The 107,127-nt window shown below is 42.3% G+C and overlaps 2 protein-coding genes across 3 annotated transcripts; both read right to left on the bottom strand.

Moving 5' to 3' along the window:
• Positions 1-1,120: 1,120 nt before the first annotated feature.
• Positions 1,121-25,938, bottom strand: zgc:113425 (uncharacterized protein LOC541425 homolog). Its single transcript, XM_067972312.1, has 7 exons — positions 25,621-25,938; positions 18,853-19,115; positions 18,703-18,762; positions 16,837-16,974; positions 9,655-9,801; positions 7,742-7,802; positions 1,121-2,773 (listed from the first exon to the last, which is right to left on the bottom strand). The coding sequence occupies exons 2-7, from the start codon at positions 19,015-19,017 to the stop codon at positions 2,661-2,663; spliced, it is 684 nt and encodes a 227-aa protein (XP_067828413.1). The 5' UTR covers positions 19,018-19,115; positions 25,621-25,938; the 3' UTR covers positions 1,121-2,660.
• An 11,955-nt stretch (positions 25,939-37,893) lies between these two features.
• On the bottom strand, positions 37,894-76,611 carry setd7 (SET domain containing 7, histone lysine methyltransferase). Of its 2 annotated transcripts, XM_067994029.1 has the most exons (8): positions 76,436-76,611; positions 75,100-75,229; positions 60,727-60,928; positions 59,800-59,989; positions 51,055-51,136; positions 45,194-45,311; positions 44,916-45,073; positions 37,894-40,021 (listed from the first exon to the last, which is right to left on the bottom strand). In XM_067994029.1, the coding sequence occupies exons 1-8, from the start codon at positions 76,473-76,475 to the stop codon at positions 39,841-39,843; spliced, it is 1,101 nt and encodes a 366-aa protein (XP_067850130.1). In that variant the 5' UTR covers positions 76,476-76,611; the 3' UTR covers positions 37,894-39,840. The 2 variants fall into 2 exon arrangements, 1 of the variants encoding a protein (XP_067850130.1); XR_010964587.1 differs by lacking the exons at positions 37,894-40,021; positions 51,055-51,136 and having other exon boundaries at positions 44,987-45,073.
• Positions 76,612-107,127: the final 30,516 nt, after the last annotated feature.

The raw sequence follows: 107,127 nt of genomic DNA, 5'->3' as shown, positions 1-107,127 counted from the left end.
ACATGCAATTTCTTTTTTTTTCCATTGCTAGAGATAAGAAAAACAAAAGAATTCTGTGGATTCAGGGCTATCTCATCAGCTGCAGTGATTTACTAGCTCTACAATTAGAAGACTTGCAAGAGCGACTCGGTGATAAAAAAAAAGTTCTCTATCTTGCCTCCTACTCAATCTGGCATCTATTCTCAGCAGCATAAATTAAATCTGCATTCCCAAATGGTCTTTGAAAGTCTGAGTCCTCTAATATAGTCCACATTATGTTCAGTGTGTAACACTAACATTTCTCTGCTCATTTTTAAAAAAAATATACAGTTTAACACATGAATGATTGTTAGATTTTAGAGTTCCTAGTTTCCCAAGTTAAATACAAATCTTTCCCTGCACCCTAAGATTTGCACCTAGCAAGCCTCTGTCCTGAGAGGATGCTTTACTGCTACTAAAGTTTAGGAAGGTAATGTAGTTCTTTGTAAAGTGACAAAGACATATTCATAACAGCTTGTTCCAGACACAAATGCTGATGGGAGTAGAGTGTAGGACAGCTCTTAAGTATAGCTGAAGATGTTAATGAGATTTTTCTCTAAAATAAAGTTCTGATGGAGAACCAAATTTTAATGTAGTCTACTCCTCTTGGATAATTCAAATTTTTCCCCACTTTTTAAAAAAACTTCTATTTTGTTTATGTGGGTTAATTCAAATTACTGGACAACCTGATTTTTTTGGGTACAAAAACAATGTTGAATTATCCATAGACTGTCAATTTTAAGCAACAGTTGCATCACCATTCTATTGGATATTACAATGTAGAAGGAAAGACATGTTTATACTTCTGTGAATGAACCAGGTATTGTGCTACATGGTACTGTGATGATCAAAGAGATGCATTATAACCTGAGTTAGGCATGTAACTTCGGTGAATGCTACATTTTATTCTAACCCCTGTGTATGGGTTTTAAAAAAGTGACAATTAAGCAACTGCCCTAAGTAAAGGGGGATGGGGGTGGAGGAAAGAACACTTCAAAAGAAACACTGTCCCAGGTAGTTTTCACATTGGAAGCAGGACATATTAATTTCTATGTGACAGCTGAACTATATTAAATAATGAAGATAACATATATAGGCAATGTGATATTTTACTCCATATCCTGGAATAATGGTCTTGCATATTTTATTTTTAAAATAAATTTCCAAGATAAACAATGAATATAAACATTTGTGCCCTTAAAAAAGATACATCACAACAGTTCACAAATATGGTAAACTTTCACACATCATTCAATTTAAAAATTAGTTCTAAAAGCCAGCCTGAACACATATGGATTATTTCAGGACAGGTCACTTATTTGATTTCTCTTCTTTTTCCTACATGGTTAACTAACCCACAGCAAGTATCTTTCTCCAAGGATACAAATGCTGCATAATGCCAGTGTAGTGCAATGCTGCAAAGAGGTCAGCACATGGGTTTATTACTTGTAATTTCTCCCATATAGCAGAGGGAACACTGGTTCCAATTTCAACCAAGGCATCAAGAGACCAATCAGATTGCTGGAGGGAAGGGAGGAGTTACCTCAGGCCACTATTACTTTTTGGAATAGCTTTGGCAGAGAAGTCGAAGCAGATCTTGGGCTGGTTCACAGCACTGGAAGATTGAAGAAACAAAAAGATAGAAACACAACATAGGAAATAAAAAGTCATTAAAAAGCTGCACAACAACTCTTTAGATTGAGGTCAATTGTCAAAAGAAATGGCATTCCTGCCAAAAGTCTGTCAAAAAAGTCCATCCCTCCAATTCTATGTCAAAAGGTCAATATCTTAGCTCCCCGATGACCAGGTAGCATAGCTGTATCAACCAGTATGACCCCAGGTGCAATTCGCGCCTGGGCTAGCTGGAGCAGTGGCAGAGTCACTACAATTGGCCTTGGTGCCCTTAGTTTAGAGAAATGGCAAGTTTCCACACCTGATTGCTAGCCAGTGACCCCTGCTGGAAGTGTGCATGCACTGTCATCAAGAGAGAACAGCTGCGATGCCAATGGCTGTTGAACAGTTCTAACGACACTCGCTGTCTACGCTCATACAAAGAATGACCATTTAGGACAGATACTGGAGGGCAACATCCACTTCTGAAACTGTACTCTAGCATATACAGTCATGCCTGTAACTTAAATTATAAAAAAGTGAAATTAAAAATGTTGACAGTACTACAGCTTTAAACAGCAAATTCACTGCACAGTTCTGCAGACGTCAACATTCGAGTTGCTCATTCTCACTGTACAGATTGCTCATTCTCAGATTCATTTACTCACACACTACTCCAGTTACATATTACAAACCATACTATTTTTCACAGCAACCATTTGTTTACAAAGAATCGAAAATGGTATAAAATGTTATTCAATGGAATATTCTCTCCACTTTCTTGTGAAATATACCCAGTATTGACACATGAAGTCACGATTATGATTGATAGGGCATCACAACTGAAATGAGTGAAAACCATTGCAATGTTTCCAATCTTTATAGCTGAGGAGGACATAGAAACTGTCACCAGTTTAAGACACTCTCCTCAAAAGACATAAAATGCATGTCAACACAGTCTAATAAAAAGTAATATTTTCTTCGTCTCCTGGTAAATATAGCAACCAAATTTGTCTGCAATTAAGTCAATTTTAAGTAAGTCGAATATAAGGTGGTGGCTTTGATGCAAGCTCTGCTTCCTCTGTGTCTATTTCCCAGTCATTGTAGCGCACTGGATCATTTAGAATTTGCTGATCACGACCACCTTGTTTAAAAAGAAATTCATATTAATTTGTTTAAACAAATGCATATAATTTCAACCATTTAGTTTAGTACAATGGATGGAAGCATATAATGTAACTAGAAGTTATGTAAAGGATATATCGCAATGAATTGGATCAATGCATTGCACAGTATGACATCGAATTGTGCAGCTCAAGGAGGACCCATGTTCAACCACTGATCTGTGGTGACTTGCCCAGTCAAGATCACAACACAAGTGAGGGCACACAACTGGCTGGACAAACTAAGTGAGTGGGTAAAACTATGGCAGATAGAGTTCAATGTGGGGAAGTGGGAGGTCATCCACTTTGGATCCAAGATAAATACAAACATTTTCTTAATGCAGATAGACTAGGAACTGTGGAGGAGCAAAGGGATTTGGGTGTCCATGTACACAAATTACTTTTTGAACCTGTGCACTAATTTTTAGTAATCAAAAAGTCTAATGGAATGATTGGCCTTTATCTCAAGAAGGTTGGAATTTAAAAAAAAGTGAGGAAGTAATGCTTCAGTTGTACAGCGCCTTGGTCGGACCCCACCTGGAGTACTGAGTTCAGTTTTGGCCACCAAACTTCAAGAAAAATATATCGGCCTTGGAGGGAATACTGCACAGGTTCACTAGAATGATACCAGGGCTTAAAGGGTTAGATTACGAGGACAGGTTGCATAAACTTGGTTTGTATTCCCTTTATGCAACCTGTCCTCGTAATCTAACCCTTTAAGCCCTGGTATCATTCTAGTGAATCTGCGCAGTATTCCCTCCAAGGCCGATATATTTTTCTTGAAGTTTGGTGGCCAAAACTGAACGCAGTACTCCAGGTGGGGTCCGACCAAGGCGCTGTACAACTGAAGCATTACTTCCTCACTTTTTTTTAAAATTCCAACTTCTTGAGATAAAGGCCAATCATTCCATTAGAAGGTTGAGGGGTAATCCAATCGAGGTCTTCAAAATGATGAAAGGATTCGAATGGGTAGATACAGAGAAACTATTTCCTCTGGTGGAGGAATATAGAACAAGGGGCATAATCTTAAAATTAGAGCTAGGCCATTTAGGAGTGAAATCAGGAAGCACACAAATGGTAGTGGAAATCTCAAGACACTCTACCCCAAAAAAAGGTAGTGGATGCTGGGTCATTTCAAGTTTTCAAGACCGAGATCAATTAAATTTTGTTAGGTATGGGTATCAAAGGATATGGAGCAAAGGCGAATAAACGGAGTTGAGGTACAGGTTAGCCATGATTTAACTGAATGGCGGAACAGACTTGAAGGGCTGCATGGCCTTCATCTGTTCCTATGTTTCAACTCCTGTTGTTAGAAGGGTGAGCAGGTGAATCAGCTGCACTGTGATGGCCCATATTTTTGAATAGCCTGCTGGCTCTCACTGTCAATCTCATAGATGAAGAATAGGCATGTGGGTGTGATACAAGGCAGCTGCCAGCATCCTTGGAAAAGTACCCCAGCAAAAACCATTGTGTTGCAAGGAAAGAAATAACAGAAAGAAGAATTGAAGGGAAATCAGAAACAGTTATTTGAACCAACCCTGGCAGTTGCTTGGAGAAAATCATACTGGGGTACCATCACAGATTTCCTATTGCTTCATGCACCCACCAATAACCCTGGTGATACTCTCTAATGACTTAATGAGTAAAGTCATGATGTGGAGATGCCGGTGATGGACTGGGGTTGACAATTGTAAACAATTTTACAACACCAAGTTATAGTCCAGCAATTTTATTTTAAATTCACAAGCTTTCGGAGGCTTCCTCCTTCGTCAGGTAAATAAGGAAGGGCAGGTGACAGAAGTGTTAGTGAGGGATCACTTTGGGACCAGTGATCATAATTCCATTAGTTTTAAGATAGCTATGGAGAAGGATAGGTCTGGCCCAAAAGTTAAAATTCTAAATTGGGGAAAGGCCAATTTTGATGGTATTAGACAGGAACTTTCAGAAGTTGATTGGGAGAGTCTGTTGGCAGGCAAAGGGACGTCTGGTAAGTGGGAGGCTTTCAAAAGTGTGTTAACCAGGGTTCAGGGTAAGCACATTCCTTATAAAGTGAAGGGCAAGGCTGGTAGAAGTAGGGAACCTTGGATGACTCGGGAGATTGAGGCACTAGTCAAAAATAAGAAGGAGGCATATGACATGCATAGGCAGCTGGGATCAAGTGGATCCCTTGAAGAGTATAGAGATTGCCGGAGTAGAGTTAAGAGAGAAATCAGGAGGGCAAAAAGGGGATATGAGATTGCTTTGGCAGATCAGGCAAAGGTGAATCCAAAGAGCTTCTACAAATACATAAAGGGCAAAAGGGTAACTAGGGAGAGAGTAGGGCCTCTTAAGGATCAACAAGGTCATCTATGTGCGGAACCACAAGAGATGGGTGAGATCCTGAATGAATATTTCACATCGGTATTTACGGTTGAGAAAGGCATGGATGTTAGGGAACTTGGGGAAATAAATAGTGATGTCTTGAGGAGTGTACATATTACAGAGAGGGAGGTGCTGGAAGTCTTAACGCGCATCAAGGTAGATAAATCTCCGGGACCTGATGAAATGTATCCCAGGACGTTATGGGAGGTTAGGGAGGAAATTGCGGGTCCCCTAGCAGAGATATTTGAATCATCCACCGCTACAGGTGAGGTGCCTGAAGATTGGAGGGTAGCAAATGTTGTGCCTTTGTTTAAGAAGGGCGGCAGGGAAAAGCCTGGGAACTACAGACCAGTGAGCCTGACATCTGTAGTGGGTAAGTTGTTAGAGGGTATTCTGAGGGACAGAATCTACAGGCATTTGGAGAGGCAGGGACTAATTAGGAACAGTCAGCATGGTTTTGTGAGAGGAAAATCATGTCTCACGAATTTGATTGAGTTTTTTGAAGGGGTAACCAAGAAGATAGATGAGGGCTGTGCAGTAGACGTGGTCTACATGGACTTCAGCAAAGCATTTGACAAGGTACCGCATGGTAGGTTGTTACATAAGGTTAAATCTCATGGGATCCAAGGTGAGGTAGCCAATTGGATACAAAATTGGCTTGACGACAGAAGACAGAGGGTGGTTGTCGAGGGTTGTTTTTCAAACTGGATGCCTGTGTCCAGCGGTGTGCCTCAGGGATCGGTGCTGGGTCCGCTGTTATTTGTTATTTATATTAATGATTTGGATGAGAATTTAGGAGGCATGGTTAGTAAGTTTGCAGATGACACCAAGATTGGTGGCATTGTGGACAGTGAAGAAGGTTATCTAGGATTGCAACGGGATCTTGATAAATTGGGCCAGTGGGCCGATGAATGGCAGATGGAGTTTAATTTAGATAAATGTGAGGTGATGCATTTTGGTAGATCGAATCGGGCCAGGACCTACTCCGTTAATGGTAGGGCGTTGGGGAGAGTTATAGAACAAAGAGATCTAGGAGTACAGATTCATAGCTCCTTGAAAGTGGAGTCGCAGGTGGATAGGGTGGTGAAGAAGGCATTCAGCATGCTTGGTTTCATTGGTCAGAACATTGAATGCAGGAGTTGGGATGTCTTGTTGAAGTTGTACAGGGCATTGGTGAGGCCACACTTGGAGTACTGTGTACAGTTCTGGTCACCCTATTATAGAAAGGATATTATTAAACTAGAAAGAGTGCAGAAAAGATTTACTAGGATGCTACCGGGACTTGATGGTTTGACTTACAGGGAGAGGTTAGACAGACTGGGACTTTATTCCCTGGAGAGTAGGAGGTTAAGGGGTGATCTTATAGAAGTCTATAAAATAATGAGGGGCATAGATAAGGTCGATAGTCAAAATCTTTTCCCAAAGGTAGGGGAGTCTATAACGAGGGGGCACAGATTTAAGGTGAGAGGGGAGAGATACAAAAGGATCCAGAGGGGCAATTTTTTCACTCAAAGGGTGGTGAGTGTCTGGAACGAGCTGCCAGAGGCAGTAGTAGAGGCGGGTACAATTTTGTCTTTTAAAAAGCATTTGGACAGTTACATGGGGAAGATGGGTATCGAGGGATATGGGCCAAGTGCAGGCAATTGGGACTAGCTTAGTGGTATAAACTGGGCGACATGGACATGTTGGGCCGAAGGGCCTGTTTCCATGTTGTAACTTCTATGATTCTATGATTCTATGATTCTAGTGCAAGTGTGTGGACAGGATCAGGCCCCCACATATCAAATAGCCTGCTGGCACAATATGAGATCACACATGAAAAATGGCTACTTTGGTGGGGTATTAGCACCCATGGAACTGTGATCCAGTAAGAATCATCAGAAGGAGGAGAAAAGAAGAAAATAAAACTAGGGAGAAAGCAGCTCATTACTGGCCAGGCTTTGAATGCTGACCAATTGTCAAAAAATTCTATTTTCCACATGGTAACAGTTATGGTTAAAGAAGATCATTGGAAGACCCTGGTGGCAGAGTGGATTTAGTGCACTTACATCCAAGGTACAGGCAGGTGACTCTAGGATATTTCACATGGAACTTATGATCACAACAAGCTCAGGACATTTATGGGGAAGGAAGTAGAAAAATAAAAGTTTGGCCAAAATCACTATCAGGGCAACTAAAATACACCACAAAATCCAACATGTTTTTGTGCTGAAAGGTAGAAGCAAATGAATCAGAGCACAGCCGTGTATTTCAGTATACCTTCAGACTGATCTTGGCTCCAATGGTGCATTGACCCACACAACAATTTAACTATTACAGTCAGTCCAGTTGACTCTGCTGGTGATAGGGTGGGGGGGGGGGTAGTAAGTTACTGGTCACGTAAGTGAAAAGATTCCACAGATAGACAGCAGATTACCTAAAATTAGCAAACTCCGGCTAGACTAACCGAATTTATGAATCCAGGTCAGAAATGGGAGCAGGAGCTTTATTTCCATATGTGCTTATTTCAGGTGACTGAATGAGCCCATGTTAAAATTTAAATTAAAAAATGCGCACAGCTTCTTTATAAAATGCATATGAAAACTCACCTTGCCAGGTACAGACCAACTCAATTGTCTGAGGCTGCTGGTCCTCAGTCATCAATGACTGCTGCAAAGGGAAATGAGATTATTCAGCTCCATCTCTACCACTGCACTTAAAGAAGAAAAATTGCAGCACCTCAGGACATCCCATAGCACTACATTTGAAGTGCAGTCACTGCTGATAAATGCAGCATCTGAATGTGTGCACAAGGTCCGACAAACAGCAAGATGAACGAATGACCAGTTAACTGGTTTTTGGTAGTATTAGTTGAGAAAGGACTATTAACCAGGACATCAGTAGAACTCCCTCCTCTCCTCTTCAAATTGTCCTCAGGTACTGTCCCCCTCTATTTAAGATCTGCTATCATAACCCCCTTCCTCAAAAAACCCACCCTTGACCACTGTCCTTGCACACTGCCACCCCATCTCCAACTTCCTTTTCCTCTCTATCACCCTCAAAAAGGTCATAAATCTGAAACGTTAACTCTGTTTCTGTCTGGAGATGCTGCCTGAACTGATGAGTGCAGCATTTTCTGTTTTATTTCTTAAGAGCAGCAGTCTGACTGAGCTTTTAATACACAGACTAGGATAAATTGAAGAGAATAAAAAAGTGTGGGAAGAGGGACAGTGAGCGTCATTTTTTTTTGGAGCATGGAATTCAGATCCTTCAATTTTCAGTTCTGAAGAAAGGTGTAGACCCAAAACATTAACCTGACTGCTCTTTTTAATATTCTCTCTCTCTCTCTCTGCCATTTTGGGTTTCTTTCTGCCTGCCTGTGTAATTGACACAATGTATATCCAGTGTACTGGGACGTGCTGTTCTCCGTGACTGGCCTGTTTGAATAACAACGACACCTTTTGATTGGTGTGATGCTGTCCCAGCATAGTATAAGATATGCGATTTGAGAACCTTTTCACTCATTCATCTGACGAAGGGGATAATCTCCGAAAGCTTGTGATTTTAAAATAAATTTGTTGGACTATAACCGGGTGTTGTAAGATTCCTTACATTTGCTCTTTATAGATGCAGACCCACCTATGTTTTACCAGCTATTTGTTTTTATTACCCTTGTTTTACTGTTGCACTAATTGAAAGATCAATATAATTGTTAGTAGGCACATGGTGATGACCTCCACCCATTCCCAAAGACCTAACTTTAAGTAAAAGAGATTTAAAAAAAATATAGCAAAGCGATTACATTTGTTTACGTTTAGAGCTGGCAGAGGGTACATTTTGGAGTTAGACTGCAGATGCTGTGAAAACACCACTTTCCCTCCAGAAAATTTAAGCTTGAACCAAAAGACTGAGGAGTGAAAAATAGGTATCAAGTCGAAAGGAAAAAAATGACTGAGAAGTACTTAGAAATTACATAAAATTGTTGGGTTACACCCCTCCCAGGGGTTCAACTGGATAAGGCAGTACACAGCTGAGCTATGATTGACTTCAGTGGACTAGGTTTATGAAAATCAGTCAGAGTTGCCTCTCCCAACCATTGCTGGAAATGTGCATGCATGGACATTGGGCAAAGGCAGAATAAGGCCCAATTTTGATGTCCCCTGTTGTTGAATATCCAAGGAGCACTTGCTGACCAGACTTCAGCAAGATACTGGAGGTCAACTGGTTCCACAGAACCATATCCCAACATCTTGGGGAGGAAAGAGGAGGAGGAAGAAGAAAACTGGTGGGGAAATTATTTTTTTAAAATTCTGCATTCATGCAGTGAGTTTTACTAATACAAGGCAATTTACCAAATACCCCTGTAAAACGCTCAATGTGTAAGTTTTGAAATCAGGACATGGATCAGATGAAGAAAGTCCACAAAATAAGCATCCCACACATTTATCACTCTATACAGCATGAGGAATTTTAAACCGGAAGTGTTTAATTAAGAACTATGATTTTCAGTCACTGAACTTACCATTCCAGTGGTACTGTCGTAGCAGCCACAAACGGGAAGGCTTCGACAACCAAGATATGCTATAATGGTTGCAATTATCATACCAATCACAGAAGCAATTAATATGGCCATATTTGCCCCTTGGACAAATTTGGTGAGTATATACTCCTGCAAGAAAAGAAGTAGGCATTTTATTCCCAATTTTTGTAAAAGAATAAGGCGTTCCCTGATGGCTAGTAAGTAAATACACTTCAAGATGCAGTGCTGAACGACGCAGAGGAAAATTCCAGGTGCAAGCCCTGTTCTGTGCTCAGTCAGCGAGGACAGTAAGTGGGGACCTCCATGTCCACAGGCTGAATAAACCAACCACAGTCCCACTCATTATTCAGTGACCCTTTTTTGAAATATTCTTGTGTGGCTATCAGATGAGAACAGTATCAGGCTCAACTACTGTGACCATCACTGAACAATCTGCCCACTTTGAAAGATCAATGATGGGCAGAAATTAGTAATGATTAACTGTAATCAATAGTTCCCTCACTGGAGATAATAGAGGTTCTGCTAGTTAGTGATGTCTACCTATAACATAGGGGTAACTCTTGGGTACAAAGTACAACCTCCTCTCTATTAATGGTATCTACTTTTAACTGAGGTACGGCAAGGGCAGGATTTCATAAAACACTTAACTCTTGTTCACTATACCTCTTCTATTTCACTTGGATGAAGCATCAAAAGACTGCCAGGGACTATGGAACTGAACACTAGCAGGAATTAGCACCGTTAAGAAAAAGTAAAAGAAAGAGTGAGGCAGGGAAAAAAAAAAGGGCAGTCCAACCACAGCACCCTCTTCTAAACCCCTTTGTAAATCATACTGGCTACTGCAAATATGGTTATCAGTCTTTTATTAAAAAATATAAATCCTGAAGTACTAGATCCAACATAATTACATCCATATGCCACAGTTTGTGCTCACTAGCTTTTCTACAGACACAAGTCATCAATAAGCAGAACTGAACAACTTTGTTCACACTGGTCCAAGTTACTTAAAAAAAAATCTAAAGTTTCATCCATAACTTCAACAATCATTTCAGCAAACAGTGAAAGCTGGTAATTCAGGAAAATAAATCTTAGAAATCCTTCAAATGCAGGTAAGGAAGATCCAAATGTATATAGTTCTTTCGTAAATATTCAGATTTCAAAACATATATTTATATATACACATGTATATGCATTATACACAAACCCTCACAGGTCATTCACTCCATCTACTATTGATGGAGCAGATAAAGAGAAGTAAATATGGATCTCAGTATAATAGCAGGCAAGCTCTATATGCATATATACATGATTATTTGTGCACATATATGTGATAATATGAAAACATATACATGTTTTGAGAATGGGAATTTCTGCATTTATTGTACTGAAGTCAAAGCTTGAAAAATGTGTAATTTTAACACAGTCAGTCTCAGGTATCGGAGAAAAAACTCAAATCCCCAAAAAGTAGCAGAAAACCTAGATAAATTATGGTTTAAAATGAATCTAGATCAATTAAATAAAACTATTTTTCTGGGAAATTAATAGAAGCCCTGCATTAATTTTGGGAAGAATTATAAAGAACACAACATGGCAACAAAACGAAGAACCCTAAAAAATAAAAAGTTAACTGAAGATGATCGCAAGATAATTATGGATGAGAAAGGCCATTCAGCCCATCTTAAATCTTTTATCCATAAAGACCTTATAGTCCTCCCATTTCAGCAACTAATTGTTTCTTAAACAATTCCAGAGTTTTTGCTTCCATTATTCTATCCAGGAAGCCTTTCTAAGTGTTGATCATAGTCCATGTGTGCAGAAGACTTTCCTGATCTCAGCCTTAAATTTATCTTTTACTAGTTTGAACCTTTGTCCCACTCTTGAAATTTAGTTTCCAGATTTACCTTTTCCATACCATTTACTATCTTATATACCTCTATAAGATCACCTCAGATATTCCAGGGCTCTCAAGCCTTTCCTCATAACTCAGTCCGTGATACTGGGGATCAGCCTCTTGGGTCTTCATTACATTGCCTCCAGCACCTAAATGTTTCCTTTGTTTCTTGGCAATGTGAACTTGACACAGTACTCATGATGTGGTCTGACAGAGCACTGTAAAGATTAATCATGATTTTCTCTAACTTATATTCTACTGTTTAGCTATGTAGTTCAACATTCTTTTGGCTTGCTGCTCTGCAATGATTGAACATGTTGGGCATGTCTACTCAAGACTGTTGGGCTTGTCTCTCAACTTCCGTAGCTATTTCAAAACCATTCATGGGGGTGTGCACATTACACATTTTTCCTTCTCATGTGCAATACTTTACACTGGTCTTCATTAAACGTCATCTGCCATTGTTCTGGCAACTTACATATCTTATCCAACTCATTCTGTAATCTGAGCTGTTCCCTTCGATTCCACTGCCCTTTTAATTTGGTACCATCTACAAATTTGACTGACTTGCATTGAATTTCTGAATCAAAGTCATTGATGTAAAATAGAAACTGCAGTGGTCCAACACAAAGCCCTGAGGCACTCCACTCAGAACCCTTTTCTCTCACACACACCCACCACCTCTAACAAGATCCCATTGTTTTCTACTCTTCAGCCAATTTCTAATTCATTCTCTTGATTTACCCCAAACCTCCACAAATTTGAGCTTGACCGATAGCCTTTAATGTGGAACTTTGTTAAGTGCCTTTTGAAAGACTAGGCACACCATGTTGTGGGGTTTCTTGAGATATCACTGCCCCAAAAAAGTCTAGGTGGTTTGTCAGACAGGATCTGACCCATCCAAATTCATATTGACTGCTGTTTACTACGTTATTGTTGTACGTATAATCCCCAACAATTGATTCCATTATTTTACACAGAGTTGGAGTAAGACTAATACGTTGTAGTTGCCAGTGTTTGTTTTGTCATCTGTTGACCGTTTCCAATCTAGTGGTACCTCTCCAGTGCCCACTGACTCCCTCTTAAGGATCATCAGTGCCTCACAAATCTCTTCCCTAGCATCTCAGCACTCTGGAATAAATACCATCTATCTATGGGGATTTATTGGTTTTAAGCCCTTTAAGCCTCAAGACTTCCATCTCATTTATATCAAAGTCATTAATTTTACCTTGGTTAACTGTTTGGGGAGCACATGTTGCTTATTTCTCCCCTAATGAACACCTGGTTTTGTGGGGGGGGGGGGGGGAATGTAATCATTTCAGAATATTTACTAATTTAAATCAATGAACTAAATACATAAATTTGCATTTCCTTTCTTTTTTTGCCTTACAATCCCCAGATGGCTCAGTGCAAAAGCACGCAGGTTGGTGTGAATTGCTCAAGATCATCAATGATTTAATATCTAGAGGATTTGTTTTTTCCTCCCCAGCAAAGCAAAATTTATGTATCTAGACCATTAATGCACTGATGTTTTATTTTTAAATCAGTACTTCTTAAACAAATAAGGGGGGGGTGGAGGGTTCAGTTAAGGGTAAATTTATAAGTCTAAAGAGAAAAGTCAAGGCTGTAGAGCAGATTTGGGTAAAAACAAGCAGAGTATGTCAGGAAGGGACAGAGTGTTTAACAAAGGTAATAGGGCATTAGTGACTAAGGTCACATCAGGGGAAAAAAAGTAAAAAGTTAAAATTAAAGGCACTATATCTGAATGCATGTTACAGATGCTTCAAGAATTAATGGCACAGAGATAAATGGGTTTGATCTAGTAGCCATGCCTGAGAGGTGGTTGCAGGGTGACCAAGGTTGGAACAAAATATTCCAGGATAGTTGACTTTTAGAAAAGACAGGCAAAATGGAAAAGGAGGTGGGGGGGTGGGGGTGGGTAGCCTTGATAATAAATGATGAGATAAAGGCAGCAGTGAGAATCTTAGCTCACTTAGCTCAGAAAATCAGGTTGTAGAGTCAGTATGGGTGTAGCCAAGAAATAAAAAGGGGCAGAAAACACTGGTGGGGATAGTTTATAGGCCCCCTAGCAGTAGTTTCAGTCTTGGACAGGGTATAAATCAGGAAATTAGAGAAGCATGCAACAAAGGTAATGCAATAATCATGGCGGACTTTTAATCTTCACATAGACTGGGCAAACCAAATTGGCAAAAGTAGTTTGGAGGACGAGTTCGTGGAATGCATAAGACATAGTTTTCTAGAACGATGTCAGGAACAGTCTATTTTAGATCTAGAATTTTGTAATGAGACAGAGTTAATTAGTAATCTTATAGTTAAGGATCCTCTGGGGCAGAATGATCATAACATGATGAATTTCATATCGAGTTTGAGAGTGATGTAGTTAAGTCCGCAACTAGGGTCTTAAATTTAAACAAAGCCAATTATATAGGTAAGAGGAGCAAGTTGGCTAAGGTAGATTGGGAAATTAGATTAAAAGATATGACTGTAAATAAGCAATGATGAACATTTAAAGAAATACTTCATAATTCTCAATGAATATACATTCCCTTGAGGAATTAAAAACTCCATGAGAAAAATGTCTAACTAGAGAAGTTAAGGGTAGTATTAGATTAAAAGAGGCTTATAATTTTGCCAAAAAGAGTAGTAAGCCTGAGGATTGGGAAGGTATTAGAAATCAGCAAAGGATGACCAAGAAATTGATAAAGAGGGAGAAAATTGAAAATGAGAGTAAACTCGCAAGAAATATAAAAACAGATTGTAAGAGCTTCTACAAGTATGTAAAAAGAGATTAGAGAAAGTAAACGTGGGTCCCTTAGAGGCAGAGACAGGAAAAATTATAATGGGGAATAAGGAAATGGCAGAGACATTAAACAAATATTTAGTATCTGTCTTCACAGCAGAAGACACAAAAAACACACTGAAAATAGTGGGGAATCAAGGGTCTATTGAGAGTGAGGAACTTAAAGTAATTAAGATTAGTAAGGAAGTAGTACTGGAGAAATTAATTGGACTAAAAGCCAACAAATCCCCTGGACTTGATGGCCCAAATCCTAGGGTTTTTAAAAAGAGGTGGCTGCAGATAGAGTGGATTCATTGGTTATGATCTACCAGAATTCCCTAGATTCTAGAATGGTCCCCGTAGATTGGAAGGTAACAAATGTAACTATGCTCTTCAAGAAAGGAGGGAGAGTGAAAACAGGGAACTATAGGCCAGTTAGCCTGACATCAATAGTAGGGAAAATGCCAGAATCTATTATTAGGGGCCTGGCAACAGGACACTTAGAAAATCATAATAGTCAACAATAGGCAGAGTCAACGTGGTTTTAAGAAGGGAAAATCATGTTTGACACATCTATAAAAGTTTTTTTGAGGGGGTAACTAGCAGAGTAGATAAGGGGAAACCAGTTTTGTATATTTGGATTTTCAAAAGGCATTCGATAAGGTGCTACACAAAAGGTTGTTACATAAGATTAGGGCTCATGGGATTGGAGGTAATAGAATAGCATGGATTGAGAATTGGTTGAGGGACAGAAAACAGAGTAGGAATAAATGGTTGTTTTCGGGTTGGCAGGTTGTAACTAGTGGGGTGCCACAAGGATTAGTGCTTGGGCCTCAGCTATTTACAATCTATATCAATGACTTAGATGAGGGGACAGAGTGTAATGTATCCAAGTTTGCTGATGATACAAAGCTAGGTGGGAAAGTAAGCTGTGAGGAGGACGCAAAGAGATATAGATGGGTTAAGTGAATGGGCAAGAAGGTGGCAGATGAAGTACAATGCGGCGAAATGTGAAATTATCCACTTTGGTAGGAAGAATAGAAAAGCAGAATATTTTTTAAAATGATGAGAGACTAGTAAATGTTGGTATTCAGAGGAATTTGGGTGTCCTTGTACATGAATCACAGAAAGTTAACATGCAGGTACAGCAAACAATTAGGAAAGCAAATGGTATGTTGGTCTTTATTACAAGGGGGTTGGAATATAAGAGTAAGGAAGTCTTGCTGCAATTACATAGGGCTTTGGTGAGACCACACCTAGAGTACTGTGTAGAGTTTTGGTCTCCTTACCCGAGGAAGGATATACTTGCCAGAGAGGGGGTGCAATGAAGGTTTGTTAGATTGATTCTTGGGATAAGAGGGTTGTCCTGTGAGGAGAGATTGAGTAGGATGGGCCCACATTCTCTGGAGTTTAGAAGAATGAGAGGTAATCTCATTGAAGCATGTAAAATTCTTAGAGGACTTGACAGGGTAGATGCTGTTTCCTCTGGCTGGTGAGTCTAGAACTAGGGGTCATAGTCTCAGGATAAGGGGTCGGCCATTTTGGACCGAGATGAGGAAAAATTTCTTCACTCAGAGGGTTGTGAATCTTTGGAATTCTCTACCCCAGAGGGCAATGGACACTCAGTTGTTGAGTATATTCAAAGCTAAGATCGATAGATTGGACGCTAGGGGAATCAAGGGATGTGGTGGGAAAGTGGGGTTGAGGTGGAAGATCAACCATGATCTTATTGAATGGCGAAGCAGGCTCGAGGAGCTGTATGGCCTACTCCTATTTCTTATATTCTTACTTGCCAAATCTTACAGTATATAATTACTTCCAGGATTGATTTTTAATTTTAAAAAAAAAATTGATTAGGATTGACCCACTTTTCAATGAAATATCTATCTTTTGATTTTCTACAACTTATCATTTTCCCAGTTTTTTTTCCCCCCAGTTGACAACTGAGCAGGTGGATTGATTAAAATCAAGAAAGTCACCAGCTTGATCTGCAGTGAGTTTTCTTTTTCCAAAGAAAGAAAAGTCGAATTATATATTTGGTCAACCAGTTCTCTTCAACCTCCCCCAGAAAAATCTAGGAACGAAACTGAGCTAATCCTACAGACAGAAATTGGGCAACTTTTCTTTGTGATTAAAAAGTCAAGATGATCACAAATATATTAAAATTTCTCCTATAGGTCTTTATAATTTTAAAATAAAAGTATTCAAGAGGTTTTGTTCCTCCCCTCTACTTTTTGCATGTCACCATTTTGTATTGCTCAAGGGCCACTGACAGCTTATATTACAGTGCTAAATTTATAACGTCCCACAGTGTAGTGTAGGAACTGCCTGCATAATATTTGGTGAAGGAAACAAACCAAAAGGCACATAGCCATATTACTCATCAGAATTCATATAAAATACTGAAGCTTGTCACCTACAGGAAGAACAGTAAGTAAGCCAAAAAAGTTCCATTTAATTTCAAAAAGCTTACCATGTGAATGACATGGCTAGGTTTATATCGGAACACTTCATCATCATCCTCACCATAGTTCAATGTCAAAGCTGCATATATTATCAGAATAGTTGTAGCAATCCAGGAAAATACAGCTGACGCAATCATAATGTTCACCTAGAAGTAGAATGCAAGGAATTCTGTATAAACAGCACAGTAAGTCTAAATATTGCTATTAAATATTACAGAAAGTGATAGAATATACACAACATACTTTGTAGCCTTAATACATGGTTGGTATTTTAGAAATGTAAAAATTAATCCTTCTGAAACCTATTAACTTAACCCTTTTCTGTTAGTTTAATTTTGATCATAAGTTACGCTACAGTATCGTGGGGCAGGGATTGATTCACAGCACAACAAAAGGGTCATTTTAAAACAACTGATTCAGAATTTACCATATTAATTTATTAAAAAATACTGTTTGTAAAGAGATTAGTTTCTAAATATTGACTCCAACACCGTCTGGTGCGTGCAATTTACAAATGAATTGCATATCAATTTTTAAGAAAAATTAGAACAGAAGAATTAATTCAGGCTCTTGTCAAATGTGGTAGTGTGTAGACGATTTTAAAAAGTTCATGCATTACAAGCCTGGAAAGTGCATGGGGTAGGGGTTAGAAGCTGTTCTCTATATTCTTCAACTTTGAGTGTTACACATTCCTTCAAACTCTCGGAGGATGTAGGCAACTTTACTAGTGCACATATAAATTCTTTGTAAAATGCTGGAAAAGAGGAGATAGGCTCTTCTAGGTAATGCACATGCATAATTAGTCTTAATGCTGTAAACATGGATTTCTACATAAAGTAACTTTGGAACCCAGTGAACTATGCTACAGCGCATTATATATTCAAGACTAATCATAGCTGCTTCAGTAAATATACACCTCGTTTTTTGCAATGCAAAGGATATACCCATGAAGACAGCCAGAATATTAACCATTGATCATTCTAAAGCATGATAATGGGCTGATCCAACTGATTGATGCAGAGGGCCTCAAATTTAATTGAATGGGTAGGGCACGGTGGAAATCTTGTCTTGCAATTTTGTTAGATGGGGCGGGGGAGAAAATCAGCACCCCCCCCCCCCCCCCGCCTCCTCCACAGTCACCAGTTTTCTCATCCTGCCCCTTTTCTCCCTCCCTCTCATCCAAAGGCAGACTCCTTGCTGGGGTACAATTCCACAGGTGCAGGTTGTTCTCCAGCACCTCATCTATATGACTTTTCATGAGAGAGCAGACTGTGGGAGTCTTCATAATGTAATTCAGCCATACTGTCATATGGATGGGAAATCACTTTGAACCCAGAGATTCATCCCCCCTTTCCCCAAAAATGAAGACTGAATGAATCCCTGTTTCCACAAAAGCGCTCAGGAATTGAACAAAAAATAAAGCCTTAGTATGTCCAAAGCAATCCTTTCAGATTCTGCGAAGGTGAATTTCAGAGGCAGCATTATAGTCTAATTAAAAAGGACAAAGAAAAATCAGCTACTAGAGGAACAGATTATCATTTTTGAAAAATATCCACTGAATCAACACATCCGCTAAACCCAATCTAAATACACAGTTCTTTATGGGGTTGGGGGTGGGGGTTGGTGATAAAAGTGACTCTTGAAAATCTTACCTCTCCAGTGTTCAAGCACATTAGCAAAGGTTAAATGAACAGATCATCCATTCATCCTCTCAGCCAACCTATGCTAAGTGGTACTTAAAAGGGCAGATAAATAAGTGAACTTTAAAAACAAAACTAGTCATGATATTCTTTATGCTGTTTCAGTTAATAAATCACCTAGTTTTTCACATGAAGGTGGCATTAGTGAATTTTCTTCAACTGCAAGAGACTTACAAGAATTGGATTCTTTTTCTGTGAAGAAAATAATGCCAGAATTCCTGGAAAGGCCATTGCCTGAAAAGGAAACAAATGTTTCATCATTGGTTCATGGATTTAAAAAAACTAAAATCATTTATATTTAAAATTAGATTCTCTTGGATTTACCGTGCCAGCCCAGACAGGTATTCTAGTACTACTGAGCACTGAATCTTTCCTAAAAATTGTATCCAAAAAGCCAGACACTACACAGACTGTAGCACAAGCTATCTGCAGAATTCCCAGGATAATCATACCACGCTGATTAAATATGAAGTATCTGTAACGCGCCATAGCCTGAAGACATGAAGGTGGGGAAAAATACCCACAGTCCCACTGAGTCAATAATCTTAATATCTGTAGGTTCAAAACAAAGTGGTCTTCAATTCAGCCTAGGGGGAGGAAAAAAAAGAGGGGTTATACACCATGCTTATCTATTTCCATTCTAAAGTCCTCTGTCTTCAATTAGAATCACCAGGACGATAGCTACAATCTACAACAACTTGCACTTACATAGCATCTTTAAAGTAGAAAAACGCCTAAAACTACTTCAGAGGCACAATCAAAAAAAAATGGACACCAAGCTAAAGATGGAAATATTAGGAGAGGTGATCAAAAGTTTAGTTAACAAGGTGGACTTTTAAGGAGGGTTTTAAAAGGGGGGGGGGGGAAGGGAAGACAGGGGTGGAGAGGAGACAGTCTAGGCAGCTGAAGGCATGGCCACCAATGGTGGAAATGCACACGAGGCCAGAGTCAGAGGAATGGAGAATCCGGTGGGGGAGATTGTAAAGCTGGATGAGGATACAGACAGGGGAGGAATGAGGCCATGAAGGGATTTAAGCGTGAGGATGAGAATATAAAATTTCAAGCAGAGTGAGACCCGGAGCCCATGTACATCAGTGAGGACTGAAGTGATGGGTGAGCAGGACTTGGTGTGGAATAGGATATGGACAGCAGAGATTTGGATGATCTAAAATTAACAGAGGGTGGAGGATAGGAGCCGGCATTGGAATAATTGAGTCTGGAGGCGACAAAGGCACGGATGCTGGTTTCACAAATGGGTGAGGTAGGTGATGTTAGAGGTGGAAGTAGGCGGCCTTTGTGATGGAGAGGATATATAGTCAGAAGCTCAGCTTCAGGTCAAATAGGTCACCAAGGTTGCCAACAGTCAGGTTGTCAACCTGAGACTGTGGCCAGGGAGGGGATTGGAATCGGTGGCGAGGGAACGGAGTTTGTGGTGGGGACCAAATATGATGCCTTCTCAATGTATAATGCGAGGAAATTACAGCTCATCAGACAAGCAATCTGACAGCAGAGTGGTCTAAAGAGGTGGTGGAGAGTTAGAGCTGGGTGTCATCAACATACTTGTGGAAACTGACCCCATGTCTAAGGATCACATCACCACTGAGCAGCACGTAGATAAGAAAGCAGAGGGGGCCGACGATAGATCCTTTGGTGACTCCGGATGCAAGAGTGCGGGGACAGGAAGAAATGTTGTTGCTGGAGATGCTCTGGCTATGGTCAGATAGGCAAGAGTGGAACCGAACAAGGGCAATCTCACAGACATGGACAATGGAGGAGGAAGAGGTGGTCGACCATGTCAAAGGCTGCAGAGAGGTCAAGGATGACAAAGTAGAATAATGAGTCACAGAAGATGTTATTTGTGACTTTGGTTAGGGCCGTTTCGGTGCTGTGGCAGTTGCAGAAACATGCGCATGAATTTAAGAGGCAATAACACGTTCAAGGACTTGAGAGGAAAGGGAGGTTGGAGAGAGGGTAGTAGTTTGCAAGGACAGAGCAATCAAGTGTTGGTTTTGAGAGGAGGAGGTGATAATGGAAGTTTTGAAAAGGTAGGGGGAACAGTGCTGGAGGAAAGGAAAACATTTACAATGTCAGCTAGCTTGGAGCTAGGAAGGGACATTGGTTGGTCAGTAGTTTAGTGGGAATGGGTCAAGGAAGCAGTCAGTGGGTCTCATGGACAAGATGAGCTTATAGATGGTATGAGGGGAGCTTGGAAAGAAACTAGAGAGAAAGGTTCAAGGCTAAGCTGGGAGAGCAAGGGGAAGGAGGCAGCAGCAGAGGGATAGTTTCAATCTTAGTGACAAAGAAGTCAATGACATCCTTGTACTAGTTGTTGCAGGTGTGGGTTGGATGGGACAGGGGTTTAAGGAGCCAGTCAATAGAGAAGAGAAGCCAAAGTTTACCTTTGCTCTCCAAGATGATCCTGGAGTACATGGTGGTTTTGGAAGAGGATTGAAAGGCCTGTTAGCGCTTGATGTGATGATTGATCGCCAAACCAGGTCTGTGCTAGATACTCTCACTTTCGTGCCCCTCGGATTTGGGGTAACGAACATACCGGCCATACTAGGGGGAATGACTGGGATGGGAGAGAGTAAAGGTTTTGCTGGGGACAAGGGCATCAAAAGTGGAGGTAATAGAACAATTAAGCAAATCAATGGCTGCAGAATATTGTAGCATATGCAGGGGTAAAGGCTAGGCAGTTGGGAGTTTGAAAGTACAGTTGTAGTTAATTCTCCCGCCGCCCCTAAGTTAAAGAGCTTTTTCCCCCCAGGGGTGGACACAGAAGGAAGTGGGGTTGAAGGGGGATGGAGGATATAGGCAGCGAGGGATACAAGGAAGTGGTCAGCAATAACCTTGTCAGTGATAGAGAACATGGCAGTAGAGGGGTCATGCGAGATAGCAAGGTCAAGGGGTGGCTGTTAATATTGACAGTTTATTTAGAGGAGAGGCTTAGAGAGGCCAGTGAATTCGGGGGAGGGGGGGGGGCAAGGGGAGTTTAGATGGAGATTAAAATCACAGAGCATGAGCAGTCACTCAGTGCAGATGCCAAAGGAGGGAGATAGTTTGAAAAGGCAGGAGCTTTGCACACGTGCAGATGTAGTGAGTGCACATGCACCAAAGACAGGTAATTTCCTCAGCAGCATTTCTACAATTTTTAGCGACCTGAAGCAGTTTTGAAAGTTCTTTAAAAGTGAAATGCCGACTGTCAGAGCATGAAACCAAGATACGATATCTGAAGCAGATGGTAGAAACAGTGCATGCGTAGGGTAATATAACTTCTGAAATCAGCACGTTAAAATGTCATGGGGCTGCAAACTAGAGTTACTAGAAAGCTTGAATTACAGCTCAACATCCACTATTCAAAATTATTAGGAGAGTGCCCAAGATTGTATCACGGCAATTAAGGCAATGTTAATTTAATTGAAGAATGCTATAATTTAGTGATGCTTTTAAATAAATCTGTATTGGTTTTGTTGAATGATGGATGAGAGGGAGAAATCTTGGGTAGTCATACAAGGATTTACTCCAGGCTGTAGAACACCTTGCTCAGAATTCACCCACTCAGTGGAACATTTGAAATAGAGCAAAACTTCTAACAGATATTTTCTCTATTTAACCTACGTGTGTGAAGCTCAACATCCTTGGTCAAAAGTTTAGGCAGGTCATCTGCTCGCAGCCCTCCTTTGTTGCTGTTCTGAAACCCCCCCAGTGATTCTCCCTCCCTATTGTGAAGCTAACTTTTCAGAGATAAACAACTCAGTATGACATTAGGGTTGGAATCATGATTTAAAATCTGATGCACACTGAGTGAATAATCACTGAAAATCTTAACACAACTATCAGGGACTTACCCTTTCTCATTTTATCATGCACTAAACTACCAACTTTTGTTTCAGTTCTTTACAAACAAAGCAATGATGTAAACTACAAAATACATCCTTGCATCACATGCACAGGATATTATAAAGAAATTGATGTATGCCTTTTCTGAAACCTCCCTTTCCAAGGAGAGTTTAAATTGGATAAAAAACATGAACTGTTCCATAGAGGCAATGCCCTTTGCATATAATACTTGTAGAGTAAGAGTAACTTTATTTATGCATAGGTTGTTAAAGGCATATTTCTTTGGATGAGAACTTGAAGTCTTCTGCTTTCACTTTTCACTACCCCCACCCGTTCTTGACAGGCACAGCACCATAAGTAACCTCAAGTAGCCATGGTTAGTTGAGAGCTTAAATAATGAGCTTTGGCAGGTTATTAAACTGTGCAAATCTACCTCCACCCAACATCCCCAGACATGCACATTTTCCAGCAGGAGTCAATGGCTAGTAATCAGGAGTGAGAACCTTGGCTGAGTCCCCACCCCACAGCTCAGGATGCAGAGGCCAAATTTAGTCTTCAAAACAAATATCATACAAGTTGATAAATAACTGTGTAATCTTAATTTTCACTAAACATTTTTAACAAAAATGTCACAGCTGCAGCACATGTGCACTGATATTCCCAAAGAATGGTGGGACATGATTTGGCATGGTTGACTTCAGGAACTCACTATATGGGGAAATTACAGCACAAATCAGCTCACACCATTCTGTAGGAATACCAGTACACACATGCTGCAGCTGTGACATTTTTGTTAAAAATGTATAGAGAAATGCAAGATTACACACATTGTTATTGATCACTTTATATGATATTTGATTTAAATACATCAACCCCTGCAAAATAGGGATTTTTTTTGTCTGCTGTGTTTGGTTACATAAGTCAATACACTCAGTGTTTAATTTTGTGAAGTGCTTTGAGATGTTTCAATGTGACAAAGTGATATATATAGTGCAAACAGTGTTATTTATCCTTCCCAATAACATTGTTTAAAGTCTGTGATTAGGGTAGCACTAGAAAAGGTAATTGGTGCGCCGTCCTAGCTTGCTTTCAAAAGCCTTCCAAGTTGTGTTCTCAAGCCTCACTTTAGATTTGAGCACATAATTTAGGCTGGCATTTCATTGCAGCATTGTCAGAAGTCAGATGAGACATTAAGCCATTGCCTTTACGGGCTGGCTGCATGCATAAACCATTTGTGTAAGAAGCAGAGGATAGTATAGCCCTTTGCTACACATTACCATTTCCAAACTAATGCACGATACAGGGCCAGAGTTAGGCTCCCAATAATATTTCATGTAGAACCTACCTTTCTAGTGATATCAATACTTAACATACACTACCCTAATTACTTAACATACACTACCCTAATCACAGACTTTAATTAATGTTAGTGGGAAGGATAAATAACACTATTTGCAATATAGATCAGTCACATTGAAACATCTCAGCACTTCACAAAATAATATACTTTGAGTGTATTGACTTATGTAACCAAACACAGAAGACATTTTTCAATAATATCCCACAAGCCAACCTTTTTTTTGTTAAGGTTAAGGGAGGAATGTTGGCCAAGACATCTTAGTTCCATGAGGTGAAAAATATAATTGACATACTAACTCTTAATTTTTAGATACATTAAAAGTCCAATCAGTACTATTTCCTAAGATCATACAATATATAGTAAAAATATCATCTCAGCCCCAGGACATTGCTGCAGGAGTTCCTCAGGGCAGTGTCCTAGGCCCAACTATCTTCAGCTGCTTCATCAATGACCTTCCCTCCATCATAACATCAAAATGGGGATATTCGCTGATGATTGCACAGCGTTCAGTTCCATTCGCAACCCCTCAAATAATGAAGCTGTCCGTGCCCACATGCAGCAAGATCTGAACAAACATCCAGCCTTCGGCTGATAAGTGGCAAGTAACATTCACGTCAGACAAGTGCCAGGCAATGACCATCTTCAACGAGAGTGTAACCACCTCCCCTTGACATTCAACGGCATTACCATTGCCGAATCCCCCACCATCAACATCCTGGAGGTCACCATTAACCAGAAACTTAACTGGACCAGCCACATAAATACTGTGGCTAAAATAGGTCAGAGGCTGGGTATTCTGTGGTGAATAACTCACCTCCTGACTCCCCAAAGCCTTTCCATCATCTACAAAGGCACAAGACAGGAGTGTGATGGAATACTCTCCACTTGCCTGGATGAGTGCAGCTCCAACAATACTCAAGAAGCTTGACACCATCCAGGACCAAGCAGTCCACTTGATTGGCACCCCAAACATTCACTCCCTTCACTACCGGCGCACCATCCACAGGACGCACTGCAGCAACTCACCAAGGTTTCTTCAACAGCACCTCCCAAACCCACGACCTCTACCACCTAGAAGGACAAGGGCAGCAGGCGCATGGGAACAACACCACCTGCACGTTCCCCTCTAAGTCGCACACCATCCCGACTTGGAAATATCGCCGTTCCTTCATCGACGCTAGGTCAAAATCCTGGGACTCCCTACCTAACAGCTCTGTGGGAGAACCTTCACCACACAGACTGCGGCGATTCAAGGCAGCGGCTCACTACCATCTTCTCAAGGGCAATAAATGCTGCCCACATCCCATGAACGAATAAAAAAAGGTGGAGAGATAATTTTTTTGTTTTATAAATACACATTTAGACTGTGAATTGCTCAGCTATGGTAATGTTACATTTAGACTGCTCTATGCATTTGGCAAGTATTTAAAAATTCAGTGATTTCTGAACTATACAGCTGATAAAACATTTATAAATGCAAACCTTTGAACAGTTACTGCAGCATATCCTGAAAAAGTTATTTAATTACATTCAGTTTTATTAGATCCACCCTGCTCCCACTAGATTCTTAAATGCAAATGAAGGGTGGGGGAAAATTGAAACTTTAAATAACTACAAGCTCGTGATTGTTGTTTGCCCTCCTCCAGCGCCTATTTTGCATTAAAGCAGCCTTGGGGTGGTGCACCACGTCAAACGTCTCAGTTTTCAACAACACAAGCATTATAAAACAATCAAAAATTATCTCAAATCTTTTTCTTCTCCCAAAGCCTAGCCCGGCCTCACCCACCTTCTCTTTCCTCTCGCCAATCCCTGTGAGAAGCGAATTCTGGACTATCACCCCGGGAGCGCGCGCCACCTCGCGCGAATTCCCTCCCCACCCCCAAAATACACACCTGGAACAAAGAAAATTTACTTCAAAACATCAAGACACGACTCGTAACCCACTGCCGGGGCGCAACAGTTAGAGGAAAGCCGCTACCGATGTTTCAAAAAAGCAAGTACCATCCACGAGCGGCTAATTTACCAGATTTTTAAAACTTATTTATTTCCTTCTAAATTTCTTCAAATTATAGATTTTTTTTTAAAAAATGCCTGTTCCTCTTGGAGAACTTTCCTCCCCCCTTTTATGATTACATCAAATGTCTCTCTCGCTGCACTCGGCAAGTGGGCTCTCTGTGTTCCATTAATAAGGCTCTTCCTCTGTTCACAGGTGCAACCAGCTCAGCAGGAACACCTTATTAACCCCGTCCAACCCAGTCACAAGCAGGAACCTGACCTTTCTGTTGCTTTAACTTTTTATTCTCTGATTTCTACTTGTGGGTGGGTTAGAAGACGAAGCGTTTATTGCAATCTGTTGCCAATAAATTGACTTGAAAGGTGGAAGAAGTATGTTGTCCCAATGATCTTTCACTCCTGTTAGTACCACTGTTTTGCATTGAACTGATATGCCTAGATTTTTTTCAGATTATCTAAGGTTCATTCCTCCAAATTAAAGCTCACCGAAGTCATTATAACATTCTTGCTAAAGGTTTTTTTTAAAAAAACGAGGTCAAAGAGTTATTTAAAATTTTGGGAGGAGGGAGAGGTTTCCAATGTTTTATTACCTCCAAATCTAGAATCAAAGGCTACAACTTTGCAAGTCTTTATTCAGTTCAGCTTTTCAAGTTCTTTGAACTCTTTTTTTTAAAGCAGTTTTCAATCATTTTCTCCAGGATTATTCATTTTAATCTACCACGGGAGTGTTTCTAATAAAATTAATTAACCAAGACTAGAGTGTAAAAGGATTCCACCCCCACCCCCCGAAGTAGCAGATATGAAAAAATAGACACACATCAAAAACAGTTTCCGCCACTTTGATTAATTCTATTGAAAGTGAGATGAATAAATAACTGGTTATTAATTACATTGAAGGTGAAAAGCATGCAGACATTAGAATGTCTTGGAAACTTCAGCCGTGGTTATTCATTCCTTTCAGAGATTAGGCAAGAATCCATTTCCGTGTGAGTCATACAGTCTATTGGAAGAAACCAGCTTGCAGGGGGATAAGTAGCCTTTTCTTGTTCAGTAGTTTGTTATAGCCATTTACTGAGTTTTAAACTCATACATATTTATCAGCTACTTCAACTGTGATCTTAAACTGGGTTTAGCCTATGGTTCCAGTTTACCTTGTCTTTTGAGGTAGATAGTTCAATCTATAACTTGGAAAGAGTAAAATTTAGTCCCATGTACAATTAAGTTAGTTTCATTTTTGGCTGAGTAGTCACCATCCCCCTAACACATTACTGCACTTTGATTGTTTAACTCCTAATATTGAGGAAATCTAAATATTTTAATTTCAAATAATATAGAAAGCTTGAAAATTGTTCATGATGATACAGGATTCACCACTATGCAGGGGACAAGGGAGGGCAGAGAAGTTGAACACTGTCTTTTTCACCTCTAGGAGCTACATTTAAAACTGTCCCCAATTGACGAGATGAAACTTAATTCACTGTTCAAACTAATTTTATTTAGAACCTTCTCAACCTTGTTCACAGTGGGCACAAGTCAATGTTATAAACTTTCCATAATCCAGAATTTCACCACCAATTGTCAGTTTCATGTAGAGGGGTCACAGGAATGGCTTGTTACTGGTGTCTTCTGTAAATTTATTCCAAGGTATTCAGCATGTTAAAACAATAGGAACTGTTTCTTGTTCTTGAGACATCAGCACATAATCTAGGATATCACTTCTGTGCAGTTATGAGGGAGTGCTACACTGTCGGAGGTGTCTTCTTACAGCTGTGACATTAAATCAAGGCTCCATCTGCACTCTTAGGTGAACATAAAAGATCCCACAGTACTATTCAAAGAAGAGCAGGGGAGTTCTCCCAGTGTCCTGGCCAACATTTATCCCTCAACCAACACCTAAAACAAATGAGCTAGTAATTTATTTATTTCATTGCTGGTTGTGGGAGCTTGCTGTGCACAAAATTGGCTGCTCAGGTCTGTGACAGCCTTTCTGGAGAAACGCAGCCTCCTCATGCATTGCTTCTCAGACAATTCTAGGAACATGACTCTAAGGGCTGGATAGTGCCTTCTTCTAGCAACCCCCTTACCTTAGGTCACCCGAGACAGCCAACAGCTGTTCCTTATAGTAGGCCAGCTTGCTACTGCTCCTGTTGCTTCTCTTTATGCAACCGAACACAATGCCAAGAATGACACCCATCATAAGCACTATGCTTAAGGCTGTAGAAGCAGAATAAATGTAGAAAAAGCAATCTCCAGGGTTGTTATATACACAGCTTACCACTTTTATTTTTAAAAAGCAGAGTAAATTTCCATAGCATTGCCATTCAAGAATATTTTTTTTTACACACATACAAGATGGCAACAAAGTTGGGAGAGACATCAGAAGCTCACTCTACAAAGCCACCCAGCAGCCAGAGGCAACAACTATATTTTGACGGTTGGTATTGCAAAAGTGAATGGGAAATGTTGGCAGACAAGCATGACCAAATATCATGTCCACAAACATTATTTCCTGTTGACAGGCAGTGCATGCCCTACACAGATTTTAATAGTCAATCTCCCATGGTGTTACACATAGAGAGTCAGGATCAAGTGTAATTTCCAGATGAAGCAGGGCTAGAGAGATGGGAATAATGGGAGTAGCGCGGGTTGATTTAATTCAGTTCCTATTTTAAAGTGATGCATACTGTTTATTTTTATATACTTTGATTTGATATTATTTATAGTTAAATATCAGAGAAATAGAGTTGGTTCGAACACAAGAGTTTCTCCACAGCAGAGGCTGAGGAGCTGGGAGTTGCAAAAGCAAGGTGCAATTGCACCACCACTGGCAGGAAGGTGTTTTTTATTATTCGTTCATGGGTTGTGGGCATTGCTGAAAGGCCAGCATTTATTGCCCATCCCTAATTGCCCTTGAGAAGACGGTGATGAGCCGCCTTCTTGAACCGCTGCAGTCCGTGTGGTGAAGGTTCTCCCACAGTGCTGTTAAGTAGGGAGTTCCAGGATTTTGACCCAGCGACAATGAAGGAACGGCGATATATTTCCAAGTCGGCTTGGTGAGTCACTTGGAGGGGAACGTGCAGGTGGTGCTGTTCCCATGTGCCTGCTGTCCTTGTTCTTTTAGGTGGTAGTGGTCGCCGGTTTGGGAGGTGCTGTTGAAGAAGCCTTGGCGAGTTGCTGCAGTGCATCCAGAAATGGGGATGTTCGCTGATGATTGCACAGTGGTGAAGGGAGTGAGTGTTCAGGGTGGTGGATGGGGTGCCAATCAATCGGGCTGCTTTGTACTGGATGGTTTTGAGCTGCTTGAGTGTTGTTGGAGTTGCACTCATCCAGGCAAGTGGCGAGTATTCCATCACACTCCTGACTTGAGCATTGCAGATGGTGGAAAGGCTTTGGGGAGTCAGGAGGTGACTCACTTGCCCCGAATACCCAGCCTCTGTCCTGCTCTTGTAGCTACAGTATTTATGTGGCTGGTCCAGTTAAGTTTCTGGTCAAAAGTGACCCCTAGATTGTTGATGGTGGGGGATTCGGCGATGGTAATGCCGTTGAATGTCAAGGGGAGGTGGTTACACTCTCTCGTTGGAGATGGTCATTGCCAGGCACTTGTCTGGCACGAATGCTACTTGCCACTAATCAGCCCAAACCTGGATGTTGTCCAGGTCTTGCTGCATGCAGGTACGGACTGCTTCACCATCTGAGGGTTTGCGAATGGAACAGAACACTGTGTGCAATCATCAGTGAACATCCCCATTTCTGACCTTATGATGGAGGGAAGGTTATTGATGAAGCAGCTGAAGATGGTTGGGCCTAGGACACCACCTAAGGACCTCCTGCAGCAATGTCCTGGGGCTGAGATGATTGGCCTCCAACAACCACTACCATCTTCTTTTGTGCTAGGTATGACTCCAGCCACTGGAGAGTTTTCCCCCTGATTCCCATTGACTTTAATTTTTCCTAGTGCTCCTTGGTGCCACACTCTGACAAATGGTGCCTTGATGTCAAGGGCAGTCACTCTCACCTCACCTCTGGAATTCAGCTCTTTTGTCCATGTTTGGACCAAGGCTGTAATGAGGTCTGGAACCAAGTAGTCCTGGCGGAACCCAAACTGAGCATCGATAAGCGGGTTATTGGTGAGTGCTGCTTGATAGCACTGTCGACAACATCTTCCATCACTTTGCTGATGATTGAGAGTAGACTTTTGGGGCGGTAATTAGCTGGATTGGATTTGTCCTGCTTTTTGTGGACAGGACATACCTAGGCAATTTTCCACATTGTCTGGTAGATGCCAGTGTTGTAGCTGTACTGGAACAGCTTGGCTAGAGGTGCGGCTAGTTCTGGAGCACAAGTCTTCAGCACTATAGCTGGGATGTTGTCTTTCATGTATCCAATGCAATTAGCTGTTTCTTGATATCATATGGAGTGAATCGAATTGGCTGAAGACTGGCTTCTGTGATGGTGAGGATATCAGGAGGAGGCCGAGATGGATCATCCACTCAGCACTTCTGGCTGAAGATGGTTGCAAACGCTTCAGCCTTGGCTTTTGCACTCATGTGCTGGACTCTGCCATCATTGAGGATGGGGATGTTCACGGAGCCTTCTGCTCCTGTTAGTTGTTTAATTGTCCATCACCATTCACGACTGGATGTGGCAGGACTGCAGAGCTTTGATCTGATCCGTTGGTTGTGGAATTGCTTAGTTCCGTCTGTAGCATGTTGCTGCTGCTGTTTAGCATGCATGTAGTCCTGTGTTGTAGCTTCACTAGGTTGGTACCTCATTTTTAGGTACGCCTGGTGCTGCTCCTGGCATGCTCTTCTACACGCCTCACTGAACCAGGGTTGATCCCCTGGCTTGTTGGTAATGGTAGAGTGAGGAATATGCCAGGCCATGAGATTACAGATTGTGGTGGAATACAATTCTGCTGTTGCTGATGGCCCACAGCGCCTCATGGATGCCCAGTTTTGAGCTGCGAGATCTGTTCTAAATCTATCCCATTTAGCAGTGGTAATGCCACACAAGATGTTGGATGGTGTCCTCTGTGTGAAGACGGGACTTCGTCTCCAGAAGGACTGTGTGGTGGTCACTCCTACCAATACTGTCTATGGGCAGATGCATCTGCGACAGGTAGATTGTGAGGACGAGGTCAAGTAGGTTTTTCCCTTATGTTGGTTCACTCACCACCTGCTGCAGGGCCTAATCTTGCAGCCATGCCTGTTGGTCAGTAGTGGTGCTACCAAGCCACTCTTGGTGATGGACATTGAAGTCCCCCACCCAGAGTACATTTAGTGCCCTTGATACCCTCAATGCTTCCTCCAAGTGGTGTTCAACATGGAGGAGGACTGATTCATCAGCTGAGGGAGGGCGGTAGGTGATAACCAGCAGGAGGTTTCCTTGCCCATGTTTGACCTGATGCCAAGAGATTTCATGGGGTCCAGAGTCAATGTTGAGGACTCTCAGGGCTACTCCCTCCTGACTGTAATCCACTGTACCGCCATCTCTGGTGGGTCTGTCCTGTCCATGGGACAGGACATACCCAGGGATGGTGATAAGAACATAAGAAATAGGAGCAGGAGTAGGCCAATCGGCCCCTCGAGCTTGCTCCGCCATTCAATAAGATCATGGCTGATCTGATCCTAACCTCAAATCTAAATTCATGTCCAATTTCCTGCCCGCTCCCCGTAACCCCTAATTCCCTTTACTTCTAGGAAACTGTCTATTTCTGTTTTAAATTTATTTAATGATGTAGCTTCCGTAGCTTCCAGCGCTTCCTGGGGCAGCAAATTCCACAGACCTACCACCCTCTGAGTGAAGAAGTTTCTCCTCATCTCAGTTTTGAAGGAGCAGCCCCTTATTCTAAGATTATGCCCCCTAGTTCTAGTTTCACCCATCCTTGGGAACACCCTTTCCGCATCCACCCGATCAAGCCCCTTCACAATCTTACATATTTCAATAAGATCGCCTGTCATTCTTCTGAACTCCAATGAGCAGAGTCCCAATCTACTCAACCTCTCTTCATATGTCCACCCCCTCATCCCCGGGATTAACCGAGTGAACCTTCTTTGTACTGCCTCGAGAGCAAGTATGTCTTTTCTTAAGAATGGACACCAAAACTGTATGCAGTATTCCAGGTGCGGTCTCACCAATACCTTATATAACTGCAACAATACCTCCCTGTTTTTATATTCTATCCCCCCAGCAATAAAAGCCAACATTCCGTTGGCCTTCTTGATCACCTGCTGCACCTGCATACTAACTTTTTGATTTTCTTGCACCAGGACCCCAAGATCCCTTTGTACTGCAGTACTTTCCAGTTTCTCGCCATTAAGATAATAACTTGCTCTCTGATTTTTCCTGCCAAAGTGCATAACCTCACATTTTCCAATATTGTATTGCATCTGCCAAATCTCCGCCCACTCACCCAGCCTGTCTATATCCCCTTGTAGGTTTTTTTATGTCCTCCTCACTCTCTACTTTCCCTCCCATCTTTGTATCATCTGCAAACTGATATGTTACTCGGTCCCCTCCTCCAAATCGTTAATATAGATTGTAAAGAGTTGGGGACCCAGCACCGACCCCTGCTGAACACCACTGGCTACTGGTTGCCAGTCCGAGAATGAACCATTTATCCCAACTCTCTGCTTCCTGTTAGATAACCAATCCTCCACCTATGCCAGAATATTACCCCCAATCCAGTGATTCTTTATCTTGAGCAATAATCTTTTATGTGGCACCTTGTCGAATGCCTTCTGGAAGTCTAAATACACTACGTCCACTGGTTCCCCTTTATCCACCCTGTACGTTATGTCCTCAAAGAACTCGAGCAAATTTGTCAGACATGACTTCCCCTTCATAAAGCCATGCTGACTTTGTCCTATTAAATTATGTTTATCCAAATGTTCCTCTACTGTCTCCTTAATAATACTCTAAAAATTTTACCCACCACAGATGTTAGGCTAACTGGTCTATAATTTCCAGCCTTCTGCCTACTACCCTTTTTAAATAAGGGTGTTACATTAGCAGTTTTCCAATCTGCAGGGATCTTTGCCATGTCCAGAGAATTTTGGAAAATAACCACCAAAGCATCCACAATCCCTACTGCCACTTCCCTCAAGACCCTCGGATGTAAGCCATTCGGTCCAGGGGATTTATCCACCTTGAGTCCCATTAAATTTACCGAGTACCAATTCCTTAGTGATGTTAATCGTATTTAGCTCCTCCCCCCTAGAGCCCCCTGTTTGTCCAGTGTTGGGATATTCTTAGTGTCCTCTACCGTAAAGACTGAAACAAAATATTTGTTCAGCATTTTTGCCATCTCCATGTTTCCCACCATTAGTTTCCCGGTCTCATCCTCTAACAGACCTACGTTTGCCTTAGCCACCCTTTTTCTTTTTATATAACTATAGAAACTCTTGCTATCTGTTTTTATATTTTTTGCTAATTTATTTTCATAATCTGTCTTCCCTTTCTTAATCAATCCTTTAGTTACTTTTTGCTGTCTTTTGAAGACTTCCCAATCTTCTATCCTCCCACTAAGTTTGGCTACCTTATGTCCTTGTTTTTAGTCGGATACTATCCTTAATTTCTTTACTTAGCCACGGATGGCTGTCATTTCTTTTACACCCTTTTTTCCTCAGTGGAATATATATTTTTTGAAAGTTGTAAAATAACTCCTTAAATGAACACCACTGCTCATGTACCATCTTACCCTTTAATCTATTTTCCCAGTCCACTTTAATCAATTCCGCTCTCATACCATCATAGTCTCCTTTACTCAAGCTCAGTACGCTTGTTTGAGAACCAACCTTCTCACCCTCTAATTGGATATGGAATGTAACCATGTTATGGTCACTCATTCCAAGGGGATCCTTAACAAGGACATTATTAATTAATCCTGGCTCATTACACAGGACCAGGTCCAAGGTTGCCTGCCCCCTTGTAGGATCAGTTACATACTGCTCAAGAAATCCATCCCTAATACACTCAATAAACTCTTCCTCAAGGCTGCCCTGCCCAATTTGATTTGTCCAGTTAATATGATAGTTGAAATCCCCCATAATTATAGCTGTGCCCTTATTACATGCCCTGACTCTTTCCTGATTAATACTTCTTCCAGCAGAGTTGCAACTATTAGGAGGCCTATATACTACGCCCACTAGTGTTTTTTTCCCCTTATTATTCCTTATCTCTATCCAAACTGTTTCATTATCCTGATCCTTTGTCCCAATATCATTTCTCTGTATTACAGTGATTCCTTCCTTTATTAACATAGCCACCCCACCTCCCCTTCCTTCCTGCCTGTCCTTCCTGATTGTTAAATACCCTGGCATATTTAATTCCCAGTCGTTGTCACCTTGCAGCCATGTTTCTGTAATGGTCACAAGATCATACCCATACGTAGTTATTTGTGCCGTTAACTCGTCCATTTTGTAATGAATGCTACGTGCATTCAGATAAAGAACTTTCAAATATGTTTTGTGACACTTAGTTCCTGCTTTTTCCTTTTTTAACACTTTACCTTTTACTCCATACCTTCTGTCCCTTCCTGAAACGCTTTCCTCTGTCTCCCTGCTCGGGTTCCCAACCCCCTGCCACAGCTTTGATGCTGGGTTAATCGCCTTACGCCTTCTAGTTTTTATTTTATCTGTCGTGCCTAAAGTACACTTTCTTTCCGCTGCTCTATGCTTTTCCCTTTCACTTGTTCTTGAACAACTGTTTGTACTATTTGTATTGTAGATTTCCCCTGGGTCTTCCCCTCTCTTGCTGCTCTCAACTTTATTCTCTTCTGACTCCCCGCTCAGGTTCCCATCCCCCTGCCACTCTAGTTTAAACCTTCCCCAACAGCACTAGCAAACACCCCCGCGAGGACATTGGTCCCGGTCCTGCTCAGGTGTAACCAGTCACGCTTGTACGGGTCTCACCTTCCCCAGAACCGGTCCCAATGTCCCAGGAATCTAAATCCCTCCCTCCTACACCATCCCTGCAGCCACGCATTCATCCTGTCTATTCTCCTGTTCCTATACTCACTAGCACGTGGCACCGGTAGTAATCCTGAGATCACTACCTTTGAAGTCCTGCTTTTTAATTTATCTCCTAACTCCTTAAATTCACCTTGCAGGACCTCATCCCTTTTTTTAAACCTATGTCGTTGGTACCAATATGGACCACGACTACTTACTGTTCACCCTCCCCCTCCAGAATGCCCTGCAGCTGCTCCGTGACATCCTTGACCCTAGCACCAGGGAGGCAACATACCATCCTGGAGTCACGATTGCGGCCGCAGAAACGCCTATCTGTTCCCCTTACAATTGAATCCCCTATCACTATAGCCCTGCCACTTCTCTTCCTCCCCTCCTGTGCAGCAGTGCCACCTGTGGTGCCCCAAACCTGGCTCTTGCTGCTTTCCCCTGATAAGCCATCTCCCCCAACAGTATCTAAAGCAGAATATCTGTTTGAGAGAGAGATGGCCCCAGGGGACTCCTGCTCTACCTGCCTAGTCCTTTTACTCTGCCTGGCGGTCACCCATTTCCTTTCTGCCTGCGTAATCTTTACCTGCGGTGCGACCACCTCACTGAACGTGCTATCCACGATAGTCTCAGCATCGCGGATGCTCCACAGTGAATTCACCCGCAGCTCCAGCTCCGAAAGACGGTTAAGCCAGTAACTGCAGCTGGACACACTTCCTGCACACATGGTCGCCAGGGACACTGGTAATGTCCATGACTTCCCACATAGTGCAGGAGGAGCATATCACGGGTGCGAGCTGTGCTGCCATGACTTGCCTTAGACTCTCAGACTCTCCTCCCGCTCTAGGTCTCTCCTTTTATACTGTGCTCACCTCTCAGACTCTCCTGCCTCACCTGTGATGTCGCACAGTAGTGGTCTCTTGTTGCAGGTCTGCTGCTGCTTTTATTCCCCAATCTCAGTCTTCTACTCTCAGGTCCACTGCCGTTCTGGGGAAAAAGTTAGGAAAAGCAAGGCAAAGCAGCACCTCCTTCCCCCAACTCCCACACTTACCAAACTCTCAGTTCACACTGTGTTGTCCGCACACCGTGCTGTCGCACTGACAGGCCCCTGTATTTCTACAGTTTGTGACTCAGATAAGTCAGGCCTGCCCCACCTTCAGGTACCAGTTTAATCTAGCTCACCAATTAACTTGCTACAGCAGCTCTCTCTGCTGAAGCCTGACAGAAACTGAAAAATTTAAACTTTAAAATTGAACTTAAACAGTTGAAAGCAATATGCACTAGATTTTAAAGAGATTAACCCTTAAACTCCCACACTTACCAAACTCTCAGTTCACACTGTGTTGTCCGCACACCGCACTGATGGAGGAGTCTGGGACGTTGGCTGAAAGGTATGATTCTGTGAGTATGGCCATGTCAGGCTGTTGCTTGACTAGTCTGTGGGACAGCTCTCCCAATTTTGGCACAAGTCCCCAGATGTTAGTGAGGAGGACTTTGCAGGGCCAACTGGGCTTGGTTTGCTTTTGTCGTGTCCGGTGCCTAGTGGTCCGGTGTCGGGTGGTCCATCCGGCTTTATTCTTATTGTAACTTACTGGAGTGAGATTGTACAACTGAGTGGCTTGCTAGGCCATTTCAGAGGGCGATTAAGAATCAACCACATTGCTGTGGGTCTGGAGTCACATATAGGCCAGACCGGGTAAGGCCAGCGGGTTTCCTTCCCTAAAGGACATTTGTGTAATTACAGCATGACAAGTTTACATAAGCAGTTTCAATTATAAATGTGGACATAAGAATTTATAATGGTAAAAGTTGCCAAATAATGTAACAGGAAATAAGGACAGAAAGTGCATGCAGATGTAAATTTTAGGGAAGGAAACCCGCTGTCCTTACCCGGTCTGGCCTATATGTGACTCCAGACCCACAGCAATGTGGTTGATTCTTAATCGCCCTCTGAAATGGCCTAGCAAGCCACTCAGTTGTACAATCTCACTACAGTAAGTTACAATAAGAATAAAGCCGGATGGACCACCCGGCATCGGACCACTAGGCACCGGACGTATTATAGATAGGAAAACTGATGTTTTTCTCCTGCATTAAGTTAATAGAGATCAACTATAGTATAAATCAGTTTGTCAAAACCAAAACAATTTTCACCCTTACCCAGAAAAAAGTGTGCACACTTAAAAAGGGACAGACAGACACACATACACACCAGTTATTTTGTATAATGGTGTTTATTCTTAGGTAGGTTAGAGAGCAACCTTTTTCTAAAAAAAAATCGACTATTCTTTGGATCCTTAGTTTCTTGTACTGCTTGTTGATTTCTGATTTTCCCTTCTGTAGGTAAATGTTACCCATAAGATGGTACGTCATTCCAAGTATAACTGCCATGCTAGCGATAAAAACTACAAGTCTGACACTATTTCTCCCTCTGCTCCTTACCTGCCCCTCTCAAATTACTAGCTGTATAGGCAGAGCATTCCCTCATATGACAGTCAATATTTGAGTTAGCAGTAGTGGAATATAAAATGGACAACAAAGTTGTTTTGTTCACTTACAGGCCACCTGATTCTTACCTCTAATTAAGCACCTGGGTTCCTCTTAGCCCCTCCCTGTAATGGCATAATTGAGTTTGAAAATGTCACTGTGAGGAAATCAAAGATACAATCCTATGTCTACGGCATCTTCTTGAAACCCCTCCCCTTTCTCTACTAAAGGTGCTGATTTATCCTTGGTAGCATTCTATGGGCATTGACAGCCTTCTTGTACCTCACCCAAGTGGCTGTTCTTCAATTAGTGAGCTAGACAGCAAATGGTAGCAGGCTATTTGACCATCATAGAACAGACATCACAGACAAGCCCACTCATGGCCTCACCTAATCTCCACATTAGGAGATCGGGTACTGTAGCTGATTTTATTCCTCCTCCTAGGCCAGGGATGTTAAAGCCAACTATGTTGCTCCTACTTCTGCTCTTGCTGAGATCAACTAACTCAGCACAAAACAGAGGTTGAACTTGGGTCCTTTTTGGCCTGTGCAGCTCTGCACCACACCACATGATTCATTTATCCAATGAGTTATTAAAATATCCCAAAACTGTGCAATAACTGATAAATCTACCTCGTAACAAATTAAAAAACAGGAACACAGGATCAACAAAGTCTTAGGTGGTGAAAATAGTGAACAGTCCAGTCAGTTGTTAGCTTTGAGCATTTATTGCCACTGACAATCTACTGCTATAATATAAATTCACTCAGTAATGCAGAACTTTTGCACCAGGTTTTGATGTTAATATGTTGACAAGTCCACAAAGGCCATTAGTGATGTATACAGTACTACAATGCTGGAAAAAGATCAAAGTGTACATTATGCTTATTTTGAAATACTGTAACCCTTCTCATTTTCATTTCCAATCAAAATTAGACTGATTAGAAGAAGAATAACAAAGGTGGGGTGTAAAATTAACAGGCATTTCATGTTTTAAAACACACCATGTAAAGTCAGAATCATTGAAATATTGACACATATTACATTTTTTAAAAAATCAATTAGATGCATGATTTGATCTTCTCCACATGTTGCTCTCTATGATAAAAATCCATTTATTCACAATTTACCACTTTTGTGTTTAAAAGGCCATTAGAAAACAAATGTTCTTCTCCTATATTAAGTTATTAACTTAACATAGTTTGACTATAGCATAATTCAGTTTGTCAAAACCAAAACATATTATAAATGCTTTCCTACACCCAAAAACAATTCTCATGCTTACCCAGACACTCTTATAAAATGCACACATTTTCATTTACTACACTGGAAGAGGATACACACATCAAGACTCAAGGCGAATCTGTAAACTTTTGGCATAACTTCATCCTCTCATACTCTCACCAGTTAAGTTTTTTCCAGTTTCATTAGTAAAACCATGTAATTCTAGTAAGGCTGCAAATGTCAGTTACAAAACACAATAGCTTAACTCGTCAAGCTTTCAGGAAATGTCATTGTACTGAAACTCAAAAGTTTAGTTTGTGCTACTGTTCTTTAGAAAAAATGCTTGCATGTGGCCGAGACTGTAGCCTTACACCTGAAGCAAGATTAAGTGTTACTTGAAGTGATATTGCCACATATACCAAGAATGCTCTATTTGGATAATGCTGTATCCCTTCAGTTGCTGGCTTTGATTACTCAGTATAGTGAACTGAACAACAGAAAATGGAAAGTTGACATCTCGCACCTTGTCAACCATGTCACACCAATCACCATGAGTTAAGCTGCTGTATCTAAAACGCCAAAGAGTGCAACAATCAGTGTTGTCAATAGCTGTATTTAATATGTATCAAATACTCCAAGTGGGGGCAGGGGGAGAAATCACACACAAACTAATGTACCTCAACATTGAGTCAAGAATTTTTTGAATAATCACCTACTTCCACCAGTAACAGAACTATAAATACCAGTACTTCACCCTAGTGCTATTGATACGCAACTCAAAATGCTTTCTCCAGGCACAAACTAACTTTCAGAGGGCAGAATTTATCATGTAATTGTGTCAAGTGTTTTCCACAATTAAACACAAAAATTACTGTTAGACTTCACTGAAACCCCAGTGACAACACTGAATGATGCTGATTTAGTGACCAATAGTCACAATCAGATTAGCTAAAAATTTAACAGCTGTAATTGATAGTAGTTGGACAAAGCTTAGAAGATGAACACTATAAACCCATAAACAGTACGTGTAGAGTTAGGTTTGGCTAAAGGCCCGAATAGAACAGACCACATTAATCTGAAACAGTAAAAATGGCCAAAGAACATCTCGCTGTCCATGAACTGATTTAGAAAAGTACTTGCTGCTCATAAGACTGATAAGTAGGGCAAGCTACACTGTACAATTATTAGGTTAATAAGTGTTTACTGCTACATAGCAAACTTGCAGATGCTACTGGAAAATGTATCTCTGCTTGCTCAAGTGCCTTGTATATTGTATTTTGCAATAAATTAAACCTTGAATAATTTAAATGCAAGTTGAATGATACTTCATAGAACAGAGGATTTTAAAGATCCTGGTTTGCAGTTCCATGTAGCTTTAGTGCATAGCTTCTTCTGCTTTTGCTTCTTGCTTAAAGAGAAAGCTGCATAAATTTCATTTCTGCTGAACAGCTTGGAAGGCCTGCAGTTCAAGCTTGTACCAGTCGGGAGCTTCTGGACCGCCCTTGCCTGCAGAATAGTGGTCGTATCCATAAGCTACTGTCAGCTCTTCATCCCGCTGTACTGCCTGGATGGTGCGGATGCTTTTAACTGGCCCAAATCGAGGGTGAATAAACCTTGACAGAAAAGTTAACAATGATGTACCAAAAGTTATGTTTTTTTAATCTTTTCTTTAAAAAAGTGGTTTAATTTAAGTGTGCTGCATGTTAAAGCAAGAACCTCTCTCTTTGGGCCAATTCCATAGAAAGGAAAATAAGAATCATTTGTTGTGTTTCACAGTATCAGAATTGCAGTATCACCACCAATTGTCTGGAAGATCTACAACAACAGACATCAGCAAAACAGCTATTATGTAAGTGACGATTAAGATTTTTTAAAAAAAAGAAATGTTTATTGAGATGAGTTTTTTTTATTCTCAATTTACAAGTTTGCAATTTTTCTTGCTTTTTTACTAGCACCATGCATTCATTATTTATTGCCGGGGCCCATTTTAAAACTTCGTTTTAAAGAAAGCGCTGCAGTTTCATTATTCAGGGTAGATATCAAAACCTGCTGTTAAATGTTTTTGAGCTTCTACAACTTCTAGAGCTCTAGTATGCCCATATCTCAGTGAACAATGATTCAACGTCTGAAAGTGATTAAGAAGACCCATAGAACAGCATGTTGGTGCTCTACTTTCCTACATGGAGAGGGAGAAATTCAAGTAGCTCCTGTTTCCGACACAAAATGAGCAGTGCAATTGCAGTGCGCACCCAAAGAAGTCGGCCCGATCAAAATTGGGCCTCAGCTGCATGAAACAGGCAATGCAGTTCATTGATCGGACCGTAGGAATTTCAGCCAGCTCTGACACCAAGCTGGCCTGCAGATAGATCCTGGGGAGGTAAGTGGGGCTGGGGGCAAGCCTGGATCAGCAGTGGCCTGCAGTATTTTTGTGGAGCAAGAAGGAACACTCCTGCTCCTCCTGATTCTACAGAAATGAAACAGTAAAAATGTTCCCTACATTTTTGTGGGCAGCCACCAGCAGTCCCTTTAAGGACCATTGGTTAGGCCGCTGAAGGCATGGAACAACTGGGGGAGCATGCGTGGCTCAAACTCCACCCAGTTGATGACCCAGCAGATATCCTATAACTGCTGTTAGGACCCCAATTTGCATACGCAGGGAGCCTAACGCCTGTTTCAGGCAGGCAACCTGCACAGCTGGAAGTCACAGCTTCCAGTTTGGCAACTGGTGCACTTTCGGGGGAGATTAAGCACAAGAGATCGTTAACTGAAATTCTTCCCTCCAACCTCAATTTTTCACCCAAAAAACGGGCAAAACGAGGTTGAGTTTCTAATCTTGGCTGTGTTATTTGGCGGATTGCCATGCAAGCGCCAGCAGTGACCATCTCCAATAAGAAAAAGTCTAACCACCTCCCCCAACCGTCAACAGCACTACCATAGCTCAATCTCCCACAGCACTGAAACAGCCTAACCTAAGTTACAAATGACATTCTCTTTGACTTGTGGCCATGCTGCATTATCCCTTCTTGACCTCTCTGTAGCCTTGGACATGGTCAACTACACTACTGTCCTCCAACACCTCTCCCCCACTATCCAAACTCGACGGGGCTGCCCTTACTTCATTCCACTCTTATCTATCCAATTATAGCAATGGCTTCTCTTCCTAGCCCCACAATATTACTGCTGAAGTCAATCCTTGGCCCCCTCCCCTTCCTCATCGACACATTGCTCCTTGGTAACATCATTCACAGATATGGAACCAGCTTCCACATGTACATGATGTTGCCCAGCTCTACCACTCCACCATCTCTCTTGACCTTTCTTCTTCCTTTGTGTTGTCAGACCACCTGTCTGACATCCAGTCTTGGATAAGCCACATTTTCCTTCAGCTAAACATTGGGAATATTTAAGCCATCGTCTTTGCCCCTGCCTCCCTCCGCCTCAATCTCCTTACCCTTACCACCGACTCCATCCTCCACCCATCACAGTACCAGCAACCTCGGCATACTAATCAACCTGACCTGAGCTGAGCTTCTGACCCCGTATTGTCTCCATCACAAAGACTGTCCACTTCCACCTTCTTACCATCATTTTCCTCCACACCTACCTCAGTCCATCTGCTGCTGGAACTGTCATCCATGTCTTTTTCACCTCTAGACTCAACTATTCCAATGCTCTCCTGACCAGCCTCCCATCTTCCACCCTCCATAAACTTCAGCTCATTCGAAACTCTGCTGCCCATATCCTGTCCCACGTAAAGTCTTGCACACCCATCACGCCTGTCCTTCCTGACCTACATTGGTTCACAGTCCCCAAACCCATCAAATTAAAAATTCTCACCCTCATGTTTAAATCCCTTCATGTCATCACCCCTCCTTATCTCTGAAATTCCTCCAGCCATACCACCCCCCACACAATCCTCTGACTCTTGTGCATCCCCCTTTCCTTTGGCCCCACCACTGGTGGTCATGCCTTCCGGTGCCTAGGCCCCAAGCTCTGGAATTCCTCCCTAAAGCCCTTCACTTCTCCACCTCCCTCCCCTCCTTTAAGGCTCTCCTCAAAACCCACCTCTTTGGTTGAGCTTTTGCACACCCCTCATAATATCTCCTCCTTTGGCTTGGTGTCCATTTGTTTTGGTTACGACTCTGAAGCGCTTTGGGAAAATTTCTATATTTAAGGGACTATATAAGTGCTAAAATGCAAGTGGTTGTTATTCTTTCATAAGCATCTGTACCTTCATAGCTGATGGGGATATTCTTGAAATGAATATACGGCTTCAAGTTTTATAACATTCATACGACCATCAAGTCTGTATCAATTTTCTTCGTGTCTTTTCTTTTCCCTCATTAGCTACGTCTGTCCTTTTCTCTTTTGAATTGGTTTTCTACTTCAATTACTACTCAAAACCTTTCTCCCACTAAAAAGATTTCCCCAAACAATGTCGCAAAAAAAGTTCCATGATAAAGCCATGACAATATCCCACCCACCCCACCATATAATCCTAAACCAAAATGTAATCTTATAATAAAGCATGGAGTTCACAAAAAGAAGTTGCAAACTTACCTACAGCACCTTCAAATTCCACTAACGCCTCCCCTTTTTCATGCATGGCTGACACCCCATCCCCAGGATCCAAGCCTGACACATCTCCCCCACTAATACAACACTAGACCCACCTACCTTCCTGTACTCAACAGCCAGCCCAGCTGGGGCCTGCTGTGCACAATCATGGAAGAAAGATCACATGCAAAGACACCTCATTGTTCCAACACTTGGCTGGGTACCTTTATGCCTGCCTGCATGCATCAATAATATGCTAACGAAGTGCGTTTTTGTATTTCGGAGCATAAGGAAGAGAGAATCAATGGGCAGACAAGTTGAGGTGGTAACGTAAAACAGACACCATATCTCAATTCAAGAGTCTCAGGTTGTGGCTACACAAAAACTACAAGAAATGGAGTCTGAGGGCTTGAGTTTACATTGAGATGGGGAAATTAAATTGGGTTTCCTTTTCTGTGTTTTTCCAAAGTGGTGGCATAGGGGAGGGTTGGATCCCATTCTCAGCTGGTTCTCGTGCTTCAAAATACAAACAAAACATAATTTGTTTGTTAAAGAAACAACTTGGATTTGTGTAGCACCTTTCACAACCTCAGGATTTTACAAAGTGCTTCACAGCCAATGAAGTACTTTTACTGTGTAGTCACAGTTGTAATGTAGGGAAAAGTGGCAGCCAATTTGTGTACAGCAAGAAATAAATAGCCAGATAATCTGTTTTAGTGGTGTTGGCTGAGGGATAAATGTTGGCCAGGACACCAGGAGAATACCCCTGCTCTTCTTCAAATAGTGCCATGGGATCTTTTATGTCCATCTGGTTTAGCATCTCATTCTATAGATGGTCTATCCAACAGTGCAGCACTCCCTGAAGTGTCAATCTAGATTATACACTCAAGTCTCTGGAGTTGGGCATGAACTCTCAAACTCTGACTCAAAAGGAGACAATGCTACCATGGAGCCAAGGCTGACTGTTGAGAGAAAAAAAAATCCCCATTACATAAATTTCACATGTTTTCCAAATTTTATTAGATGTCAGGATATAGATGCAGGTGACAGTACTCTGTCAGAGACCATGCTGCTCTGCTTTTTCTTTGGCTTGCCTACAGCTTTGCACAGATGTTTGTTTAAAATGTTCTCAATTTATTTTTTAAATGTCTACTGGTGCAATATTTCTTCCAAAGATCATTCTCCATTAAGTAAAATCTACTGTATATCTCTTTTTCCACCCCCCCCCCCACCCCAGGTAATAGTTAAAGTTCAAGGATTTCCCCCCATAATTTCCCACCTTAAAAATAACTTTTAAAGATTGAAAAAAGCTGAAGCCTGAGATGAAGCAACTTTGATTCTTTACCTAATGTAATATGCAATTTAAGAATTGTGCATTACCTAATCACACAAAGCTCAATTATCTCTGCCTAAACCCCACTTCCAATTCTGATGACAATGTGCTGATCACTGGCTACCAACAGTGAAGACATAAAGGGGAGAAATTGGTATGTATTGCGCCTGTTTCTTGGGTGTAAAATTGGCACAAAGCACACCAATTTAGCAGTGGGACAGCCTGTATACTATCTGCACAGGCATTGGTCTCACTGCTAAATTCGGGGGGCCCTTTTTTTTTTTAGGCGGACGCTTAGAATAGACATTAGGCTTCTTGAATACGTCAATTAGGGGCATCACGACTGTTAAGGATCCCTTTTTGAAATTTTTTGCAAAAATGGGTCCAGACTAAAATCTACCCCAATGCAGAGATTATGTAGTTAATTAAAACACATCTACAATGATTATCTTTTAGTACTAAAGTACAAGATCACTTTTAATTATTACCTTCTCTCCTCAAAATGATAACTGATTGTTAAAAAAGCATACATGGTGCATTAACAACCTTCCTCTCTAGTGTTAGTTGCACTTGTAAAACTCATGCAGCTGACCCTTAACATACTAACAACTACTTACGGGGCATAGATGCAATTGGGAGTAAAGGAGTGATTTGCTTTGTGCCCCAATGATGCACAGTACTGTTTTGTACTGTTGTAAGGCACAGGGACATCAATCACAGTATCGCCATCCAATGATATAGTGTTCCCATTGAGCGACCAGTCTCTAGAATCCACCTGGCAAGAAAATATATAAAATATACTTAGTGATTTTCTTTTAAACAAACTGACTTGTCTGTATTCTTTTTAACAGGTAACTTCTACCTTCATTAGAAACTTTGAAAATGTGCCTCTCACCTCTTCATGTGTTATCCTTACTCCATTGTAGAAAGCCATGACTGTGTCAGGTTCTGCTGCTACTTTTGCAAACAAACCTTCTCCAGCATTAGCAATAAGAGATTCAGCAACGTACACCCTAATTCAGAAGAAATCAGAAACAACACTTATACATGTCTTTTGATAAAATACATTATTACACAATCTCTTCAATTTTTTCAAATTTTAATTAAGTATTATGCTTTGTACAATGGGTAGTCATTACCTGGTTGATCTCGACCAGTTAACTTTTACAAAAGGATATATATAATTTTAGTTGGAGGGAGGAAGCTAAAAGGCTGTAACTTTCTCTTTAGTTGCACAAATTCTGCTCCTTGCCTTTGCAAAGGTAACTAGAAAAACTAGATGAGGGAGAACTCTGACAAAAGCTTAGCCTTGTTACTCATTTTCAACTTCAATATTCTATAGATATCCTTTAATGAAATATTGTTCAGCAAGGTGCAGAGAAAACCCATCTCTCCTGAATTAATGACAGTCTAAAGCTATGCTGACCAGTGGACTACCATCCACCCCACCCACCCCCAACAAATGATATCTGGAGTCCAACAGGAAAAGAATGCTCAGCTGAATTTCAGCTGTTGGGATCTAAAGGCAGAGGTCGGCTGATTTGAAAGCAAGAAGTAAGCAGTTGGTCAAACTAAGTTGCCAGAGTTGAAAATTCATGTGAAATTAATACCTTCACTGGATTTCAGTGAGACAGATACTAGAGGTGCTATATACCACTACATTCTAAAGGAAGTTAAAAATCCTTTGTAATGGGGTTAGAATATAAGAACATAAGAAATGGCAGCAGGAGTAGGCCATTTGGCCCCTCGGCCATTCATTAACATTATGGCTGATCTTCCACCTCAACTCCACTGTCCCGCCCGATGCTCAAATTCCTCGATTCCCCTAGAGTCCAAAAATCTGTCGATCTTTCTTGAACACATTCAACAACTCAGCATCCACAGCCCTCTGGGGTAAAGAATTCCAAAGATTCACAACCCTCTGTGAGAAGAAATTCCTCCTCATCTCAGTCTTAAATGGGCGACCCCTTATTCTGAGACTATGTCCCCTAGTTCTAGACGCTCCAGCCAGGGGAAACAGCCTCTCAGCAGCTACCCTGTCAAGCCCACTCAGAATCTTATATATTTCAATAAGATCACCTCTCATTCTTCTAAACTCCAGACAGTATAAGCCCATTCTACTCAATCTCTCCTCATAGGACAACCCTCTCACCCCAGGAATCAATCTAGTGAACCTTTGTAGCACCGCCTCTAAGGCCAGTGTATCCTTCCTTACATAAGGAAACCAAAACTGCACACAATACTCCAGGTGAGGTCTCACCAAAGCCCTGTACAACTGTAATAAGACTTCCTTACTCTTGTACTCCAACCCCCTTGCAATAAAGGCCAACTTGCCATTTGCCTTCCTAATTGCTTGCTGTACCTGCATGCTAACTTCTTGTGTTTCCTTGTACGAGGACACCCAAATCTCTGAGCATTTAACACTTTCTTACCATTTTAAAAATATTCTGAATTTCTATTCTTCCTATCAAAGTGAATAACCTCATATTTCCCCTTCTGCCATCTTCATGCCCACTCACTTAACCTGTCTATATCCCTTTGCAGCTTCTTTGCTTCCTCCTCACAGCTTACTATCTCACTAGCTTTGTATCGTCAGCAAACTTGAATACATCACACTCGGTCCCTTCACCTAAGTCATTAATATATATTGTAAATAGCTGAGGCCCAAACACTGATCCTACCTGCACTAGTTACAGCCTGCCAACCTGAAAATGACCCATTTATCCCTACTCTGTTTTCTGTCTGTTAACTAATCCTCTATCCATGCTAATATATTACCCCCAACCCCATGCCCCTTATATTGCATAACAACCTTTTACGTGGCACCTTATCGAATGCCTTTTGAAAATCCAAATATAGTACATCCACTGGTTCCCCTTTATCTACCCTGCTAGTTACACCCTTATAAAGCTCTAATAGATTTGAGACACACTATTTCCCTTTCATAAAACAATGTTGACTGCTTTTTTAAAAAATTCGTTCATGGGATGTAGGTGTCGCTGGCATGGCTAGCATTTATTGCCCATCCCTAATCATATGATTTTCTAAGTGCCCTGTTACCACATCCTTAATAATGAATTCCAGCATTTTCCCGACGACTGACATCAGGCTAACTGGCCTGTAGTTCCCTGTTTTTTATCGCCCTCCTTTCTTGAATAGTGGGGTTACATTTGCTACCTTCCAATCCGCTGGGACCGTTCTATATCTGAATCTAGGGAATTTTGGAAGATCATAACCAATGGATTCACTATGTCTGCAGCCACCTCTTTTAGAATACTAGGACGTAGGCCATCAGGCAGAGGGGATTTATGGGCTTTTAGTTTCTCCAGAAGGATATAAACAATTAAATAGGAAAAACTCTCAAAGGACAGAGATCTGGAATTGAAAAAAAAACATAAAATGCTAGATACGCTCAATAGCACCTTAAAGAAAAAGACCAGTTAAAGTTTCAGATGAGACCCTTCTTTGCTCGAGAGGGGGAGGGGGAAAGCGAGCCAGCGTGCATGGGGAAAGAGGGGGGACGATGGGGAAGAAAGATAGAGAGAAAAAAAAGAGCTGGTGAGTAAATTGTTGTGCCCCAACTAATACCCAGTTGAAATCAGCTAACTCAGTCAGCATAAATCAGGAGTTGAACCTTCTGGTTTATATGGCTCAGCTAATTGTTGCCTTTAACAGTTAAGCTATAGGGAAGATGAAGTGAATAAAATTTAAGTCCATGGAAGTATTAACTTTCTATACATTATTAGTTAGATCATGTTCAGAATATTACATCTATTTCTGGTACCAGGATCATCAAAAGTTAAGCAGCAGCATTGGCAAATATGCAAGACAAAGCAAGATGGATGATTTTTTTTTTAAAACATACATTCTGAACTGAACCTCCTTATTTGCTTTTGTGGTTAAGTTGCTAATGGTGCTCAAGGATTTACAACTCAAATTATATTACTCACCATCCCTCCCCCCCCACCCCCCCCCCCAAAAAAAAGGTGCTATTTCTCTTTTTATATCCACCCTCTTGCCCACCAGATGTGCCCACACTACATCATGTATCTGAAAAGGCAGGATGATCTGGAACAGGGGCTTCACCAGGGCCTGTTATTGATGCTGCTCCATGACTGATTAGAACCAGGTTCACATTAGAAGACCAGCCTACAAGTTTTTCCTCCCTTCTAATCCCTAACCAAGGATGAAATATTACACTACTGTAAAGTGCACCATTCCTTGGTCTGGTCTTAAATTGTGGAAAATCATTCGAGATGAGGGCAATTTAAAAATCTATCTGGACAGATTCAATCTCATGATTGGAAGTTTATTATTCTATTGATAGTTCACATTTAGCAATAGGAGTGGTCAGGTGGCTCTGTGACAGCTACACAACTTCTAGGATATGTAAACACAAACTATTCTGTATAGGAGCATACTGCTTTGGTATATTACACCATGATTATAGTTAACAGATGTCTAATTGTTGAAATGTTTATAGGTGCTTTCACATACATAGACAGGGGGTCATTTTAGCTTTCGACAATCACATAAAATGGGCGATATTGGATTCACCACCCATGAAGTCAATGGAAAGGGGCAGGTAGAGTGTATAATAGGTGTCCGATCAGATATCGCCCTTTTTATGCGATCACTGAACATTAATTACTCCCATAATGTCCACAATAATTTTGGCATCACCTAATCATTTCTCAATTTACTTCGTCTTCTCTTACTCTTTCAATCCAGGTGGTGCCCTACACACTAGGCCATGGGCCTTTGCCTAGGCTTTCAATAATATATACGAAGTAACTAGTACAACCACTCCACCAGATAATAAAAAAACACATTTGAATATTAGACATTCAAATCGGCACCTGACTACATGACATCATTCTGAATATGCAGCCACAGCATACCTTATTAGTTTGAATATAAATTTGAATGTATGTTTCTCCCAAACTATCTTTTTAATTGAAATCTCAAACCCATAGAATAGCAATTTACATATGAATCCATGAGTGTCCTTTTAGCAACAAGACGACAAGCTAGCAATATCCTGTTCATTTATTCAGCAGTGTTGATTTGGGAATCAACAGGGTAGATTTTTGTCTTTACCACCTGGACGTTAAACATCACTTGAGCGCAGGAAGGGAAATTGCACCGGGAGGATTGCATGTCTGTAACAAAACCTGTCCAATTTTCCTTCCATTGAAATTAATGGAAGGAAGTACTGTGTAAGGTGTATGCAATCCTCCCTGCCTGATAATCCTTTTTGCATTCTGCCCAGGCAATACTCAACACCCAGGTGATAAATACAAAGATCTACTTCAATCACTTTACAAGGCAATAAATACCTCCTGGAGATGGATCAAATAAAGCATTCAAGACTCTTTGTAGAATACACTTAGGAATTCATAATCGTAGATCCCCTTTGTCAATTATTCCTGCTTAAAGCAAGTCAATTTTGTCACAGGATATTAGTACAACAAATTGTTATGTTTGCAAACATATTAAAAACATTAATTTAAATGAGCATTACCTAAAAGCAGTAAACCACAATTAACCACCCTTAATCTCACAATAAAGTGGATATTACTCAAAATCATTAAATAAAATGTTAGAGTAGGATTCTTATAATTAAATCTGATTTGTCATAAAAGTTCAGTGTCAGGAATTTCAATATATTTAGTATGAAGCTGACTGAGCTTCACATGAAGTACAAAGTACAGCTGAGCTAACAGAGTAAGGGGGGTAAGGTTAGCCCATTATTTGTGGCAGAGGAATGGACATTTAAAGAATTATGCCTCGTAGAAAGCCACAGAAAGAAATTTGAAAAACAACCCGCGAGAGAAAACTGACGTTTTGGATAAAAGGAGTGACTGTCGACAGTCTGAGAAAAAGAGAGAATGAAAGAGACTGGAAGTAGGGTCCTAAAAACATGAATACATTCAGGAAAAAGAAATTGAATACTGGAATTCTGAAATCAAAACAGAAAGTGCTGGAAATACACAGGACGTCCACATACATCTGAAAATTAAAAAGACTAGCTAATGTATACGTTGTTTATTTCCAACTTTTGGGAGTAAAAATTGGACCATAAAAGATGGCTATAACAGGCGACATTTGAATATTCTAATAAGGGGACCAATGCTTGTTTTAGGACCTCTCAGGGAATCTGGGCTGCCCTTAGCAGAGCAGTCGTCGGGCCTGCTCTGCTCAGGTTTCCCAGGTGTGGATGGGGTCTAGTAAGCGGTCAGGACCAAAAAGGCAAGTTTTATTTTAGGTTCGACGTTGAGCCAAGGGGAGCAGGAATGCTCCAAATTACTTTCAAGGGACTCTGTCAGCCTAGGATCTGCTCCCCTCCCATTCTCCTCTTCCTCTGAGACTTACCTTTGGGCCACTGCCAGAAAGGCAAGTGGCCAGGCGTTGATCTTTATAAAATGGGTGAGCTGCTTGTGGTGGCATAACAGGCACCGGCAGCTCATCCAAATATAAGTGATGAGGTCCGAGGCCCAATTTTGGGCCCACCTTGGGCCTCCCAGTTGGGGCGTGTGCTCCATTTCAAGCCCGAGGATGGGCCTAAATGAATTTCCTCCCCTTGCTGTTTTTATCTCATGAATATGTTCTACATATATTTTCACAATATGAGCAGTTACTTCACGCTGACAGGAATGTCACTCACTACATGGCAAATTATGTTTTCTTCAACTATAAATAATTTCAACATTTTTTTTAAAATGTCAGTTTGTGATGGGAAGAAATTTGAATAACCTCTCATTTTCATAAGGATCAGGAAGAAGACAGTTTGTAGAAATACAAGAAGTGGTGGACTTGTCCAAGCTGTAAACTGGACCTGTTGTAGAGAAAGAAGGATATTAAATTTAATAGTTCATCAGATTTGCAGGCAACATTTCTTAAATTCTTCATACAAATCTTTTAAAACAAATATCAGCTTTTATGGACATCTTTATTAAATATGATGCCTGTGTTACCTACCTCTAGACTCGACTATTTCAATGCTGTCCTGGCTGGCCTCCCACCTTGCACCCTCCGTAAACTAGAGCTGACCCAAAAGTCTGCTGCCCATTTCCTAACTCGCACCAAGTCCCATTCGCCCATCACCCCTGTGCTCGCTGACCTACATCTGCTTCTGGTCCAGCAACGCCTCGATTTTAAAATTCTTATCCTTGTTTTCAAATCCCTCCCTGGTCTCACTCCTCCATATCTCTGTAACCTCCTCCAGCCCTACAACCTTCCGAGATCGCTGTGCTTCTCCAATTCTTGCGCGGCCCCGATTTTCATCGCTCCACCATTGGCGGCCGTGCCTTCAGCTGCCTAGGCCCTAGCCTCAGGAATTATCTCCCTAAACCTCTCTTTCCTCCTTTAAGACACTCCTTTAAACCTACCTCTTTGACCAAGCTTTTGGTCACCTGTCCTCATGTGGCTTGGTGTCAAATTTTGTTTGATAATGCTCCTGTGAAATGCCTTGGGACATTTTACTATGTTAAAGGTGCTATATAAATGCAAGCTGTTGTTGTCATCCAAATCAAAACTACTCCAATTTAGGAGCCTCTATATATTCTGCTTCCTGTGTCAATGAGAATATGTAGCAAACTGTACACAGAAATGAAGATTGATCTATGCAAGGGATACCTAGTAGCACTCAAAGTGCTACAATTGTTAGCAATCTGCCATGCTGGGTAAATTCTATAGTCAATAGTTTACCATTATACAGTGAATATGGTGTAATACATTTATGTTCCATTAACAGCTTATTCAAAAATTATATGTAGAGGATTATACTCAAAATAATTCTGTTCATCGTTCATTCGTGTGAGAGATAAACTGTACAAGTGAAATGTCGAAAGATTTAAAATTGTTCAGAAAAGGAAGAATCACAAATTTCAACAATTTCACACACCAGTATACCTTGTGCAAAAAATAACTCCCCCACAATCCTATATCAAGATTAAGCAAGAATGGTAAGACTACCCAAGTACTATATTACTCCTGGCCTCCAACTAAATGTTGTCCTGTGATCAAACAATAGAAACCCTACTTTAGCTACTCTTGCATGGCACTCCACCAACTGTAGCAGCTCAGCCACATGCTGCTGAAATACACTCCAACTGTGGCAGGCTGATTTCATTCCTTGCCAGATTTGCCATTTGAACTTTATCAACATCCCACTGACAACTCAGTTACCAAAGCTGATCACTTTAAAACTAAAAACATGGCCCCAGTAGTCTAGTCTGGTCAGAATTGGAAAAAAAACAAACTAAGAAACAAGTCCCACATTTTCAATTTTAGTTGTCATGTAAGCAACTGAATTTAAAACTTTAAATTTCAACTACTCATTAGTTTACTTGTAAGCTGCCTGTTTTTTTTTAAACCCACAATTACAGGAAATATAACTGGGTCAACTGTCAACATTCTGACTGAAGGCAAGATGATTTAATCCTATCACAACTTTAAGGCTCCTTGCCCAACACACAAAGACTGCAGGCCTGGGAAATTATGCAATTGAATTAGTCATTCCATTATTCTTAATCCATCAGGTGATTGATTTGAATGAGGTGTCTGTGGATCAAACAACCTTTGTGGACTGGAGTGGTCCTTTGAAGTGACCACTTGGTACACTTTGCAATGAACACATGGGACTGTCAATGAGACTGTTGACAAAAATGAGAGCGCATGGAAATGGACAGGAGGTAGGAGACAGAGTGTATGGATAATAGGTATGTACAATTGGTAGGATGTGACTAGTGGAGTGCCCCAGGGATCTGTACTGGGGCCTCAGCTTTTCACTATATTTATACATGACTTGGATGAAGAGGGCCGTATATATAAGAACATAAGAAATAGGAGCAGGAGTAAGCCATACGGCCCCTTGAGCCTGCTCCGCCATTCAATCAGATCATGGCTGATCTTTGACCTCAACTCTAATTTCCTGCCAGATCCCCATATCCCTTGATTCCCCTGGAGTCCAAAAATCTATCTATCTCAGCATTGAATATACTCAACATCCACAGCCTCTGGGGTAGAGAATTCCAAAGATTCACAACACTGCGTAAAGAAATTCCTCCTCATCTCAGTCTTAAATGGCCGACCCCTTATCCTGCAACTATGTCCTCTAGTTCTAGACTTTCCAGCCAGGGGAAACAACCTCTCAGCCTCTACCTTGTCAAGCCCCCTCAGAATCTTATATATTGCAATGAGATCACCTCTCATTCTTCTAAGCTCCAGAGAATATAGGCCCATTCTACTCAACCTCTCCTCGTAGGATAACCCTCTCATCCCAGGAATGAATCTGGTGAACCTTCGTTGCACCGCCTCTAAGGCAAGTATATCCTCTCTTAAAGATATAAGTGTTTTTTTAAAAAATTAATTCATGGGACGTGGGCATCGCTGGCAAGGCCAGCATTTATTGTCCATCCCTAATTGCCCTCGAGAAGGTGGTGGTGAGTCACCTTCTTGAACTGCTGCAGTCCATGTAGTGAAGGTTCTCCCACAGTGCTGTAGGGAGGGAGCTCGTTCCAGGATTTTGACCCAGCAATGATGAAGGAACGGCGATATATTTCCAAATCAGGATGGTGTGTGACTTGGAGGGGAACGTGCAGGCGTTCCCATGCACCTGCTGCCCTTGTTCTTCTAGGTGGTAGAGGTCACGGGTTTGGGAGGTGCTGTTGAAGAAGCCTTGGCGAGTTGCTGCAGTGCATCTTGTAGATGGTACACACTGCAGCCACGGTGCACCGGTGGTGGAGGGAGTGAAAGTTTAAGGTGGTGTATGGGGTGCCAATCAAGTGGGCTGCTTTGTCCTGGATGGTGTTGAGCTTCGTGAGTGTTGTTGAAGCTGCACTCATCCAGGCAAGTGGAGTGTGTTCCATCACACTCCTGACTTGTGCCTTGTAGATGGTGGAAAGGCTTTGGGGAGTCAGGAGGTGAGTCACTCGCCGCAGAATACCCAGCCTCTGACCTACTCTTGTAGCCACAGTATTTATATGGCTGGTCCAGTTAAGTTTCTGGTTGATGGTGGGGGATTCGGCGATGGTAATGCTGTTGAATATCAAGAGGTTAGACTCTCTCCTGTTGGAGATGGTCATTGCATGGCATTTGTCTGGCACGAATGTTACTTGCCACTTATCAGCTCAAGCCTGGATGTTGTCTGGGTCTTGCTGCATGCAGGCATGGACTGCTTCATTATCTGAAGGGTTGCGAATGGAACTGAACACTGCAACCATCAGCGAACATCCCCACTTCTGACCTTATGATGGAGGGAAGGTCATTGAAGAAGCAGCTGAAGATGTTTGGGCCTAGGACACTGCCCTGAGGAACTCCTGCAGCAATGTCCTGGGGCTGAGATGATTGGCCTCCAACAACCACTACCATCTTCCTTTGTGCTAGGTATGACTCCAGCCACTGGAGAGTTTTCCCCGATTCCCAATTACTTCAATTTTACTCGGGCTCCTTGGTGCATGGATGATCCATCTCGGCCTCCTCCTGAGATCCCCACCATCACAGAAGCCAGTCTTCAGCCAATTCGATTCACTCCACGTGATATCAAGAAATGGCTGAGTGCACTGGATACAGCAAAGGCTATCGGCCCCGACAACATCCCGGCTGTGTTCCAGAACTAGTCGCGCCTCTAGCCAAGCTGTTCCAGTACAGCTATAACACTGGCATCTACCCGATAAAGTGGAAAATTGCCCAGGTATATCCTTTCCACAAAAAGCAGGACAAATCCAATCCGGCCAATTACCGCCCTATCAGTCTACTCTCAATCATCAGCAAAGTGATTGAAGGTGTTGTCGACAGTGCTATCAAGCGGCACTTACTCACCATTAACCTATTCACCGATGCTCAGTTTGGGTTCAGCCAGGACCACTCGGCTCCAGACCTCATTACAGCCTTGGTCCAAACATGGACAAAAGAGCTGAATTCCAGAGGTGAGGTGAGAGTGACTGCCCTTGACATCAAGGCAGCATTCGACCAAGCAGCCGGATTGGATTTGTCCTGCTTTTTGTGGAAAGGATATACCTGGGCAATTTTCCACTTTATCGGGTAGATGCCAGTGTTATAGCTGTACTGGAACAGCTTGGCTAGAGGCGCGACTAGTTCTGGAACACAGCCGGGATGTTGTCGGGGCCGATAGCCTTTGCTGTATCCAGTGCACTCAGCCATTTCTTGATAGCATGTGGAGTGAATCGAATTGGCTGAAGACTGGCTTCTGTGATGGTGGGGATCTCAGGAGGAGGCCGAGATGGATCATCCACTTGGCACTTCCGGCTGAAGATGGTTGTAAACGCTTCAGCCTTGTCTTTTGCACTCACGTGTTGACCTCTGCCATCATTGAGGATGGGGATGTTTACAGAGCCGCCTCCTCCTCCTGTTAGTTGTTTAATTTTCCACCACCATTCACGAATGGATGTGGCAGGACTGCAGAGCTTTGATCTGATCCGTTGGTAGTGGGATCGCTTAGCTGTTTATAGCATGGTGCTTCCACTGTTTAGCATGCATGTACTCCTGTATTGTAGCTTCACCAGGTTGGCACCTCATTTTTAGGTACGCCTAGTGCTGCTCCTGGCATGCTCTTCTACACTCCTTATTGAACCAGGGTTGATCCTCTGGCTTGTTGGTAATGGTAGAGTGAGGGATATGCCACGCCATGAGGTTACAGATTGTGATGGAATACAATTCTGCTGCTGCTGATAGCCCACAAGACCTCCTGGATGCCCAGTTTTGAGCTGCTAGATCTGTTCTGAATCTATCACATTCAGCACAGAGGTAGTGCCACACAACACGTTGGACGGTGTCCTTAGTGTGAAGATAGATAGATTAAGTGAGTGGGCAAAACTGTGTCAGATGGAGTTCAATGTGGGGAAGTGTGAGGTCATCCACTTTGGACCCAAGAAAGATAGATTAGTGTTTTCTAAATAGCGAGAAGCTAGGAATTGTGGATGAGCAGAGAGATTTAAAGGGTCCAAGTACAGAAATTACTAAAAGCTAGTGGACAGGTACAAAAAATAATTAAAAAGGCTAATGGTATACTGGCCTGTATCTCAACGGGGCTGGAAGTTATGTTACAGTTGGACAGAGCTCTGGTTAGACACCATCTGGAGTACTGCATTCAGTTCTGGGCATCACACCTCAGGAGTGATATATTGGCCTTGGAGGGGGTGCAGCACAAATTCACCAGAATGGGAACATAAAAAATAGGAACAGGAACAGGCACAGGCCATAAAGCCCCTCGAGCCTGTTCCGCCATCCAAGATCATGGCTGATCTTCCACCTCAACTCCACTTTCCCGCCTGATGCTCATATCCTTTCATTCCCCTAAAGTCCAAAAATCTATCTATCTCAGCCTTGAACATATTCAACGACTCAGCATCCACAGCCCTCTGGGGTAGAGAATTACAAAGATTCACAACCCTCAGTGAAGAAATTCTTCCTCATCTCAGTCTTAAATGACCAACCCCTTATCCTGAGACTCTCCAGCCAAGGGAAACAGTGTCTCAGCAGCTACCCTGTCATGTCCCCTCAGAATCTTATATGTTTCAATGAGATCACCTTTCATTCTTCTGAACTCTTCTACTCAATCTCTCCCCATAGGATAACCCTCATCCCAGGAATCAATCCAGTGAACCTTTGTTGCACCGCCTCTACGGCAAGTATATCCTTCCTTAGGTAAGGAGACCAAAACTATACATAGTACTCCAGGTGCACTCTCACCAAAGCCCTGTACAATTGCAGCAAGACTTCCTTACTCTCGTACTCCAACCCCCTTGCAATAAAGGCCAACATACCATTTGCTTTCCTAATTGCTTGCTGTACCTGCATGTTAACTTTGTGTTTCGTGTACAAGAACACCTAAATCCCTTTGAACACCAACATTTAATAGTTTCTCATTCTTTAAAAAAATATTCTGTTTTTCTATTCTTCCTACCAAAGTGACTAACCTCACATTATACTCCATCCGCCACCTTCTTGCCCAATCACCTAACCTGTCTATATCCCTTTGCAGACTGTGTCTTCCTCACAGCTTACTTTCCCACCTAGTTTTGTATCATCAGCAAACTTGAATACATTACACTCAGTCCCTTCATCTAAATCATTAATATGTAAATAGCTGAGGCCCCAACATTGATCCTTGCGGCACCCCACTAGTAACAGGCTGCCAACCTGAAAATGACCCATTTATTCCCACTCTCTGTTTTCTGTCCGTTAACCAGTCCTCTATCCATGCTAATATATTACCCCCCAACCCCATGATTTTCCTTTCATAAAACCATGTTGACTCTGCCTAATCATGTTATGATTTTCTAAGTGCCCTGTTACCACGTCCTTAATAATGGATTCCAGCATTTTCCCGACCACTGATGTCAGGCTAACTGGCCTGTAGTTCCCCGTTTTCTCTCTCTCTCCTTTCTTGAATAGCAGGGTTACATTTGCTACCTTCCAATCCACGGGGACTGTTCTAGAATCTAGGGAATTTTGGAAGATCAAAACCAATGCATCCTCTATCTCTGCAGCCACCTCTATTAGAACCCTAGGATGTAGGCAATCAGGTCCTGGGGATGTCAGCTTTTAGTCCCATTAATTTCTCCAGTACTTTTTGTTTACTAACATCAATTACCTTAAGATCCTCACTCTCATTAGACCCTTGTTCCCCACTATTTCTGGTATTTTTTGTGTCTTCTAGTTGGAGAGGTACAAAATATTTGTTTAATGTCTCTGCCATTTCCTTATTACTCATTATAATTTCTCCTGTCTCAGCCTCTTAGGGACCCACATTTACTTTCACTACTCTCTTCCTTTTTACACACTTGTAGAAGCTCTTGCAATCTGTTTTTATATTTCTTGCTAGTTTACTCATTTTATTTTCTCCCTCTATCAATTTTTTGGTCATCCTTTGCTGGTTTCTAAAACTCTCCCAATCCTCAGGCTTACTACTCTTCTTGGCAACATTATAAGCCTATCCTTAACTTCTTTAGTTAGCCACGGGTGGATCACTTTTCCCATGGAGTTTTTATTTCTCAATGGAATGTATATTCGTTGAGAATTATGAAATATTTCTTTAAATGTTCACCATTACTTACCTACCATCATATATTTTAATCTAATTTCCTAATCTACCTTAGCCAATTCGTCCCTCATACCTACGTCATTGGCTTTGTTTAAGTTTAAGACTGAAGTAAGTCACTCTCAAACTCACTGTGGAATTCTATCCTATTATGATCACTCTTCCCCAGAGGATCCCTTACTATGAGATTACTAATTAACCCTGTCTCATTACAGTTGGTTCCATGATGTATTGTTCTAGGAAACTGTCTTGAATGCATTCTATGAACTCGTCCTCCAAACTACTTCTGCCAATTTGATTAGGCTTGTATTCTCTTGAATATAGAAGATTAATAGGTGAACTAATTGAGGTGTTTAAGATGATTAAAGAATTTGACATGGTAGGTAGGGAGAAACAATTTCCTCTGGTGGGTGAGTTCAGAACAAAGGGGGCAGAACCTTAAAATTAGAGCTAGGCCGTTCAGGGGTGATGTCAGAAAGCACTTCATCACACAAGGTGTAGTGGAAATCTAGAACTCTCACCCCCAACAAGCTGTTGAGGCTAAGTAAATTGAAAATTTAAAAACAGTGATTGATAGATTTTTGTGAGGCAAGGATATTAAGGGTTATGGAACCACGGCGAGTGGATGGAGTTAAGATATAGATCAGCCATAATCTAATTGCATGGCAGAACAGGCTCGAGGGGCTGAATGGCCTACTCCTGTTCCTTTGGTGTAGGTTGAATGTGCAGTACCCCTGCACACTGAGTTACTTCGTTAAGTTTTGGAAAGGGTGCAAAGGAGGTCCACTAGACTAATTCCCAGCTTAAAGCATCTTAGTTATCAAGGTAGGCTAAAAGAGCTGGGATTCTACACTTTAGAGAAGCGTGGACTTAGCAATGATCTGATTGAGGTTTATATGATGAAGAAAGGAATTGACTGTGTTCCAGTTGACCGTTTGTTCCAATTAAATGTGTTAGGGAGGACAAGGGGGTCACAATTTTAAGTTGTACAAGGCCAGATCTAGGTTAGATGTTAGGAGGTGGTTCTTTTCCCAGAGAATAGTGGACCTCTGGAATAGGCTGCCAGCTCGTGCGGTCGACACCGATTCGCTGAATTCCTTCAAATGAGAGCTGGACTTGCTTCTGGCTGGGGCAGAGATCACCTCTTACAAAAGGTAGGTAATGTAATGCATAGAATTGTCAGGGCCAGAGTAATCTCCTGGACTAGTTTTGATCGCCAAAGGGGTTTGAAGAGGAATTTCCCAAAATTTTCAAATATAGAATTTAAAATTTTTCAAATTTACAAAATGCCACATTTTTGACTTGGTGCAACACCACCCTTCCTTTTAGCAAGAGAATAAAAAAAGCACTCAGAATTGCCTAAAGATGTAACGGTTATTGAAAGCATAGGTGGCGTTACTGATGAAACAGTGCAATGATAAATCAAAACTTCTTACCATCCGGTACCAGCTCGAATTGGGGTCTCCCCTCAATGACACTTTTAAGAGTTGCCAGGTGCCCTTCGATCACCTCCCCATCAACAAATTTTCCAAGCAGTGCTATCCTGCCCTCAGGATAAGCATAAGCTATTTTATCACCAGTCATCTCCCCATCTTCATTCACCTCTCCTACAAGGCAGCCTCCATCCTGTCACACAAAATAACATGTCGCTTGATTCATAATACACCATGTGTGTAATGACTTTTTGTATTTTCTCCTAAAAAATCCAGGAATCATAGGCCGCGAATTTCCTTAGAGCTGCTCCCACTTTGCCACCGTAACTTCACTGGAAGTGCAGCAGAAACCCTGTTTCCGTGCATAAACGAAGTTTCCACCGCACTTCTGGTAAAGTTATGGCAGCAAAATGGAAGCAGCTTTGAGGAAATTCCTAGCCATAGTGAAAAACCTTGATGAGAGACATTTATGGACATGAAAATGCCAATGCAAGGCAATGTTTCTTTTTTAATCTTAATGTTTTTATTTTGCCAGTTTTCTCCCATCTTCTCCCTGAAGGCACCAACTCTTGCTGGTGTACAGTTCTATGTACACCAGCAATCATCCAGTTCCTTGCCTAAGTGGTCATTCTGCATGTGTGAGCACATACAGCAAGCATTGGCAGGCTATTTCACCACAGGGGGCATTACAACCAAGCCTATGCAAAACTCCCAGCTGGTGTTACTCTGCAGCAATCAGAAGTGGGAACTTAAGTTAATTTTTCTTTCTCCCTAACCTAGGTGCATTGAGGCCAATTAAAGCAACAAAACTGCTGCCCTGGCTGAGATCAGATAATTCAGCACAGACTGGAGATCAAACATGGGAACTTTTGGTATATGTGCAACGTAGTCTTGATGTTTAAAGCCTTTGGCTATTTAACTGAAGCTTACCAAAAAATACATCCAGCAAACACCCCATCGAACATTGTCCCTGTATTGACCCCTGAAGGTCAACTGTCCTTCTGAATTATATTCCTGAGCTATGCCATTCAATTCTCCATCAATGTAGGTACCATGGAGGGTACTTCCGTCCTCATAGGTATACACAGCTTGTCCTTGTAAAGCATCATCAACGCAGTTCCCTTCCAGTGTGCTGAATAATAAAAAGGGATATATTATGTCACACTTTTCAAAAACACTTAGTACTCTTTGGTTCTGACTACAAGAACAATTGATAGATGCCCATCAAATATTCATCTGGGTTATGAGTAATTTTGATAGGCTGTAGATGTTCACATCATTTTTGAAATTGCTGAAATAAGCACGGGACTGGCTGCGCTTGCTCCTATGTTTTTGCAAAGCTAACTGTAACACTTTGCAACCAATTAAACATTAATTCAGTTCCAACCTAGAAATTAGTAAGTAGGTACACATACCAACAAAAATAGGAACTGAAACAGATTAAGCAGGTGTTTCAGGCTAAATTTCACACTGGATCAGATTTGCAGACTAATGGGAGTGACTGGCACAATGAATTTGATGTTGAGATACAGGATGGTTTATCTGACCTCTAACTCTCTCTGTCACTTCCAATTTTCTTAATTTGGCTGACTTACTTTCAGGGAAGTCAGAACACCAGAGGCAGGATTTTTCTATGAATATATACTGTGGTTCATAACATGTAGCTGCGGCAAATCTGCAATTCTCCCCCTCCCCCACCTGAGCACCAGAAGTGGGTATTTTGCCAGCATCCGCTCACAAAGCATCATGTGCATCTAATAACATTCACTCAATATTGCTCTGTGCCAGTTTTGCTGGTGGCAGAGAGGGTCCAAGAGGGACTGACCGTTTCCTCCAAGCAGCTGGGTAATATGTTGCAACAAGACGTCATTTGTCACATGCAGCCTCCTTATCTTGATTAGGCCTCAACAGGAAAAGGAGAGGTGCTTTCCAATTGAAAGGAAGAGCTGTTTGCAACTATGTTCTAGCCACCTGATCTATCTCAATGGCTGGGTAAGGTCCATAAAGGTTGAATGAATGAGAAACCACATTACTGGCCTGTACAATGGACTGAGTGCTCAGCCTGATAGCCACCAGAATACAGTCTCTTCCTCCAGCAACAGTGCTTATATTTGGTGCCAGGGACGAAAAAAAAATTTCAAAGTGGATCTTGGCACCACATTTGTTGTAGAGTGCTGCATCAAAATCACGATTGTTGAAAAGTGAAGGGGGCATCAGAAGAGAGCCACCTAATATTGGAAAGGAGGTGGAGGAAGAAGAAAGAGTAAAAGGACATAGAATAATAATCATGGTAGATTTTTAACTACCCCCAAATAAACTGGCAAGAAGAGGTTGGTAAAGGGGTACAGGGAATGGAATTTTTACAATGTGTGAAGGACTCTTTTTTTTACCCAGTACGTAAAAAGCCCAAGAGAGGAAGCACTGCTGGATCTAGTAATGGGAAATGAACCAGAAAAGGTAAGAGAACATAGAGGCACATCTAGGCAATAGTGATCAAAACATAATGAGGTTTAAGATAAAGATTGAGAAGGACAAAGGCCAAAGGAATAAATTGGAAAAAAAGTTAATTTTCAGGGGATGAGAATGGAAGTAGGGAAAATAAACTGGAAAAATTTACCAATAAACAAAGAAATAGACCTGCAGTGGGAAACATTTAAAATGGTGATCGAGTGTGTCCAGGAGAATTATATCCCACTAAAAAGAACAAACTAGCCAGTAATGATACGCATGGATGAATAAAGAAATAAGGGCAAAACTGAAATTAAAGAAAAAAAATATACACTAAGTAGATAGACAACAAAGGATAGTTTGACAAAAGGGAATATGAAAAGGTTAGGAAAAATTTTAAAAAAACAATTAGGATGGCAAAGAAAAACTACAAAATTAAATTACCAAGGAATATAAAAAGAAATAGTAAAGTATTCTACAGACACATAATAACAAAAGAAAAATCAGGATAGGGATATGGCCACTATACACACGATAAACTCACAGGTAATGACAGTGAAATGGCAGAAATATTAAATAATTACTTTGCCTCAGTATTTACCAGGGAGACTAACAAGGTGGGCACAACATTAGAAGAGATCAAAAAAGATATAAAGACATTTAAGATAGAAAGGGGAGATAATTGATAAACTAATCAAAGTTAAGAGAGGATAAAACTCTTGGTCCGGATGGACTGCATCCACGAATATTAAAAGAAGTTAAGGAGGAGATAGCAGAGGCACTATTACATATATATAAAAATTCATTAAACGAGGGAATCGTGCCAGAGGACTGGCAGACTGCTAATGTGATTCCTATATTAAAAAAGGGAGATAGAACAAGTCCAGGGAACTATAGACCAATTAGCTTAACGCCAGTGGTAAGCAAGATAATGGAATCCTTACTCAAAAGGTGTAACAGAAAAACATCTAGAAACCAAAAATATAATAAAAATAGTCAGCATGGATTTCAAAAGGGAAGGTCATGCTTGACCAACCTTATTGAATTCTTTGACAAAGTAACACAAAGGGTAGACAAGAGTAATGCAGTAGATGTAATATATTTGGATTTTCAAAGGGCCTTCGATAAGGTACCACAGAGTAGACTCATTACTAAGGTCAGAGCATGTTGAGTCAGGGGACAAGTGAATAGCAAGCTGGCTAAAAAACAGAAAACAGAGAATAAGGGTTAAAGGTAGTTACCCAGACTGGCAAAAGGTGGGAAGTGGTGTTACACAAGCATTGGTGCTGGGACCACTGTTGCTTACCATTTACATAAACAATTTGGACTTGGGAATCGGATGTTCAATTCCAAAATTTGCAGACGACACCAAATTGGGGGGTATAGTTAATAGCAAGGAGGACTGCGACAAAGTACAGGAAGACATTAATAAACTTGCAGAATGGGCATGTAATTGGCAAATGAATTTTAATATAGATAAGTGTGAGGTATTACATTTTGGTGGGAAGAATAAGGGGGCCACAAACTGTTTGGACAATAAGAGTCTAAATAGGACAGAGGAGCAAAGGGATCTGGGGGTACAGATACACAAATCACTAAAAGTAGTGACACAGGTTAATAAGGCCATAAAAAAAGCAAACAAAGCACTGGGGTTCATTTCCAGAGGGATAGAATTGAAAAGCAGAAAGTTATGTTAAACATGTATAGAACCTTGGTTAGACCACACTTGGAGTACTGTGAACAGTTCTGGTCTCCATATTATAAAAAGGATATAGAGGGACTGGAGAAGGTGCAAAAAAGATTTACTAGGATGATACCAGAACAGAGAGGTTAAACCTATCAGCAAAGATTGAGCAAGCGGGGGCTCTTTTTTCTAGAAAAGAGAAGACTGAGGGGTGACCTGATAGAGGTCTTTAAGATTATGAAGGGATTGATAGGGTAAATGTAGAGAAGGTGTTTCTACTTGCAGGGGAGACGAGAACTGGGGGTCATAAATATAAGATAGTCACTAATAAATCCAATAGGGAATTCAGGAGAATTTTCTTTACCCAGAGAGTGGAACTCGCTAACACAAGTAGTTGAGGTGACTAGCATAGATACATTTAGGGAAAGCTAGATAAACACATGAGTGAGAAAGGAATAGAAGGATATGCTGATAGGGTTAGGTGAAGTAGGGAGGGAGGAGACTCGTGTGGAGCAAAAACTCTGGCATGGAACGAATATCCTGTTAGTGTTGCGCATTCTATATAATTCTACCTAAGTTTTTGAAGTTATTAGCTTTTTCCTTTCACCCCAGGTAAGTTTTCAACCATTTGCCATGGACAGTAACAATTGTCTCCCTCAGTCCAGCGCTTGTGTTAGTGGTTGCCAAGCTGCCACTTTAAAAAGAGGGATGGGTATTCTGTTTTCCAAAAATGTAGGCTTCAAGAACAACAATTTGAGTGCCATAGCATGCAATGCTACCGCTAGTTAGAAGTAAGGCAACTAGTTATAGTTGTACTTTATTTTTTCCCTCCCCCAATTTTCTTACCCTCCTCTCCTAAAAGTACAGTTTCATAAGCGATACCCTGGTACCTTGTCTAAATGCCTGATCCTCACATTTCAGCTTAGAATGTCAGGCTTTTCTATCATAGAAGGCATCACATCTGCACTAGATCCTCTCAACTGACACTCAAACATGCACTTTCCAGCAGGAGTCAGTTAATAACAATCAGAAGCGGGAACTCTGATTTTCCCCCTCCTAAAACAGTTTGAAAGTTCTAAAATGATTTTGGCAAATCCATCACTTGTGCATTTTACAAATTACAAGAATGCCTGCTGTCATCAAGGTTTAGCAGGTGAATGCACAATATGTTATGACACAGCCATACAGCCCATGAAAGTCACAGGATCAATCCTTGATCTATGTTGAGTTAGCTAATCTCAACCAAAAAAACTAGTCAGCCACAGGAGCCCTATACTAGACTGGTGGAGGTAAACTGGCCGCAGTTCCTATTCCTGTCTGCTATCCATTGACTCTAGCAAGAAGTGCACATGTGGATGTTGTCAGAATTGGACTCAACTATGACAACTTCCACTGTCAAATAGCATAATACCCATTATATAGCCTCACACATAGAAAAGACCAGAGGATCACTGCCATCTGTGGAACTATGCCCTACTTCCAGTTAACCTATTCATGAGAGAAGGGATAAAGGGTAGGGAAAAGTCTGCAACAGTGAGACAAAGTACTGGTATAACACAGTAGAACAAATAACATGCTGTGCCAAAGTGTGTGAGGATCCTGAATTGTGTCTGACTTCACCCCACAAGGTGACACTGAGCAGTAAGGCACTCCCACAGTCAGGATGATTTTTTATTTTAAAAAGTCACCCCAGGTAGTCTTCAACCAGAACCAACAGTGGTAACTCATTAAAGCAAGGAAAATGTGGTCATGAGCCAAATTTAGTTAACAGCCTAATGGTGCGTGAACATTTATCTAATAGTGATCATAATATGATCGAGTTCAACACTGTGTTTGAAAGGGAGAGACCCATATCAGCTAAGATTCTAAATTTAGGTTAAGCCGACTTCAGCGGGATGAGACAGAGACTGTCCTCAGTAAACTGGGCAAATCTGTTAATGGGTAAAACAACAGAAGATCAGTGGGAGGTGTTCAAAACAGAGTTTAATGTGATACAGAACCAGTTTATACCCTTAAGAGCTCTACTTGCTAAAAAAAAAACAGCCATGGACGACAAAAGAGGTAAAGGACAACATAAAACTAAAAGATAAAGCATACAAAAATGCAAAAAATAGCACAAATCCTGGCGACTGGGAGAGATACAAAGAACAGCTCAGGGTGACAAAACAGATAGTAAGAGCTACAAAAGAGGAGTATGAAAAGAAACTTGCAAGGGATATCAAAATCAACACAAAATTTTTTTTTACAGTTATATAGGAAAAAGATAGTGGTCAAAAGCAGTGTGGGCCTCTTAAAAACTGATAATGGTGATATTGTAAATGAAAATAAGGAACTGGAGGACATGTTAAATAATTACTTTGCATTAGTATTTACAGTAGAGGAAGACACCCCAAGGAAACTAATTTTGAATCAGGGATGGGGACTCACCATAATTAACATAAGCAAATTAACAGTAATGAAGAAAATAATGGCACTAAAGAGTGACAAATCCCCAGGACCACATGGTTTCCATCCCAGGGTTTTAAAGGAAATGGAGGAGAACATTGCAGATGCCCTAACTATAAGCTTCCAAAGTTCTCTTGGTTCAGGAACTGTTCCTTTAGATTGGAAAATTGCACGTGACTCCACTATTTAAGAACAGTGAGAGAGGGAAACCATAGAATTATAGACCAGTTAGTCTAACATCTGTTGTCCGGGAATTACTAGAGTCTATAATTAAAGGATAGTATGACTGAACACCTTGAAAATTTTCAGCTGATCAGCATAGATTTGTAAAGGGTAGGTCAAGTCTGACAAATCTATTTTTAAAAAAATTCAAAGAGGTGACTAAAGTAGTGGACAGGGGAACGTCTATGGATGTTGTTTATATGGACTTCCAAAAGACATTCGATAAAGTCCATCGTAAGAGACTGTTAGCTAAAGTTGACGCTCATGGAATGGAGGGCAAATTATTGTCCTGGTTAGGAAACTGGCTGAACAGCAGGAGACAGAGTTGGGGTAATGGGCAGGTATTCAAATTGGCAAGTTATGATTAGTGGTGTCCCACAGGGATGTGTGTTGGGCCTCAACTATTTACTGTATTGATTAACAACTTCGATGACGGGATAGAGAGCCACATATCCAAGTTTGCCGATTACACAAAGATAGGCAGCTTTGTAAGCAGTGAAGATGGAAACATAAAATTAGAGAGAGCTATTAATAGATTAAGTGAATGGGCAAAACTGTGCCAAGTGGATTTCAATGTAGGCAAATGTGAGGTCATCCACTTGGACCTAAAAAGGATAGATCAGAGTACTTTCTAAATAGTGAAAAGCTCGGAACAGTGGAGGTTCGAAGAGACTTAGGGGTTCATGTACATAGATTAAAATGTCATGGACAGGTACAGAAAATAATCAAAAAGTTTTATGGAATGCAGGCCTTTATATCTAGAGGACTAGAATACAAGGGGGTAGAAGTTATACAAAGCCCTGGTTAGACCACACCTGGAGTACTGTGTTCAGTTTTGGGCCTTAGGAAGGATAGATTGGCCTTGGAGGGAGTGCAGTGTAGATTTATTGGAATGAAACCTGGACTCCAAGGGATAAATTACGAGGAGATTACACAAACTAGGGTTGTATCCCCTGGAATCTAGAAGATTAAGAGGTGATTTGATTGAAGTTTTCAAGATATTAAGGGGAACTGATAGAGTAGATAGAGAGAAACTATTTCTGCTGGTTGGGGAGCCTAGGACTAGGGGACAAAACCCATAAATTGGAGCCAGGACTTTCAGGAATGAAGTTAGGAAACACTTCTACACGCAAAAGGGTGGCAGAAGTTTGGAACTCTGCCACCTACCTGTAGCAATCTAACACTTGCAGGGTCAGTGAAGATTGCAGTTTTCTATACTACAGAGTAACCTCTATCACAGATAGGTTGTAGGAACACAGGAACAGGAGTAGGCCATTCAGTCCCTCGAGCCAGTTCCACCATTCAGTTAGATCATGGCTGAACTGTATCTTAACTCCATCTACCGGCCTTTGTTCCGTAACCCTTAATATCCTTGCCGAACAAAAATCTAGCAATCTGAGTTTTGAAATTTTCAAATGACCTGGCCTCAACAGCATTTTGGGGGAAGAGTGTTCCAGATTTCCACTACCCTTTATGTGAGGAAGTGTTTTCTGACATCACTCCTGAACAGCCTAGCTCTAATTTTAAGGTAATGCCCCCTTGTTCTGGATTCCTCCATCAGAGGAAATAGTTCCTCCATATCTACCCTGTCAATTCCTTTGATCATCTTAAACACCTCAATTAGTACATCCCTTAACCTTCTATATTCAAGGGAATATAAGCCTAGTCTATGCAACCTCTCCTTGTAATTTAACCCTTTGAGATTGTATTCTCTTACACTACACAATGTGATGGTGGGTGGGTGAAGGGGAATCATCTAGTACATGTACTAGCTACTTTCCAGGCCAATTGGGTTAAACGTAGAAACCATTGATCTTCCAGCAGTGGAGATGAGGCTGGCTGCAACACCAGTGGTGTGTGCCTGAAACTACTAGCAGTTTATTTTCTTTGACAAATCACACTACACAGTTTAAACGTTGAAGATCACCCAAAAGAAACAAACAGAGGGGCTGAGGAAAATTGGGAGCCACAAATTCTAACATAGGCAGCTGAGCAGCAGAAAGATACCAGGAGTTTAGCAACACTCCATAATGAAACAGGGAGCCAGCGAGTAGGTAAACTTTGATAAGTAAGGCATTACTATTGCTTTTTAAATGTTTTAAATTGTTACATTTCAGTTAATTTCGGTGACGTTTAAGCGCAAACTGGTTGCTGAGTTTAGGTAGCCTGCAGCACACAGGTCTGTGAATTGTTTTGTTTTGCTATCATTGCATGTGTGTGTTTTATTTTTCACTGAGAAGGGGGTATGGTTGGTTCAAGATGCATTCTCTACTTTTGAGATTTTATCCACCTGCTGGTTTAGCTCTGTCACTGGCACAAAAAAAAACTGTATAATCAGATCAGCCAGAGGCAGTCACTCCATTTCTCTCCTCCCTCAATACCAGTAACATGGTGTTATCGCATCACTGGTGCAGTCAATGCTTTTTGAATCTTTATCAAAAACAGGCGCAAGAATGGAGTCTGCAGTTCCTTTTTTATTTAAAGAAAAATAATTTCTGGATCACGTCAGACATGATTTTTGGTCCTGAAATAAGTGGTAAACAAGGTCAGAGGTAACATTTCCAGCTTTCAGAAACTCACCATGGATTTAGAAAACTTCCACAGTAGCAAACAAAATGATGCAGTCAATTTATACTCCCATTTACTTCTAGAAAATAGAGTATACCTATACAATATGGGGGGGGGGCTGGATTTTATGCCCCAATTATACTGCATACTTGGTATCAATGTGAATCTTTTGTACTGTATTGATTCCAACATGCAGTATGATGCTGTTGATTTCATATGATATTTACATTGAAAATTGGGCATAAAATAGTCACAATAAATTGGCTAATTGTGCAGTGAAGTTATTGATTGGACCCCTCCCCTCAAAAGCGAGGATAAACAACTATTATTTTGTTCTCTATATGCGACTGGTGCAAATGCCACTGTTCATTTGGCATGAGGTCATCACTGACTGGCAACTGGAAATCTCACCCTGGGATTTGAATGGATAAAAGTAAATTTAAAAGCAGCATAGACTGTGCATTACTCAAAGGGATAGTAACGTTAAGTGAAAATGGGAATAGACTGATACTTTATAATTTGCATTGATCACAAAATGTTTGTTAAAGTGGAGACTGGTTTTTAAGTATTTAACTTTCCTGATGAGTTTGTATAGTTCTCTAGAACACTAAAAACCACTGCAGCTCAGCACTGCTGGTTTTACTGTTCCAAACATTAAATGGCAACGCACTGTGTTATTTACATTTCTTAGTGCCAGCAGGATACAAAATATCACACTGAACAGACTACATCACAAGATAGACACAACTGCAGTGTATAAAAAAAATTTGTAAACTGTTAAACAAAAATGTATTGTTTTATTATTTTTCTCCCTTCTCTTCCACCCCCATTCAATTTTTTCCTCTCCTGAGGGCACTGACTGCATGCTGGATCCCACCGGTGCTGCTTGCCCTCCGGTATCTTATCGAAGTGGCTTTTCTTCACTGTGAGCCTAGAAAGCGAGTGTTCTCGTGTTGTTCAAACACGGGAGCATCACAATCAGGGCCAATCCTAGCCTCATCTATGCACATACACGCTTTCCAGCAGGGGTCACTGTTTAGCAATCTGGAGCGTGAAGCCTGGCTGATGCACTCCTTCCCAGCCCAGCACTGAAGCAAAACAAAGCCCCTACTACCAGCCCAGATGAGATCAGCAAACTCAATAGACTGCCGATGCACATTGTCAAGGCTCACGCATGAAGAATGTCAAGATAGGGTGGCTGGTGCTTGTGGAACTGTAACCAAGGAGCAAACCAATGACATCAGAAAAGGACACAAGAGAATTGGCAAAAAAGGGCCCACTAAGCATAAACTCCCACTTCAGTTACCCCGTGTCATCAAAACATTTCAGCCGAACTCTGGCAACAGGTGCTTCTACGGTCATCCACAGTCCCTGAATGCGAGCAACTTTACCCTTTACATAAAAGTAGCCCTTTACCTGGGCGCCGTGTACTATCTTAAAAGAGGAGCCACTGTTTCTCAACCCCCCTTACGTGCATCCCATTCATCATGACGAGGTGAAGATAAGGAGTCAACTGGCCATCTCATGTCTTAAGAGCTCATGCAACATCCCCGGTTTGCATTGCAGGATTTCAAAGAGACCAGCAGTGGTTTGCAAGTGGTCTGCCTTGCCATGTCTAAAACACATGACCTCATTGCCCTCAGCCCTTTGACTTTTGCTTGACTGCCCCCCTCTGGCCTTGAACCTATGCGGCTGGCTCGCTGAGCAGTTCATCTGCAGGACTGCAAGGTACTGATAATTTATATTGATCATTTTATGGCCTCGTAAGCACACGTGCCTCACTGCTGGAGAGTTTTACACTCCTGCTCAAGTAACCAAATTCCTAAATCATATGGAGCTATTTCTAGAAATCTGCCCCTTAGTATAAAAAGACCTTCATGCATCAGCGTTTCTGGGAATGGAGGCGAGTGGGTTGATGCTAGGGGGAGACCCCACCCGGTGTGAATGGCACCCTTGGGTGTCAACCTAATTATTTTCTGCCAGACTCCTGGGCTGCTGGAGCCTGCTCCAGTTTGTTGGTTTTTCATGATCCCATTCTACTTACTTGTCCTCCTGTAGCTCTTCTCACCCTCTCGTGTCTTGTATATGTTTTTTTCCTTTGATTTCTCTCCTTATTCCTTTTTGTATCCTGCACATATCACTTCTACATTTTAACCATTTCCTGATCCCCACCGTAGCACTTCATAGGTCAGTCTATGCCTTTTCTTGTATACGTGAGGTTGTTGCTTGTATTTTTCTCCCCCTTTCCCTTGTTCTGTTCCTCTTTAAACACTGCTTATCTTTGATACATTTCAGTTCTGAGGAAGGGTTTAATACCTGAAAAGTCAACTGACTTGTGTTTTCTCAACTGATGCTGCCTGACCAGCTGAATTCCTCAAGTGTTCTCTGTTTTTGTTTCAGATTTGCAGGAGCTACATCATTTGGCTTTGTGTTCAAAGACCTTCATAGTCTGTTACGCCCTCACTTTCCATACATATCTACCATGCCTTCAAGTTGAATAACCATTTCTCGAAGTATCAAAAGGATCCTTCTTTAGTTTCTGCCTGTACACTTTAGGCGTCAGATTATAGATCCTGAGAATAGTATGCTTTACAATATCACTGTCCATACTAATCGACAGGATTGACATGCAAAAACAGCACAAGTGCTTTTCCGCTTAGTAATTTTGCAGGTCAGTTAGCCCATTCATTTCTGTTCCACTTGTGGTGAATGGCTAACAACTGAAATATCTGAATAAAATCAAAATCATTCTGCTCTTCATAATTTGGAATAAAATTGAATTTATAGAAATGGTGGGTCTAGAATTCCGTGACCCCAATTGCCAGACTCTTTGTGGATACACCTTTATTTGCCAATTCGAGAGTGTGACAACACTCATCCTCAGCCTCCAATTTCGACAGTTCTGACTAGAACATGGTTTGTGGGGGGGGGGGTGGTAAGAGGGGGGATTTTAAACATAACCTGCCCAGTGGAAAAGTGATGGGATTAAACTCCACTTGATTTTACTTTTCATTGACCTCACCCTCCTTTCCATATCTTTCTCATCAGCCGCCAAGTGCACTAGGTTCATTTCTGCCTCTTGATTTGGTTGACGTTACTCTCCCAAGAGAAGGTGGTGAGAGGCTCCCTTATTCTTCTGTTTCCCCCTTCTCCTCCTATTTTCCATTCCTATCTGTTTCCCTCAAAGAGGCTTTGTTTGTTCTCCCCATTTGTCTCATCAGTGTTAGAATGTTTCCACAGGTGTAAGTGATTAACACTGACCACAAAACATAGGCGAGATAATTAATTGGCTTCAGTTTTTTTTGAATGAAGAAATACTCTTTTTCTCAGCTCAATGCTCTGTAGTTTTTGGAACACAAAAGCTACTACAGGTGTGCAATTTCTACACTCTCATACATACACATTTTTTAAACACTCAATATAAATTTTCCCTCAATAAAGCTTTTGAAATTTGTGCTTGTTTTTTTTCCCCAGAATGAATTAAAGAAAAGCTACTGAGTACAAAATGCTAGAAGCTAAATAAAAAAATATTCCATCAATAAAGCTGACAATGTACTGATGCAGCTGGGAAATTAGGTACACTGCACATGCTCAAAACGGCACAATCCAAATTCAGCTCTCAGAGCCACAACTCTCGGCAAAGGCTTTTGGGAAAGGCTGGGGCTTTTAAGTAAGAATTTTAATTAATGTATTAAAAATTCAATAGTTAAAGGTTTTTAAGTAAGAATTTGAATGACTTAAAAATTCAATGGATAAATTTAATGTTATGACATTTATATATTTTTGAATTTTTCATTTTGTATAAACCCTTGGGGATTAAAAATGTGTTACTGAGAAAAAATGTCAGATGGAAAAACTTTTGAGAAAGCATTTGGAGTGATTTGTGGGCATGCAGTGGCCAGATTACACAGAGTGATATGTTTACCTAGGTAAAACCCATTATAAATGGGGACATGAGAATTTATAATATGAAAAAAGTTGACAAAAATTGTAGCACAGACATGCCAACAGGAAAACAAGTTTTGTAGACAGGAAGTGAGTGCAGATACAAGATACAGATAAATATAAAAATAATTTCTTTAGACTACCAGTTGCTTAGTTCTTGTGTCTTCTTGAGCCAAATTGATTTATTAAAATGTAACTATACAATATATTGTTTTGGTCATTTCTGCATCATACAACCTTTTCTTCAATGTACTGCATCTTCAAAGATTTACCTTCCTCCTTACCCCACAATTCAAGCAATAGGGTTGGTACTAGAACTGCTGCTTTTTTAAATATATATTAATGACTTGGACTTGGGTGTACAGGGCACAATTTCAAAATTTGCAGATGACAAAACTTGGAAGTGTAGTAAACAGTAAAGAGGTTAGTAATAGATTCCAAGGGGACATCAACAGGCTGGTAGAATGGGCGGACACATGGAAGATGAAATTTAACACAGAAGTGCGAAATGATCATTCTTCCTGACAAAATGTAAGAGAGGCAATATAAATTAAAGGGTACAATGGAGGTGGGTGCAGGAACAGAGGCGCCTAGGGGCACATGTGCACAAAGCTTTGAAGGTGGCAGGACAAGTTGAGAAAGTGGTTAAAAAAAGCATACGGGATCCTGGGTTTTATAAATAAAGGCATAGAGTACAAAAGCAAGGAAGTTATATTGAACCTTTATTAAAACACTGGTTCAGCAACAACTGGAGTATTGTGTCCAATTCTGGGCACCGCACTTTAGGAAGGTGTGAAGGCCTTAGAGAGGGTGCAGAAAAGATTTACTAGAATGGTTCTAGGGATGAGGGACTTCAGTTACATGGATAGACTGGAGAAGCTGGGGTTGTTCTCCATAGAGCAGAGAAGGTTGAGAGGAGATTTGATCATGAAAGATTTAGATAAAGAGAAACTGTTCCCATTGGCAGAAGGGTCGAGAACCAGAAGATACAGATTTAAGATGATTGGCAAAAGAACCAAAGGCGACACAAGGAAAAACTTCTTTACGCAGCAAGTAGTTATGATCTGGGGTGCGCTGCCTGAAAGGGTGGTGGAAGCAGATTCAATCGTGGCTTTCAAAACAGAATTAGATAAATATTTTAATGAAAAAATTTGCAGGACTACGGGGAAAGAGCGGGGGAATGGGACCAACTGGATTGCTCTCACAAAGAGCCAGCATGGGCTCAATGGGCCTAACGGCAGCCTTCTGTGTTGTAACCATTCTATGATTCTAATGATCTCTATTTCAATTATTGAACTGACAAACATTATTCTACTCTTCTTCCTCTCCTCCTGCAAATGATGCATTCTGTCTTGGTGTGGCTGTGTACACATAAAGACTTGAATCCATGATGGAGCCTTCATGGCACAAACAAACCTCCTGTTGGCAGTCAGTAATGACACCATTCCTAGAAAAGTCCTTTCCTTCCCTTCCCTCCCTCAAAGGGAATTATACGGATCATTAAAAAGAGAAAAAGATCTCCCTCTGCAGCTGAAAATATTTATAATTCAACTATCATGAATCAGCACTATGATGTCATCATGGTTATGTGTTATAACATATAATTACATTATTTTCAGTCTAGGCAATGTTCTAAGTGAGGAGGGAGAATTTGGAGGGGAACACTACAGCAAGCACATCCAGCCAAATACAGTTTAAAATCCAGTTGAAATAAAACATCCAGCTTGGGTTCAACTGAAACGTTGATTCATAGTCCATTAATCCAAAAGTTTAGCAGCACCAAGTTTAACAACAAATTGATGAACAGGAGGAGAGCATCATTTTTCTCAGCAAGCAGATCACACCACTGCAAACATTTCAAGTAATGGTTGACAAACAAGGATCTTCCCTAACTTAGATTAAGGAAAAAAAATACAAACCTCTCTGATGGAGTAAACATATCTGGACAAAAGTGATAAGCTTCAAATTGATGGACTTTATTTTATTTTTACCTGCCATCAAAAAAATAGAACTTCCCGCGACCATTCTTCTCACCATGTACAAAATGCCCTTCAAATCTGTCACCAGAGGAATAGGTAACTTTACAGAACCCATGTGGCTGGTTATCTTCATCCAGGGCACCTACAACAGGAACATTTTAAACCTCTGCGCAGAGACACACAAATGTAAAATGCATTATCTTAAATCAAAAAATGCACATCGCTGTAATATTGGATCACTGAATGATTGCTACCAACTTAGATTCTGTTCACATATTCAGAAGACATCTGCTCAAGAACGGTGATTGTTTTCTCACCCGTGAGAAACTCGATTGGAGGTGACTTTTCTGACCGGTTTATTTCTCACGAGTGAAAACAACAGCTGAGCATTCAGTGTCAAGGGGGAGAATTTGTTTTTTTTTGCTCTCTCATGCGTGTCCCAAAGTAGCATTTCAAATGGCAAACGGTTTCTTTGTATCAATTCTTCTGAACTACTGATCGACGCTGAGATCAAATTGGCAACAACATTGAATACCAATCACCTCCCCTCCCTCAAAAGACTATCCAAATACTTGGGACTCAAATACTGCTGTGATTTACAGATTACATTGTAAAAAGTAATAGAAAAAAAGTTTCCCGGCTCTCTTTCCCCGATTGTGAATGTACAACAAACAATAACACAATCTACTTGTTTCCTCACATAACACTGGTACTTTCACCCTGCACCACCGAGTACTGAATGCACCACCATACCCAGGTTACACAGTTGTTAAAAGTAGCACAATACATCATACGTGAATCACACTTCTTAAAAAAAATCAAATATATTCCATTTAATTCCCCAGAAAGTCAGAATAGTTTCTGATTGTGATCTTTTCGACATTCTTTTAGCAGAGAAACCATTTTTAAACCAGATTCTTCGTTATTTTCTGCTATCATGGGCACCAAGTTACTCATCTTGAAGAATTAAATGTGTATTTCGCCAATTGCAACAATAAACTCGTGGACGATCTATCTACGATTAAAGAAACTTTTTAAATCATTAAAGGCAAGTAAAAAGCAAAATAATTAAGCATCCGTGCAAATTGTTTTTTTCGTTAAAACACATTTCCGATTAATGTTTTTTTTAAAACGCACGAAATAAAACAATCGCTTAAAATGCGTAAATTTTGCCCCGATCTGCACTGTCCCTCCCTTCTGCTCCGGTTGATTCAGCAGGAGATTAGAAAGCTGCGCACTCCCGCTCGCCCCCCTTTTATACATGCCTGCTCACGCTGCGCGCCCCCTCCTCCTCTCTATATACGCCTGGTCACATTTGCACTTTAAACAGCGCGACTGGGACGCCCACCTTCCACGGTCTCTTCCACATTGTCGTCGTCGCTATCCATAGTGGTGAGTGGGCCTGTCGGTGTTTGGAGAATGCTTCAGCAACTGAGACTGTTTTCTGTACGTGAGGCTGGCGCTGGCTCTGGCTGCTGCCTAAACAGGAATCAGCGCTCGGACGCTGACATCATCCCCAGCTGCTCCTTTGATTGACAGCTGCAGCCTTTTTCCCCCTGACATCATCCCCAGCTCCTCCTTTGATTGACAGCTGAAACCTCTTTTCTCTCTCTCCTCCTCCCTCCCTCCCTCCTAAAAGATGGCAATCATACACTGTAATAAAACAAAGAAGCTTCATCTCCCCCCCTCCCTTTTTTACTAAAGTCGATGACTCAGAATGAGGGATATTTGCATAGCCATACCTGCAACCAATGAGGGAACCACACACCCCCCCACCCACACACACCACCACCACTACTCCCAATGTTTTTGGTGTATATTATATCCCCCTGTACCATGTTTCAGAATTGATCCTGATGTCAGCTTCCCCCCCCCCCAACTCTACCCACAGCCTTTCACTAAATTGCAGATAATTCACAGTGCATGGCCACATGCTATTCAACTACATGGAGCTTTGAACTGACAGCCACGTCCATGCACTTTCCAACAAGAGTCCTGGCTGATTTTCGCCTCACCAGCCTAAGGACACTGAGTTCAGTTGCTATGCCTCCACTACTGATCAGCTAATTCAGAACACAGCACGGATTGAACCTGGAACCAACCTAGTCTGTGTGACTCAGCTATTCACTGGTCATTTACTACTTAAACACCAGTGGAGCCCTTCAGGCAAGTTATTATAAGGATAATTTTCCAACTTCATGCTCCTGGCAGGGGATCTCGCCATCAAGACTCGATAATCGAAAATTCAGGGAGACTACAAATGATGTTCCAACCAGGAGTGTGGAATATTTCTATATAAATGATAAAAAAGTATATAGATGGAATGGTCTAGGATCTGACACCAGTAGTTTCCACAGCAAAACTCCCTATGCCACTCTCTTGCTCCTTTCAAGCTACCAACCCCTTTTCCTTTGCACTACCTTCTCAAACCCTATATCCCCTCTAACCCTTTGCTACCCTGTGATCTATCCTGCCACTTATGCTGTATCATCTCCCATCTCACCACGTATTCCCTCCCACTCAGCCCATTGTCTGCAGTCTTCCTTCCTCTGTGCTCACCAACCCCCACCTGTTTCCCCCTCACCTCCCATCTACTTTCTCCACTAACCTGTATCCTTTCCCCTCTCTTCCCATCATCTCCCCCTTAGTCATGCATCCCTTTTCACTGCCCCCTGAGCCTTTATTGTTTTAACTGATCAGCCCCCATCTGCTGACCCCCATATCATAAATCCCTTCACCCTCAGCTCCCTATTGCTTTACCCCATCCCTTCCCCCATTTTCGCCTCAGACCCACCAGTTTAATTTGGAAAGTCCCATCCCCGTCTCATGATAAGCTCCTTCATCAGTGAGAATACATCAATGTGTCCTTTTAAATGCTTATAGCGCTATAGATAGAACACCATTCTATGTTCTATTCATAATGCTGTAAACACACTACAACAACAACAACTTGCATTTATATAGCACCTTTAACTTAGTAAAACATCACAAGGTGCCTCACAGGAGCATATTCAGGCAAAATTTGACACCGAGCCACATAAGGAGATATTAGCACAGGTAGAAAACAAATTTCTGGTTTCCCAATGCCAGGAAATCAACAAAGAAGCAGCGGTTCATCAGGGGACAGGTAGAATGCGGACAGAGTACTGGAGAATGGGGAAGGAGGTTAGGTGTGCACAAAACAGGAAGGGAAGGCACAAGTCCTGAGGCCATGTGCCAAAGTCGACCAGGGCTGTGAGGAACAGGGAAGATAAATATCCAAATTGGTGCTATGTCTGATAACGGAGGGTGAGAAGCTGGAAAGGCGGTCTGAGTCCAGAGGTCCTACAAAAGGGGAGGATAGGCAGGCCCATGAAGTTGGTTGAAAAAATAAGTAAAAAATAAGGTAAATAAATTTAAAATAAACTTATAAGATTAATTAAAAAATTAAAGATAATTTATATATTAAAGTGAACTTAAAATAAAACTTACTTGCTAGAAAATAATAAAGGCTGCACATAGTTGCACAAGTCTAGGCCAGAATGGAGATGATTGGGTAATGCCCCCATCTATCACGCCAGGGGCCCGGACTGCTATAAGTGACTGGGATTGATTTTATGCACATAATTCGTATTGTGTAACTATCCTCCACTCACTGCATTTTGCTGGAGAAATAATTCTGCTTTTATCGGGAGACTGCAGTAGTTTCGATCATGAGTTCTGTTTGCTGTAGTTCATAGAGCCTGTTTAAGTAGACTCTGTTTGCTGAGCAAATAGACATTGCTGTAAAATAGACTCTGTTTGCTGTAAGTCCCACCCGCCTTCAACTCATTGGCTGACACTGTGGTGTCAATTCTCACTCCGAATAATAAAAGCGTAATCAATTTAAAAGAAAAACTTACCTGCAGCACCACTTGGGGAAACGGAGACACAGCTTGGAGCAGCAGCAGTGCCATCTACTGTTGGAAGGCTTGAGAGGTACGTAATGGTAAGTACAGAAAGCATTTCAGCTTAAAAGCATTTATGGGTGTTGCCCAGATGATCCCCAGAGATTACAAAGATGTGACAAAATCATGACATAGGAAGTAATTGTTACAAACTGGAAATGTGTGTTAGTTTGCACACATATTAAGTGTGTCAATATTTGCAGGAGTAACTGGAGGCATGTCAATATTTATTGGTGTCCTCCACAAAGAAAAGTTTGAAAACTAATTGATCTGTGAAAAAAAAAGGCCTGCTTCTTGGGCCTAATGACCTCTTCCTGTTTTTAATAAGTCTGATACATTGTAAATAAAAAAACAGAAAATGCTGGACACATGCAACAGATCAGTCAGCAGCTGCAACATAGGTTAATGTTGTGCGTGTGAATCTTCATCAGAAGGCTGGATAAACATCCACTCCCTCCACCAACAGCGCACCGTGGCTGCAGTGTATACTATCTACAGGATGCACTGCAGTAACTCACCAAGGCTTCTTTGACAGCACCTCCCAAACGTGCGACCTCTATCACCGAGAAGGGCAAGAGCAGCAGGTGCATGGGAATACCATCACCTCCAAGTCACATACCATCCTGACTTGGGACATATATTGCTGTTCCTTTATCGTCACTGGGTCAAAATCCTGGAACTCCCTACCTAAGAGCACTGTGGGAATACCTTCACCACACGGACAGCAGCGGTTCAAGAAGGCAGCTCACCACCACCTTCTCAGGGGCAACTAGGGATGGGCAATAAATATTGGCCTGGCCTAGCAGCGCCCATATCCCAAGAATTAATAAGAAAAAAGGCTGGAGAAGCACCTTCATAATAATGTGCAAAACAAAAATCTTTTTAGGAACAGTAGAAGGCCATGACGACCAATACATTTGTTCTTTTTTTATAGATCAATTCCTCCTGTCACCTTCCCAACATATCCCTTAATTCTTCCTCCTTCCAAAAATACACCTATTTGTTTCTTGAACCCATTTGTACTGCTCACTTCAATGGCCTTCCTTGACAATTTATTCCAAAACTCTATGGCCTTGAAATTCTGCGGGGGTTCTCCTGGTCTCCTACTGTAAGTTGAATAGGAAACTGGGAGAACTCCCAGAGAAATGGTGTAAATGGTTGAAAACAGCCATTTTCACCATTTCACAGGGGTTCCAGGGATCCCCTGCGAGTTACAGCAGGAGACCGGGGGAATTGCCATAGACTTTCAGGGCCTATAGTGCTTTGGAGGTCAAGAGTTCAAACATGCTAACTGCTTTGTCCAGATAATAAGATCAATAGCCCACGAATAGAGTTTAAAATGCTGGATATATACGATACAAAAGTCATCTCATGCACCTTACACTGCACGGTTACCTATAGAGGGTACCTACCAACCTACCAAGAGAGGTTGCTAAGGCACAGACATATGACGCATAGTCTAACTGTCAGAGGTAATGAAACTTTTCTGCAACAAGGGTTTTGCATTGTGCCTCTGACCAAAACTGCTATTGTGGCAAGCTTAAACAGTGCACACCAGCAGCCATTTTGAGGTCTAGCCACAGCTGCATTGATCCACAGCCAATCCATACAGTCCAGCAACATGCATTTGGCATCGCTGGCCTATACAAACCATCCTTCCTCTACTTTTTCACATACACACATCATGAAAACTCCCCCAGACTGCAATTTACGCACGTAGTGTTAAAGTCATGTTCATAACTTTGGAGAAATTGCATGTGTGCAAATCTTACCCATAAGTTCCCTGTTGCTGCTGAGTCCAATCTAGAATGAACTGGGGCAAATTTGGCACTATGAAACAAAGTAAAATGAAAGGAATTTGAAAAGGGATGGGAAAGACAAAGTATGGATCAGACACAGCTCCAAAATGGACGAGAAAGCAATGGAATGTGAATGGCAGAAAGTCAAGAGACAGCTAAAGTTGATGTCAAAGGGGCAGAAGGAAGATGAAATATTAGGGACAATTTTAATGCTGTCTGCCCGGCAGAAACCAGGCGGGTGGGCAGCTAAAATCGCCCAGGAGACTTACCTGTTGCTGCCCCCTTCCCTTCCTGCAATCTTCCATTTTAACTTGCTCTTCTGAGCAGGTGGGATGGACATCCGCCCGAAACTGGTGGGGGTCCTTCTTTAAATATGCAAATCTGATGCCGATTACCTGATTGCTGTTTTAACCAGCAGTTCAGTGGGGAAGCTGTTGTGACTTTCCCGCAGGGGTGAACCTAGCAGGAAGAGGAGTTGGGGCCAGAATAGACCCAAATGGTTTAAATCACCTGGGCCTCACACTGCCGAGATCAGGATGGTTTGGTGCATGCTTCGGCCCCCACCCACCCGATCCTGCCCCAAGTTAAAATCTGGGCTATTGTTTCTGAAGTCTGCATTGAGCTTGGTTGGACCAATGTAGAAGATCAAGAATGGAAAATTTGAAGGAAGAATGGGGGAAGGGGAGGGCGTTTTGAACTGGCAAATCAAAGAAAGGTCAGGATTATGCTTCTGATTCAACAAAGTGTATAACTCAACGTGTGCTGGAGTTTAAAAACAGAAAATTCTGGAAACGCTCAGTGGGTCAGGCAGCTGTTCTGATGAAGGATCATATGATCTGAAATGTTAACCCTACCTTCCTCTCCATAGATGCTGCCTGGTCTGCTGAATGTTTCCAGCATTTCCTGTTTTTATTTCAGATTTATAGCATAAATATATCCTATATTTAGCTTTATGTGTCTAAGTTTCACATTTCTACAAATAAATGGTTGAGCATTTAATGTTGGAATTTGTGTAGTATTTTGATATATTTTACACTTTTTTAATTTAATGCATTTTTCCTCCTCCTCCTCTTTTGAAGGCATTGACTTTTCCAGAGGCATGAGTCCATGGGCACTGCTTGGCCTCCAGTATCTCACCCATGGAAGAAACTTGCATTTATTTTGCTTCTTTCATGATCTCAGGATGTCCCAAAGTGCTTTACAGCCAACAGAGTACTTTTGAAGTGTTATACTGTTGTAATCATAGAATCATAGAATTGTACAGCACAGAAGGCGGCCATTCGGCCCATCGTGTCTGTGCCTGCTCTTTGAAAGCTATGCAATTAGTCCCACTCCCTTGCTCTTTCCCCATAGGCCTGCAAATTTTTCCTTTTCAAGTATATATCCAATTCCTCTTTGAAAATTACTATTGAATCTGTTTCCACCACCCTTTCAGGCAGTGCATTCCAGATCATATCAACTCGCTGCAAAAAGAAATTCTCCTCATCTCCCCTATGATTCTTGTGCCAGTTTCCTTAAATCTACGTCCTCTGGTTATCGACCCTCCTGCCAGTGGAAACAGTTTCTTCTTATTTACTTTATCAAAACCCTTTATAATTTTGAACACCTCTATTAAATCTCCCCTTAACCTTCTTTGTTCTAAGGAGAACAATCCCAACTTCTCTAGTCTGTCCACATAACTGTAATGTAGGAAAACACGGCAGCCAGTTTGTGCGCAGCAAGGGCCCACAAACAGTGATGAGATAAACGACCAGATAATCTGTTTCAGTGATGTTGGTTGAGAGATAAATGTTTACCTGCACAGTCGGAGAACTCTACTGACCTTCTTCAAAAAAATACCATGGGAACATTTACATCCACCCAAGAGGGGCCTTGGTTTAACATCTCATCTGATTGACAGCACCTTCGACAGTGCAGCCCTTCCTCAGTATTACACTGAAGTGCCAGCTTAGATTTTGTGCTCAAGTCTCTGGAGTAGGGCTTGAACCCACAACCTTCCGACTCAGGGGCGAGGATGCTACCACGAGGCACGGCTGACACTGTCAACCAAGTGGCCATTCTTGATGTGTGAGCCTAAGGACAATTGATGACATTCAACAGTAGAGGAAATCAATGCTAAATCTGATCCTGTCCTCACCTGATATCCACACATGCACTCTTTGAACAAGGTTTTATTGTAATCAGTAGCAGGAACCTGAATACTTTTCTTCCCTAACTCAGGGCACCAAGGGAAATGTCAAACTGACATCACAGACTGGGAATCAAACTAGTATCTTTCTCATTTACTCACTTCCTTAAGCAGCCGAGCCATCGGGGGAGCCGCACTGTATATTTTTGAAATACATGGGTGTTGGTGGGTCCCATCCAAATATAGCATCATTTAGATTTCAAATCGACAATTAGCAACCATTTAAAGAGACATGCTATTATTGCAGAAATCTGTGGTCCTATTAACATCAGAGTGACGGAAAATACAATAATGAACTTTGAAAACGAGTCCCCACTGGCACATTATTATTATGTAGTGTGATGTTAGATGATAAAGATGATATGAGGGTGAAGTGTTTATTTTCCACACTGGGTAGTTTTTAATTATTTGTTTGCTGTTTAATTAAGCTGCAAATCACATATTACATCCCGTTCACACCTGATAGCATTCCACAGGCAGTACTGTTAAAGAAATAACTAGTGCCCCGATGATTCAGCTGAGTCATACAGGTCCCAAATTCAATCTCCAATCTGTGCCGTTTGCTGATCTCAGTCAGGGTGACGGAAGGGACTCTGCAATTGGCCTCAGTGTCTCTGAGTTAAAGAAGGGAAATTAGCTAGGCTTCCCACTTCGGATTGCAAACTAGCAACCCCTGCTGGAAGTATCTGTTGTGGACACCGGGTGAGGACAGGATTATGCTTGACTATGATGTCTCCAATGGTCAAATAGATTGCCAACATTCATTGTCAAAGCTTACACATGAATAATGGCCACTTGGTATGAAAAGATGTCCAGGAGTGGCCATGGAACAGAACAGAAAAGAGTTAGTGGCCAGGGATTCAATGTCGTTGCGCCCGTTTTCAGGCCCAAAACAGGCACCAAAGCGTCCAATATGGTGGTGGGGCGCGCACTTGTTATGTGCCAGAAGTGCGCTGCCCGCCATATTGGATCGGGCTGCTCTGGGCTGCACGCCGGAACTATTTAAATCGCTGATTAAAATTTTGCTTATCGTAGGACCCTTTCGTGAAAATAGACTGTCCCACGTGATAAACTCACCCAGCAACTTGTGGTGCTAACAGGCAGGAAATACCCTTCAGCAGCGCTATTTAAAGGGCTCATCCACCACATACAGGTTAGTTACTGGTTTGTCATTTGAGGCTGCTGGTTATTTCAAGGTGTTTTTTGGCTTTTCTGACTGAAAACTTAATTCTGACTTCTGAGAAGAAGTTTTTGCTAGTGCTTCAGTTTTTGGCTGCCTACTAAACTGTTTTACTGCAGTTATGAGGGGAAGCTGAATGGAAGACAGGGGAGAACAGGAGCAGCTCAAATAAGAGGAAGGAGGAGGGACTGCACAGGAGGCCATATCCTTAGTGGTTCTTAAGGGAGAACTTCTCCTACCTGAACTTCATTGAGGCGCAATGTCTCAGCCTCCTTTGTGAAGCAAAAGCTCCTATCACCAAGCTATACGAACATACAAATTAAGAGCAGGAGTAGGCCATTCAGCTGCTCAAGCCTGCTCTGCCATTTGATAAGATCATGGCTGATCTGATTGTGACCTCAACCCTACTTTCCCGTCTACCTACTAAAGCCTTTGACTCCCTTGTTAATCAGGAATCTATCTAACTGAGCCTTAAAAATATTCAATGACCCTGCCTCCACCGGTCTCTGGGGAAGGGAGTTCTACAAACTCATGACCCTCTGAGAGAAAACATTTTTCCTCATCTCCGTCTTAAATGGGAGACCCCTTATTTTTAAACTGTGGCCCCTAGTTCTCGTCTCTCCCACAAGGGGAAACATCCTCTCAGCATCTATTCCTTCTAGTCCCCTCAGGATTTTATATGTTTCAATAAGATCACCTCTCATTCTTCTAAACTCCAGTGTATACAGGCCCAACTTGTCCAACCTTTTCTCATAAGATAACCCCCTCATCTCAGGAATCAGCTGAGTGAACCATCTCTGAACCACCTCCAAAGCAATTATGTCTTTTCTTAAATAAGGAGACCAAAACTGCACACAGTATTCTAGATGTGGTCTCACCAATGTCCTGTACAACTGTAGCAGAACATCTCTACTTTTATATTCCATTCCCCTGTCATCTGCTGCAGCCACAACCCGAGTCTCGTACTAGGACATGGACTGCACTGCCTGTGGCTGTCAAGGTCACTGTGGCTCTTAACTTTTATGCAACAGGCTCATTCCAGGCTGCAGCAGGTGACATCAGCGACATCTCCCAGTTTGCTGTCCACCGCTATATCAAGGAGGTCACTGAGGTTCTCTATGCCAGGAGGAACAGCTACATCTCTCTCCCCATAGAAAGAATGAAGCAGGATGAGACAGCACTAGACTTCGCTCACAATGCAGGCTTCTCCAGGGTGCAACGTGCCATAGACTGCACCCACATTGCCTTGCATGTTCCCCATCACCAGCCTGGAAGAGATTCCACTCCCTCAATGTCCAGCTGGTTTGCGACCACGGGCAGCGCATCTTGCAGGTCTGTGCCCGGTTTTCTAGCAGCAGTTATGATTCGTTTATCCTGCGCCAGTCCTCAGTGCCACATTTGTTCCAGCAGGCCGTCAGGTTACTGTCTGGCTACTGGGTGATAAGTGATATCACCTTCAGACTTGGCTCATGACTCCTGTCAGGAACCCGGGCACAGCTGCTGAGCTGGCCTACAACGAGAGCCAGGCTGCCACCAGAAACGTCATCAAGCAGACAGTCAGTATGCTCAAGCGTCACTTCTGCTGCCTGGACCATTCTGGAGGAGCTTTGCAGTACAATCCTGAGCGGGTATCCATATTTGTGGTCATTGGCTACATGCTCCATAACTTTATCATCATGAAGGACCAGTACTTACCTCAGGAGCAGGAGCAGGAGCAGGAGGAGGAAGAGCATGAGAAGCATTGAACACCAGTGTCCCTAGAGCTCCAGGAGAGCAGCTCATCGAAGGGCACTTCACTTCAACCATTCCTCCCATTCCTAATACATCAACAGTTCCATAATCCTGATCACCACTGTCCTTACTACCACCATCCGATTGCCTTCCTTCAGTTGAGCCTTATGGATCATGCCCTCGCTTCCCTACAAATATAAACACCAACACCAAATCCAGAACAATAAAAAATAGATCAAACAACTGAATTCCATCTATCTAATAGTTAACAGAAATAATTAGGAATCATCCTTGTGCAAGCCTTAGTGCCTGTCTTCAGTGCTTGTTTACTTATCCTAGTGCACCTACGAAATGTTTCCCCAGTGGATATAGTTTGGAAGGTAGAATGCTGCTTAGCTTCCAGTGAAGACACTTCAGGTGGCCGTGGTGGGCGACCTCGAGCAGTTCTGGGTCGAGGGCCAGGCTGTAGACTGCAGCATCTCGGCATTGGTCGGGGTAGTCTGGCCCAACTGGCTGCGAAGCATTAACAAAGGAACTGGCGGAGTGGGTGGCAGGGGAGCAGGCATGCTGTCATCCTGAGAGAGGACAGCAGGTACCAAGATCACTCTCTTGGGACTGCGCCTCAACACTCCTACTGCTCTGCATGAGAACAGAGTACAGGAGTGATGTGACACTCTGGAAGCCCCTGTCAACACTGATCCCCAAAGCCAAGATGGCAGCCCCATGAGTTCCCATGACAGCAGTGTGAGCTGTCATGGAAGCTGTCATGGCTGTTAGAGAGGCTCCATCACGGTGAACGCCACTGTCGTGTTCCTGGAGCTGACCACTTGTTCCATATTAGATACAATGATCTTCATGCTCTGCGCGACGCCATGTCACAAGTTGGAGCTGAATCTCCTCCATGCTCTGAGCCATTGTGAGCAAGCTCATTGGCAGGCTGCCCAGTGCACCTGGCATTTCCCAGGGAATGCCCATCAGCCTTCTTTGGTAGCCTGGGCCCTAGAAATCTGCAGCAGAGCTAGTAAATGACTCGTCCTCCAGTGAGCTGGCACTTGTGGCATCCTATGCCCCTGCTCTAGCTCCTGCACACTGGTGCCCAGTGATTCACCACATGAAGAGCCATCCTCCAGCCTAGCTTCTAAAGTACACATGGTGCCAGTCTCTGAGCTGGTGCTTGCGAGGGTCAGATCAGGTGATGGTGCTGGCCTCCTCTTCCTGAAGTGGCAGAGGTATCTTCACATTTTCAGCACCTGGAATGAAAGAGAGGGACAAGTGTTTAAGTTTTTTTAAGCTTTTAGTGTGAAGGGAAAGCAGATAGAGAAGTGGTTGATGAAAACAGCTGCACTTTATCATGCAGAGTGTATAGGGTGAGATAGAAGTAAGAAGGGATAAAGAGGATAAGGCATAAAGAAACGTTACCCTACATCTCCTGCCACTCGCCACGGCCATGACTCGCTCCCTGCCTGTGATGGCCAGCACGTTTTCTTCCACGGGTCAGAGAGTGTGCAGGCGGGCTCGGCCTCCTTCGATGTGAGCCTCCTGCCTCAGGTTATGGTCGACCTTCTGCTGCAAGAAAGAATGAAGTGTGTTATTGACAGTCTTGTGAGGTGTTTAGAGAATGTGCCTGCCATGGAGGAATAGTTGCTATGTAGTGTGTAAGATGTGAGGTGTGGGGAAGTGAGGTTAGCAATAGTGGTGAGGGTGTGTATGAGGAGAAGGAGATATAGTGAAGCATGGTGCAGTGATTGTAGGAGAGTGAAAGGAAATGGGAGCAGAAAACCCTCAGGCAACACCTTCGCCACCAGTGGGAAGAGGTTGCAGAGGAGGTGAATGCCAGGAGCTTAGCTCCCAGAACATGGCTACGTTGGCGGAAATAGCTCAATTTCCTCACCAGAGTTGTCAAGATAAGAATACTGTTCTCTTACTCTCTGCTCACACCTCCACCACCTCCAACTTCACTACTCACAATATTCCCCTCTCCCGCTTCCCTTCATTGACCTACAATTATTGCACCACACATCATTCTACCTCCTTCTCCTCATACTCACACACTCACCAGTTTTGAAGCACTATAGCAAAACCACATCTGGAATTCTTTATTCAATATAAACATACCACTGCTGTACCCTTCCCCCCAACAAGCAGTAAATGTTTCCATTCATGTGTAGTGGCATCACAAAATCAGGATGTGAAACTTAGAGCCACTTTATAGAAGGAAACCCATTCATTCAGATCATCCTACTTTTGTAAATATGGCAATTTGTTGCCTTTGGCTTATTGGGAACCTACCTCTGGGGATTGAGGGTACAGATGAAAATAATAAAAACAACTTTAGCTGTGCACACATACGCTCCGTGTAAACATCATATTGTTCTGGAAAAATTGTAATTTTATTTGGCTCCAGTGCCTTCTGTAAATGCTGGGGAAATTCTGAATTGGTGATTGATTGTGAAATTGCCTCACTACCCATACAAAGCCCCACACTACATGCGGTTTAAACAGGAAGGTGAACTCCAGACTTACAGTATATTTAAAAGCTCTAGCACTCATCAAACCAGCTGTTCAGGCTTTTGCTTCATATGGACTTGAAAGTGTTCTATAGCACCCTAAGTAATGCTTTGACAAAACTGTAACTGGATTTGTTGGACTGCAGGTCTTTAGACTAGTTATATACCAGTGTTGTCCAATGCATTAGCCATTAGTTCATTTTAAAATACATTCTGACTTCACAATTGATAGATTTTTAATCCAAAAATTACAGGAAAAATATGACATGTGGGTTTATCCATATTCAACAGGCCAACTAGATCAGTGTTGTCCAATACATTAGTCACCAGCCACATGTGGCTAATTGCGTATGCATTTGTACTATAACCTGTTTGTGCATTTGTTGGTAAAATGGTAAGGTGAAAAGCAGTGCAAATATTTTTTAACATTGTGTGTGCTTTACTTTCCTGTTTACTGCTATTTAATGATCTGCTAAAATAGTGTGTAACACGGGTGAAAATGCCGAAATTCGGCACCATGGAAACATGAGCATCATTGTATGGAGATGGGAGCTGTCATCGTGGTTCAGCTTGACCAGTCAGAATAACCACTCCAGGCCAGCAGAAGAAAGCAAGTTCAACCAATAATGAGCACCTCCAAAAGGGCCCCTCATGGCAAAGGGCAAGCAGCATCCAACCATGTTCTGGAAGGAGAGCAGGGGTGGGCCTGGCACATCTGGTGGTGTGAGTTAACATTCTCAGATTAAGTTAAAATACTGCTCGCAACCGCTGGACAAAAACCTAGAAGCTGCACTAAGACGTGTTGTGTCCGATAAATTCATGCCAGAATTCCAAACTTTGCTGAAAGAGAAAGATTTCAAAGTTTCACACTGAATGGTGATAAATGTTTAAGTAAATATACACGTGAAGTACATTTATCCTGTATTGTGCTTAAGGCATTTTCTACTAAAATCAGTGCATGTGGCTAAAACGGTGTCATCGTAGCAATGCCTGTGAATTGTATTGGACAACTCTGTTATATACTGCACTACATGAAAAGGTATATAGTTACTTAGTGATTTTATTAACTGCATTATTCTAGTATTAAAACCCCCCTCTAATCCTATTTTTAATATTGCAAAAGGTTCAATTTGAATTTGGATGCAATTTGCTGAATCTAAGATTTTTGGGGGAAAATGTCTGAGCCGTGTGCATCTGTTACAAATTTGACTATTCTTGCAAATTTGCAAATGAAATGCAAACCTGCACTTTTTAAATATCCACCCAGTGGTGTTGCAGGGAGAGTCTGTCCTGCAGTTTTACCTCTGGGTTAGTGGTTAGCTGGAAGGGGCCCTTATCAGGCTCTGGCCTCTGGACGGAAATTATCTTGCCCTGTGAGAAAGGCAGGGAGCTGAAAGGAGAAAATACGGCCTGTCAGAGTAGTGGGAGCTGCAAACAAGTAAGTCTGGTTTCTAAGAGAAACTGAGAGCTGAAACGAATGGGTTACTGATACATTTTTGTGCAAACATAAAGCTCTACATCAGCGTATTGATAAAAAATCAGATGCCATGCGTCCAGAGTAATCTCATTGGTTGGCTCCAGTGGATCATTTCAAAATTGAATACAGCTAGTGAAGGGGAGAAAGGGGTTTGAATGAGGGTATATTGGACACTATGGAGTTGATTTTCACTCCTTTCGCTTGGCGTTAACGGGGCGGTAAAAGCTGCAAAATAGGGTTATCGCCCCGATAACACCAGCAATGTGGTCAGCACCATTTTAAAAGAGGCCTACCTCTAGGTGTCCAAAGCCCCTGCCTGTTTCAGGCTATAGGCCCCTTTTAATGACAAAAATAGGACCCCAATTGCCATTTTAAGCAGGAACTGGTTGGAGCCTACACGGTGCAGGCTTCGACCAGTTGCAGGGGAGATGGAAGCGAAGAGGCCCAGCAAATGTAAGTCTTGAATTATTTTTGTGGGCCTAGGAGAAGCAAGAGTGCACAAAAATAATCTGGGCCGCTGCCTCCTCGGGACCCCCAACTTCCATGATCGCGACCCACCCTCCCGCCCCCCAGGACTTACCTTCCTGGCGGCAGCTCCGGCCCGTATTCCTTTGCCGAATCTGTCCTACTTGGTGCCCTGCAGTTTGCCTGGTGAATGTAAATGAGGCCGAAGCCTCAAAATTACAGAGGCCACTTTGCTGCTGAAATGGACGGCTGACCAGCGCGCTCCGCCGATCAGCCACCCAAAAGTCAAAATAGACCCCCAAGACTGGGATTCTCCTATGCGATCCCACCCAAAATCAAGCGGTAATGAAGGAAAATGTAGGTAGCAAAGCCTACTGCCGCCTCACCGCCAGGTTTATATTTCCCTCCCCCTCCCCTCTCAGGACTGCCTCTGGGCTCTCTCTCCATCCCCCTCCCCCAACCTCACTGCATGTAAATAGCAGCTGGGGTGGGAGAGTTGGATAGGTAGGGCCTAGGTCCCTCCTTTCTTTTTTTAAATTCGTTCATGAGATGTGGGCGTCGCTGGTGAGGCCGGCATTTATTGCCCATCCCTAATTGCCCTTGAGAAGGTGGTGGTGAGCCACCTTCTTGAACCGCTGCAGTCCGTGTGGTGACAGTTCTCCCACTGTGCTGTTAGGAAGGGAGTTCCAGGATTTTGACCCAGCGACGATGAAGGAACGGCGATATATCGGGATGGTGTGTGACTTGGAGGGGAACATGCAGGTGGTGTTGTTCCCATGTGCCTGCTGCCCTTGTCCTTCTAGGTGGTAGAGGTTGTGGGTTTGGGAGGTGCTGTTGAAGAAGCCTTGGCGAATTGCCGCAGTACATCCTGTGGATGGTACACACTGCAGCCACAGTGCGCCAGTGGTGAAGGGAGTGAATATTTAGGGTGGTGGATGGGGTGCAAATCAAGCGGGCTGCTTTGTCCTGGATGGTGTCGAGCTTCTTGAGTGTTGTTGGAGCTGCACTCATCCAGGCAAGTGGAGAGTATTCCATCACACTCCTGACTTGTGCCTTGTAGATGGTGGAAAGGCTTTGGGGAGTCAGGAGGTGAGTCACTCGCCGCAGAATACGCAGCCTCTGACCTGCTCTTGTAGCCACATTATTTATATGGCTGGTCCAGTTAAGTTTCTGGTCAATGGTGACCCCCAGGATGTTGAATGTCAAGCAGAGGTGGTTAGACTCTCTCTTGTTGGAGATGTTTGTAAACAATTTTACAACACCAAGTTATAGTCCAGCAATTTTATTTTGCTGGACTATAACTTGGTGTTGTAAAATTGTTTACAATTGTCAACCCCGGTCCATCACCGGCATCTCCACATTGTTGGAGATGGTCATTGCCTGGCACTTGTCTGGCATGAATGTTACTTGCCACTTATCTGCCCAAGCCTGGATGTTGTCCAGGTCTTGCTGCATGTGGGCACGGACTGCTTCATTATCTGAGGGGTTGCGAATGGAACTGAACACTGTGCAATCATCTGCGAACATCCCCATTTCTGACCTCATGATGGAGGGAAGGTCATTGATGAAGCAGCTGAAGATGGTTGGGCCTAGGACACTGCCCTGAGGAACTCCTGCAGCAATGTCCTGGGACTGAGATGATTGGCCTCCAACAACCACTACCATCTTCCTTTGTGCTGGAGAGTTTTCCCCCTGATTCCCATTGACTTGGTACCTGTGGTACCCCTGCTTCCCAGAGCCCAGGGGCAGGTTATTCCCAGAAAGCAGCGGTAAGATCCTTGAGGTCCACCACCCTACTCCTGTGGAGGAAGAGGGCCTTGTATCAGCTTCCCTTCGCACCAGACTGGCCTCCATTACTTCGTTGTTTGGCCCAGATCTTCAGTGGGACGATTCCAATCTTTGGGAGGCTTCTGCCTGTTGACTAAGCCTCGCTGGTTCTTCTGGTGCTGCTGTGGTGTCCCTGCTGCAGCACTATTGAGATTCACCTCTTTGCACTGGTAGGCTTCTTCTTGGTGGCAGGAATCTTCCTGGAAGCCAGTCATGCACCCCTAATGAGCCCTGACTCAGGGAAATATGTTGGGGTTGGGGGGATTCAGAAGGGCAGGCAGTAGGCCCGCCTCAGCAGATCTTTGCCCCAAGAAGGAGTATTCCAGCCTACATTTGTTCTCTAACAGCAGATGGAGTGTTTAGCCTGAACAAACCTCATTAAAGTTGCTCTCACACTACATATGGGCCGAATTTCAGATCAACCCACTCTGCCGGCCTAAAGTGTACCCATGGGCTAAGACGCAGACCCTGTCCTAAATCCCAAGTACGGGGTAATCTGCATTCTCAGGGTAGAAGCCCGAAGGGGTATAGCAATGGCACCCGCCCCAACAGAAGCCCTGAAAATCAGAGCGGGGCCATGCTGCTGTGAGGGTGGATGAGAAGTCCAGGTAGGGCTCAATGAACAGGTAGCTTTTTATCCTTCTTCAGTTAGGATTGCCAACCTTCCAGGATTGTCTTTGAGTCTTCAGGAATTAAAGATACATCTCTTGCAAGCAACCCAAGAGAAATAACATAGGGGCATTAAAAAAATTGTCTGTTTTTTCCATATCCTTTGTATGCTTTCGTCATTAGTTATAAAAATACTGGAGATTGTTTGACTTTGGCGGGATGTCATGTGATGAAACCTCCAGGAATACGTCCAACCAGAGTTGGCAACCCTATCTTCAGATCCCAATGGAGCTTCTGTTTAAGATAATTCATCTGCTGCTGATACCCTCAACCATGCCTTTGTTACCTCTAGACTCAACTATTCCAATGCTCTCCTAGCTGGCCTCTCATTTTCTACCCACCATAAAGTTAAGCTCACCCAAAACTCTGCACCAAGTCCCGTTCACCCATCACCCTGTGCTCACTGATCTGGTCCGGGAATGCCTTGATTTTAAAATTCTCATCCTTGTTTTCAAATACCTCCATTGCCTCGCCCCTCCCTATCTCTGAAACCTCCTCCAGCCCTACAACCCTCCAAGATCTCTGCACTCCTCCAACTCTTGCCTCTTGAGCATCCCGATTTTAATCACTCCACCTTTGGCGTCCATGCCTTCAGATGCCTAGGCCCAAAGTTCTGGAATTTCTTCCCTAAACCTCTCCGCTCTCTACCTCTCTCTCCTCCTCTAAGACGCTCCTTAAAACCTACCTTTTTGACCAAGCTTTTGGTCACCTGTCCTAATGTCTCCTTATGTGGCTAGGTGTCAAATTTTGTTTGATAACGGTCCTATGAAGTGCCTTGGGGCGTTTTACTATGTTAAAGACGCTATATAAATGCAAGTTGTTGTTGGTTGTAGTAATTGTCCCTCTCTGGGATCGAATACCTTTGGCTGCTGACGGTTTGGATGCCTTTCTTGAGTTCTCAGCGCAATTCACATCATCTCTCACCCTCTCCCCACTGGAATTTTGCAGGCCTTGCTAAATTGGGCAGAATGTCAGCAGAGCCTGGTTCCACCTCATTTTCCAATCCACCGACCAGTGACCTGCCACACTTCCACCCAGGGCCTATCAGAATTTCAGGCCCTGTGAATGGTGCTGACATTTAAATCCTGATCTCCCACCCTCCTTAATATAAACAAACTCGACTCCCTAATCCATTGTGGGAAATGTGTGATCTACAATTTTACTACTGGGACAAGGAAACCAATGTAAACGCAGGGAACCGGTCCCAAACATTTGCTGTCTGTAAGCTCTGTATAAAATCAGAGCTCAGTGCATCTACCGAGACTAGCTCTCCACTCTGAATGTAAAAGTATGAGAGTGGCATACAGATCTTCACTATGGCACCCATCTCACCTCCCACCTGGTGATGTGGAAACAGATAGGGATTGCTCACAGGCTTCAGCAGTATAGTCAAAATACTAAAAAGTTATTGCATTAATTATTTTAACATTAAATTTTATTACATGATGTTCCAAAACCCTACTCAACATATACCTGTGGTAAATGGGCTAAAATAGAAACCATTTCATAAGGTCGTTTTGCTCATTGTCAAGTAGGTGTCAGGGAACTTTAATCTGTGCAGTAATTGGGTCTTTTAGAATAAGTGAAAACCAACAGATGTACAGTGGAACCCCTAATATCTGTCATGATGGAGGTGAATCCTGATGGATAATTTTTGAGTTCCCATATCTCCTCATGTGGCTTGGTGTCAAATTTTATCTGATAATGCTCCTGTGAAGCGCCCTGGGGCATTTTACTACGTTAGAGGTGCTATATAAATGCAAGTTGTTGTTGTTGTTTTCACCTATTGTTGTGAGCGCCCAGAAAACTTCACTTAAATAGCACGTAGAGGATGATTTTGATCCCTCTGCCACCCTGTTTTATAGCGGAAACAGGCAGGTGCCTCATTAGACAATGCCAATCGGGGTCCTATGATGTAGGTAGGATCCCAATGCTATTTTCTTCCAGGAACGCAGGGAGCCCACACAGCGCAAGACCCACCCACTGCCCCAAACCAGTAAGCAGCTGCAACCAGTATCCCTTAAAGGAATAGCTGGAAGCTGCATTGAAAAATTGAAAATAATGGTGTGGTGAGGATTTTTTTTGGTAGGACAATGAGCATAATTGCTCTTCTTGTGCCTTGATAAAATTCCTCCTTGAAGCTAAATTTCATGGCCGTCATTCTTAGAGTTCTGCTAGCTTCACTCCACAGATGGGCTGACGAATTTCTCACCCGCAAGCTGCCCATCAGCACTTGGTTTGCACTCTTGGCTCGGCACTTCAATGCTAATAAGTCTCGACCATCAAAATGTTACAGCACAGGATGCAGATTCAATCGTGGCTTTCAAAAAGGAATTGGATAAATATTTGAAGGGAAAAAAATTGCAGGGCTACAGGGAAAGAGCAGGAGGAATGGGACTAACTGGATTGCTCTTGCAAAGAGCCAGCACAGGCTTGATGTGCCAGCTGGCCTCCTTCTGCACTGTAACGATTCTATGATTCTATAGTTGTGGATGAGGAAGGCTATTAGGCCCATTTTAACTCATCTATCCAGAACAACCTCATACTCTCCCCATTGCTGCATCTAATTGTTTCTTAAATGGCTCCTGGGTTTTTGCCTCCACCGCTCTGCCTCGAAGTCCATTCCATGTGTTGATCACCCTCTGTGTGTGAAGAAGAACCTCCTGATATCAGTCCTAAAATTACCTGTTACTAGTTTGAACCTGTGTCCTCTTGTCCTAATCGCACATTTTTAATTTAAAGTAATATTCTGGATTTACGTTTTCCATACAATTTACAATCTTATGAATCAATGAAAGCAACAGACAGAAAAAGACCAGCTGATCCATCAAGCCTGTCCAACACAGTCATGGTGCAACTTATGCCCCCCCCCCCCACCCCACCACCGCACTCCCCTCCAGCCAGCCATGCAATCTCCTGGAAGATGCAAAAATCCAGAGGGTAACCCGAGGCCAATTTAGGGGGAAAAAGCTCTGGGAAGTTCCTCACTGACCCCCATAGGTGATCAAACATGTCCCATGAGACCACAATGGCTAAGAAACCCCCCCCCCCCCCCCCCACAATATCCATCTACCTTTTATATGCAGTGATGTTGGCCACAGTTAGGATCTCGTACAGTTCCCTTTTCAATATTTGCTGCAAATTCGCACTCACTGCTCAAGCCGGCAACTTGTTCCATAGATCGGCGACTCTCTGAGAAAAGAAATACCTCCTGAAATTTATCCTAGTTCTTTTCTTACATAACTTATACTCATGTCTTCTAATTACCTAACTCAAAGAGCTTATCCACATGTACCGAATCTAATCCTTTCATTATTTTAAAGACCTCAGTCAAATTTCCTTGAAGCCTACAATTTTCTAGAATAAAAATCCCTAGCTCTCTAAGCCTTTTGTGGTAACTAAGGACCTTTAAACTAGATATTAATTATGTGGTCCCTTTCTAAAACTTTTCTATATCACCCACCATGTGAGGAGACCAGAGCTGGACACAGTATTCTATATGAGGCCTAACCATGGTCTTATAAAAGGAAGAAATAATGTTTTTGTTTTGTATTTAATCGTTCTGGCAATACGTCCTAGCACTCTGTTAGCCTTTGCAATAGCCTGGCAGCACCAGTCGTGAACCATCAAAGTTTCATGTACTATGACACCTGGATTTTTCTCCCTCTGTTTGTAATCTATTTTTTTCATCTAAGATAGTAACACCAAACCAATTCTTTGTATCATCCATGGACAGTTCCCCTCATAACTATATTTAGATCATTTCTAAAGATGGTGAAGAACAACAACCGTAACACTGATTCCTGTGGGCCTCCTCTAGCAACCGATCCCTACACAGAACCACTGCCATTAATAACAACCATCTGCTTACAAGAATGCAATTAATTCTTTATCCATAATTTGCCCACTAATTCCACAGAGCCCTATCTTATTAGTAGTCAATTGCGTGGCACCTTGTCAAAAGCTTTTTGAAAATCAAAGAATGCAATGTGAACCTATATCCACCAACCTAGTAACTTCCTCAACCAGGCTGGTAAGGCATGACCTCCTTTTCCAGAAGCCACATTGAGAGTCTCTACTAATCCCTTCTCTGTCAAGGTGCTTACGCCAAGTGTACTTCTCTAATGATCCCTTCTAGCAACTTGCCTATAATCAAAGACAAGCTAATCGTCCTATAATTCCCCAATTTTGACTTATTGCCCTTTTTGAATATTAGCACCACATGGGCCTCCTGGAACAATCCCAGATCCTAGCAATCTGTTAAAATAGAGGTTCACAGAGTACAGCTCCCATTTCTTCGAGCACCCTCGGGTGATTGCTGTCAATACCATTGGCCCAAACCATTTGAGACCCCTTATTCTAGCCAGTTCATTTTAATACTTTCAACTTTAGCGTCAACCACATGATATACTATTGGTAGCCCAGCATTCTCTTCTGTAGTGAAGACTGGTGCAAAGTAGCTATTTAGAGCCCTTGCCATATCCTGGGTGTCCACCTGAATCTGCCCTGAGGAATCCTTCAATGACCCTATACAGTCCTTGATGGCCTTCTGACTTCTAATGTAGCTGCAAACAACTTGTTATTGCTAACAAAGTTGTCTACCATCTTCTTCATCAATGTCCTTTTGGCTGCTCGGGGCAGCTTTTGTTGCCTTTAGTGGAGGTCGATACGGATCCTGTTTTCCTGAGAACTATTTTCCAAAAGTCTGTAAAAGTATTTTTGCTTAATCTAATTTCTCTTTGCACACGACCCGTCAGCCAATTTGGCTTGTGCCCTTCTTTTAACTCGAGGGACATATATAGCTTCCTTTTGCATTAGGGTGGTTCTTAAGGAATTCCATTTTTCTTCAGTGTTGGTAATGTCCCACCTAGTGGGATTGCCCAATTGACCTGATTCAAGTCATCTACCATCTTTGCAAATTTAACTCTCTTGAAATCTGGTACTAGCATTAAATCTTCAGCAAATTAGATTTGGCTGATCAAGCTGAATCTAATAATATTGTGATTGCTGTTGCTCAGGTGTTCCCCCACATGGAGGTCTGATACATTAGCATTAGGGTTACTACTAAAAACTAAGCGTAGTACCCAATGACCCTTAATTTCCTCATTAACATGTTGTGTAAGAAAACAATGATTCAGCTGCCCTGCCCTCAATACTAGATGGCTCACCATTGGACTACTGAATATCTGGGAAATTAAAATCCCTCATTACACAGACATCACCTGATTAAGTTGCCTTTTATCTAGAGTGTCTCATCATAGAAGGCCCCTATGAGATCACGGGGTTAGTTTTCAACTTCACTACCTGGGCAGCAACCTGGTGGAGCAGATCATCCACATGTGTAGAAACTGCCTGAGTTCAGTCCAAATCTCTTCAGTCTTTTCTTATAACTCAGACCCCTGACACTAGAGATCATCTTTGTGGCTTTTATTTGCACTGCCTCCAGCGTTTGAATGTCTCCTTATTTCTTGGTGCTCAGAACTGGACACAGTATTCATGGTGCAGTCTGACCAGAACACTGTACATTACTTCCTCTGATTTACATTTTACTGTTTTGGCTATGTAGCTCAGTATTCCATTGGATTTGTTGATTGCTGCTTTGCATTGGTTGAACATTTTGGCCTGGGCTTTCCACTCTTCTTGCACCAGAGAAGAAGCGGAAATGAAGTGAGAAGGTTTACATATCAGCACAGGATCATACAGTGATGGAGAAACACCCCAGAATGCACCACTGAAGTTTTCCTCTTTCTGTTTCACCATGATGAAGAAGTGCCCACCCACTCAAGGATGCAGGGGTGTTAATAATGGTACTTGCATCCTTATCTCATCACTTGTGATGACCTCTGGACTCCCCCTCCCCATTTTGGATACCAAATGGAGTGCTCCCCTTTATAAGACAGAAGTTCATTCTTGCATGGATTCAGTAAATGACAGATGTTTATAATGAGAACATAAGAAATAGGAGAAGGAGTAGGCCATAGGGCCCCTCAAGCCTGCTCCGCCATTCAATCAGATCATAGCTGATCTTCAACCGCAACTCCACTTTCCTGCCCAATCCCCATATCCCTTGATTCCTCTAGAGTCCAAAATTCTATCTATCTCAGCCTTGAATACACTCGACGACTCAGCATCCATAGCTCCAAGGGGTAGAGAATTCCAAAGATTCACAACCCTCTGACTGAAGAAATTCCTCCTCATCTCAGTCTTAAATGGCTGGCCCCTTATCCTGCGACTATACCCCCTAGCTCTAGACTCTCCAGCCATGGGAAACAACCTCTCAGCATCTGCCCTGTCAAGACCCTTCAGACTCTTATATATTTCAATGAGGTCACCTCTCATTCGTCTACTCAACCTGTCCTCATAGGACAACCCTCTCATCCCAGGAATTAATCTAGTGAACCTCTGTTGCACCGCCTCTAAGGCAAGTATATCCTTCCTTAAATAAGGAGAGCAAAACTGTACATAGTACTCCAGGTGAGGTCTCACCAAAGCCCTGTACAGTTGTAGTAAGACTTCCTTACTCTTATACTCCAATAAAGGCCAACATGCCATTTGCTTTCCTAATCACCTGCTGTACCTGCATGCTAACATTTTATGTTTCTTGTACGAGGACACCCAAGTCTCTCTGGACACCAACATTTAATAGTTTCTCACCATTTTAAAAATATTCTGTTTTTCTATTCTTCCTACCAAAGTGAATAACCTCAGGTACTGTGCTGTTAATTGTGAGTACCTCTGTTGTTGTTACTTAGTCTTAATTTCACTATTACTAAGGCCACATTTGTTAGCTGCAAGATCTAGTGTTAGCATAGCAAATGTGAAGGATCAGTGATCATTTTTCTAATCCTCCCAACCCCTTTTTCCTCTTCCCATTACTCCTGGCTAGCATGGAGGACAAGGAGTGAGCATGGGTGTGACTGCACGAGAGGCATTTGCCTCCCAGGAAACTATTGGGGAGATTTGTTGAATGCTTGACGTGAATCTCAGACCTGTATCGAGGAACCAAACTGCCCACTCAGTTGAAATGAAGATCACTATAGTTCTAAACATCAATGCATCTGAATCATTTCAAGCTGCAAATGCAGACATCAGCAATGTGTCCAGATCTGCTGCACAAGGATGTATACGGAGTGAGACAGAGGCATTATTCGAAAGGGCATCAGGCTACATCAACATGCTAATGAACTTGTACTCATTGCACAAGAGGGCTGTGGTCTTTTACAGGATGGCTGGTTTTCTCAGGGTGCAGGGTTCCATCGACAGAGCCCATGTTGCTATAAGAGGCCCTTTCATTGATGTAGCATCCTATACGTATAGAAAAAAGTTTCATTCAATCAACGATGAACAATAAAACAGCAAGAACGGACCCCAAAAAAAAATCAAAAAGTGACATCACAACACAAGCAGGAGCAGCGGGGGTAAGTTACAGATAAATATTTAGCTTATTGGTTAGTGTTTTTAGTAGTCGTTAATGTTTTCTAGTGGTTAGAGTTTTTAATGGTTAGAGTTTTAGTGTCAGCTAAACAGTTAAATAGCCTTAAAGCTTAAAAAAAACAATTTTAAATAACTGTTAGCTAACATGGCAGGACAGCTGGGACCTGGCGCCGCACACCCTGTGCTGCGTGGGAACTCCAGAACACTTTGTGTGTTCTGGAAAACCACATATGCAGGAAGTACTGCCAACTGAGTAGATAGAGAGGAACTGTTCCCATTGGTGGAAGGATCAAAAACCAGAGGGTATAGATTTAAGGTGATTGACAAAAGAACCAAAGGTGACATGAGGAAAAACTTTTTTACACAGCGAGTGGTTAGGATCTGGAATGCACTGCCTGGGGTAATGGTGGAGGCAGATTCAATGATGGCCTTCAAAATGGAACTGGATAAGTACTTAAAAGGAAAATAATTGCAGGGCTATGGGGATAGGGCGGGGGAGTGGGACTAGCTGGATTGCTCTTGCATAGAGCCGGCGCGGACTCGATGGGCCAAATGGCCTCTTTCCATGCTGTAGCCTTTCTATGTTTCTAACTGCTTGAGCTCAGAATTTCAGAGCTTGGGGGGCTGCTGGTGTCACTACAGTGCATTCAGGAAGCTGAAAGTTTAGTGGATAACACGTTTCAGGAGGTGGCCACCCACAGCTACAGAGAGTACAGGAGTGGGGGGGGGGGGGGGGCGGTGGGTAACCACCAGGCAGACTAGGAGGAGCAAGCAGGCAGTGCAGGAATCTCCTGGCAGTGTGGCACTCATAAACCGGATACCAGCTAGGGTGATGACATCTGCGGGAAGTGCAGTCAGAAGCAAATCCATGGCACCGTGGGAGAATCGGCTGCACGGGGGGCACGAAAAAGTGTAGAAATGCAGTTGTTATAGGGGATTCGATAGTCAGGGGGATAGACGGTTGTTTCTGCAACTACAGACATGAGTCCCCAATGGTGTGTTGCCTCCCTGATGCCAAGGTAAAGGGCAACACTGAACGGGTGCAGGACATTCTGTGAGGGGAAGGGTAACAACCAGAAGTCGTGGTCCATGTGGGAACCAATGACATAGGAAGGAAAAGGATCGAGGTCCTGCAGTCAGAATTTCAGGAGCTAGGGAGGAAGTTAAAAAGCAGGACCTCAAAGCTAGTAATCTCTGGATTATTCCCAGTGCCACACGCTGGTATCAGAATAGTAGGATAAGGCAGGTTAATGCGTGGCTGGAGAAATGGTCAGGAAGGAAGACTTCAGATTCCTGGGGCATTGGGACCAGTTCTGGGGCAGAAGGGATCTGTTCAAGGTGGACAGGTTGCACCTCACCAGAACTGCGATGTCCTCACGGGGAGGTTAACTACTGCAGTGGGGGAGTGTTTCAACTAATTTGGCAGGGGGATGGGCATCAGGATGAAATGTTAGAGAGGAGAAACAAGGTGCACAGAGGACTGGGGGAGACAAATAGCACTAGAGTATAGAATAGTTCAGAAATAGGAGAGATCAGACAGGGGGCAAATGCAAGGCAGTCTAAGATGAGTTTGGAGTGCATGTGCGTAAATGCACATAGCGTCGTAAATAAGGTTGGTGAGCTACAGGCTCAAGTCGCCACATGGGCCTATGATATAGTGGCAACAACAGCGACCTAGCTCAAAGAAGAGGAGGATTTGGAACTTAATATTCCTGGATACAAGGTATTTAGGAAAGCTAGAGAAGGAAAGAAAGGAGAGAGGGTGGCAACATTGATCAAAGAAACCATTATGGCACTGGAAAGGGATATGAATATATAAACAATGACTGACAGGAAAAGACCCTCTGGTCCATCCAGCCTGTCCCACACAATCGTGATACCTTGTGTATCACAATATATACATTCCCACCCCATGCCATGTAATCTCCTGGGAGAGGTGAAAAACCAGACAAAAACCCCAGCCAATTTGGGGGAAAAAAATCTGGGAAATTCCTCTCTGACCCCTTTAGCGATCAAAGCTAGTCCAGGAGATCACTCTGGCCCTGAATTCTATGCGTTACATTACTTACCTTTTGTAAGAGGACTGGGAGAGGCAAAAAGTACCAGAGTAAAGAATAGTTCAGAAATAGAAGGGATCAGACAGGGGGCAAATGCGAGGCAGTCAAAGGCAGAATCTATTTGGTTAGAATTAAGGAACAATAGAAGAGCTGTTACACTACTGGGTGTATATTATAGGCCACCAAAAAATGGGAAGGAGATAGAGGAGCAAATTTCCAGGTAAATTACAAAAAGATGCAAGAACTAGAGAGTAGTGATAATGGGGGACTTCAATTATTCCAATATGGACTGGGAAAGTAACAGTGTATAGGGCAAAGAAGGGGAGGAATTCCTGAAATGTGTATAAGAGAACTTTCTTGATCAATGTGTTTCCAGCCCAATGAGGAAGGAAGCAGTGCTGGATCTAGTTCTGGGAAATGAAGTGGGGCAAGTGGAGCATGTTTCAGTGGGGGAGCTTTTGGAGAACAGTGATCATAATATCATCAGGTTTAGAATAGTTATGGAAAAAGACAAGGACAATAAAGCGTAAAAATACTTAACTGGAGGAGGGTGAATTTCAATGAGTTAAAAGGGGATCTTGCCTAGGTGGATTGGAATCAGAAATTGTTAGGCAAAACAGTAACTGAACAATGGGAGGACTCGGTTCGGGTACAGAGTAGACACATTCCCATGAGGGGGAAAGGAAGGGCATCCAAAGCTAGAGTTCCCTGGATGACTAAAGATATAGAGATTAAAATGAAACAGAAAAAGGAGGCTTAAGATAAATGTAAGACTCATAATATAGTAGAGAACCAGACTGAATACAAAAAGTACAGAGGAGATGTAAAAAAGGAAATAAGAGGGACAAAAAGAGAGTATGAGAATAGATTATCGGCTAACATAAAAGAGAACCCAAAAGTCTTTTATACACATATAAATAGTAAAAGGGTAGTCAAAGGAAAGATGAGGCCGATTAGGGACAAAAAACAAGATCTTTTTGTGGAGGCAGAGGGTATGGTTTGAGGTATTAAATGAATACTTTGCATCGGTTTTCACTAGAGAAGAGGATCCTGCCAATATAGCAGTAAAGGAGGAGGTAGTAGCGATATTGGATAGGATAAAAATAGGTAAAGAGGAGGTACTTGTCAGCGACGCCCACATCCCATGAACGAATAAAAAAAATATATTTCAAGCTCCTTGTTGCGTGCTCCTTCTTGGGGCCTCCCTAATGTCAGGTGTTGAGAGAATTGGCTGGTTGCTGCTGAAGGATTTTGGACTTTTCAATATAAAACCAAAATACCAGTTTTAAGGAAACTAACAGGATTGGCTAGAAACCTGGATTAATTACCTTCTAAAAGCAGCTGAGTTTGCTTAAAAGTATTAATTCAACAAAGCAACTGTTAAACTGACTGTTCAAGATGGCATGCTGGGAAGGTTGGCCACATTCAAAAAGTCTTATTCAACAGACTGTCTAGAAGGTTAATGATCAGACAGCTGCGAGGCCTTGAAATTCTGTGAGAAGCTGTTGTAAACATCAGAAGCTGTAGTATCTACTTGTTTTAAACCATGAGAGAGTGGGAAAGTGCTTGTTTTGCTCCAGCAAGAAGGGTATGAAACCAGCCATTTTAGGAGGTATGAGGAGACAGTCCATGAGACCGGCCTGGAGACAGACCAGAAGAACACCACACAGGATGTTGATGGATTATTAACCTCTTAGTCTCCTGAAGCAGAAGAATAGGCCATTCTGAGTTTCAAGTTGTACAACTGACTGAAAGCTATGAATTTATAAAACTTGTTGTATTTTGATGTTAATAAAACCATTATTTTGGAAAATAATAAACTTTTGTTGATTCTTACCTCTAATTACTCTGAAGAGTATATAGTTAAAACAAATACCCTACACTGCTGTACAAGTGGATTCATAGATGGTTGGGCAGTGTCCTAGGCCCAACCATCTTCAGCTGCTTCATCAATGACCTTCCCTCCATCATAAGGTCAGAAATGGGGATGTTCGCTGATGACTGCACAGTGTTCAGTTCCATTCGCAACCCCTCAGATAATGAAGCAGTCCGAGCCCGCATGCAGCAAGACCTGGACAACATCCAGGCTTGGGCTCATAAGTGGCAAGTAACATTCGCGCCAGATAAGTGCCAGGCAATGACCATCTCCAACAAGAGAGAGTCTAACCACCTCCCCTTGACATTCAACGGCATTACCATCGCCGAATCCCCCACCATCAACATCCTGGGGGTCACCATTGACCAGAAACTTAACTGGACCAGCCATATAAATACTGTGGCTACGAGAGCAGGTCAGAGGCTGGGTATTCTGCGGCGAGTGACTCACCTCCTGACTCCCCAAAGCCTTTCCACCATCTACAAGGCACAAGTCAGGAGTGTGATGGAATACTCTCCACTTGCCTGGATGAGTGCAGCTCCAACAACACTCAAGAAGCTCGACACCATCCAAGATAAAGCAGCCCGCTTGATTGGCACCCCATCCACCACCCTAAACATTCACTCCCTTCACCACCGGCGCACTGTGGCTGCAGTGTGCACCATCCACAGGATGCACTGCAGCAACTCGCCAAGGCTTCTTCGACAGCACCTCCCAAACCCGCGACCTCTACCACCTAGAAGGACAAGGGCAGCAGGCGCATGGGAACAACACCACCTGCACGTTCCCCTCCAAGTCACACACCATCCCGACTTGGAAATATATCGCCGTTCCTTCATTGTCGCTGGGTCAAAATCCTGGAACTCCCTTCCTAACAGCACTGTGGGAGAACCGTCACCACACGGACTGCAGCGGTTCAAGAAGACGGTTCACCACCACCTTCTCGAGGGCAATTAGGGATGGGCAATAAATGCCGGCCTTGCCAGCGACGCCCACATCCCGTGAACGAATAAAAAAAAAAGCCCTGGTGACAAGTTTCTCACTGAAATCTGGTACTGCCAAGAACCAGCTTCTAACTGCCATTCCACAGTTGCTGCCAGGTGCTGCAGAAGGATGGCTTCTTTATCAAAACTCTGCAAGGACACAAAGGAGCTCACAGGGGGTGTCACACTGTTCTGAGAGACTGCCCCTTTTTTTCCTGGCACTGCATCTAATGAACCACTGAACTGTTGATTGGCACTCGTAATTGTCTTGACAGATATCAGTCAAGCCACTGCCTAGTACAATCTGTAAGCAATCAAAACCCATGCTTTGCACTTTACACCCGGTCATCCAAGGATGCCAGTGTGGAGACATGGGATGCCAAACATCAATGCAAGTCCACCCTGGCACCTTGTCTATCGGGGGCCTCCCTCACATGCCTACTTGTGACATGGCACTCCTCATAAGGTGGCCTATAGTAACTGAATGACCTCCTTAATAGCAGAGCAACCATTAGCAGTGGACTGTCCCACCTGTCTTGATGCTCAGCTAGCGTCCTCCTATTAAATGCTTGGCAAGTGACATCAGTGTCCACTGAATCATCAGTCAGCAATGGATGCTGCCGGACCCTCCGATCCTCAATCACTGCCTCATGCTCATCCAGGATTCCCTTATCTTCACACCCAGTGCTCTAAGATTCACCCAAAAATCCTTTGAACTGAACTACATACACACCCCAGTCTGCTATGAGCTGTGCTGCTGACTGCCATATTAGATATATCTGAGGAGGATATCAACAGCTTGATAGTTGTTTGTGAGTTTGAAGGACCATCTTATTCTTCATCCACACCTCTCTACCTCATTAGTTCAATTTTTTGGGCGGTATTAATAAATGCAAATCAGGGGTTCATGACGTACATGGAATGTCCATTTTAACTCAGAGTGGGCGCATGCCCAGCCACCCTGCCAAGTGAATTGAGCCCCACAAGAAAAGTTCGGGCCTCTGCTGCCCTGGATTCCGCCTCCCCATTCCCCCTTCTCTCTCCCCCCTTTATCTTCCCCCCCCCCCCCCCCACCCCCAGCCACAAGATCCTCTGAACACCTGCCTCACGGACTTACCTTGCTGCCAGTAGTCTTCTACTGATGCTGGCAAGACCGCCCGATGTTAATCCTCCCCTGCTGGCCAGCTGCCGTTGGTGCATCGGGGGTTAAAATCGGCCATGAATCATCACTAATGGGTTTGTAGTTCCCGGTGCCTGTTTTGTCACCCTTTTTAAATATGGACACCACATTAGCCTGTTTCCAGTCTACTGGTACTTCCCCAGTAATAAATAACTCCCTCATAATGATTGGCAACCCCTAACAAATCTCCTCCATTGTCTCTCTCAACACTCTGGGATAATAAATTCCATCAATCTGTTGCGATTTATTTGTTTTAAGCCCCTTCAACTTGTCTAGGACTTCCGTTTCATTTATATAAAAGTCCTGAATTATGTCTTGCTGATGGGATGTTGTTCGTGTCTCCCCTTGTGAATATTTTGAGGCTGTAATCATTCAGAAAATCTACTATCTTATGCAAATCTTCAATTTCAAGCCCATTTACATCTCTTAATGTTCTCACCCCTTCTTGGATAGCACCCTTGCTGTTGTAGCACTGAAATAATTTTTTTTACAGTTGCCTCTGCAGCTTTGCTGGTTGCCTAATGGCCAAAAAGAGTAGAAGTTTCTGGTTGATTGGTTTAAGAATGTGCTGAAGAATGCTGAAAGCATTTGTGACTGACAACCTGATAAAAAAACAGGTTTACGAGAATGGTTGTTGATCAAAGAGCCACGTTGCACTGATTATTACAGTCTGCTGATGCTGGCTGTTATAATGCTGCTGCCGCCAGTCTCTTCAGCACAATGGGATAGAGCTTCGCCAGA

This window comes from Heptranchias perlo, chromosome 1 (assembly GCF_035084215.1).
Source record: "Heptranchias perlo isolate sHepPer1 chromosome 1, sHepPer1.hap1, whole genome shotgun sequence".
Classification (NCBI taxonomy): Eukaryota; Metazoa; Chordata; class Chondrichthyes; order Hexanchiformes; family Hexanchidae; genus Heptranchias; species Heptranchias perlo.
This window is presented reverse-complemented; position numbering and strand designations above follow the sequence as displayed.

Coding starts and splice junctions, on each gene's coding strand:
- setd7 (XM_067994029.1), bottom strand. CDS start 76,475: ATGGATAGCGACGACGACAATGTGGAAGAGACCGTGGAAG. Junction 51,137..59,799: donor ATTCGAGCTGGTACCGGATG/GTAAGAAGTTTT, acceptor TCTCTACAACAG/GTCCAGTTTACAGCTTGGAC. Junction 45,312..51,054: donor GATCCTTATGAAAATGAGAG/GTTATTCAAATT, acceptor CTTCTGAATTAG/GGTGTACGTTGCTGAATCTC.
- zgc:113425 (XM_067972312.1), bottom strand. CDS start 19,017: ATGGCGCGTTACAGATACTTCATATTTAATCAGCGTGGTATGATTATC. Junction 18,763..18,852: donor TACCTGTCTGGGCTGGCACG/GTAAATCCAAGA, acceptor TTTCCTTTTCAG/GCAATGGCCTTTCCAGGAAT. Junction 2,774..7,741: donor GTTGGTCTGTACCTGGCAAG/GTGAGTTTTCAT, acceptor TTTTTAAACAAG/GTGGTCGTGATCAGCAAATT.